Below are 141,015 nucleotides of genomic sequence, written 5' to 3'. Positions count from 1 at the left end.
TGTGTGACAGTACTCCCCCCTCCCGGTAGGTGCGTCCTCGCACCGTAGAAACAACAAAGGGAGGCCAGCAGACAGGGACCACAGAGGAAGGAGCCAGGGAGGAGATGACGGAGGGAGGAGCCAGGGAGGAGACAGGAAGGATCTGAAGCAGGAGGTACCCAGCAGGACCCAGGCCACAGCCATAACGGCCCAAGGTGGGGCCGACGGTGGAAGGAGCCATGGAGGAGGAATAGTCACCGACTCCAGGGACTCGACCCACGGCAACGGAGCAAGTGGAGGAGGAGCCCGAGGCGGAGACGGAGAGCCGAAGAGCCAGGGTGACGGGGAGGAGCCGGAGGTCCTAGGCGGAACTGATGCCTCTGGTGACTGACGCGGCGATGTGGATCCGGAAGGCCGCGGTGAGGCCAGAGTGACCGAGGACTGAGGTGTAGCCGAGGGGATGAAGGAGCCTGACGGAGCCGGAGGGACGGAGGGATGAGGCGAAGCCGGAGGAGTGGAGTCCCGAGGCATAGGATGGACGACGCCAGACCAAGGCGGAGCCGGAGGGACGAGGGAGCCAGGCAGAGCCTGCGGACTGCCGGGCCACGGCGGAGAGGAAGGAGCTAGGAGCCATGGAGGAGCCGACGGGTCAACGGGCCGAGGCGGAGTCCAGGCCTCAGAGGCTGGAGGCGGAGGTGAGGGAGACGCCGACCAAGGCGTCGCTGGAGGATGGCGGTCCCGCTGAGCTCGCACCACAATGATGGTAGGCTGAGGGCGAGCAGAGGGGCAGCCAGACGACAGCGGAGGAGGAGGCAGGAGTGGGTGGGAGGGTGGGAATTTTGGAGGAGCAGGCATTGGAGTAAGCTCTGGGGCTGGAGCCCTTCCTGGGCTTAACGGAGGATCAGGAGCCCGTCCTGGGCTTAACGGAGGATCAGGAGCCCGTCCTGGGCTTAACGGAGGATCAGGAGCCCGTCCTGGGCTTAACGGAGGATCAGGAGCCCGTCCTGGGCTTAACGGGGGTTCAGGAGCCCGTCCTGGGCTTAACGGGGGTTCAGGAGCCCGTCCTCGGCTTAACGGGGGATCAGGAGCCCGTCCTGGGCTTAAAGGAGGATCAGGAGCCCGTCCTCGGCTTAACGGGGGATCAGGAGCCCGTCCTGGGCTTAAAGGAGGATCAGGAGCCCGTCCTGGGCTTAACGGAGGATCAGGAGCCCGTCCTGGGCTTAAAGGAGGATCAGGAGCCCGTCCTCGGCTTAACGGAAGATCAGGAGCCCGTCCTCGGCTTAACGGAAGATCAGGAGCCCGTCCTGGGCTTAACGGAAGATCAGGAGCCCGTCCTGGGCTTAACGGAAGATCAGGAGCCCGTCCTGGGCTTAACGGAGGATCAGGAGCCCGTCCTGGGCTTAACGGAGGATCAGGAGCCCGTCCTGGGCTTAACGGAGGATCAGGAGCCCGTCCTGGGCTTAACGGAAGATCAGGAGCCCGTCCTGGGCTTAACGGAAGATCAGGAGCCCTTCCTGGGCTTAACGGAAGATCAGGAGCCCGTCCTGGGCTTACAGGAGGATCAGGAGCCCGTCCTGGGCTTAACGGAAGATCAGGAGCCCGTCCTGGGCTTAACGGAGGATCAGGAGCCCGTCCTGGGCTTAAAGGAGGATCAGGAGCCCGTCCTGGGCTTAACGGGGGAACAGGAGCCCGTCCTGGGCTTAACGGGGAATCAGGAGCCCTTCCTGGGCTTAACAGAGGATCAGGAGCCCGTCCTGGGCTTACAGGAGGATCAGGAGCCCGTCCTGGGCTTAACGGAAGAACAGGAGCCCGTCCTGGGCTTAACAGAGGAACAGGAGCCCGTCCTGGGCTTACAGGAGGATCAGGAGCCCGTCCTGGGCTTAACGGAAGAACAGGAGCCCGTCCTGGGCTTAACAGAGGAACAGGAGCCCGTCCTGGGCTTACAGGAGGATCAGGAGCCCGTCCTGGGCTTAACGGAAGATCAGGAGCCCTTCCTGGGCTTAACAGAGGATCTGGCATAGGTGCATTGGAAACCCCCTCATTTTGACCCATTTGGCGCTCCACATTATGCTCCCTCGTGGTGGGCAGTGTCGCCGGCTCTCGCACCTGGTCTGACGGGTTGCTCTCTGGCTCTCCGTCATCGGTGGGCTCGGGCTTATGCCTCGTACCGTGGGGAGATTGTAGGCTGGGCTCTGGGTCCAGAGTGGACCTGGCGAGATCCTCCATTGGGCCGACCGTGAGAGGTGACCCATTTCTCACCAGATTCCACTCTATAAAGGCGGCGAAATCCTCCCGAGGACCATCTTCGGGCGACAACGCTCTGCACCTGGAGTTCAGGCTGGCGTGATAAATGGTGCAGAGCGCGTGGTCCGGGTAGCTGGTGGCATTAGCTAGGAAGAGAAACCGTCTCGTATGGTCCTCGAGAGAAAGTCCCTCCTGCTCCAGCAGGAGGAGGAGGTATTCGGGGCGATAGAGGGGATCCATTACACACTACGGAAAGAAAAAAGACTGTGAAAAAACGGAAAACAAAACGGAGGGAAAACACGCAGTTTTTAACTTTTTCAGGTCGGGTCTTCTGTCACGGCTTACGCTGCTGGAAGGAACACCGAGCCGAGGGATAAACGAAACAAGGATTTATTAAAGCAAACATAGGCAAGGTAAGTGGCAAATAACAAGTGGCAGGTAACAGGTAACAGGTAACAGGTAACAGGTAACAGGTAACAGGTAACAGCTAACAGGTAACAGGTAACAGGTAACAGGTAACCAGGTAACCAGGTAACCAGGTAACCAGGTAACCAGGTAACCAGGTAACCAGGTAACCAGGTAACCAGGTAACCAGGTAACCAGGTAACCAAGTAGACAAGTAGACCCGACAAAACAGAACTGAAAGGACAAGGCTTTTATACAAACGATAATTAGGAAAACACAGGTGGATGGCATGACTTAATTAACAGGGGAAAACACAGGTGGATGGCATGACTTAATTAACAGGGGAAAACACAGGTGGATGGCATGACTTAATTAACAGGGACAAAAAACACACAAAACGAGTCCAGGTGTGTGACAAAGCTAAACAAAATTTTAAGTTAATTCCTTTTAATAAATATTGATAATATTGAAATGTAACAATAAAAATAAAAAATACCGTAATTATTATTATTATTATTATTGCTATTATTATTTATATTATTACTAAATAAATCAATTCAATATTAATAACAATATTATTGTTATTATTATTATTATTGTTGTTGTTGTTGTTTTTGAGCTATTTGCGGTCGTTGGGAATGTTCAAATGAATTTTATGCTTAAGCTGGGTAGAGTTTTTAAATTCTATTTTAGCATTTGCATATTTGCACAGGTAGTGAGGTAGGACGCAGTAAGAGGCCAGTGCAGAGGGATCCTGGAGCACATGCTGAAACATCAGTGAAAGTGCAGTCGGCAGCGTTACGTAACACACTGAGTTAAAGACTCCTCAGATACATCACAAGAAGCCCTTACACAGTGAAATGTTCAACAAATGTATAATTAAGCTAAATATGAATAAATAAAGGACAGGGTGCTGCAGTGTTGTCTAGTCTAGCCTTTAAAAATACCACAAACACTACGGTAAATTTCAAGTAATGAGGTGCACTGATGTAAGAAAAGGTTATAAAATGCTCATTAAATTCATAACTTATCATTTATTAAACATTATTTCAGCCTCTTGTATAAATCATCTCGGTCAAAGGCTCGTAATTTTTTAATGCCTGCTTAATTTCAGACTCTAGGTTTGTCCTGGTTGGAAACGTGAGGGCATCTGATCTCAGCTGGTTTTGAGGCTGATAGAAGCTGAAGCTGGAGACTCTGAGAGTCCCTCACGTGACAGAGGAATGGCACAGCTGTGTGAGCCCTGTTTGTATTATTCAATCAGCCCACAAATCCTCAAGCTCCCACTCTTTCCAATTCCTCCCTCTTTGCGAAAAAGGGCTTGAGATTTGGCATGATTCATAAAACGTTTTAAATCACACAGCACCTACAAGCTGAATATTAGATTATTTAAATGTTATATCAGTGCCATACTTTCACAATTAGATTTTCCATAAGGTTAAATTATTTATCACTCACTTGTTAGTTGTCAAGTATCTTGCATTTTAAACAAGTCAGATACTCTCAAACTGTTACACCTTATTTTTAACATCATTGCATTAAAAAAAAGAAAAAGAGAAATGCACAAGGTTTCGGGATGTGTTTTTTTAAAGGCTAAAACTCCTTGAAACTGAACTTTTGATTGATTTAGAGTGCTGCATCATGCACAATAATCTGCAAAATATGTGAAAATACACCTATCTTGCATGTTTACATAGAAAAAAACAAAAAAAAAACAAAGAAATATCAGTGGTGAGGAATGCAAAACACTTTCAGTGTGAACAGTCCTTTTGAAAAAGTTATTGCCACAATCAAAATGATGTTAGTTATAATAAAAAAAATTCAGTCATATAATCCACAGGTAATCTGCACGACTCCAGTCCATCAATGAACATCTTGTAAGGCAAAAAGATGAGTGTTTGTAAGCAATAAATCCATCATTAAGGCATTTTAACTTCAAACTGTCACTTCTAGCCGAAATATGAGTCCTCGCTCCATAGAAATGCTTCATCCAGTGAAAAGTGCACTGATATATTTTTTCAGAAATATTCTAGAGTGCTTTGTCTTGTAAAAGTGGTTTGATCTGTGCATATTTCTCACCTGATTCAGACGATTTGACTTTTAAATTGGAGAAAACAATTTAAGATTGAAGGACTCATATTTTATTAAGTTAAAAGCATATTAATGATGAATTTGTTTCTGCTTTTCAGTTCATAAGACATTATTTGATGGACTGGAGTGGTGTGGATTACTTGTGGATTATTTTTATCAGCTGTTTGGACTCTCATTCTGACGGCACCCATTCACTCTAATGGTGAGCAAGGGATGTAATGCTAAATTTCTCCAAATCTGTTCTGATGAAGAAACAAACTCATCTACATCTTGGATGACCAGAAGGTGCGCACATTTTCAGAAAATGTGAATCTTTTGGGTCAACCGTTTCTTTAAGAGAGTAAAACACTGTATAAACTCAAATAACAAATAACAGATCACTGATTTCAAATAGATAAACTATTCATCGTTACAAATAAGAACTTGAATGACTTTGTGGCTTATCAACAAAATAAAGATTTGAATACATGTTTTACATCATGTATTTATTGAACACAAAATACAATTATTTAAAAATACATCCCTTAAGAATGGCATTTAACAATCAATTCAGCAAGAAATGTTTGAGAATAGAAGGGCAATGATCTCAAGACTCTTTACGATGAAGCAGAATTTAGAAACATGAATCTAAATCTAAATTCCTAGAGGACTTCAACCTCCCTCCATACAACTGCAGAAGCACAGCAGTGGATAATGATTATTTAACTGGCATATCTATACCCAAGCATGCACACAAACACACAGTTCTCAGTTTTAATGTGTGCCCTCGGCCCAACCACTTGTCAAATACTTTCTTTGCCCTTAGGTGGAGATATTATGCAGCTTCGTTCCCAAATAGAAAGAGAGGCTTGGATGAAGATGATCCGAACTGACAACTTTGCTGAGAAGGATCAACTATTTGTTTTTTTTTCTTTTTGCAGGAGAAAGGGAGATGAAGGAGACGACCACACTGACTCAGCCCTCTGAGGTAGAGGAACATTAGCAGGGGGGATGCTCTTTGATTCACAGTGTAAGAAAGAACAAGCAGGATCAAGGCAGAACTTTCAGTTTTAGGGTATTACACTCAGTGCTTTCGTGCGATGTGCAAGCTGTACATTTCGGATCAAACAGTTTTAGCAATCTAAGGCACCCAGCAAACAATATAAACATGACGTGACAAGCACCAAATGATGGGTTACTGATATTGTGATATGTGAAACTAGGACGTTAATACGATAAACATTTATACATGATCTCCTGACATATTGCTTAGATTAGAACTCCTCACGTCTGACATTAAGTTAAATTGAGAAGTGACAGGCCCACTTGATCTATATGCGCATTTTATTCCACCTCAGATTTGCACTTCTTGATTAAGACATGAGTTTAGATTAGAAAACAGTTGTGAGGACAGTTCAAGGAGACTTTTGATTAGTTGCTCTAAAATCGTAAATCTATACAATGTTATTGATGTCTCCACCTAAAGTGAAGTTAAGTTAAATATCCAGTTTCAAAAAAATCTGTGATGTTATATTTAGCATTTTGGATTTTAAAAGTGCAGTTTTACGGGAGGCCATTTGTGCCCTTTAATATATGGCTTTATGTATTTAAATATACAAAACTTGCCTTCAAACCTGATGCAAAACAAACAAAATATCAGTTTTAGTCAACTTTAAAATATCAACAACTTCAGACCAAATGCAGTTATACAAGGTTACAAATTTCGTGTACTGACAAAAAAAAAAAATATATATATATATATATATAATTTTTGATAATTTATTCACCCTCAGGCCACCCAATATGTAGATTATCACAAAATTATCATTACATCACTTGCTCACTAATGGATCCTCTGCAGTGAATGGGTGCCGTCAGAACAAGAGTCGAAAAAGATAATAAAAACATCACAATAATCCACAAGTAATCCACACCACTCCAGTCCATCAATTAATGTCTTGTTAATTGAAAAGTTGTGTCTTTAGGGAAAACAAACGAAAAAAATCTATCACGGTGCCTTAATGATGGATTTGTTTTAGAAACCGTTTTTATTTCTTTCTTTCTTTCTTTTTGTTTTAGATAACATTAATCGATGGACCGAAGTTGTATGGATAACTTTTGGTTTATTGTAATGTTTTTATCAGCTGTTTGGACTCTTATCCTGACGGCACCCATTCACTCTAATGGTGAGCAAGTAATGCAATGCTACATTTCTTTAACTCTGTTCAGAAACAAACTTATCTTGAATGGCCTCAGGGTAAGCACATTTGAACTATTAAGAGATTGCTTTTATTGCTGTAACATTTATTAATCACCATTAAATTGCCTCAATAACTATTTCAAAGATTTTATAAAGACATTACCAACCAAATTGGTCTAAAACAATATTTGAATGTTTGTTGGTTTAAATATAGAAAAATTGGCTTGGCTTGTTTATTATTATTATTTTTATTATAGAAGCTTTTATTTATATACATTTTAATCAAAGATTACAAAAACAAACATTTTCTTCCTTTGGATTAAAATTATGAATTGTGCACTATAAAAGCAGGAGTGTATTTTAAGAAAGTTTCATGTCGATCTTAAGAGTTGTTCTGTGCACTCATGGCTACAGCCCTGAAGCTAATATTTGTAATCTAAAGTGCAACTGCAAGTACAGTATAATCCTATATAATCATATAATTATTCAGACAAAAATGGTGATGGATTAAAATAATAGTGGATATAAATACAGAAAAGGGGAACACGTGGATAGATGAACAATACAACTCATTGTGAATGTGAGTTTGAGTGTTAAAGAAAACAGAAAGTGAATAGACCTTAGTCAGGTGAGACATACTGAATTTTACATGGATGAAAACAAGTTCAAACAGCACAAACTTTATAAAGAACGCCCATCTTTTAACTTTAAGTACTGCAGAAGTTACTGATTCACAACCATGTTGCGTTTATAATCATTCATAACTCTTGCAAACTGTTTCATATGGAGCCCGCACATGACATGCAAGAAAAATAAATAAAACGTGTGTACAATTTAGCCAATCGAGAGAATGAATTAGTAAATCGTGCGCACCATTTATAAATCGAGGGAACAAAATAGTAAATTGTGCACATGGTTTAGCCTACTATTTTTTTCCTGCATGCCATGTGCGGAGCTCCCTTATTTCGATTCAAACTTTCAAGGAATTCTTTTTTTTTTTTTTAATAAAGAAATCTGACACTTATTTTTTTAGCTTATGTTTAGCTTTTTACTTCTGGTGATGGTATTTAGTCCTCAAAATTCATAAAAGTTGGATAATTTGTGAAGATTATCATGACAGACAAAATGTTGAGGGAACCAGCTAAGCTTCGGGTTGGCCTACAAAAATACAGCACGTCATCACTGCAGCACTCTGTTCCATCAGAAATTAAATATGGCTCTTCCCTGACTAAGGTCTTTACTAATCATTAGCAAAGTTCTCATATAAAATAATTGTTTATATATATATATATATATATATATATATATATATATATATATATATATATATATAATTACTATGAGAACTCCTGCAAAGATAATAAAGTATTCACTGAAGAAACGGTTGCATCACAAGAACTATCTATTCAAATCAAAACCAGAACAGCCTGACACTTTAGGACTTGTTGGTTTTGAAAGACCTGCATTTGTTTCTATTAACCGTTGAGTTCAGTGAAGAGCTAGCAGTTTGAGTTTTGTCTTTTCTCGAAATCCTCAAAGTGTACATCAAATAATACAGGCTTTACCCTGTTTTTATTACACACTGCTAGGTCTCCGGTCCTCAAGCAGCACCTGCTGACAGGCTGCCCTGCCCCGTCTATCACTACATTACACATATTAGACTGACAGAGGATCTGAGCAGCTGAGAAGCAGCGGTTTTTTGTTTTTTGTTTTTTCAACCCCAAGTATAACAGTGGTTGGTTTCGTAAGGCGAAAGAGATTCACATGCAATACATCCTCCAGCCCTCTAGATGGAGCTGCGGCGTTTGGAGAGTCTTTGGTAATGTGCTGGGCTGAGCAGGCGCGTGTACACCGAACTGGTGGCCGAGTGCTCCTGCAAGGCACTGCACACACAGCCGTTGGAGTGGAGGGCATCGGAGGTCTCGCTGTGCTCCATGTAGGTGTCTGAAGTGGACAGATCGTGAGAGATAATCATGGGAATCGAGTAGTGCATCTTCTCCTGGCTTTTGTACCAGAGACAAGAGCACATGGACTGGAAATGCAGCACTTCAGCGTAGACGTTACACAACCCTTTCCCAGACCCTCCTCCGTGGCCCGCAGTGGATGAAGACGGCGGGTCAGACATGCAGTGGTTGGTTGCGGCTCCGCCGCTCTGCTTGTTTCGGCACAGCAATGTGCGCTGTTCGGCATCGCGCCGTTCATCCTCGGCGTTCATGGTCATGAAACGCAGAACCACCAGGTTCAGGAAGGCGCCGATGACCGTGAGTCCTGTGAGGATGTACATGAAGCTAAACGCGACGTACTGGGGGTTTGTTTGTAACGCATTATCCTTCTGCAGGGCTACATAGTCCCCAAAACCAATGGTGGTGAGGGTTATGAAGCAGTAATAATACGCATGGAAGAAGCTCCAGTCCTCATAGCGGGAGAAAGCTGCTGCTCCTACGCACAAGGTGCTCATGCAGGATATTAAGCCAATGCACACCATGTTGGCCATCGAGACCTCGGTGTTCCGAAGGCCAAGACACTTTTTGAGACGGTGCAACAGGTACTTGACGAAGGTGTTAATGCGTTCTCCCAGACTCTGGAACATCACCAGGGTGAGGGGGATCCCCAGGAGGGCGTAGAACATGCAGAACACCTTCCCACCATCCGTGCTGGGGGCCGCATGGCCATATCCTGGAAAATATAATGGACGTAACTCGTTATTTTTAGGGTTGTCAATAATCAATCTCATAATTTGTAGAGATGCACTAGTCAACTGGCATGATCGGCAAATGGCTGTGTTTTAGTTTCATTTTGCCTGATAACTGTTCTGGAACTGTACACAAACTACACTCCAGAAATATAATTTGTGTGGTAATATTACAAAGTCTTTATACAGGACGTTAAATTAAAAAAATAATAATTCAACGCTAATTAAAAAAAGAAAACAGTTGCTCATGCTACATGTGCAGCATGTTTGTTTGTATCGTAATTAAAATGCAGTGGTTGTCGCTAAATTTAAATGGCTAGATATTTTTTGTTAGATATGGCTATTTTAGCTACTTAGAGCAAATTAACAATAAATAAATTTGCTTAAAAATAAAAAAAAACAGCAACCGGTATCATAATCGACCAGTTTGCTAGTAAAAAAATACAAATAAAAAGAACAAATAAATATTTGGGAACAGAACATGATGACTGGTGCATCAAAAACCATTTGTTTTGGTGATCTCAAACATCAACAACCTTTCTCAGAAATCACTTTAATGGCTAAGTTTGGTCCCTTCAGACATTCTGATGACTATAAGTAACTTTGCAACTACACAACAACTTACTCTCATTATTAGTGGAGTATTGGTTGATTGCTAGTTTAAAGTTAGGGTTAGGATTAGTAGAATAAGTTGTACTTGCAAAGTTACTTATAGTAGAATGTCCTTTGGTGGAATTTATACAATACAGATTCTTTCAAAGCATAAAACAATTCCACTTCCACTGTGAAGCAGCTCTTCTGTAGAAGAATCAGAGGTTACATTTTTAGTGGATTGTAGCCTTAAATGTAGTGTGTTGCTCATGAACACAATGGTGAACACAAAGGATTAAAACCTTAATACACAAGCTTAACCATCCCATTTTCATAACAATGTGCATATTAAGGCTGCAAGTACAAATATTATACTTTAACTGAAGATGCACACCATGTGACACATAAATCAAACATCAATGGATGTTGATCTAGGAACATGGTCCAAGAGTAAACCATGCTAGGCCTGAAATGTTTCTTTAAGGAATTACCAGAGTGACAAGCTCATTTAACCTGTTAGTACACAATAACTGTGACAAAATATGCTTAATCTCTAATACAAGCAAGAAATGGTACAATAGGAAAGAAAGGGAGGTTGTCCATATATATATATATTCTTAAACAGGTTAAATACTTAAAGGTCCCGTTCTTCGTGATCCCATATTTTAAACTTTAGTTAGTGTGTAATGTTGTTGTTAGAATATAAATAATATCTGTAAAATTATAAAGCTCAAAGTTCAATGCCAAGCGAGATATTTTATTTAACAGAATTTGCCTACAACGAACGACCCGTTTGGACTACATCCCTCTACTTCCTGCAGTAATCATGTCACTAAAACAGTTTTTTGACTAACCTCCGCCCACAGGAATACACAAAAAAGGGGGCGTGGTCTTGTTGCGCTCCGACGGAGAAGAAGGAAGAGCTGCGTTTGTGTTTGTCGCCATGTCGTCGAAACGCTGTTATTTTCATCACCTTTGTTTGGGCTTCCCAGGGACGCTGTACTTGGAGATTAATGGTTAGAATTTATGTTTAACTCGGTTCCTGAAAATTATAATCCAAATGTAAAACTATGTGCAGCACATTTTGCTGAGGACAGGTTCCACAATCTCAATCAGTTTAATGCCGGATTCGCACAAAGATTATTCTTGAAAGATGGAGCAGTTCCCTCTTTGTCTGGAGAAGGAGTTGTTTATGGAAGTGTATTTTAATATTTAAGTTGGTGCGTTTAACAGTTTCTGTAACTTATTACACAAAGGGCAATGCTGGTTAGCTTTGTTAACTAGATGGTAGGGCTGTGCAAAAAAATCAAATGCGATTTTCATGTGCATCTCGTCAGTAAAAAAGCTCCTGTGATTATAAGTACATCTCCAGCACATGCTCCTGCCCACTTGCTTCTCAAAACTAGCCCAATCACGTTTCCTGGAGGGCAGCGCGCACTCAGCTGCTGTCGAATCACAACACAGGAACCGCTGGCACGATCAGAACTCGTTATGTGTTTCTGAAGGAGGGACTTTATAGAACAAGGAAGTCATCAGCCCATTTTTATGACAGTGAAAACAGCAGTATACAGATAGGTGAATTGTGTGAAATACTGTGTGTTTTTACACACGAAACATGAACACATGTTATATTGCACTCTGTAAACACAATCAAAGCTTCAAAAAAGCACGAAAAATGGGACCTTTAATATATTAGTAGTTAAAGATGTTTGTGTTTTTATTTGATGGGCTGGAGTGGTTTGGATTACTTGTGTGATGCCTTTATCAGCTGTTCGGACTCTCATTCTGATGGCACCCATTCACTCTAATGGTGAAATTTTGAAACGTTTCCAAATCTGTTCAGATGAAGACACAAACTCATCTACATGGACGTTTTTTTGTGTGTGTGTGTGATCTATTGCTTTAAAGGATATGCGTGAACTTTTCGATAGGAATCCAGTGTTCACATTCGAAATCTTGTTTGCTAAAATATTAACGTTTAGGATGAAAGGGCTATGTAAATTCAACAATATCCTTACTATCCCTGCACCTGTTCATAATCTTTTCATTGAGATTGATCTTGAAGCTTGTTCATCTGTAATTGTTTTTGCATTGAACTTTGATGGAGTCCAGTTGCTCTTATTATAGAAAAAGCATGAATGATTTTTTTTAAAGCGGCTCAGTCGAGCCATCTGTACGTACAGGCTGCTGTTTAGAGCTCATTCTCATGTCTCTGCTTCTCTCCATCCATTCAGCTTACATCTCCTAAAATAACTCTGTTTTTCTGAATTATTATTATCAAATGTGCTGCAGTCTCTGCAAATCCATTCAGCAGGTGAACGCATATTATAAAGGGGCTGGGGATTAAATATTTAGAGAAGGTGTGAGAGTGCTGGGGGAAGGGATGGTGTAAAAAATTAAGGATTAAAGATGTTTACCATTGGTTAAATTACAATATAAACCATATTAAGGGACAAGTATAAGGAGTGATGAATATAAGGGACAAAATGTAATATATATGTACCTAAGTATGTGTGGTGTTTGCATGTGTTTGTTAAATGCAGATCAAAGGCTGATCTGGGATGCATCCACCTTTATTAGAATTACATCACTGCCAGCTCACCAGTCCTATGTCGAGGATTAATGATTAATAATCAGATTATCCTATGGCCTTACATCCTATTATATTTGTGTGTGTACACGTGCTGGGCCGTTGTGTTTAGTAGGCTATGTGTAACTGTAGCAGTGTTTTGGGTCAGATGTCCTGCTGCTGTCACTTTTAATCTTTAACATCTTCTTGAAAATCGAGAAGGCTAACCAGTGCTGCAGTCATGTGATTATATAATGCTATTTGGTTTTCTCTTTTATGCAAGACAGCATTTGGTTACTTGATAATAAATGTCAGATTCCCCTCTTTGATATAGTATATTACTACATTTTTTAAATAATACATATTATTTTTAGATACATTTACATAAATACGAGGCTCTTATGTTAACCAAGGCTGCATTTTTTTATTACAAAAACACAGCAAATACGGTTATATTGTGAAATATTATTATAAATTAAAATACGTTTTCTACTTTAATATATTTTGTATATATTATGTAAAAATGTATTTTGCTTCATACTTTGTCTTCCAACTTGTCTAATTCATGTTCTTTTCCTACACTGAATTTATTTTATTAAAAAATAAAGAAACCCAAGCCATGATCTTAAAGAAATCTTTCTCAGATATCAAGTAGACCATTCAAACTAGCAACAAGTGCCTTTTAAATTGCAATGGATATCAATTAGCATTATTATTATTTTAAATAATTTATATATAGTAGTATGTAGTATAATTAATATAGTTATATATATAGCATTAATATTTATGCATAACATTTTTATTGATTTTGTGTGTAGGCCAACAGTATTCAAATATTGTGCCTTCTGTGAGCTCTGTGGGACAACGGCATAATACAAACAATTTTGGATGAATATATTGATGGATTTGACTGTAGGTAAAACTAAATTAGTTGTAAAAAAAATATCTTGCCGTTTAAACACCGGATTTTGTGCATAATATCAGGAAATAATGATTTTTTTGTTAGTTTTAGGACAGGATATGCAGTGCATTGCATGCTGTAATGCTGTAATAAACTTCCTTTATTAGTGTATCTTTGCACCATGGGTGTCATAAAATGATCTATCCAGCTGGCTGGTGGACTGTAAATATGCTTTGGGTAAAGTGGCACATAAAAAAATGAGAATAATAATGCTGCAAATACAAGGCCTTAATAGCACCTTCATTGTCCTTTTGAAACATCAACTGGGACACTAGAGCTGTCAAGCTGATCAACAGATTCTCTGTGTGAAAAGTCGTCCGAAATGTGTACAGTGCAAAAAGCCACAGATTCCGACTGATGTATGACCTGCTGCTCTGCTGGCCAGGAGGCTATTTGTTTTTTCAGTTCACATTCTTTCCATTCAAAACACTCCTTCCCCGCGGAGGAGGGCAGAAGAGGTGCTCGTGTCCCGCTGTCCTGTCGCCGGACCCTGGAACTGTATTGATCCCACATCTTTCACATCAACATTCAAAAAGGTCTAGGGAGCACATTATTCTAGTGTTAGAATATACTAGTTAAGTGTAAAACAGTATTATCATTCAGCTGCATATTTCAGAATTGACTAATTGGTGGGCTGCCTTATGAAAGCTCTGTATAATTAGGTTGATTTCGGGTTCACCAAAAAATGCACTCTTGTGTTCAAAAACAGTGGTGCATAACTTGACAGAATGCAGATGGATCTACTTATTGAATTGAAGCGATTCAATTGACTGAAAGAAGTTTGAAGGCAAACCGAGTCCTACAAAATGGGCTTATGATATGTCGCCTAAACTATGTTATGCCAAAAAAATAATTTGTGTTACATATAATAATACAATACAATTTAATAAGAGGATCATTGGGGAAAAAATGCCTCTACCTAACATTTTCACGCAAAAAAAAAAACGCATAGGCTACGTAATTCACTACAGTTACCAGATGAAATCAACACTACTGGCAGTTTTCCTTTTATACAAATTATGATTACAGGGTCAGATTATTAATTAATAAACACTTATTTTCACATGGTACTTCGCACAATACCATGTTATGGCCTCATAACACTTTTACCATAGTGTATGATTTGTAAACTGATACTGTTTTTGATGTTTGGATGACATAACCAGCTCCATATGTATGGCTTAGTAAACTTGCTCATTGGCTCACCTGGTAAAGCAATGCACTTCTGAGAGCTTGAGTCCAGCAAAACATGAATTACGATAAAAGAGATCAAAGGTGGCATTTTTGCTTGAGCAAATGCGTTTTTATTTCAGTATCACTATTATTTTGGTTTAGGGTAGGCCAGTTGCGCCAGGGACTGGACATTTCATTCATTTACAATAACCAACGTAAAAACAAATTGCCAAATTCATCTCTTTTGGAGGAAATTTAACACACCACTCATTGGACAATTCACTTTGAAATTGACACGAAACATGCAAGTAAGCAACATAATATAATTTTGCATAAATGTCGCCACAGGCATGTTTTTTTCAGTTCGGCTGCATTGTAGAATTTGTATAACACATTGGCTAATAGCACATAACCAAAGTTATAAACTGAGGCTAACTGCTAATAGCTTAGCATACTGCTACTACAATGTAGTAGCCTATGCCTGTTTAGCTAGCACATTTCGAAACGCAATGCTGCATGAAATTGAGTGTGTGTAGCTACAGACATCTGAGTTCACATACTTATTTTGATATTAATAATATTAGATTAAGTATTTTCTGGCTTAACAACCAAACCAGTATTCTATTATCATGCTAATGACAGAAAAGTACAGAGGCATGCAAAAATTTGGAAACCCCTTGCAGAATCTGTGATAAAGAATTAAATAGATGATCATCTTGAACCAACCTTAACTGGAAAGTTCAGTATGAACAGACACAGCGGCAGAATTATTTCTCTACCGGTGCTAATGGAATGCAAATCCATTCTTTGCCACTAGGTGCTGCTTTTGGAGCGGGAAAAATAGCTGTTTATCTGGGAAAACTGTACACAGAGCAGCACTGCACTCACAAACACTGCTTTTTCAGGTATTACAGGCTCGTGATGAAATGAAAATGAGACAAATCGGACCGAACACCGCAGATTAGTGTCACACAAAGGAGGGGTTTGGAAGAAACAATGAGCAAATAAGATAAAATACATGCATATTAGAACCTTTCATTACCCATAATAGGGGCACTTTAAGTTAGTTCCTAAACGTAACAAATTTCTAAGAGTCAGTGACTAAAGAGGGCTAATGGTCTTTGAGCTTTTTTTTCATAATATTCAAATAAATATACATTTTAAAGAAAGCTTTCAAATCATCCTTTTAGCTATATAGAATATGTGGATGAGTCACTTGCCATAAAATCTTCCCATCTTTAAATCAATTGATCTGGTCACCATGCTAACTAACCTTGCCTGGCGACGAGAAGGAAGTAACCAAATTTCCGAGATAGTATTGATTGAACCCTTATCTGGATATTCAGGGAAACACATCTTCCTCGATATCTATGCCGGTTACAGTCCTGCTTGGTAATACAGAACAGTGGGTTGATAATTACAGAAGGAACTTCCACTGGACTAGTGGATCAGGTTAGCTGATTGTACTAAGATGATACTTCAGACTGCATATAGTAAACAATTCTTCGTTTACAGAGTGTCCTGCATTGACAATAAGGTGCTGGCAGGCCGGTTGCTTAACTGATGATTAGATTAGATTATTTGATTATTAGATTATTATTAGATTAATAGATTACTCAGTGTACACAGTAAGATGATCTATAGCAGACACATGAAACAGACCTGACCATGGATGTGTCTGATAACAGGGAGAACAGCATACTGTACATGACAATGGAAAAATTAATTAAGTTGAGTTTTTGCGAATCCTAAAATGAGGTTGAGATTTTAATGTGATTCACAATCCATTACATAATGATCCAAATTGAATCTAAGGAACCCTTGTGAAAAAGTATAGAAAAAAGAGTACTTGTTATGAAAATAATATACTGGACTTAATAGAATGGACTTATGTGTTCGTAATGTAATGTGTTCAGGTAACATAACTGCATGATAATTGCAATTTAATGCAAATGCATTCTAGTTTAAATTGATATTAATGCAGTTAATTTCACTTAAGAGTTCTTTTAACCCACTTAAATAGGATTTAAGTACATCTATGCAATTTTCATAATTACTTCTGTTGTTTCTGTTATGGTTAAAGTTTATAGCTGAATGTGCTAAGAAACAGTTTAAACTGTTAAAAACTGCAACCATGTACCTTAACATGTGCTTAAGTATGTTTGTCAACACATCAACATAAGTATAGTCCTTAAGCAAAACAAAACATTACATAACTTTATAACAGATAAAACTGTTAATTTGACATCTTTACAAATTGCACGTTGTAAAAGTGTACATAAGTGTTTTAGGAAACATGAAAGTTTCTGTTAAAGCACTTAAGTGGCCTTTCATTTTGTTAATACTATATAAGCAAGTTTTTTATGTACTTTTAAGATTTGAAGTATTCTACAAGTACTCATTCAATACAGTAAGTTGTGAGGGGTAATGTTAATATTTAAAGTCAAAGACAATATTACATTTAACGAAAACATTTTTATTATACTTTTATAGTTGAGAATGATTTTAAGAATTACAAATTATATATAATACAAAATATGTATCATAAACACATAAAGGGAAGTATATACATTGTAAGAGCTGTAACTGGTCCCTGTTCATTTACTCATAATGACCTTTCACCTTTTGTTCAACAGGCTATAAAACGCATATAGTATAAAAAGTACAAATTGAATGCAGTCTCTCAATTAATATAAGGCGATAAATAAGCAACGCTAATGTTATACAAGAATAATAAATACATTTTTAATTTAATTTTAGATTAAGTAGGCTACTGCAGGCCACACTGCAGGACAGTGCTCATGTCATGTCAACTTCATATTTTCTATTGACAGACAGATGAAAGCTGGTCACTGAACATGGTCTGATGGTCTTAGGATGAATTAAAAGACCTCATACAACCTTGTTCTGTCGGCTAAGAGTCTGATTCTTCGAGAGCCATCCAGTGTCACGGATGTAGTACACTGCCAAGCTAAACCAAATAAGGTCACAGATGTCTCAACATCTCGAGGAAGTCTGACTTTTCCTGAAGGTTGTGTAAGTTCACAAGCTATCAGTGTCACTGCTGGACAATCCAGTTTGAGCCGGCCACAGTGTTTTGGACAAAGTATGATACAAGGACGTGTTCTGGCTGGTCTTTAAGACGCTCCTTTGTTTGACCAGCAACCTAAAAATCACTGCAGCCCATTAAGTTAGTATGAGCAGATTGTAGATGATTTATTGCTGGTCCACAATGGTCGACCAACTAATGTCTTGACTGGGCCAGTTAACTGCCACTCTAGACCATCTAATGACCAATTTAGAGCAACTAACAGGCAGTCTGACCCAGCTAATGACCAGCTAGAAATAAGTTAGTATGTTACAAACACGTCTACCATCTTAAACTGGGTTTTCTAACAGGGTCGGTTATTTAAATGCTCCCAAAACGACTTACAAGGCTCGTCGAAAGAATAAATTTATTTACATTTTATTTTATTTACATACAATTTAATCCAGCGTTCCAAATAACAAAAGATGCCTACATGCGATGTGCTTTATTATTACATGCCTACCTTAAAAGTCTCAAATACGCTGATGAAATTGACATAAATACGCACACGCAGATTAGTGTAGCCTACAGCATGGGCGACCAAGAACTCATTTATGATTTATTATAATCATATTCGGACAGTCTTGTATAAGGAGCTCCATGGCAATCAAAAAGTTTCGTGAAAAACAAGTTGCCGGACTCGAGATCTGGATGTCTGACATACCTATGGTGGTGATGACCGTGATGGCGAAGTAAAAGGAGCCGGCGAACCTCCACTGGACCCCAGCCTTGTGCGGCTTCAGCTGCAGCACGACCCGCTCCAGCTCGTCGAAATTCCCTTTGCTCAGGTTGTACTTGTCCATCAGCTCTCGCTTCCGATCGTCCAGGACCTTCTTTTGGGTGATCTCCATCTTGGACTCTAAAGCGTCAAAAACAGCCGCTCCGACGAGCAGATAAGTGAAAGTGCAGGTGATTAACACGAGGGTCCTGATGTTCTGTCTCTTCATGGTCAGAGCGAATGAAGCGAGCCGCAAACTTTGAGGACTGAGGACTGTTTCATTGCGACGGGGCTCACTGAGCTGTTCCTTCAGCACCACGGGTGCACATGTGCCTGTCGAGTCAACACATCTCAGCCGTGTTTCATCCTCATAACCTCCCATTGGTACAGAACTGACCGCTCATTTACAGACGGAGCGACAATAACACGAATGTTTTAAATAGGCTGGGTTCAGCAACATCGGGAAAAGTGGGACAAATCAGATTAATCATGGCTCATAAATACATTTGCATGACATCATCATACTGGAGATGATCAAGCTTCAACAGCTAACTGACGAGTGCGTTAAAAATCCACCACCGCGTGGAAACTTTATTCTAAAACGTTTAGAGAATTGAATTCTTCGGTGACTGAATGATCAAATGCAAAAATAAATATTATTTCATCACAAGACATTTCTTAGTAATAACATGTCAGATGAAGTGAAAGTTGGTTTAGTGAAGGCAAACAGTGTTTTTGACTTGAATAAACGCAGTTAGATTAATTTTTTTTATTAAGTTAAGTTACCATTTTAAGATATTTTTTTTCAGTGAAGCTTTTAGGACTGCGAAACGATCAATCGCGATTAATTGATTCAAAATAGAAGTTTATGTTTACATTATTATTATTAGTGCTATCAAACGATTAATCGCATCCAAAATAAACGTTTTTGCATACCCTATTTGCTGTGTATGTTTATTATGTAGGATATAGCCTAAATGCACACATATACTGTACTATACAGTATATATTTTGGAAATATATGTATATGTTTATATTCATGTAATTTATATTATATAAATATAGCCTATGTAATATATAGCCTAAACATAACATATTTCTGTTAAATATAAATGTGCATATAGCCTATGTGTGTGTGTGTGTGTGTGTGTGTGTGTGTATACACACATTATAAATAAATTATTCAAGTATCTACATATACTATGCTCAAATGTCCACATCACATTATTAAATGAAATTTTGTCAAATCTACCAAAACTGTCCTACTTTTGCACAACTCACCCTTATCAAAAATAAATAAATAAATAAAATAAAAAATACAATGCTTTACAAAAAAATTCCATTGATGTTGATTAATAATTGAGCTTAATGTAATGACCCCTCTGTGTATTGTTCATTCTGATTAGATTCCCTCCGCTTCCTGAAGGATGCGGTAAGAGAGACTAAACGAAGTAGGAATGTGATACTGTCAGCTCAGATAATCAGCCTATCAGCCAGTGACAAAAGATATCACTGATATTTCACCATAATCAACTGTAAAATACAGCCATAACTGCTAAAAGGTAAAAACATGTTTTATTCATAATGTTATGGTTTATATTAACATGGCAATTCAAAAACCATTTCTTATAGTGATGCCATATATAATAATAACAGAAAGTTAAATGCAGGTAGTGATGTAGATCTGATGGCTGAATGGATCAGCCGACTTCCCTTCTTTTCCTCTTTTACCTGCAGATCGTGCTGTTGAATATCAGATCAATGATGCAGTGTACATGCGTTGACTGACCACGAGAGGGCGCAATATATCCATAACTTGCAATAAAGCAGATACATATTGAGGCCATCGTAACGAAATGCACTAGTTCATGTGGAATCTGACAGAATGCATTCAATATTATTTAAAGGCTTGAGCCTTGATGTTGCGGCATATTACACAGGCGCGTGCAAATTCCTGTAGCTGTTTTGCCTTGCAAATTACAACCAACACAATTCCAAACCAGTAAGCTATTAGCATTCACATTAGAGAGAATACCACACTTTAACGTGCAGCCTACTTCAACATGCAAACTGACATATCCAAACAAATGTTTTCCTCCCCAGATCAGTAAAAAACACTGAGACAAAGTGGTGTACATCTAAAGGATTTTTTTTGTTTGTTTGTTTTTTTGTGTGCTTTTTTTCTGAAAAGGTCCATAATGTGAGAAGAGCTTTTATAAATCAGTCAAAGATGTTATTCCAAACACGGACACGTATGATATAGCCTACATCAGATTACAAAGGTAATTTCAATGCAACCATTCTTCGCCTCAGTAGACTGGCCTTTCTCGAGGTGAAATATAATTACACCGAGGCAGGGCATGAGCTGCTGCTCATGTTACCTTTGGATGACTAGACTGCAGCTGGGCGGTCCTTTACCGCGCGAGCTACAAAGTCACTAGAGAACTAAGTTTGAAATGAGTCCCTGCTAAACAAACCTGTGCAACGCACACTGAGCGCGCGCGTGATCAATAATGGACTCAGCCAAGCGTGATGAACACATGAGCGAGCACGCCGCCAACCTTCTGGGGACACCACAGCGGTCCAAACGGACACAAAGCGCCACCAAAACAAAGTCAAGATACTTGAAAATCCTCTGTGCGGTAAGCGAAGACTCCTGGGACACTATGGGGGAAATAACATCAGGTTTCTGAAACTTGGTTAATCAAGCAACCCATGAGAGTGCTACTCATTAAACCTTTAATCTTAATTGTTTGTGTAATTATGTTACTTGTATTAATTTCAAGTAAGTTGACATACAGTATATTTCCATATAGGCCAGTGTATGATACAACTTAGTACAGTATAGCCTGCACATGGATATAATAAAGTGAGATATTTAGGCTCAAGTGACAAGAATCAAAACAAGAAGAAAAAAAAGGCAATTTTTGTATTTGTATACTTTCAGGAGAATTATATATATATATATATATAAATATATAAATATATATATATATATATATATATATATATATATATATATATATATATATATATATATATATTTATTTATTTATTTTTTATTTTTATTTTTTTTTAAATAATTTTTTCATCATCTAAGCACTGAAAATAATTGAGCTTTCTATTGATGTGTGGTTTGTTACGTTTGTACAATATTTGGTCGAGATGCAACTATTTGAAAATCTGGAATCTGTTGGTGCAAATATTGAGAAAATCACTTTTAAAATTGTCCAAATTAAGTCCATAGCAATGCATATTACATTTGATATATTTACATATCCAGATTCTTGACATAAAAGTCAAATGTATCATTTTGACCCATATAATGTATTGTTGGGTATTGCTACAAATATACTCGTGCAACAATTTTTTTCCCTGTTTTTTTTTCACCTTTCTTTGTTTTTGTAGATTCTATTTGACCATTTAGAGGCTGTTTTAGAGATTTTGCTCATATTGGCATAAAGTTTCATCAGGATTCCCACAATCAATGAAAAGCTGGAAACAAATGTGATATGCAGGCCAAGAAAAGTCATGGAAATGTGAAAAGCTTGAGAATGCCAAAAAGCAAAGCTGGGAAAAGAAGTAACTGGCTGCAATGGCGCTTCAGTGGAAATGCTGGTCATTACTTCCAGAAGCCAGCATACAGTGTCTCTGATTGTGTAATGTAGTTACAATGTCTCTTTGAGATTGAGCTAGTCGAGAACACTAATCCATTGTTTTGATGTTTCATAAACAAGTGCAAATGTGTGGCTTAATGTTGATACCTTTAGGTTAATTTCTTTCTAAACAATGTTAGTGCTCAAATACCTCCTTCACCCATTTAAAGGAATAGTTCTCCAAACAATGAAAATTCGGTCATTGTTTACTCAGCCTCAAGTTCTTGTGAACCTGTGTGAGTTTCTCTCTTCTGCTGAGCACAATAGGAACCAGATACTATTTGGTTACCCACATTCTTCAAAATATATTTTAATTTGTGGTCAACAGCTTGAGGGTGAGTAATGATGACAGAACTTTTTATTTTTGGGTGAACTGTCACTTTAAGCAAATAGACTCAGTCACCAGCAGGCACAAATATTAATCATTATTTAGAAAAATCATCTAAGAGGAAAACTGTTTTCAAAATGCTAAAAAGAAAACATCCGATTTTGATTTAGTATGACGTTCTAAATTCAACAAAGCTACATGCTAGCGTCTGATCTCATATTTCAGCAGCCCTTTCTTTAAACTCAACAATTCACTTTAAAGCTTAGAGGGAATGAAAAGTGTATGTACCATTCCCGCTGGTTCAATAGTCAGTGTTTTTAAAGATACAGCACCACTAAAAAGTTATTTATGTATTTATTTATAAAACCTTTATTCAGCCTGGACACATTAAATCAACCAAAAGTGACAATAAAGTCTCAAAATGTCTCAAAAGATTTCTATTTCATAGAAGTGCTGTTTCGATTTTGAAGTTTCTGTTCTTCAAATGTCATGGTTTCCACCAAAATATTAAGAAGTTTCCAACATTAAAATAAGAAATATTTCTTGAGCAGTAAAGCTGCATATTAGAATGATTCCTGAAGGATCATCTGACACTGTAGACTGGAGGAATGATGCTGAAAATTCAGCTTTGCCATCACAGGAATTTTAATATATATATTATGTTATTGGAGTTGCTTCAACCTTCGGAAGTGAAAAACAAACCGCGGCAACAGTGTTAAAGTAGCCCAGTTCTGCGGGAAAACCACGAACTTGACAACACTGCTGTAGTGTACAGTGTTTGTCCACAGGAAGTGAACTTTTGACCTTGATGTTTATAGTGAAATGCCAGTATTGAACTACAAGGCTAGTTTCTGCTTAGAATTATTCTAAGCAGGATGAATTTAGCAACATCTATGTCAAAGAAATGCTTATTATTACAGTATTTAATAAAGTCCAAGCTAATTATATTAATGCAAATGATATATGCTTTAATAAATCTTGTAACCACAGTTTTTGCCCTCTTGTTTATTTAATTTTCTCTCTCTCTCTCTCTCTCTCTCTCTCTCTCTCTATAGGTCCTTCTGCTTGGCTTGTTGGCTTTAATTCTCACAGTAGTATTTATACTCAAACTCCGCTGCAGTGATAAAGGTATCCACCTTTTTTATACTTTTTTTTTTCTGGTCATGGTTTTAACATATGATTACATGCTTATTATTTTGTGTTTTCCAGTTACTAACAGCTGTAGAAACCGCTGCTTGTCCAAAAGTCGTGATTCTAACGCTGAGTGCCACTGTGACGCTGCGTGTGTGAATGAAGGCACCTGCTGTGTGGACTATGAGGAAGTGTGTGTGGAACCAGGTAAGTGACATTTCATGCATCCTGTTTGACCAATTCTGTTCAGATTAAATGTGGAGTCTCTGGCTTCATAACTGCACACAGTACATCGCTTTTGACGTCAGTGTGCTTCTTAATGCTGATAAAGCTGAAATAAAATAAGAAACAGTCATGTACTTTCTCATGTCTTTCTCATGTCCCAGTAAGGTAGTAAGGACATCACTAAAATAGTCCATGTGCCATCAGTGGTTCAACAGTAAATTTATGAAGCTACGAGGATACTTTGTGTGTGCAAAGAAAACAAAAATAACAGTTTCTTCTCTTCTGTGCCAGTTTTCACCACATATTCATGAGAGTATCACGATGCATATGTGTGGTACTATTTTAATAATGTCCTTACTTCCTTTTTGGTCCTTGAACATGTCAGTTGTGTTGTTGTCTATGCAGGATCAGAAAACTCTCGGATCATCAAAAATCACCAATTTTTCTTCCCCCAAAGATCAACAAAGGTCTTACAGGTTTGGAACAACATGAGTGATTGATGACATAATTTAGATTTCTGGATGAACTATCCTCTTTAATATTAGGCGTGAACTCTCCTTTGGGTCATGGTAAAATCATGCTGTTTTGTGTTTCGGTAGCCTGGCAAACCAGCTGTGTTTGGCAATGTGTCTGAGATAGAAAAAGCAAAGGAAAATGAAGTTATATTTATAGGATGTGTGCAGACACTGACCATTTATTCAGGGGTGTAACAGCCCAGAAAAGGCCTGCAAACATTGGAAACAAGAATGTCTGTTTAAAGCATCAACACCCACCTGTTGAAATCCCCTCAGTGAAGTGTTAGAGCTCTATTGTTAGGGTTGAAAGTCCCTCCCTGTAGTTTTTTTCCCCTGGTGTTTTGAATCGGCCAACACAGTAGCCGAATGTTCCTCCCTGTGGCGCCTGCCCTGTGCGCTGCATGTGTGGGATGGCTGGATATTGCTTTGGTGAACTGCATGTAAAGGATCAGTGACTTTGGGTCTGCTGAGACCGACTCTTTTCTTGTCTCACCGTCTCCACCTGTCTCATTTTTTCACATGTATAATATTTTAGAACCTAACTGCTGGTAATAATGCTGTAGCTGTTTGAATCATAAACACAAAACCCACAAACCCACATTCAGAATGTGTTTTTTTGTTGCTTTATCTAACATCTTTGTCCTAGAATGTCTAGATGGGCACTTCAGCTGACTGGAAACACACATCTACATCACCTTTATCTTTTTGAAAGATATGATTATATGACTAACCAACAAGCTTAATGCTCTGGTGTCATCTCTGTCCTCGCTGTGTTCCAGGTCAGCGCTGGACGTGTTCTAAATTCCGCTGCGGTGAGGAGCGTCTGCTGAACCGCCTCTGCTCCTGTTCTGAAGACTGTGTGAAAGTGGGTGACTGCTGCTTAAACTACAAGAACATATGTAAAGGTACAACACATGCTTTGCTCTGCATTCCATTCCCATCGAGTAGCTACACAACGTGCTACCTGTCATTTACGTTGTATAAATGTAAATGAAGACATTTTGGGTTGATACAATCTCATAAGGGCCATAAAGCCGGTTAGGTTTTTGTTTTAGCTTTGAACAGACATGAATCTGTTTCACTGAAAGGCTCATAAGCGTCTGTGAAGTTGTGATGGATCTGAAGGATTTGTCTTTGAAGTTTTTTAGGCCTGGACTTCATCTCTCCTCAGCAGGAGCATATCTACATGGTGTTTTCATTGCTGGTTGTTTTTCCTTTATTATTTTCACAAATGTTCTTCTGATTATGTCAGGTCACGTTTCGGGTGTGTTTGGACAGAATAAAGTCCAAGTAGTTATATAGTATACATGTTTACTCCAATAAATAGGTTTATTTTTGGGTGAACTATGGCTTTAAGTTCTACTCAAGTAGGTCAAAAACAACAAAACACTATAAATTGCATTTAAGTATTTTACATTAATTATGTTACATTACATTATATAAACCAACTTAAAAATGCTACTATAGAAAATAAGCATTGGTAAAATTTTACTCTTGACTTAAAACCTTCGGTTAATGAAATACAGCTCTTGTGACAACTTTATGTATGACAACTAGCTCTGATGTCCACATTTTCTAAGCAGGATATTTGTGTGAGAGCAAAAGAAAGAAAAGGTGTCGCTGTAGTTGAAAGCACTGCATCTGCTCTTCGAATCCTCTGAAAACACAAGTTGTTCACATATGATGCGAGTTACACACAGAAGGGGTTTAAGATTCCACATGTTGGCTGTTAACTCATAATTCTAAAAGCTGTCTGTCTTCAGTGACTATTATGTACACAATCATAGCAATGTTTGTACTTGTAATCGCATTAGTGGCTGACAGCTAATTATTATCACTTGAAAAAAAAGCAGCCTGGACTGTGTCAGTTGTTTTTTTATCATTAGAAGACCATGATGTAGTTCCTGTATTTTTTTCCAGTATTTTGCCTTTATCTCAGATTGATTAAGTTTGAATGCATGTCTGGTTTTAAGGCCACAATATACTTCAAACGAAACTCGTTTTCGTTCTTCGTTTGGGGGCAAAAAGAAGTTCGAAATGGCTGAGGGATGGTATACTGTTTCTGAGCTCTCCAACACCCCCGCACTGCTGGAGGCAGGGTGTAGATTAATGCAAACATGTGTCACGATGCTCGCGCTTCTCCCCTAAACAGAACAACGATGAAATGAAGAAGTGTAGACGAAAGAATAATGATTAGCAGCAGTTCAGAGTCAAGTATCATGTTTGCAATACAAAAGAACCATAACATTTCCGTAATCCGAGCTTTATGGAAAGTGATTCACACTTCCTCATAGGCTGGAAACTTTAGCATGATGTGGAAAAAAAAATATTGGAGACAGTTTGTTACTTTTATTTTATTAGTGTTCATTTATTTCATTAAACTGGATAAACTGTTTTTATATTTCATGTGGTGTCATGATTTACTTTTGATTAAAACAAAGGTTTATTATTGTATCCTTGTTTGACATTTCATTTATTGTATACCCTTTAAATTATTTAAATTAATATTGAAAGAAAAACAATAGCAGCAGTGTGGTGTAACATGTATTTGAAACGCATGTATTTTTATATATTTACTCTTTCCTTGCATTCTTTTCATGGCTTTGAGAAACCTGTCTCGAATATTTCTCTACATCACTTTTTGCATAACTCCAGGTCGTCGACACAAAGCTTCGTTGCAATTTCTTTCTAGGAATTAAATGCTTTCTCTGGATCTTCCTCTGGAAGTCTTTCTGCGAGCGATCGTACAGGTGCGGATATATTTGTGGCAGCTCAGCTATGATGTTGTTCTATGCTTGCACCTCTGTAGAATGAGAAACAAACCTGGGGAAAAGATTGCACATCAAAGAAGGTGGCATTTCAGAGCACACCCATCAACAGCGTAACCTTCACAGACCAATGGCTCAAGCTCAAAGGTGTTTAGGAGCCAAAACGAATTCCCCCAGGAAGTTTGCTTTGGTCAGCTGTTTCGAACTGCCGAAACGTACTCCAAACTAATTTAATTTTGGCCTGATTTTGTTCGAAATGATGTAATTTCAGCTCATTCTTCGATTTAGTTTGAAGTATACCAGGGCCTTTATTGTCTTACCAAGGCCAACATGTTCACCCTCTACTGCGTTTGAAAACTGAACTGTTCCTCATCACGCTTTCATTTCTCTTTCTCACTTCTAACTCAATGGAGACTTTAGAAAATTAATCACTGAAAGAACAAATACACCAGGCCAGAGTTTCAAGTTACTATTAATACTATTACCTTTCTCTTCCTTCTTTTCTTCACAGGTGAAAAACCTTGGCTGAAAGAGGACTGTGAAGACATCAGGACTCCTCAGTGTCCTGTTGGGTAACAGACTTATGTTTATAAATGAGATGGCTCTGTATCAAGATCTCAATCAGGTTAATATCATTAACGCAAAGGTTAGAAGTTAGCACCTCCATATACAGAGTTCTGGCATGAAACTCTGGATGGTGCAGTCCGATAGGTCTAACTCAATCTGACCTAGTGACATCATTATCACATGGTGCAGCGGACTGGTTCTCTCTTGTATCGGTAGCCAATAAGCTCGCTGTTCAGCATTCAAACATATGAGTAGTACTTGCCGTAGCAGTTACAGCTCGCTTCAGAAACCCTCCACCTTCCCCAGCTCCACCTGTATAGTTCTGCTACGAGGTGATTTATGTATTCTATATGGGGTTATTTCATGTATGTTATATTTGCAGCAGCAATATTTCTTACATGCTCACAACAGCATTTTGTGGATGGATTGGCAGTAGAGAGTCTCAGTACTTGCTCTGCCACAGCAACAGCAGAAGCGTATCAGAACTATTCTGCCAAGACCAGATACATTAACAATGTAATGTACATTACCATGCCAATCCCTCCGAGAGTTGACATGGCAGAACTACAGTTAATGAGGCTTTATAGGCACATTGTGTGTGTGTTGCCAGTACCAACTCTTGGAATAAGTGGCCTAAAAATAGTGTTCATTTTATATCATAACACTTCTTTGTTGTAAATTGTCAGCATCCTTACACTTTCTGGGTCTTTTTCGGGTTAAAAAGAGCTTTTAAATCACATGTGGACTTAGACTTTTAAGTGGCACTGTATATAAATGCACCTACAGTATTTAGATGCACAGAGAGAAGTTTAGGCGTGTTTGTGTTTATGTCTGACTCTGGGTAAATGGACTGTGTGGTCAGTGTTGTTTTTCCATTAGCTATAATAAACATACTCTGAAGTACATTTTGCTTTAACCCTAATGGTACTCGCTGGCATGAACACAAATAGACAACTTAATGAGCCATGTGCTTTAACTTTAAAACCATTTTTGCTACCATTACATCTCATCAGAAAAAGCTAAAACATTATGGGAAGCCATTCACCTATACTGAAAATAATTTGAAAAAATATAAAAGTAATATTCAGGAAAATTGTACATTCAATACACTTTTTTATTTTATAACTTGTGTGTGTATATACTATATATATATATATATATATATATATATATATATATATATATATATATATGAAATTGAATTATCTTACAGTGGGGTAATGTCTCTTTAAAGACATTTTTTTTTCATTTTGAAGGAAATGGTGAAGGATGTTTGATGGGTCTTTTAGAAGATGTGTGAATGCTAATGTAACTTTACAGTGTTGCCATCATACAGTCAGATATCAACATTAAGACAAATTATATTGAAGGGATAATGCGCCTTTTGTAATATTTTGGCACTTAAAGTCTGTTAACCAGTTAAAAGCTGTATGACCAAAATGCAAAATACGAATATATTTTCATAACATCAAAAGTTTGCTTATTAGGAGTCTCAAGTCTCTGAAGTAATGCATGTTTGTCCCTGTTATTCTGGTTGTTGTAGACATGCATCAACATCTGTGTTCTCTGGGTGAAACCCTGCTCAAGTTTCCTATTGCTATTTTTACCCATGGGTACTTCAACTGAAAAAGGAGGGCTACTTTATTCCATGGCATGTAAAGCATGTCTAAAAACGTCGTCTTTTCTGTAGGTTTGCTAAACCGCCGCTGCTTCTGGTGTCTCTGGATGGATTCAGGGCCGGATACATGGAGGCCTACAGCAGCCTGCTTCCTGTCATCAACAAACTCAGTATGTCAGAGTCTGATCCTGACTCTAGAATTATGTCTGTCATATCTGTTAGGGCCATCTGATGAACATTTTTAATTGACTTAAAATGACTTAACATTTGTCAGTCTGATAAATTAGTAAGTCGAATTCATCTTGTAAGAGGACTGTTGTATTAAAACCAACTGAAGCATCTATCAATTATAATACTCACTGGTCTAAACCAGTGGTTCTGAACTCTTTGTCACTCCAAGGCCGCCCATCGTCCACAATATTCCAGTATTCCCCACATGTAGACTAATAGGTTTCTTCTTCATCCATATTAAAACAAGTAATAATAATTCATAAATAAGTATAATTAAGATTAAAATAATTATGTTTAAAACAAATTTATAGTAATTTTCTAGTCGTTCATGATTTACTGGATAAAGATTAAGGATAAGTACTTTAAAAAATATTGTTTATGTATAAATTTTGCCTGATAAAATATTGTAGAGTTTGACATAACTAGAAAATGTAACTATTAAAACTATTAAGTTATGCATCACTGTTGAAATCCCCATTGCATTTAAGAGCTTATTAATTTGCATTACTTTTCCAGGTCTAGAAGTCATATTTGTAAAATTAGGCTACTTCATATATCCAGTTTTTCCAAGACTTTCCTATTTATTTATTTTTAGTTGTTTTGTCTTATTTAAAAAACAAACAAATAATAATTCATCCTGAATCCCCTTTGGAAGGTTTCTTAGATTGGCCTTGGCCCCTGGTTGTGAACTACTGGTATAAATGAATGTAAAATAATTAATTTATGGTTAATCTCATCTTGTTTCTTCAGGGAAATGTGGGACCTCTACCCCGTATATGAGACCTGCTTATCCCACCAAGACTTTCCCAAATCATTACACCATAGTAACGGTAAGTGACAGGCAGAAATTAAGCAACAATTGCTCTTAAAGAACTACATACAGTATACATTTCATAATGTAATGGTGGTTATCATTTTTGCTTGCTTTAGTAACAAGACAGTTTTTATGTGTTTGATTTGAATCACTAACTGTTTACACCAGTGAAGAAAAGACTGGCAGTTTCATCAGATGTTAATTTTGGACCTTCCAGTTTATTTTTTTGAACCTCAGTAGTTGTTAGATGTGCCACCCCTGTTTTGCACGTCCTATATTAAAAGAAAAGTTACTAAGTCAATTACTCTTAGTTCCAATGGTTGCTTTACAGACTGTACAGGTTCATTTGCTTTGTTCCTGTTTTATAATGAGTGAAATAATGCTTTCATAAAATGTTTTTCGTTTGCAGGGTTTGTATCCAGAATCACATGGAATTGTGGACAATAAGATGTATGATGTCACTCGCAATGCCTCTTTCAGTTTGAAATCTGATGAGAAATTCAACCCTGCATGGTACCAGGGCGAACCAGTGAGTATTCAACACATATGCAATCTTCTAGATTTGTGATGATCTGTTTAATAAAGATTAGAGAATTTTCTTGTGAAACCTTTAAACTCAGTTTACATCCCCTCAGTTTGAATGTATTTATTTATTTAGAAAGGTCTGGATAAGGAACTTAACTGATAACCAATTTGTTAGGATTTAGTGGGTGAATGTTAAAATAATTAACAATGATTAATTACTATCATACTCTAATGGAAATAGAGTCATTACCGTTAACAGTTACCTACTGCACATGACATTAAAATAATTCACAACAAGATAAAAGCACTCCTTGTCGGAGTTCCCAACATTTTATCATTTTGGTTTGTTTTTCTCATGGGTTGCTTCTTAAGAGCAAATAGTACAGCCAAATTAAGTCTTCAGTTCATTATGTTCATGCAAATAGATATTGGTCCAGAGCATGGGATGCTGGTGTTTCCAGAAGGCTTCTTACTAACAAGGTTTCCTTGATCAATCGGATAAACCATGCTGGTTGACTGTCATTTCTAGCAGTCAGACCAGCATTAGCCAACTTAAACCAACTTGGAAATTCATGAACGCTGGAAGTCTTTGTTAACCCAATAAAAAATATACAGAAATGTCACAGTCGGTCTTGGACTGTGACATTATAGTTTTTTAAGACCAGCATTAGCCAACCTAAACCAACCTGGAAATTCATGAATGCATCCAGAAATGCAAAATATGTTTTTTTCCCTTCATAGTTCTTCAGTAAAACCCTTTCAGATTCCCAGTTGATGAGTCTCACATAGGCACTGTTTGAAGAGTCCTTATGTTCCTTTGGGTCACGCTCTTCTGGTCAAGGGTCAGAAATATCTGGTACCCAATGGAGCATCTCCTGCTTTTGGTGATGTTTCATCATGTACTCATCTGAACTGCCAGAATTCAGAGTGTTGGAGTGGAACATTCTTCAAGTTCATGTGATAGACTCCTTCCAGATTTCTTGCTGTATCAGGGTGGAACGAAAGGAACGTCACACCCATCTACTGGCAGCACCCTTAGCGTGTTTCTCTTTAGAGTTCGCCAAGATAGCTGTTTGGGGTTAACGCAGATGTTTAACTCAATTGATGCAATCCATTTAAAGCATACGTGGTTTAAAACTTACAAGTGATTACTAAGCCCCTTAGTTGGCAAAACTTACCATATGGTGGTGACCTTACCATCTGTTTCAGACTTGGAAACTTCTGTGCATGTAAACAGATGTTGTCCCCACCCCAATATGAGATGCTGGTATCTCTAGCAGGCTTGTTAACTATCTTGAACTAACAAGGTTTCCTTGATCAACCAGCTTCATCAGAAAGACCATGCTGATTGACCAATGATCATCATTTCTACCAGTCATTTACATTTATATTTATTCATTTAGCAGACACTTTTATCCAAAGCAATTTCAAATCCCTTCAGATTCCTGTTTAATGACGCATCCTTGAGCCTCATGTAGGCACTGCTTGAAGAGGACTGATGAGGTGTTTCTGTGGTGGGCAGTTGAAATTGTGACAATCCAAGGGTTTCTGAAGTTCCTCAATCTCCTCACTGGGAACACGGGTTCCTTCTGAGCCATGCGGTTTTGCTTTGCCCCGTCCATGGTGCTGAAATGATGCAGCGGAAAACTTTTAGTGGGAGATACTGGGATTTGCTTTTGAAAAGAGGAAGCTGTTGGCATTTGAGAGTCAAACTAATGGTGATTTAAACATGTTAGACATTCACATTCAGTGGTAGCTGTGTTACATTGAAGACTAGGTTAGGATCCATCCTATTGGCTTGTACAGTAATTACAGAGACGGGCTTTGTGGTTTCTGACTTTAGGCGTGCATGCTTGAATTTTTAGAGCTTCTTCATGACCATATGTACTTTGCTATAGTAGTGACCATTTTAGTTTCTAATTTTGTCCTTACAAATGAACTGTGATTGAATGAAACAGGATTGCCAGTATAATGAACAAAAACTCAAAACATTATATCTTCATTGCTTGAAATAAAATACATATACATATATATCACTGTCTTTGTATTGAGGCTCTCTCTCTTATCTTGCATTTTTGCAGATGCTTGTTTGCTTTTATAATTTTTAATGGTGTCTTTTGCCAGCACTTTCATTCAGTTGTTCCTGTGATTGTCTTTAGGTTTGGCTCACAGCCATGAAAAACAAACTAAAAACAGCTACTTTCTTCTGGCCTGGATCCGATGTGAAAGTCAATGGACATTTCCCAGATTACTGGGTGAAGTATGACAGGTGGATATTTACAATACCTGCTTTTTTTTAGTTTAAACCGTTATTAACTGGATTTTAGGGTTGATTTAAGGTTTGTGGGGACTGACTAAAATTCACATCTAAAGTTAGCTATTAAGAGCAACACTTCAAATTACACTAAATACAAAAGTTTGCCTCAGAGTTTGAAGCAGGTTACAATAGTAATGTCTCTGAATATGGGCTTTTACTGAATTCAGTAGAAGATATAAGGGATTTTAGAAACAGATATCAACAATTCTGAGTTGAATTTTGAGCCAACAAACTAGTTAAAATAGATGATATAATTTTTCTTTCTTTAGGAACATCCCCTTTGAAAAGAGGGTGGCACAAATCTTTGAATGGTTGCATTTACCTGAAGGAAAAAGGTAATGCTTTTTTAAAATATATATATATTTTTTTATTTTTTTTTTAAGTACTGTTTTGGTTTGATTTTGCCTACACTGTAAAAATCGTAACTTGTGATTGTTAAGGTAAAGAGCTATTTCTACCGTATTTAGCTCATAAAAATGTGTAAATTAATGTATTCAGGTTGATTAACGTATGTCAAATACTGTTTTGACTTGAATACCGTAAATTAGATTATATGTTTTTTTGTATTTAAAGTATATTCTCTCTGTTTTAGGCCAGACTTTTACACCTTATACTTCGAAGAGCCTGATTCTGCAGGTCATCGACATGGACCAATGAGTAGCCAGGTAAACTGAAGACAAACCACATGTGGAAATAACTGACAAACTTCAATCTCAGTTTAGTTTGGGGGCAAATATCTGATTTAAAATATTTTTTAGTTGAAGTTTTTTTTTTTGGGGGGGGGGGGTGTTAGCTCTTAAACTGTTCATAATCAGTAGGAATTCCCCTGCTTTGGATTGTACTGATGAAATGTTTGTATTCCAAATCATGACAGATTTTTCATTGCAGGTCATTGAGGCTTTACTGAATGTCGACAGGTTTCTTGGGATGTTGATGGAGGCTCTCAAGGAAAGACAGTTGCATAGATGTGTCAACCTGGTTCTGGTCTCTGACCACGGTGAGTACTGTGTGTCTTTCCTTTACACTTTAATTTGAACATGAGGACAAATCTGAGCTTAAACGTATTGGCAACAGCTACTGTATTGTTGTATTTGCATCTCCACATAAGGGCTTCACTTCATCAAACATAAACACTTTTCATGCACAAATTTGTGTGTATGCATGCTTAGTGAATGAGACCCATTGTTTTTAAGGCAGCTTTACAGAAATTAATGATTGTTTATGTGTATAATATCTTCATGCTTTTTATAACATAGTTTACATTTTGCAACGATGCAAGCATTTCAAACAGTTGATATGTGCTGTATAGTTCATATTGCCCTACAGTATACTATACACTATCAGTATACTGTATGTATGTGGATAAAATTATACAGTATACCCAATTTAAAGATTTTGAAACAAAATGTAAAATCAGGCAGTTGAGATTTGCTTTATGAAGTGTATTGCATTGCATACTTGATAGTGAACTGTATATCCAGATAAAGTTGGATATAATATATATTCAACTTCACATATAATCAAAAAATGTAAATCATTTAGAAAATCACAAAATATTCAATGAATAAAGTGATTACTGACATTTCATATTTTATTATTATTATTATTATTATTGTTGTTATCTGATATTAACTTTTAACAAATGTCATATTCAGTCAGACATTAGTAAATATTTATAGGACTTGTATTCCCCGTGTAAGGTCCACCCACTCCAAAGAAGTTATCCAATGCTGGCTGAAGGTTTCTTGCATGACTCCATTTTATTATCTAATCTGACACCATTTTAGCATGACCTCAAATTTAGGTTGAATTAGAGTCTGTCTCTAATTCTTGACTTTTAGAAAAATACATAGTATGAGGTGTGTGGCCACACTTCATGCTATCGGCTCATTCTCGCTACAGAAGGCCCCGATCCTCTTGCAAAATTTCCTTAATTACCTCAAACCAAGACAAACATCCACAGAGATAAAGGACAGGAATTAACAATTGGAATTTGCATTAAGCCAAGTCCCAGACTTGGGTGGTTTACACCTCAATGGGAACAGAAGGTAATTTACATGAAAGATCCTGGGAAAGGGCACTCCTATTACAGTAAGCAAAATATCTCATAACTCTTAGGATCTATATTATCTTTTAGTCTACTTTTGTAAGATTGAGGCCATTGAATCAGTTGCACTGAGACATTTCAAATGATACCAGATATGACTGTTAGGCCACTTGCATTGGCATTTTCATGTAGAAGATTATATTCTACTATTGACCATTCTGAGTGAACCAAGTGGAGGGAGGATGGGGAAGTGGAAGGGGAAGGGGATGAAAAGAAACCGATATATGGGTGAGAGAGGTGTTGTGTTTTTCCCGCATTGTCTGTATGTTAATGCACTGTGTGTTTATTGTCTGTCTCAGAAGATAAAAGTGTCTGAAGTTCTGCAGTTCTTACACCAGTTTTTATGAAACAATTGCAAACTGCAGTCCAATAACAGAAGTATTAAATCTGGCCATTTTTGTGCCACTGTAATATTAGAAAAGAAACTTTTTGTTGGCAAATTTGGATTAGACAGTGTTCAATAAAGCATTTATCTATTTATGTGCTAAATAGATAAATAGATAGTAATTAATGATAGCAGATAGTATTTATCTGCAAAAAAAAGCATACATTTAAATCTATTATCATTTTAAAGATAAAAGTACTTTTTTGCGACCTGAAATAGCATAATAAAACACTTTAAACTAATTTTATTGCAGCCAGTTGCCTTATTTAATTTAATTTAATTTGAATTGCTGTAATAAAATAACTAAAACTGAAAAAAACAATAGACATTTAAATAATTTATAAAAATGAAATACAATAAAAATACCAAAATTTAAAAGTACAATAGAAATGAAAAATATAAAATTAATAACTAATTAAAAATGATAATAGTATCTCAATGATAGGAAAATAACACTGATTCTGGGTAGGGCACTGAAGTTCTTGAACAGTGACATCTGCTTGACGTGTGTCTTCATTTGTGATTGGGGCAAATTAAAGGGGTGTGGGATTGCACATGTGTCTCCTGACCTTGGAGTGCGCCACGAGGCCTGCTAGCATGCTAATTTTGACTCTTAAGTTTTTAATTGTCTGTGCTGCTCTGCCTTTGTGGTTGGCGTGATTGTGAATACATATTGAGCTTGTATTTTTTATGTGCTGAACTTCTGTTGCAACACTGATGTTTAATTAGTACTCGCTCAGAAATATAATGAGAGACTTGGAGGTTTGGCTGTAAGCCTTGCTGTCAGTGAATTATATGCTTTTTTGACACTTCAGTGCAGTTCAGCACATAAACTGCACTGTTGAAGGTTAGCAATGACCTTTTGCAAGTTCTCAATACTGGTTCATATGCGGTGCTTGTTTTGTTGGATTTAAGTGTGGCATTCAATACACTTGATCATAGTTTTCTGTTACATTGGTTGGAAAAGTTGGTGGGTATTCAGGGTGTTGCTCTGCAGTGGTTGGCCTCTTATCTCAAAGACAGAACCTTCTCAGTGAGTACTGGGAAGTGTTCTTCTTCGTCGGCTCCTTTGTCATGCAGTGTGTGCCCCAAGGGTCCATTTCAGGCCTTCTTCTTTTTTCACTTTACATGCCTCCATTGGATGCCATTTTTAAGAAAAATAAGATAAGACAATCACTGTTCTATCTTCCTGCAAAAACTGACAGCAGTGATTCTTTGGATGTGCTCTACGACTGTTTTGAGTGGATAAAATGTTGGATGGCTAATAATTTTTTGCAATTAAACGAAAGCAAAAGTGAAGTTATAATTTAAGGCCACTCTAGGACTTCATCTGTTTTTAATTTAGGGTCTATCTCAGCCAGTATTCAACCTTATGTAAGAAATCTTGGGGTTAAATTAGATTTGTTACTCAACTTTGAGAAACAAATTAGCACAGTGGTAAAGGGCAGTTTCTTCCTTATGAGATGAATTGATAAACTAAAACATTTTTTCCCCACAAAGATTTGCAGACTGTAATCCATGTTTTTATGACATCATGCATGGATAACTGTAATTCCCTTTATTGTGGCCTGCCTCAAATGGCGATTTCTCGACTGCAAATTGTCCAAAATGCTTCTTACTGGAACAAAAAGAGGGATCGCATTACTCCAATTTAAGCATCTTTACATTGGCTTCCTGTAAAGTTTTAATTGATTTTAAAACAGATGTCTTTGTGTACAAGGCTTTATCGGTCTTGCACCAAAATACATCTGATTCCTTACTCTCCTCAAAGAGCTCTCAGGTCTAGTAATTAGCTTCTCTTAACTGTCCCACATTGTTGCTGTAAAACCAAGGGTGGTCTGCTTTCTCAGCTGCAGCTCCTAAACTTATATAGTTTGCCTGTAAATGTGAGACTTGCTCCTTCACTTGCCAATTTAAAGTCTGTTCTCAAGTCTGATTAGTTTTTTTCTGGCTTTTGATTAATGTCAGTTTAAGGTTTTGATGTCAGTTTTCTCTGATTATATTTTTTCTTTTGATTATATGTTTGTTTTTCATATGATGCATGTCTCCTATTATGCTTTTTATAATTTTTTTTTTTTTTTTTTTTTTTGTACAGCACTTTGGCGCAACTCTGTTGCTTTTAAATGTGCTATAGAAATACATTTGGACTTGACTTCCATGAGAGGAAAAGAAATTCCCATGTTATAACACATTGTGAATTAGTATAGTGAGAATCTTACTTGCAATTTAATGCTTTTGATTCATTACCCAAAGATGTACTCACTTATTTTACTTAGAAAGAATTCATTCTGCTTTGTGTCAGTAAATCATGATAGAGTTGTTTAGGTGAACTATTCCTTTAAGCACATCTAAATGAGCAATCCTTGAAATATAGTTCATTTCGAATGCTTGATTTGCAGGGATGGAAGAAGCGTCGTGCAAGAAAGCTGCATATGTCTCGGACTATCTGGAAAACATAGATGACATCACTATCATCCAGGGTCCTGCAGCGAGAGTTCGTCCCAAACGTTTGCCTGATGAATTCTTCTCCTGTAAGTGAACAGATTTGACCCACCACACATTTCTTTGTATTTGAGGGTTTCTTCAACTATAGACATTTTTGTGTCACAGCAGTTGATTTTTATTTAATTAAAACTAGCAGGTTTATGGTATAAAGTTTGCATTAGGTTTGCATGGTTAATTTTTACTGGTTTTCATATATCAGTGATATCATATAACCATATAGTTGCTGGTTTTCAATGTCTCTTGAATCATTTCAATGTCTGTGTAATGTGACATGAATTTATATAAAATTGCAGCTAATTTCCACTATGACCAACATTTTTGTTCCTAGTGAAGTTTTATCAAAAGTTAGTGTACTTGTACAATTAAAAACTTGGAGTGAAATGTGATGAAAATTTTGGGGTTGGTAAAATATATATATTTTAAATGGTCTAAAATAAATGAAAACTTTTTTGTTCAGCAAGGATCTTTTAAAATGATCAATAGTGACAGTAAAAATGTACATTTTTGTAGATAAATTCTGCTGCAAATGCTGTTAATTTAAAGCTGCACAGTTGTTTTCAGCATTGATTAACAAAAAAATTTTGAGCAGCAAATCAGTATATTAGAATGATTTTGAAGGATCATGTATCACTCAAAACTAGAGAAATGAAGCTGAAAATGCAGCTTTGCCTCACAGGAATAACATTTAAAAAATATAGAACAACAATGATAATGATATTTTACAACTGGTCTAAAGTGACCATAGTTGAAGAAACCCATTTATAAAAAGTGTTTTGTTCATTTAAATGTAAGTCAAACGATCCATCTCTTCTCTTCCCCTGTATTCATCTGGCAGTTGATTATGAAGGTCTGGTGAAGAATCTTTCGGTATGACCCTGTCACAACATTCCCTTACCTCAATTACAGACAATATCATTCACTTAATCATGTTGAAATCTTTATTCTGTCCTTTTTTCTTCCTGTGTGAGAAGTGCAGAGAAACTGATCAGCCGATGAGGCCGTATCTGAAGGAGAATCTGCCCAAACGGCTTCACTTTGCCAGTAACATCCGTATAGAGAGAGCACATCTCTACATGCAGCCCGGCTGGCAAGCAGCACTGTGAGTATGAGCTTTGGGACGCCACATCTGATGCTTGTCTTGTCCAAACAAGAAAATAGTTCTAAATGTATGGTTATGTATTTGAATTGCATATAAAATGTCCATTCATTTGGATTATGCAGTTTTAAGATAAACTAATAAATGTAATGTGATTCATATTTGTCAGTCATACATATAAAGGCCGGATGTGTTTTAAATACACAATAACCAAGTTTATATATTTATCCTCAAAAAATCCAAGTTTTTTCAATCTCATATATTTTAACGGGGGTCATATGATGTTGCTAAAAAGAACATTATTTTGTGTATTTGTGGTAATGAAGTGTTTATGTGTTTAAAAAACACATTATTTTCCACATACTATATATTATTGTTTTTCCTCTATGCCCCACCTTTCTGAAACGTGTCGATATTTACTAAGCTCATCGGTCTGAAAAGCAAGGTGTGCTCTGATTGGTCAGCTATCCAGTGCGTTGTGATTGGCTGAATGATTCAAGCATGTGATGGAAATGTTATACCCCTTAACATACTGTGATGACGTGTCCCGTTTGGAAGAGACAAAACCAATAAAACCTATTACAAACGAGGCATTTGTTGCATCCAGTGGGGACATAATTACTGAATATAATGACGTATACTGTCTTTTTATGCGTTGTGTATCACGCTGTGTAAACATAAATTTGAATCTGAATAAATCTAAATTTGTGATCGGAGAAACGACAAACAATAAGCACTACTCTTCAGTGCTCAGAACTCGCGTTTGAATCATCAGTGGCAAGTCCTTTACATATGAAAACATACTTAAAGACTATGGGGCAGAACAGATGGGATTGTAAGCTATTCTCCCAGGTTATGGAAACAGTCCTCCGTAAAATGCGTTGCACAGACGAATATTTGGTTTGAACTGTTCTGAAACAGTGTTGTAAATACACCTTAACCACTGATTTCTAGTCGTGTCCTCTTTTGGAAGGCCAAACAAAGCGAGAATCAAAGTTACTGCCCTCTTTTTTTTTAAATCTTCCCACACAGTGACGTAGACATGTGGGGGCGTGTTTAAACGAGGTGTTTTAGGAGGGTGTGGACGGGTCTTAACTTTTAAATAGAATATCTGTTTGGGTTGAGACTAGTTTTTGCAACACTCCAAAGAGAAAGGAAAACTTGAAATTGCATCACATGACCCCTTTAACTTGTTCCATAGCTAGCCATATTTTATCCATGTGCATAGTTTTTTTTACTAAAGAAATGTAAAAATATACACACAAACACAAATCTAAATAGATAAATAAAATAGATAAATTGTTTATGGAATTCAAATGCATAAATTGTAAATATATATTAAAAAATAAATGTATAATGAATGAAGCTAATAACACTTTATGTATTAAGGTTTATAAAACTGGATGAGTATAACCTCTTTTGATGTTTTTATCATTCTGCAAACCTGTTTTTAAATGGTAACTAAAATTTGAAGGCATTTAAAGATGTTTTTTTTTTTTTTTTATCAGCACTCAAGCTGGCATTTTACCCTGTCTCCCACTTTGATTCACAGCAAACCAAATGAAGTAAAATACTGCAGTGGTGGCTTCCATGGTTCAGATAATGTCTTCAAGAACATGCAGGTTGGTGTTTAAAACACTTTCATATTCAAGGCACGTCTTGCATAATAAAAGTAAAACACATTGCACACTTTTCTTGATAATGATGTTTTAGCAGATGTTTTCTTACGTAAGTCTGATCTTACCAATAGATAGTCTTCACCCATGAAGTTCAAATGCCTTACTAAATCAATGATTTAAAACACTTTCAAGTGAGACATTTGATCTGACATTTTTACAAAGTGCACTTTTAAGTGTTAAGGAACATAATCATGAAAGTGTACTCTGAGTACACTTATTTATTTCTTGTTTGGTCTCAGTGCCTTTGAAAGAGAATACAGTTAGCAGAGTTCTTCTTTTTCAGCTTTGCTTCCACACCATCAACATGACATCAAAATTTAGCATTATCCCTTTAATTTGTCATAGACCCCAGTAAACATTTCTATCTTCAGTTTCTACTTGAGGCTCTGTTCAAAGGCTTCTGTGCAGCAGTGTAATGAGGTTTAGGAGACCAAGCATTTTGATGGAGATTATACTAAATTCATATTAAAAGATCTGAGTAAATTCTCATGAAAGGATTATAATCCCTAGGGTCTTTCCACAAAAACTAAGAACAATCCAGACATGCCCTTTAAATGAACTCTCGTCCACTGAATATAGCTTCTCCGTGCCAGATTCACACTTATTAGTTCCTTCAAACTGGAAGGTGTTCAGATTGCAGTTTTAAACAAACACTCAACCCACACGTTGGACCTTTGACAGAGTCTTGTTTATGTCTGTGACGTGTGTGAGTTTCCAGCCATCTGCGCCCCCTGGTCTATGTGGTTGTCTAGGAATGTCCAATGCATCTGGCAGGCTTTCCAAAAACCTCTTACAGGAACTCTTACGAGGCAGCAGTCTAACTAGTTGAAGTAAATTGCCAAGCTAGTCACAACCACAGGGATGGTTATTATGGCAAGTGCTTTACTTTAGGCCATCTTAATAAAGTGAAATCTACTTTAAGGAGGATCTTTTTCATCTTTGTGACTCTGTGTCAAGGAAATGAGATCAGTCTAGTTTCTAGTACTAAAATGTTTCAGCCAGAGTCGAGTGGAATGTGTGTCTCTCTATCACTGCAAATCAAAATAAGTGCTTTCAGTTATTTTTAACTGTGGTCTGTGTTTTTGGAGCTGTCGTGGGTGTTTTGTTGTCATATCTAGGGGCCCCAAATAGTACTTGGATACTAAAGCCACACATTTGAAAAGGTCTAAATTTCATCACATTAGATAACAAAATTTTAAGTGGCATCTGCATCTTTTTTTATGAAATATTAGGTCAAATATTCGACAAACACAGCTTTCAACAATTGAAACAACTTTTTCAAACTTGAAGACAACCAGATGTGTGATTTAATGAATGAAATGTAACTGTTTGCAGGCCATTTTTATTGGACATGGACCAGGTATCCATTCTAAGACAAATGTGCCTCCCTTTGAGAATATTGAAATCTACAACCTCCTATGTGGTAGGTTTATTTTTTATTTTATATTTATATACATTTTATTTTAATTTTTTTTGCTGATAGCAGCCATATTCCTTCTCTTCGTCTTTGATTTGGAACAGTGTATTAAGTGTATAATGTGTTGTTTAAATTATGATGATTATGTTCACACATTCGTTAACACTCATAAAAAGTTTCTAAATCTAGCAACATACTAACGGCAAATGGTCAGCCCTCACATAGGATTTGTGAGGTCCTGAGCTCATATTGGTTTAAATCCAAGAGAAGTCTTGTGGGAAATTGTGCAGAACTATGAGAGTCTTTTTTTCCCCCATCACCATCTCCGTCATTCCCAATCACTGTGAAGGACTTAATGACCCACTTCGAAGCAAAGTGGCCATCATTGGCAGCTTATCGTCTGACACCACTGTTGGGAAGTTACATAGTTAGTGATGCCACTAACTTATCTACATTTTTCCAGTGGGTGGCAAAACTAAATCAAACACATCCGTATAATAATACATTGTTGTTATAGAAGCAAGTCATTTTCATTTCAGTGAGTCACTTGTTAAATAAACCCATTCAGAATTGATTCCCCCAAGATTTAAACTCATTGTTTTGGTAACAATCCAACTACAGCATGATTGCAATATCAAAAACTTTTATTTTATTCACAATAGAATATAGATAACATATCAAATGTTGAAAGTGAGACATTGTGAAATGTCATGCCAAATATTGGCTCATTTTGGATTTCATGAGAGCTACACATTCCAAAAACGTTGGGACAGGTAGCAATAAAAGGCCAGAAAAGTTAAATGTACATATAAGGAACAGCTGGAGGACCAATTTGCAACTTATTAGGTCAATTGGCAACATGATTGGGAATAAAAAGAGCCTCTCAGAGTGACAGTGTCTCTCAGAAGTCAAGATGGGCAGAGGATCACCAATTCCCCCAATGCTGCGGCGAAAAATAGTGGAGCAATATCAGAAAGGAGTTTCTCAGAGAAAAGTTTGAAGTTATAATCATCTACAGTGCATAATATCATCCTTAGATTCAGAAAATCTGGAACAATTTCTTTGTGTAAGGGTCAAGGCCGGAAAACCATACTGGATCCCCGTAATCTTGGGACCCTTAGACAGCACTGCATCACATACAGGAATGCTACTGTACTGGAAATCATGGGCTCAGGAATACTTCCAGAAAACATTGTCGGTGAACACAATCCACAGTGCCATTCACCGTTGCCGGCTAAAACTCTATAGGTCAAAAAAGAAGCCATATCTAAACATGATCCAGAAGCTCAGGAGTTTTCTCTGGGCCAAGGCTCATTTAAAATGGACTGTGGCAAAGTGGAAAACTGTTCTGTCGTCCGACGAATCAAAATTTGAAGTTCTTTTTGGAAAACTGGGATGCCATGTCATCCGGACCAAAGAGGACAAGGACAACCCAAGTTGTTATCAGCGATCAGTTCAGAAGCCTGCATCTCTGATGGTATGGGGTTGCATGAGTGTGTGTGGCATGGGCAGCTTACACATCTGGAAAGGCACCATCAATGCTGAAAGGTATATCCAAGATCTATATGTTCCCATCCAGGCGTCATCCCTTTCAGGGAAGACCTTGCATTTTCCAACATGACAATGCCAGACCACATACTGCATCAATAACAACATCATGGCTGCGTAGAAGAAGGATCCGGGTACTGAAATGGCCAGCCTGCAGTCCAGATCTTTCACCCATAGAAAATATTTGGCGGATCATAAAAAGGAAGATGTGACAAAGAAGACCTAAGACAGTTGAGCAACTGTATTAGACAAGAATGGGACAACATTCCTATTCCTAAACTTGAGCAACTTGTCTCCTAAGTCCCCAGATGTTTGACTGTTATAAAAAGAAGAGGGGATGTCACACAGTGGTAAACATGGCCTTGTCCCAACTTTTTTAAGATGTGTTGATGCCATGAAATTTAAAATAAACTTATTTTTCTCATAAAATTATACATTTTCTCAGTTTAAACATTTGATATGTCATCTATGTTGTATTCTGAATAAAATATTGAAATTTGAAACTTCCACATCATTGCATTCTGTTTTTATTCACAATTTGTACAGTGTACTGAAACTGTAAATTTGACCTACAACCGTTTGGTAGCCATTGAAGTCCACTATAAGGAGAATAATCCTGGAATATTTTCATCCAAAACCTTGATTTTTTTTTTTCGAGACTGAAGAAAGAAAGACGTAAACATCTTGGATGACATGGGGGGAGTAAATTATCAGGAAATTTTTATTTGAAAGTGAACTAATCCTTTAACTTGATTGTGTCCAAGCAACTTGCAGCATTAATCTTTCAATGCTGAATGAATTGCTGATTTTGAATGAATTGGTTAAGTGAATGATTCAATGACTCACTAGTCATCACAACTTGCATAATAACATAACTTGCAGTAAGGAAACTGGAACTGTTTTATAATGTACTATTTATTTCAATAACATTACAATTAATATAATGTTGAGGTTAACGCTGCTGTCCAACCATGTAAAAAATGTTGGGTTAAAAATAGTGTTTAGTGGAAACTGATCTGTTGAAAAGCTATTAATGTAACTGAACTAGCAACAGATTGTTTCTTTTGTATTGTGACAAGACAAAGAAATGTAGGATGGGGACAGTTCAAATGATTGAGTTATGACATTCTGATTAAAAATTGCAAGGTCAAGTAAAAACAAATGTAGCTAACTAATTTTTAAAGTGTATATTGACTAGATTTACTTGATGAACTTTAAATTATGACCAGCTTGTAACTTCACAGTTAACTTCCCAACATTGTTACATAATGTCTGGTTTTCTCACCCACTCTTCTTTTCTCTTTACTCTAGTTATATGTAATAATCCTGACTGGGTATTTGGGACTACAAATAGTACCGGTCACGGGGGTGTTTAACAGGATTTCCTACTCTTTTAGGCCAATGTCATCACAATCTCACTATAGCCAGGCAACCCTGATTTTAAGTTGATTCTCCACCCAAAAATGAAAAGTCAGTCATTTACTCACCCTCATGCCATTTATTCCTGACTTTCTGTCTTCTGTTAAAAAACAAAAAACATTGACTTCAGTTGTAGAATTTTTGTCCATACAGTGAAAGTCAATGGGAACTGTAACTGTTTGATTAGTAAATGCTTTCACAGTTCTCATTTTTGGGTGGACCATCCCTTTAAAGCTTTACATCTTAACATAAAGACTGCTCTTACTGGTATTTGACAATATCATGATTTTTGCATTGTATTGTAAGTAGTTTTGGTGAAAAGCATCTTCTAACAGTTTATTCTTCTGTGTATGTCTCTTTAGATTTGCTGGGTATTGCTCCTGCCCCTAATAACGGCACCCATGGCAGTTTAAACCATCTGCTGAAGATCCCACCCCACCAGCCGGTGTACCCCGCAGAGCGCTCGGCACCATCCACATGCAAACCTGTTAGCAGCTCCTTACAGGACCCTCTGGGTTGCACCTGTGACTCCCTCACTGAGGCTGAGGTCAGCACTTACAAAAATCAAGTCAAGTCACCTTTATTTCTATAGCGCTTTTAACAATACAGATTGTGTCAAAGCAGCTTTACAATATTAAATTCGAAAAAATAGTGTGTCAATAATGCAAAATGACAACAGCAAACACTCAATTTTCAGTGTAAGGCAGTGCATAATTGAATTCAATGATGTCATCATCCAGCTCAATTCAGTTTAAATCGTATCTGTGCAATCAAGTTGACAATATCGCTGGAAAATAAGTGTCCCCAACTAAGCAAGCCAGAGGCGACAGCGGCAATGAACCAAAACTCCATCGGTGACAGAATGGGAAAAAAAAACCTTGGGAGACACCAAGCTCAGCCAGGGGCCAGTTCTCCTAGACTAATATATTAGCGTAGGTGCCATTCTTCTAACAATGTAGCAAATACATTGGATGTTATGGGAACTGGTTGAGCTATTTAAAAACCTAAACTTAACAACTATCTTACTGTAACAATACAAACTTCATATTCATTGGGAAGAAGGAGGCGGGAACCGGCGGACAATCAAATGAAACTTTAATAATCAAAATAAACACAAAACAGCGCAACAGCCCCTCCCGGACGCATTAATAAAACGCGCATAAATAAAACGCAAACACAAAATAAAGTCCAGGCCTGGTCCTCTCTCGTCCTTCACTGTCGTCGCTCCAGTTTTATATCCTTCCATCTTCTTCGTGGGACTCGAGACCGGTGGGTCAAACAGGTGTCGCTCATCTCCAATCACTCCACCGGCCTCGCTCCTGTTCTCCCGAGACTGCCCCTCCACATCACGGGCGGCCGGCAGCGAGCTCGCCCGTCCCCGGCAACTCACTCCAGCCCACCGCCTCGAGCGTCCATGGCGCCACACTTCCTCGCCTGCTCGATGGCTCGCCTGCAGATTCACCACAGCGGTGAGGGATCTTCAGCAGCACGTCCCTCCTTCTCCCGGGCTTCGGCACCACTGTAACAATACAAACTTCATATTCATCGGGAAGAAGGAGGCGGGAACCGGCGGACATTCAAATGAAACTTTAATAATCAAAATAAACACAAAACAGCGCATCAGCCCCTCGCGGACGACTGTTGCGCACAAATAAAACGCTCTCCAAATAAATACAAATAAAACTCTCGTCCTTCACTGTCGTCGCTCCAGTTTTATATCCTTCCATCTCCTTCGTGGGACTCGAGACCGGTGGGTCAAACAGGTGTCGCTCATCTCCAATCACTCCACTGGCCTCGCTCCTGTTCCCACGTCTCTCAGCCCCGCCCCACTCGTCACACTTACTAACTATTAAGAAGCAGCAAATTAAGAATTTCTTGATGCAAATATGATAGTTAATCGTTTGTTAATAGCAAGCATTGGACCTTAAAATAAAGTGTGACCATTCTTTATATATATATATATATATATATATATATATATATATATATATATATATATATATATATATATATATATATATATATATATATATATATATATATATTAGGGCTGTCAAATGATTAAAATTTTTAATCAAATTAATCAGAATTTTCAGTGGATTAATCAGGATTAATCACTATTTGCACCTTTACACCTGAATTTGCAATTACACCTGAATCCTAACCATTTTTTTTTCTGAAATGCATACCAAAAGATAAATAACAAGACACAGATACATAATTTTCATATTATGTCCGTTTATTAACACAGCCAAATAATAGTGGTTTAAATCAAGCTGAAACATACTACATACCATAATATTAGTCTTTGTAATGTCCCATCGCTTCCTCTTTGGCATTCCTCTTAACCAGGATGTACAATTTACAGTATTCAATTGAACAGAAAGCAATAAATGTAGTCAAATCATAACAGTGGCCTACCACATTTTTGCACAATTTGAGTCATCTGTTGCGTTTTTATGTGGAAAAAAAACATGTTCAATAAAACTTTTAAATCAAACCAAAGAACAATCTTTTACATTTTCCTTCATTCTTTAATCCAGTTGCTCAAAAATCCTGTTGCTATCTACTATAACATAATTTCTGTTGTCCGATGACGGAATTAATATTATAATGACTGAAACGCGGTCCATTAAGACTACATAACCAGCTCTCAAAGATGTTAATCTCTGCACTAAAATCCTATTCACGACATTGTCTAATGAAATCACATACACATAAGATTAAGACAATGGTTGTACTGTGATTTCGGCTATACTTGTATGTAAAATAGAGTTAGGGCTGTTTAAATTGGAAACCATACCCCAACATACAGTATGTAATCATGACAGTATTAAAAGCTGAAAAAGGTGGTTAAAGTGGTGCTCAGTGCTTTAAAAGGTGACCCATGAGTCCATATGTAATGAATTGTTGTTTGATACAAATCCGCCTGTTGCTTAAGATTGAGTCAAGTTCGCACAGATGCCAACAGGGACAGATTACATGACATTCCCTTGTTCTCAAATACCATGAACAAAAAATACACAAGCTAATAACATTTTTGTTGGTTTCATGATCTCATGCTGTTTAGTGTAGTCTGGATTATGCCATTTTATCTTCCCTTTTCACAGTGTACAGTTTCAAAAGCTATTAATATGTACTTTTGAAGTACTAAATGTACATTTAACATACTAATTGCACCATTCAAGGGTAAATGAGGTACAAATGTACAATAAGGTTCTGCCCCAGATCTTTTCTTATGAGGGTGTATGCTATGTGTATAAATTTGCATGTTGATGGATTAATGCAGATCATGATACTACAAATAGACTGCTATGCTTGATTTTAAGGACATTTTTAGCATGCTTTATTTGACTTGTTATGGGCCAAGACTAGTTCCCTTCAGAGGCTAAGCTTAAGTTTGAAATCAGATGTCTGCCGTGTTTTATGTTGTAATCCTGTGTGTCTTTGAACCGGCTGTTATTAGATGACTCACTCTTGAGAACAGGATGACTTTTCTCGTGGTTCCACCCAAAGGTTTCCTCCTTACTCTCGAGGAGTTTTTACTTGGTATTGTTGCTTTGTGTTTTTAATGGGATTTAAATTAAAATGCGGCAAAGCCTGTCACTATGCAAATTAAATTCAGTTGTAGTGTAACCAGAACTGCATGTTTGAAAGTCTTGCAAAGCCAATTATATTACCTTTTGCATACTGTATTAAAATTCTGAAAATAAGTGGATAGAGTTTTAGAATTTCATTCAAACGTGGTTCAAAGGAAAGAAGTGTAGCTCATGTTTCCAGGCTTTTTTGCCCTTTAGAGTTGGTCTTGCAGTTAATGTTGTGGAGTGGATTACAGTCTGTAGCTCCAAGGAATTTCTTTGAGTTATGTTTGTTGTTTTTGTGTGTCTATGATGATCCACATCCCATATTCATTTTTGGCTTAGTGGTGTTGTCAGGATTTCTTTATTTTTATTTCCTGTGGTTTGTCTCAATCACATAGTCTATGAGTTTTTGAAAGGAAACTGAGTCAAGCCACTTGTGCTTAACAGTTACAAATGATTTAGTGTCTCTAGTATAAATATGCACACAGTATACATACTGTACTGTATTTTAGCATTTGCTTTCCTATGAACTTTTTATTCATAAAAGAATCCTGGAAAGTGTTTTACTGAAGTAATGACGTACATTTCCCCAAATTTTTTCAGGTGAACCGTCTGAACCAGCGGCTCATCAACTCAAACTCAAGTGAGTAATCATTTTGTGAAATAGATCACATTGACATTCACTGTGTTTGAAACTCTATTCATCTTTTTATAGACACTAACATGAAGCCAGTTCATCTGCCTTACGGAATCCCGCGTGTTCTTCAGGAGCAGTCAGATCACTGTATACTTCAGCACACTGCGTACATCAGCGCATACAGCAGGAACATCCTGATGCCCCTTTGGGTCTCTTACTCTTTGAATGCAACGGTAAGACTAGTCTTAAGACCCCATGAAATTACTTGATAAGCACCTCTATTTATTCTTTGTGAGCATATTCCTTCTCGTATTGCTAGTTAAAGGTGAAATCTATAATTAGGGAGTAAAATTATTTTTCTAGAGAGCATTTTATTATTCGAGTCAAGATGAGACGTGTTGAGAATCCTCCAAAAAGAGACTGTAATTCTGAAATGTGAACCGATACATCAGCTAAAATTATTATTATTATTTTAATTAGAAGTACAATAGCATATTTATGATCTATATACTATCAGTTATGTCTGACTGTGATATCATGGGGTCTTTAAAGTGGAGTTTATTGTGGACGAGACCTATGAAACAATAGCTCATTTTGAGCTGTTACAATGTGGCACTGCAGGGGTTTGCATTTGATATTTTCCTGTGATTATTTTCTGGAGATGTCCTGTAGGATTTAAATGAGCTACACCCCTTTTTTATTATTACAGAACTTGAAAAAAATCACTTGTAAAAAAGATTCTTCAGCATACTTCTAAAAAGTAATACTACTGTATATTATAGAAATATTATGCCTAAGTGCAAATGAATGTAATGTTTTTACATAATTGCTTTTAATTGATACATTAAAATATAGTTAAAATTTACATGAAATCAATCAACTGAAGCTTCTGAGTAGCCTATATCTTTTTTCATAATTTGAATACTATTTCATAGTTAACATGTTGCCAAATGTACTGACAAGCATTTATGGTAAACTAATATATACTGTAAATTCTGTTAAAATTTGTATGCAATACATTTAAATACTTTATTTGTATACATCTGTAATGATGAATTTGCAGTTTAGTACATTTCAGATATATTACCTTTGATTGAATAACACACTACAGATGCACCTTACATGCACTTTAGTATATTATTCAGTACAATTTTTAAAACATGATTTTAAATGTACTTTGGTAAAACCTTTATCTTTTAAAAAGTTTGTTAAGAAGCATAGTCATAAAAGTGTTCTTTCTACACAGTTAGTATACTAAGTATACAAAGCGATAGTTCACCCACAAATGAGCGTTCTGTCATTAATTACTCACCCATGTCGTTCCAAACCTGTATGACCTTCGTTCATCTACGGAACACAAATTAAGATATTTTTGATGAAATCCAAGAGCTTTCTAACCCTCCCATACACGATCAAGGCTCAGAAACATAGCAAGGAGATCGTTAAAGTAATCCATGTGACATCCATGTGGTTCAATCTGAATTTTATGAAGTTACAAGAATACTTTTTTTTATGCGCAAAGAAAACAGTAATAACATAATTTATTCAACAATTCGTCTCCTTTCTTGCTGTCTATGGAGGGTCAGAGAGCTCTCGGAATGCATCACAAATATCTTAATTTGTGTTCGGAAGATGAACAAAGGTCTTGACATGAGGGTGAGTGATTAATGACAGAATTTTAATTTTTGGGTGAACTATTCCTTTATGTGGCCTTTACATTTTCAAAAGTACAATTAAAAAAATAAGAGCATAATCAATATAAGTAAGTGCACTTATTTTTCACAAGGGTGAATAACCACTGGTGAAATGAGATGACATTAAGTGCATTTAAACCCACTTCTTTTTCACAAACTAAATTTGTAACGACAGTTCAAACAGGAAGGTGTACATACACAGTGGGTTTAATGGTGATGCTCAGTGAGGTCAGGAAATATGACAGAGGTCCTCACTCTCCACCCTTCAGCATGTGCTGCTCATTTTGTGGGCCGACCGCAGAGTTAATCATAGTCTCTAGCATCATCATCACACTCGCTAACACGCTACACAACGAGACACTGACAAACTGCACTCGCTCATCAAGCGTTTTCCCGGCTTCATGCAGTGTGTGTTTTGATTGTTATTGTACTTTTTTGTCACTGAACTCAAAGTGATAGTTCATCCAAAAAAGACAATCCTAATTATTTACTCTGCATTATGTATTTACTTATTGTTTTCTCCCATGCAATACAACAACTATTTTGAAGTATTGAAGAGTTTTTGAAGTATATACTAGTCACTCCATAAGATAACTGAAAGAATAATGAAAGCATACTTCAGTTTTGACCCAAATTCTTAAAGGGTTAGTTCGCCGAAAAAAAGAAAATTATGTCATTAATAACTCACCCTCATGTCGTTCCAAACCAGTGAAACCTCGTTCATCTTCAGAACACAGTTTAAGATATTTTAGATTTAGTCCGAGAGCTCTCAGTCCCTCCATTGAAGCTGTGTGTACGGTATACTGTCCATGTCCAGAAAGGTAAGAGAAACATCATCAAAGTAGTCCATGTGACATCAGACTGCAGTGGTTTGAACTCTCTCTTACAACAGACCCGGAAGAGAAGACAATTCTGAATAAAGTTGTAATTTTTGTTATTTTTGGACCAAAATGTATTTTCGATGCTTCAAAATATTCTAACTGACCCTCTGATGTCACATGGACTACTTTGATGATGTTTTTCTTACCTTTCTGGACATGGACCGTATACTGTACACACAGTTTCAATGGAGGGACTGAGAGCTCTCGGACTAAATCTAAAATATCTTAAACTGTGTTCATGAAGATAAACAGAGGTCTTACGGGTTTGGAACGACATGAGGGTAAGTTATTAATTACATCTTTTTCATTTTTGGGTGAACTATCCCTTGAAGCCCAAAGTATACTGTATGCTTAATTTTTTTTTCACAATCAAATACATAATCTTTGTATACTTCATTTAATATAGTTTGCAAACACAGGTCGTCAACACATGTGCACTAGAACTAGTACTTGACTTTCCTGCAAAGCTGCAATCCTCAATGTTTGTTCTTTTAATTCAGATAAGAGGTCATGCCAGTCTGTTGGTCACATGTCTTCACAGGATATACATTCGCAGGGCAGAGTTCACCAAACTTAAACTCTGGAATGCAGTGAAATTCTCATTAACTTGCTTTTTTATTACTTGTCCAGAATGTCTTGCACACTATATTCCAGGTTTTCTGACACCATGTGATAGCCTTTTGTGGGAAACAGCCTGAAATTTAATTTGTTAAAGGAATACTATCAGGGAAAATGTTTACAATTGCAGCCTATTTATTAAATAGTTCCATTAAATGGTTTCAATAGATTTTTATGTTGATTTTGATTTCGTCATTATTGAACTTGATCATGCCAGCACATATATAGTATTCTTTCCCTATGGAAAAACATGTTTTTTAGGGTCAATAGATAATGATAGCATATTTTTTTTTTGTGAACTGAATGAAATCATCTGTATTATCTAATTTTCTTTAGACATAAAACAACGACAAGCCACAACCTGAGGCTGTGAAATGACGAATGTGACCACAGCTGGAGTTTTTCAGGCTTCAGGCCTCATCATGTTTTGCGTGGGAGTAACTTCAAGAGCCTAAACACTATCATGACTATCAAATCATCCCATACAGAGTGTTTCAAAGTCAGATTGTGAAGCATGTATTTTAACTACTATCAAGTCAAGATTAGAGATGCGGTTCATAAAAACTGGCTTTTCTCTCAAAGCTGGTTAATTTGCTGTAGGAAATCTCTGTTAAGTGGCAAACACTGAAAATATTTTCCTTGTAATGTCTCTCTAACGGGAATTCTGTCATGCGCTTGATGAGTGTTTTAAACACTAAGCACTGTTTCCTCTGGTCACTGATTTTCTTTCTTCTCTCTTTCGAAGGTGAGCGTCCAGCCCTCAGCAGACACATGTGTACGTGCAGATGTGCGTGTACAGGCCAGTGCGAGACCGTCCTGCTCATTCTATAAGAACAATTCCACTCTGACCTTTGGCCTCCTGCATCCACCCAGTGAGTCCAACAGGAAAATCTGCATTTACGATAAGACCTTTAAACAAAACTCACTATTCATGCCACTTTCTGACCTCTTTTAGTAATGGGAAAAGGAACCTCGAGTTCGATTAAAGCTATGAGTCATATTAGCTAATAAAGGTTTTTTTTTTTTTTTTTTTTTTTTTTTTTTTTTTTTTTTTTAAATCTTGAACCACTCAATTCTGCAATTTGTCCATTCATTGTGTCCAGAGATCTGTGTAATAAGAGAGTTGTGTTTACTTTGTTTTATCCGTTTTGTTTTGCATGACAAAATGCTTTCTTTCTCCCTCAGACTTCAGTCCTACAGGAACTGAGCCAGACTCCTTGATTACGAGCAACATGGTGCCCATGTTTCCTGCTTTCAAAGGTAAGCCGTGTTTTACATTCAGCTTATAACATTACACAGACTGCAGGGAGACAAAGCCTGACAACTGGGATCTCTTTCTTATTTTTGTGATTTATTGTGTTATGTCATGTACGCTTGCGATTTGCATGTTAGTCCTGGCAAGAACTGCATGATGTCTTTCTTCTGACTGCCAATACGGATATTTCCAAAAGATTTGCTGATTACTTGTATACTTGGAAAGTAAATGGAAAGTTAACGGCATGCTGGAATAAATCTCCAAATCAAGAATCTTCGCATAATTAGCTCTGAGGTTGGTTAAAATGGAGACTTAATTAAAGATTCAAGCATGAAGTTCTAGGAAACATAATGGTCATTATGATTTATTTGTTATGTGTGCAAAAAAAAAAAACTGTAAAAAAAACTGCATTTGTCAACAATCATAAAAAAAAAAAAAAATACTGAACGTTGTATTCAGAATGGCTTCCACATGCCAGTAAACATGGTGCCTGTTTTTATTCAAAGGCTGTAATTCTGAATTCCAGCTCATAAAGCCAGAATTTATAACTTTCTGTTTGGAAAAGTGTAATACATTGACACTAGAAGTCAGAAAAAAGAAATGCAGAAAATCTTAATATAACAAAAGACTTTGCCCAACATAATGGCACCCGTAAATATTTTTAGTAATGATGAACATTCAATTAAAAGGGGTGTCCAAACCTGTGGAGGGCCACTGTCAAACACACCTGAAGCATCTAATCAAGATCTTACTAGACATACTAGAAACTTCCAGGCAGCTGTGTTGAGGCAAGTTGGAGCTAAATTCTGCAGGATACCGGCCGGCTCCTCGGGACCGAGTCTGGACATGCCTGACTTTAATCCAGTAGAATGTTTTTATCACATTGTATGTGAATTCAATCTGTTTTGCAAATGTTTGCTTAGACATGGGTGTGCACATTGAGCTACAGTGCTGTGTCACTCTACAGATCTACAGAGTTAGTGTTGTCCTACTAAACTATTTAAAACACATTCAGAATAAATGAGACTATATATGAGAAAGCAATGCTCTGATTTAATAAAGATATGCAACACTCCCTGAAAAGGTACAGTAAATGTTCTCAAGTTAAACTGCCCTATAATAAGAATCAGTTGATTACAGCTGAATTGAGGCCAGCAAGCATTTATACCAAAATCAGTCCTGCAGGAACAATTGACCTGCCAAAAAACACCTAGGAATGCTCAACAGAGCACCCAAAGATCTGCAGGTTTCTCAGCGTAGCTTCATCAGAGTGAGACAAAAATGGGCTTGATGAGAGAACAGAGACAGAGATGACAGACATGCTGTTTTGGGTTTATAATGGGCTGGAGACCAACATTAAATTGGCATCTCAGTGATATTTTAAACAGTATATTATATTTTATGTCTTTTAAAGGGATAATTCGCCCAAAAATGAAAATTGTCATCAGTTAGTCTCCCTCGAGTGCTTCCAAACCTGTATGAGTTTCTTTCTTCTGTTGAAGACAAAAAAAGAAGATATTTTGAAGAACGCTGGTAACCGAACAGTTTCTGGTAGCCATTGACATTTATAGTATTTTTTTCTCCCATACTGTGGAAGTCAATGGGGACCAACAACTGTTTGGTTTTTCTAAATATACCTTTTTTTTTGTATGACAAAAGAAAGAAACTCATCTTGAGGGTGTAAACGATAATGAGAAATCACAGAACAAACTGTATAAATAATACAAAGATGTTATTGGCGTAATAGAGCAGCATTCTTCTTTTTAATAATTTTGGATGCACATTATGGCATTATTGCAGACCCTCTGTGGAAATGATCCTGTTAAATTGTTATACTCTGAAAACCCATCTCAATAATTCCAGAAATCAATTAAAAAGCTTTACACCAGGTGACCCTCACAAGTAATTATGAAGGTAGAGCTGCTGTATTAAAAAGCAGTATTGAGTCGTTTATGCCTATGAACCAAATGAACTGAACCTCAGAGACTCATCAATGGTAATTGCAACACTTTCTTCCCTCGGATCCAAGTGAAAATGACTCATTTCCCAAACTAACTCCACCAACATGACGTGCATGTAGAACATTAACTATCTGCATTGCATTAGAAGTCAGTGTAATGTGTTTTAGTGCATCTACAGAGTGCTTTGTACTTTGGATGCACCAGCATTTCATAACACATTTATCTGTTATCGGTTGATTACACAAGTGTATTGTTTATGCATTTATCATAGACCTAATATTGATAAGAATCCAAAACAGCATCGTTCACTAAGATCCTTTTGTGGTTCTTTTGCAAAAACTTCTTTGGTTTCAGTCATTTAATAGTCTTGATGTTTTTAACTTCAGCAAGGTGCAAATCAAGCATTTTAAATACAGTTATTACGCGTAAACAGAATTATGGAGCGCACTCTGCACTAACATTGTGATTATGTCTTGAACGTTGTTATCACTGTTTTACATATCGTTTGGTGTTATCATGTGAGTCTGTTGTTTTATTACCACTAGTATACTACTAAAGATTTTGTTATATTTTCTGTTTTCTTTTTTTGTTTTGGTTAGACTTGTAGTAATTTGTGTTAATGTCTTTTTTTTTATTAAGGTTTAGTTTCAGTTATTTTAATATGTTAACTTAAAAAAAAGTGTTGACTTGGCACATGAAATGTTAACATAAATGCCAACATTAAACTTTTAAGCAAGTAAGTGTTTATATTAGTAATATATGAATAATAACCCTGTGTCTGTTCTGTGGCTTTCAGCTCTTGCATGCTTGATTATAGTGTCACTGTTGTTCATGTCTGATGTATTTGTGACAGATATCTGGAATCAGTTTCACGATGTTCTGCTGCTGAAGTATTCACGACAGCTGAATGGAGTCAATGTTGTGAGCGGACCAATATTTGACAATGACTTTAATGGGAACTATGACTTTATGAACAAGGGAACCCCGTAAGTTTGCAAAATTAACCAGTGTGTGAAAGATCCCCTTTTTTATATCACAGAGCAGTTTCATTTTGAAAATATTCCAGTCTAAAACCATTGTCATATGCTGATTTGCTGCTCAAGAAGTATTTATTACAATTACCATAGTAGAAAACACTTTATATTATGCTTTAATGTTCCTTAAATTCAACTTTAAAATCAAAATAAACTATGGTTGGTCACTTTAAATGTCGTGTTTTCCTGTCTAAGATGACAAGAACAAGATGCAAAGTGGACCAGACTTCATGCATAAGTCTAACATCTGACTATTTGAGAGGGAAAAAAAAATGTATTAGGCCAAATGCATCATTGGGTTAGACCTATTGGTAGTCCACATACTGCCTACTAGTGGCCAAATAATGCCTAAAATGTGTTTAACAATGCATCCGACTGAATTCTTCTGAATGATTCTCTTCCGCTTTCAGGAACGGGGCTCCCATCCCGACACATTTCTTTGTGATTCTTACAAGTTGTAAGAACTCGTCTCTTCCCATCGGACAGTGTGACGGTCCTCTAGATGCTGTGTCTTTCGTTCTTCCTCATCGAGCTGATCGTCTGGAAACATGTCATGTATGTGATCAGCTATTCATGATCTAAACCACAGCAGCCATAAGATTGTACAAAGGAAGTAGCTGAGTAACTTGATTGTTAGGTAATTTTTTAACCACATAAGTAAAAAAAGAAAGAAAGAAAAAGAAAGAAAGAAAACTGAAATTAGTACATTTCAACCATATTTCAAAGACGATAGAACTATATATGAAATTGGATATTCAGTTCACACTTGAAGTATATAATTTCCTTAAGTACTTTTTCACAAGATTAATCAAATATGTTTATTAAAAAAAGGAATGTTGTGTTTCTCTCTCATATCTCGTTATGCATCTGTTTTTTACACACCCTGTTTTGTTCTACCATTTATTTCTCCAGAATGGCTCAGACTACTCATGGCTCCAGGATTGGGTTCAGTTTCACGTGACGCGAATCAGAGACGTTGAGCTTCTGACGGGCTTGAGTTTTTACCATGACAGGATATCTGTTGCTGAAACATTACAACTCAAAACCACACTCAAAACTTTCTAGAAACGCTTCTGAACTTAGACCTCGTTTCTCTGCGTCTTGCAGGCCACGGACGGCACATTCAGAATGGAATGGATCTGTTCACCAATGAAACCCAGCTGAGCTTTAAGTTCATCCAGAGAGTCTTTGATCTCCTAAAATGGGGAAATAAAACGTTTTATGATCTGTGCTTTAATGCAATCTTTATTCTCAGAGGCTATCTATTTATATCTGGGGAAGTACCAACTGTACCAGAAACTGGCCCAGCAATCCTAGAGAAACTAAACTTCAGTTTTTTTCCAAAAACTAATAAAAGCTGTTTCGCAGCACACATGTTAGTGATTTAATTGTGGTTGGACTGTGGGTCCAGCATTCTGCCTGTTCCAAAAAGAAAGAGTATCCTCAAATGAAATTGTATCAAGAGTGTTTGGCAAACAACAGGAATGCTACATTTTCCACAGGAATAACTTTCAAAAAGTCACTTGCTATATACAGTTTTATTATACTGTCTTACAATTAAAGAAACAAATGCCGTTTCCAGCAGTCTGTAGCATGCACAGCCAATTCCTGATTTATTTGCCTCGTGTATAATAGTGGTTTGTACTGCCCCTTCAGGTCAAAATGCAGAATTACATCATCCAACAAAACCAAAACTGTCACTGTGCATCTTTTTAAGGAGAATAAATGGATTCACTCTCTCAGGTCAATTTTGATATCAATAAATATACATCAACATTCTTTATTACATTTGTATGTTAATTGTGTTATTCAGTTCATAGCTTGTAAGCAGAGATAAGGTTGTACTGTAGATTGTGTCATAAGTATTGTATTGTCTCGCTGTATTTGGTGAATATTGGTTAAATATTTAATATTTAAGTTGTATGTATTTTGTTCGTGCAGTTTGTTGAGGTTTAATACAATTAAGTGTCACTGTCAAAATTGTCCTCTTTAGTAAAAGTATTGTAGTTTATACATATATAACAGCTTACATACATACATACATAGTTTGGAACAATGTGTTTTGTTTTTTGTTTTGTTTTTTGGTCTGGACCTACAGTATATATTTATCTTTAAAAAAATTGAAAATATACACTACTATTCAAAAGTAGGAAGTCATTAATTTAATTTAAATGGACAAAAGTGACAAATAAATGCTGTTCAATTTAAAATTTTCTATTAATTAAAGAATCCGGAAGAAAAAAAAAGCAACATAACTGTTTTCAGCCTTAATAATAATAATAATAATAATAATAATAATAAGGAAGTTTGAGCTCCAAGTCAGCTCATCTCTGTCTATCTGTGAAAAATGCAGCCTTGGCGAGCACAAGACTTTAAACAGTCCAACATTTAAACAGTATTATATATTATTAAAATTTATAATAAGAAAATCTAAATATATTTATATTCATGTATTTTTAACAACCTTAAAATCATGAAGAAAATCTATAAAAGGCTGAAAGTATTTTATATAATGTTTTGTGCTGTGTTTTAAGCAAGGTGAGCAGTGAAGTATAATATATTAATATTTAAACGCTACTTGTGGACTGAACTAGCAGGAAACAATTTTGCTGTCACATGACAAGCACCTTTAAAAAAAAATATATATATATATATATATATATATATATATATATATATATATATACAGTACAGACCAAAAGTTTGGACACACCTTCTCATTCAAAGAGTTTTTTTATTTTCATGACTATGAAAATTGTAGAGTCACACTGAAGGCATCAAAACTATGAATGAACACATGTGGAATTATATATGGAATTATATACATAACAAAAAAGTGTGGAACAACTGAAAATGAAAATATGTCATATTCTGTCTGCGGTCCAGCTCACCCCTAAACCATCTCGATTTGGTTCAGGTCCGGTGACTGTGGAGGCCAGGTCATCTGGCGCAGCACCCCGTCAAATAGCCTTGATGCCTTCAGTGTGACTCTACAATTTTCATAGTCATGAAAACAAAGAAAACTCTTTGAATGAGAAGGTGTGTCCAAACTTTTGGTCTGTACTGTATATATATATATATATATATATATATATATATATATATATATATATATATAATTTTACCTCCTTAATTCTCACGCTACATTGACATAAACCCACAAAGATGAAGATAAATGCAAAGACTATTTTTAATAAATTCACACAAGGGTAAATCCTGGACAGACAGGATGCCGTGCGTTTTTGCACGAAGGCACCTTCTGAAACTGATTTCGGACAGGCTTCTGAGGCAGCATAACGGTTTCAATGATCTACAACAAAATAGAATGAGTTTTGATGATAACTAAACAAAGCAGAGGGGATACCAGGAGACAGCGGTGGAAATGGTGAAGACTGGTGCAAAGGTGGTGGGAGATGGAGGCTGGGCAGGAGTTAAGGATGCTCAGGGGGCTCAGGAACGGTGTGTGCTGTCCACACACACCACAAGGCCACTTCCAACACAGAGAGCTCCAATGACGGTGGACCTCTATGGTTTTTGTCCCACAGGGAAAAAGTTCAGGGCAGGCAGAGATTTCAGCTGAAGGTGGGAGAAGAGGGGGCATGTCTGCATATAAATCCCAATCATAGTCCACTGTGCTCAGCTCATTCAAGCCTTCACCATCCACTATAGCGATCTCCCCAGTGGTGAGCACTGTAGCAGGATCTCACACCTGGTCTGACGTCACAGGCTCTGGCTCCTGGGCAATCCTCAGCACTGTCACTTCATATGGTGATGGCTTATTGGTTGCTGTGGGCTCATGCTTTTGCTCTGTGCAACAGGGTAATGGTGGGCTGGGCTCTGGGTCCTGTCATGTTCTGGATCAGGGTAGGATGCTCTTCAGACACTGAAACATGGCCTCCCTCCAGTTCAGTCCGGTGGTGTCCTGGAGGTCCACTGGGTGATGGTAATTTGCCCCAATCTGGAACAGGGATTTTTCAACATCTCATCATCAAATGGGGACATGATTGTGACACTGTCACACAGGACACATGTTTTAACCTGGTCATTATATTTTTATCATTTTGTGTATATTTGAGTTTTAATAGGTTTTCATGTTGTCTTAGCCATTTTATTCCTCTTAACCATTTTGATAGGTGTATGTCTTTAAATGAGTCTGGGTCTGCCTGTCATGTGATTGATCACATGACAGGAAATAGGAACTGAGCAGTATAAAGGAGGCAGCATGACAAACAGACAGGGTCTTTACCAAAGGCTGGATTGAGGAGTTACCTTTGTGGATTTACCATTCCAGAGTCTCACTTTATTGGATTATCAATCTCTTTAGATTGTACATACGCCGATGGACACTTCTCACATTCACATTGGGACTTTTGGAACGCTGGAGTTCTTAAGGACTGTTTTAAGGGTATGGAAAGGAAAGACTGTGCTTTTAACAGCCTAGGATTTCTAATTTTATTGTGTTGTTTTAAGTCTCTTGTGAACATTGTAATGACATCCAGTATTTGATTTTCACTTTTAACATTGTTGTCTGACCCAACATTTTAAACACTCAAAGCCCTCACAGTATAATCTAACCCCATTTTAAAATTATGTAATTCTGCCTATTGGGCCGATCATTACATGATGGCAAGACAAGTAAATCCCAGAGTGAATGTTACTAGGTAGTGGCTCTCCTGTAGGAAAACATTCACAATCGCATCAATGCCGGATGAGGTAAAACAGGAAAGACCACACTTTAAATACTGAGGCAAATGAAGATAATTAATTTCACACACCTGAACTAAATGACACAATCAAACATGAGGGAACACTAGGGCCCTGTCCACACAAAATCACAGCTTTTTCTAAGCAGTTTGGCCATTCGTCCACACGCAAATGGATCACCAGGGGCCTGTTTTAGAAAGGAGGTTAAGTGAAAACTCTGAGTTGGTTAACCCTGAAATGAGGCAAACTCTTGAGTTTTCCGTTTCAGAATGGGAGGTATGTCAAACCTGAGAAAGCAGGGTAAGTCAAGCCCGTTTTTGAAAGAGAGGTAACTTATACTCCGAGTCAGTTACTATGATAACTTACTCTGTGAACCTAACCTGGTCGGGAGCAGGTTTACTTCGTTAAACCCAGAGTTTCTAAAGGTGTCCTCCCCTTTTTAAAAAAGGAAGCGGTGTTTAAACACCTCATTCATTCTTTCGGTACATTTATTCATTGCGCACATTTCAGTTATGCAGAGGCATCGAAGGGAATGAAATGGCATGTCCTTTTATGGACGATCCGGTTGACGAAGAGGCTATATTAATTCGTAGGGAGTTACATTTACGTCGGGAGAGGATTTTGAGGCCCAGAGTGGATTGTTTGTCATATCCCCATGCTTTTTTATTTGAGCGGTACCGTTTTTCTTTAGTCAATAAAATACATCCATAATCTCATCCATCCATACATCAGAAACATCACACATCGCGGCCGTGCTCTTACATCAGAACTTTGCGTTTCTTTGCAAATGGTAGTTTTCTGTATAACATCGGAGATGCAGAACATATTAGTAAAGCTACTGTTTGCAGCGCGGTCAGGAAAGTGTCCCTCGCTCTTAAGCGATTTCTGCGAATTTTTGTGGTGTTTCCTGGGCACAAACCAGTCAGAGTCATCAAAGAGGAGTTTTACAGGATTGCAGGTCAGTGGTGTATAAATCGGTTTAAATGAGACTGATAAAAGACATTCAATTAGAATATATTGCTGTGACAACTGGAAGTAACCTAATAATCAGAATTCCCTTTAGGATTTCCAAATGTGGTTGGATGCATTGATGGCACACACATTCCGATCATTGCACCTTCTGAAAATGAAGCAGATTATGTTAATAGGAGGTCCATCCACAGTATTAATGTGCAGGTATATACTGACAGCCTACTGTTTCAAATGGTAAAAGACTACATCACAATACTGTAAATGTGTCATTCTTTGCACTTTCAAGATCATATGTGATGCTGCACATATAATCACAAATGTGGAGGCAAAGTGGCCCGGGTCTGTTCATGACTCAAAAATATATCGAGAGTCAACCCTGAGCAACAGACTGGAAGGGGGTAAGTAAATGTATGTCCTATACACCTATTTCAATGTATGCACTACACACTTACAGGAGAATTTCTATGCAGCACTAAAACAATATGAATTTTCTTATAGGAGAGCTTGATGGCCTTCTGCTGGGAGATAGGGGTTACCCACGCCGACCAAATCTTATTACCCCTTACCCAGAACCTGAACCAGGACCCCAGCAGCGCTTCAATGTGTCACACTGCAGGATGAGAGCCCGGGTGGAGATGACCATAGGCCTGTTGAAAGCACGTTTCCATTGCCTACGTCACCTCAGGGTAACCCCTGAAAGGGCCTGTAACATTATTGTGGCATGTGTTGTTCTCCATAATATTGCCATGATTAGAGGGGAGCAACACCCTGCCCTACAAGTACAAGATCCTGAGGAAGACCCCATCAACCCTGCAGATTTCCAGGATGGAAGGTTAGTCCGGGATATGATCTGCCGCAATGTCTTCTCAGATTAGTCAAGATATCCACCACTACCACCAAAAAAAAAAAAAAAAACACAGCAGTTTATATGGTCTTTTTTTATTTCCCACAAAAAAAGAATAAACACAAAATCACAGAAATTTATATCATCTTCTTCATTTCCTACAAAAAAATAAAAAAATAAATAAAGGTTTTCATATAGTTTCAATACTTTCTAGAATAGAACTGTGACTACACTCACCTTTAGCTTTTGTTTCAGAATTTCAATTTCCAGATCTGACTTTTGGATTTGGCGGTCCAAGTATATAAGTTCTTTGTTTTTTTTTTCTATCTTTTTAATGAGAAGAAGTCTATATAACTCCTTAACTGGCAACTGAAAATACATTATTAGAGTTACATAGTGTAGCCCATTTGTAAAATTCTACAGAATTAAACTGTGGCATTTACTGTGTAACTGAACTGTGTTCATCTGTGCACCAGAAGTTGATCGACCTTCATCCTGTTGTTCTTCCACACTCTGGGAGGGTAGAGATAACAATGACCATTTATAGATATAAAGTACTCAAAATAAAAAATGTGAATGTGTAGATTGTTTGTGTAAAGACCCATATTAACATGACCTCTGTAGGCCTCTCTGTGGCAGCAGAAACCGTTTCTTCATCCCCATCATCCTGTGAAGATGAGCATTTCATAGAGTTCACTTTGTAATAATTTATGGTGCATTGACTGTAGGCTACTTACAACTTCCTGTAGTTCTGTTGGGACAGAAGGCTCCAAAAGACAGATATTACCGTCAGAATCCGTTTGGACCAACAAAAAAACTATCACAAAATAGGATAGGAATATGAAATATCACAAAAAGTCAATATCATTTTTTTTTTTACACATACTGTAGGTACACCTCTTACATTTTATGAAGGCACTTGAATCTTCTGGAGTGACTGGCTCAGATGAAGTCCCTCCAGGAATTCCCTCAGCTATTGGTCGTCCAGCATTCTGGCTCAGGGCCATCTCCTCTGCATTAGTCAGAGGTGGTGGTGCAGGTCCTCCCCCCGTTTTGCGAGCATCTGCCTTATTTCGGTTGGCTGAGTATTCAAAAGAGAATGAACATTTAGACCAATGTCAAAAATGTTGCTGCACTGCTAGACACTGAATGCTATTTAGTTATTTAATATGTCAAATAGGTACACTATAGCAAATATCAAGGCTTACCTGATTGAATTATGTTTTTATATTTCATTTTAAGCTGCTGCCATGTTCTTTTGATGCCTGCATGATTGCTCCTATACATGAAAATTAAATTAATAGGTTTAATAAAATACTGTTCTTCCAGTTTCACCTCTGATATTAAAACTGTTGGGAATTTACTATAAAATAGCTCTTAATTAATAACTACAAATTACATCTTCAACCAGTGTAATTAGATTAATGTAATAATTACTATTTCTACTTACTAATGCAGTGTACTTATTAATTTCTACATCCCAAATCAACCTCAACCACTTGAACAATAAGGACAGACAAGAAACTTTACATCTAATGCTTTCAAATAAACAATATAGGCTACAATTACATGAATTATCCTTGAATTGACCTAAAGTGTGTGTAGAGGGAGGTTACATTAAAAATATACCTTTTAAAATTAGATTTTAAATCAACTTTTTTTTATATATACAATTGTTTTACAGTCTTTCATGAAATTACAGTAGCCTATTCTGATTACTTAATTAATTAGCCTACACCCAAATTGTGTATATATATATATATATAAAAAAAAGTCAATTTACGCATTGACTCGAGCAGCTATTTTTTCCCAAGCTAACTCTCTCTCCTTTGCTAAAGATGTGTTCAAGTTCTCCATATGCTTGCATAAGCACATCCAGTTCTGCTGGTGAGAAATATGCAGACCTCCTTTTCTCTGACGCTGTTGCCATGGTGAATCATAATATCTGCGCTCCATTGATAATGGCTTTTTATAGTCACGGTGCACGCGCTTAACTCAGAGTCAGTCAATTTAGAGTTGATTGAACTAACTCATTTCAGCTGTTCTGTAACCAAAAACTTTCCCATCTCAGGGTAAGTCAACTCAGAGTTCAAGTTTAAACTCTGAGTTGGTTGGACCTCCTTATTGAAACAGGCCCCAGGTCACTGAACCCAAACATCTTTGAAAACTCCTGGGGCCCGTTTCACTAAGGAGGTTCAACCAACTCAGAGTTTAAACTTGAACTCTGAGTTGACTTACCCTGAGATGGGAAAGTTTTTGATTAAACCAACTAATTTCAGCTGTTCTGTAACCAACTCTAAATTGACTGACTCTGAGTTAAGCGCGTGCACCGTGACTATAAAAAGCCATTATCAATGGAGCTTCGATATTATGATTCACCATGGCAACAGCTCCCGCCAGCTCAAAAGCCGTCTGCATACTTCCGACTCAATACAGATGTAATTCTTTTCAGTGTTATAATATCACAGGTGAAAACTGGCAGAACGTTAGATTAATGAACTAATAGCTAATCATTTTATGGTATCTCATGGGCAAAAAATATATATAAAATAATAATATTAATAATAATATTTTAAGTGCATTTTTCTTATTTTACAAATTATCTGCCAATACAGTAAGGAAAATATGGCAGTGGCTATTTACACTAAGTGGAATTAACAATCTTTCTTAGCGATAGATCCTATTTACAGTAGGCTAAGTGCAAGTAGCTCTAAATGCTATTTACACACAAAAATGTACAGTGAAAATCGAGATATATTCTATTTACCATGTAAAAGTAGCAGTTCTTTGCAACAGGCTAAGTGTAAATAATAATTAGATGCTAGTTATGCTTTATACTGGCAGATACATTTGCACCTCAGTATTGTTATACATTAACAGGATGCAATAATAACATTGTAAATGATTATATTTATTACAATTATAAATAGTTGTATCATCATTAAACACTCGTATGGCACTTTGTTCATTTTTATTGAAAATAAATTCTAACGTGACATTGTGATGGGAAAAGTGAGGAGAACGGGCTCGGGAAAAGCCGGACTCTAACCCAATCAATCGCGTTACAAGCTAGTTTTCCGTGCCCAAAACATTACTGCCTACACCACTGAAGCCATTATTCACATGTTGTATTTAACCTTATGTGTCGATGGAGGGCGGAGCTACAGTAGATTTGCTCTTAGTAATGGACACTCCGAATAGTCTTGTTTTCTATTTGCATTAAGATTATTTTTATTACCACACTGGCATATAATTTTACTTAAGTAAAATGCACTTAATTTAGATCCCCCCCCCCCCCCCCAGGAAACAAGACTTAAATAAATATTGATTTTCTATATAAGAAAATGATATAAGATACTTATTTATATATATATATTTGTACTTGTACTTAGTAAGAAGAGCATTTTTCCAGCGTGCATCAATGAAGTGTTCAAAAAGGGGGAGGAGACCGAAATAAACTCTGGGTTTATCGAAGAAAACCTGCTCCTGACCAGGTTAGGTTCATAGAGTGAGTTACTACGGTAACTGACTCTGAGTAGGCTATAAGTTAGCTCTCTTTCAGAAACGGGCTTGACTTACCCTGCTTTCTCGGGTTTGACAAACCTCCCATTCTGAAACGGAAAACCTAGAGTTTCCCTCATTTCAGGGTTAACATACTCAGAGTTTTCACTTAACCTCCTTTGTGAAACAAGCCCCTGGCAGGGTGAAGACTTTCTGAAATTCCGGTTGCAGTGTTATCTTATAGACAGCAAAACCTGAGATTTTGGCTTGTAACATTGGAGCATGCGCTGTTATCTCTGCCTACTGGAAACTCTTTCAGTAAGGATGGGCGAATCGTTCCTGAAGTATCGATATATCGATACTGATGCGAGTATCGAAAGTATCAATGCTCAAATAAAAAAATATCGATACTAATGTGTTTTTATTTACTAGTGATTTTGTTTATAAAAAAGAAAATAATAATAATGCCTTAAATTGGACGAATAACCTATGTTAGCAAATAATTGTGTTGAAGGGATTTTCCTGCTCATCTGAACCCTAGACTGTATGATCTGAAGACCGGTAAATGTTGCAAGGCAGAATCAATCAATTACAGAGAGTGTTCCCTCACTTCTGACGGTGCATTTAAATAGAGCTGCATTTCCCAAGAGTAGCCTATAATAAGAAAGCATTTATGTTTTTGGAAAAGGCAGCCCAGAACAATGCAGAAAAAAACATAGGCTATATGTTTGAGTTATTTCACAAGAAACCTATTGAAATTGTACCCTAGTCTTTGCAGTACATTTATTTAAATGAGAATGTTAAAAGTTCATATTGCTCATGTTCTGTATTGTTAATATAAATCATGCACTCTCCGAATAAAAAGGTTGCATTTTATGCATGCAGCAGCCTATTACTGGCAGTCCCTTATGACAATGAACCATGGTAAAGTGAACATAGTTTAACTATAGTATTTGTAGATTTCCTTGGTTACCACTACAGTAAACATAATTTAACAATGTGTAAAAAAATATAACCTAATAAGTTGCAATTTAAGGTGTATTGAATGTTAAAATGCATTTCAAATATGAAGTTAAAGTAGGTATTACCCACTTCACTCAGAATTTATAGATTATGAAATTAATTATGTTTAGAAGTATAGCATCGGTATCGATATCGATGATACTGGCCATTAAAAGTATCAGTATCGTATCAAAAACAAAATATGTGGTATCGACCATCCCTGTTTTTCAGGCTTCAGATTGGCCAACATGGCTTTACGGTTGAGATTATATCGCCACCTGTTGGCTTGGCATTCTCTTTTTTTTTTAAACAAAAGAAGGGAAAACTCTGTTTATAAAAATACCCATGTGTGGACATGGCCTAGGTCACACAGAGCACATGGGGGAAATAAACACAACTAAAGTCCAATGTGGTGTGACACTTATGGTACCACAAGTTTAGTTCAGGTTGTTACGTTCATCTAAAAATCAAAATCAAAAACTTTTTGCATCGTAAAATGTTTAAAACCTTTTGTAAAATACTGATTAACATGTATACACTCACATGACATGCATTTTTGCACCGCACTCTTCAACACAACTCTTCAGTTATTTGTTGTTTACTTCAGTTTCACAGACGTGTGTCTATCATGTGAACAGGAAGGATGTGGAAAATGACGAACAACTCTGTGCATTTATATAGAGTTCAGATTGCAGGTCTGAGCTGTCAGCTCACATCACATCAAACTTGCTGGAAGGTAAGTCTGCAAGCAATATTTTATCACACAAGTGTGGTGGGGATTATTATAATATACAGTCATCAAAGCTGCCAAATTTGAATGGGGTGAAGCTTATTAACAGCAAAGTGTAACATGTTTCAAAGAAGTTTTATATTTGCAAGACCTGTTGTAAATAAAGTTGCTGTTTTAGCTCTTGTGTTACTTTAACATTTAAAAGTCCTATTAACACTTTCAATGCGGTTTACCAGTACTGGCTTAAAATGTTTTTTAGGGCTGTCGATGTGTGCAAAGACAGTTGTGAAATCTGAAATGTCTTCAAAACCAAAATTTGATAAAATGTCATTCTGTTTTCAAAAGATTATTCAGTTAAATCTACTATTGTAGAACAAAAAAAAGTGTCTTTTTTTTCTTCAGCATAACAATGCTTAATTTCTTAATTTAACATAAATTTCTTCTACAGTGTATTGAAGCACAAAGTTTAGTTGGAGAGGTTTTAAGTGCATGATGCATGTAGTTAAAAGAACTGAATCAGTCACTGCAGATCCGTTTAGTTTAGTGTCTAGTGCTTTGCAATTCAAATATATACGTCACAAAGAAAAAAAAACTAAATGTCAAGCAGGCCATCTGACTGAAAACATCTCATCTATGGTAAGCTGATTGTCATCTTACAGCTACGTATATAATAGGTACATGTGGCATTTGTTAGATAAACCTTTCCTGGAAGTGGCTCTTGCAGCAAAGCCTCTCACAGAGAGCTGTCAGGGCCAGACGTTGTGGGCTCCCACATAACCCAATTTTTGCACGACAAGTGCAGTTTGCCAGACACTTCACATAAATGAGCTCATGAAGAACGTGGGAAACGACAGCAGACATTTCCCACACTCTAATGCATTTTATGTAGGTCTGTTGACTCTAGGCTATAGGCCCCTCACACATTGTCAGAATGAGATTATACAACCCGAATTCCGGAAAAGTTGGGACGTTTTTTAAATTTTAATAAAATGAAAACTAAAAGACTTTCATATCACATGAGCCAATATTTTATTCACAATAGAACATAGATAACATAGCAAATGTTTAAACCGAGAAAGTTTACAATTTTATGCACAAAATGAGCTCATTTCAATTTTGATTTCTGCTACAGGTCTCAAAATAGTTGGGACGGGGCATGTTTACCATGGTGTAGCATCTCCTTTTCTTTTCAAAACAGTTTGAAGACGTCTGGGCATTGAGGCTATGAGTTGCTGGAGTTTTGCTGTTGGAATTTGGTCCAATTCTTGCCTTATATAGATTTCCAGCTGCTGAAGAGTTCGTGGTCGTCTTTGACGTATTTTTTGTTTAATGATGCGCCAAATGTTCTCTATAGGTGAAAGATCTGGACTGCAGGCAGGCCAGGTTAGCACCCGGACTCTTCTACGACGAAGCCATGCTGTTGTTATAGCTGCAGTATGTGGTTTTGCATTGTCCTGCTGAAATAAACAAGGCCTTCCCTGAAATAGACGTTGTTTGGAGGGAAGCATATGTTGCTCTAAAACCTTTATATACCTTTCAGCATTCACAGAGCCTTCCAAAACATGCAAGCTGCCCATACCGTATGCACTTATGCATATCAGAGATGCTGGCTTTTGAACTGAACGCTGATAACATGCTGGAAGGTCTCCCTCCTCTTTAGCCCGGAGGACACGGCGCCCGTGATTTCCAACAAGAATGTCAAATTTGGACTCGTCTGACCATAAAACACTATTCCACTTTAAAATAGTCCATTTTAAATGAGCCTTGGCCCACAGGACACGACGGCGCTTCTGGACCATGTTCACATATGGCTTCCTTTTTGCATGATAGAGCTTTAGTTGGCATCTGCTGATGGCACGGCGGATTGTGTTTACCGACAGTGGTTTCTGAAAGTATTCCTGGGCCCATTTAGTAATGTCATTGACACAATCATGCCGATGAGTGATGCAGTGTCGTCTGAGAGCCCGAAGACCACGGGCATCCAATAAAGGTCTCCGGCCTTGTCCCTTACGCACAGAGATTTCTCCAGTTTCTCTGAATCTTTTGATGATGTTATGCACTGTAGATGATGAGATTTGCAAAGCCTTTGCAATTTGACGTTGAGGAACATTGTTTTTAAAGTTTTCCACAATTTTTTTACGCAGTCTTTCACAGATTGGAGAGCCTCTGCCCATCTTTACTTCTGAGAGACTTTGCTTCTCTAAGACAAAGCTTTTATAGCTAATCATGTTACAGACCTGATATCAATTAACTTAATTAATCACTAGATGTTCTCCCAGCTGAATCTTTTCAAAACTGCTTGCTTTTTTAGCCATTTGTTGCCCCCGTGCCAACTTTTTTGAGACCTGTAGCAGGCATTAAATTTTAAATGAGCTAATTAAGTGGATAAAAGTGTAAAATTTCTCAGTTTAAACATTTGCTACGTTATCTATGTTCTATTGTGAATAAAATATTGGCTCATGTGATTTGAAATTCCTTTAGTTTTCATTTTATTAAAATTTAAAAAACGTCCCAACTTTTCCGGAATTCGGGTTGTGTATATATAAAAAAATCTGCTTTATGATTTGGTTTTGTTACCATCATGAAGCATGGTAATATTTTCTGATGCATTAGATTATTGAATAGTGCTACAAAACATTGTCTAGGCCAAAACAACATTATTATAACGTTATAAAATAATGTCAACTAAATGCAACACTTTTGTTTTCTGAAATGATCAAATTTGTTGACCTTCAGTATGTCCATCTGAGGTAAACATTCATTCTACCTGCGCTATTTTTGTGGACTGTGTGTGCAAACCAAAGTTTATTTTCAAGGAATGTATTTTTAAATCGTGAATCATATGAAAACACTGTTAAAAAAGACGTCATGCGTTCGGTTTCACTCTCTCTAGCTATTTTTGAACTGACTCTGCTTGCTCATGGTGTGGTTTGGTTAGGTGGGTCATGTGGTCAGACGCTATTAGAAGAGGTGAGGGCAACACTGGCATAAAATGCATGAATGCATGTCAACTTAGCAACTTAGCAGCCGAGCATTCATCAGTACAACACGCCACACTTTCAGGTCACAAACATGAACACAAACAATATACCCAAAGAACTATGCATTAAAAATGATGAAAAGCTGTACATATGGGTGTGGGGGGGGCAGGTCTCCTCATCCACCACCAATCATTATATGTTGACATTAAATAGACATCTAAGAGACGTCTATTTGACCTCTGATAGGAAACGTCCTATAGATGTATCGCAGATGAGCAAACACGCTAAAAATATGTCTTCTAGATGTCTCTGTGATGTACGTGTGTTGTCAGGGATATCTGGCATGTTTCCAATTGACCCTGCCAATGTCACAACAAAAACATGCCTTTTATAAGCATTTGATTTATATAAAATTGTTTTGACAAGTTGTACACTTTCATATTTATTGAAACCATTCGTTAATGAAAAGCCAAACACACTGACCGTTCATTCATTTTTCAGAATCGGAGCAAAGTGAACCGAGTTGTGGAAGAAATGAAACTCGAACAGAAAAACTGGGAAATCAGTGATCTGGGGTTATTCCAGGCTTTGGAGCGAGAAAGAGTCCTGGAGGTTCTTCAGAGAGACAAAGCACTTCGAACCATTGAAGCGGACAGAATCAGGTTCTTTAGACCTTCTGGCTTCTTTAGATCATGTCAGTGTGCGGTAAAAATAGAAATGCCTTGTACTGTGAAATCTAAAATAACATTTCGAACTCATTTGATTTAGGAAGCTGAAGGTAGAACTTCAGGGTATCTGTCGACAGAGTGCCAAGACCATCACACATCCCTATGGTCAGAGATCATGTGCGCGCTGTCAGAGGCTTCTGGGAAAGTTCTGGGACTGTGGTTCGGTGTGCTGCGGGTGCAGTCATCGCATCTGTAAGCGCTGTCGGGTCGTCCGCTCTGCGCAGGAATGGAAGTGCACCATGTGTCATGCATACAGGTAAAGACAAAGCCCCACAGATTTATACTGGAATATCCAAATCTGTGAGAAAAACATTATTAAGCAATCGTTCATGCTTTGAATGATTGACATAAATTAGACACACTTTCATAACTTCTTTTTTCCAGGGAATTTAAGATCAAATCTGGTGAATGGTTTGTAGAGCAGCAAGCAAAGAAATTTCCGGATGTCAGAGGTTTGTCTCTATCCATCAGCTGATTGTTTCCAAACTAATTAAATCATTTCCATAATTTATGTTATTACACAGCTCACTGTATAATTACACTTGCATTCCTCATCAAATAAGTTATGGTTTTATTGCATAATTGACCATTGTCTACACGGTCTACTACCCATTGATACTAAATATGTAATGTATGTACATCAAACTTTCATATATTAAATATATAGTCATATAAAGTAGAAGCATATATGAAACCTATTAGAAATGAGAACAGTTTCATATATTAACATCTATTCCTAGCCAAAACAAATAATTAATAATTTAACTATTTTCAAAAAAGTAAGCTATGAGTTTATAACATGCACGCGCACACACACACACACACTTAACCTGGAATTATCTTTGAATGTCGTCTTTCTGTATTGATTTTAGAAAACAGTCATGAAACCATCGGAGACAAACTGTTACAGTCTTATCAACGTCTCAGGTTGGAAACTCTCAAATATAGACCTTGTTATTTACTTGCTCTTTTTAATCAATGATTTAAAAGTGTTTTTTTTCTGTCATTATTTTCTGTTTTAGCTTCATCGCAGTCGTGCCTCCAACTCCTCCTCCTGTGTATGAAGCCCCATCATATAACAGACTGATTCATTTAACAGAACAGGTGAAGACAGTAATACGTGTTTTTTTTTTTTTTTTGCATTTCTTCATCACCTAATAATGTGTTTGTGTGTCTTTTGTATTAAACCAGGACCTCAAAAAATCAAAGCCATTTACTAAATCTGTGGAGAACCTGATGGTGTCTGTCAGTGCTCACATAAAAAGTAACACGCCTCGTCTACATTGATTGTAATAACATTGTAATAACTCATACATCCACAAGCGTCTCTACAACAGCCTGATATCTGGGATGTTTTGTTTTTAGAGTTCTCCAAATCTCAGAATGATCTGAGTGTGGAAGCGGGTCAGCTGACCGTGGACCACGGACCCCTGCAGAACTCAAGACACAAGAGCCGATCTGAGAGTGCCATCAACAAAGCCAGTGTAGGTCTATGCAGTCTTGTGTACAAGCATTTGTATTGCAGTTCAGTTCCTGAAATTCCCATTCAGTGTCATGTGGGACATGACCAAATCACTTCAAATGAAGAGGAAAGGGTGTCGTCCTTCATTGCTGTTGTTTTCTAAATTTGAGACAGAGCGGTTCATCTGTCAAAACTAGTGCTGCCAAATGATTAATCGAATCCAAAATACATAATATATGTGTGTGTACTGTGCATATTTATTATGTGAATATATAAATACACACCCATGCATGCATATATTTAAATTACATTTACATATGAAATATATTCTCATATATATATATATATATATATATATATATATATGCAAATTATATGAATTTAAATATATGCATGTAAATATTTTCAAAATATGTGTGTCTTTATATATTATTTATATATACATAATAAATGAAGTGTTTTTATTGTTTAAACTCTCCAGTAGTTCTGATTTTTAAAGCAAATTCAGACTTCATTTTCATTCACAATTTATGCTCAGTAAAATATATATATATATATTTATGTAGGTTTGTGAACCTTAAGTTAACATTAAGTTTACATTTGTTACCATTAGTATACAAACTATATTTATATATAGTTTTTATGTGACTTTTCTAGGTTTTCAAAATGAGTCTTCCTCAAATATTTCTTCGAAGACAAAGAATGAATTAAAATAAGAAATATTTTAAGTTTCAGTTGTTTTGTCTTCATTGAAGTCATTTCAAGTCCTCTTGAGGCCCTCTGGGAGTTTGTTGTGAACCTGTTATGATTGAACCTTTTGTGAGAATCACTGTTTGAAAGTTAATTTGAACTAAGAGTGTGACGTCCTGATTGATTTTTCTCCTCACAGCTGTGCAAAGCACCAAGTCTTCCCAATCTATCCCAGAACAGCAGAGGCACAGAGCAGTATGCTTCAACAAGTACATTTTACCAGACAGATGACGAAGCCTCCTATACATCTGCCTACAGCGATGAGCAGAGGGTATGTATTCACACCAGATTTAATTCAGTTTGATCAGATAACTGATGAGTGCAGATCTCACAGGAAGCAAACTGCCTAAGGTCTGCACAATTCTGCAAGATAACTTTCGGCAAAATGTTTATTAGATAACGCTTACAGGCTCATGGGGATGAGTGGTATATTGTGCATTAATTCTCTCTCCTTACTTTAAACATCAACCTCAAAGGTGTAATGTTAATAAATATGAATTGTACAGGACAGCACCAGTAGCGCAGGAATGGATTGTGGGGTCTCTGAAAACACTTGTGTGACTGGAGAAGTAGAGGTTGCTTTCGGTTACAACAACAGGACGTCCTGTTTGGAGATAACTATCAAAGCCTGCAAAAATCTGATGTTTGGAGATATGAAGAAGAAATGTCATCCGTAAGTTGTTTTGATGGAGCGCAGGTTTGCTGTGTATTACAGATTGAACAATGTTAGCAGAACATTGTTGCTTTAATATATTTGGCTCATATACAGTTGGCCTAATAAGAAACAGTTTCTTTCTGAACAAACAGGTATGTAAAGGTCTGTTTGCTTCCAAAGAAATACCACGATTATAAGATGAAGACAGCAGTCAAGAGGGGAAATAACCCGGTTTACAATGAAACATTTACTGTGAGTATTTACAACCAGAATCTACTGGTAAATACGGTTTAAAAAATAAAATAAGTGTTATTTTAGTATAAATGATAAAAAAATGAAAAATAGTTATTATTTTGAATTATTTATTTTGAATTTGTTCCTATTTAATTTTAGTTCAGTCATTTTGTTGTGAACCGCTTACATTTTTAAAACTTTGCCTTTAAAAAAAAAAAAACTTTACACACAAATCCATGAATTGCACACACAAAATGCAAAATACCTCTCATCTCTTGCAAAATGAAGCACTGCATTCAAACATCACAAACACATCTCAAACACCTGCCAACACCTTTTGATTTTACTTTATATTACTTCCTGTTAGGTTTGTGTGTTGTGTTTTGCAATAAGTGTTTTATGAAAAGTCAAAGGCTGAGGATTAGCGTATGGTTTTTCAGATTTGGTGTCTGGTCTGGTGTTTGAGTGTCAGGTTTTAGAAATTGTGTGACGAGTAAAGATTGTGTGTGCCAGCAAAAAACTGTAATATAGTATAGTTGTTCTTATATATTTTGTTTTTAGTTTTTGTTATTTTAGTTTTAGTCAAGTTAAACTAAATGAAACTGAGACATGATGCCTTTTGCAGCAAGATGAAATAAAGTAAGTTTAAAGTTTGTTATTGCATTTCAGTTAATATTTTATTTTATTTCAAGTTACTTTTTTTTTTTTTATTCTAGTTTTAGGTATCTTTAATAACCCTGCAATGAAAGTGGTGAGATAAGCAAACATTATTAGTGAGTCAATAAATAAGCAAATTTAGTCAATTTTGAAATAAGAAAATAAAATTAAAAAACAGATGCTGAGTACAAGATAGGGAGTGAGCAAAATATTATTAATTATTGCTCTCACAACATATAAAAATGTGTTTGTTTTTTTTAGTTTTTTTTTTTACTTTGCTTTGTTGAAGTGTCCCTTTGCACTCAATGGTCTTGTTGTGGCATTATGACTCAAATTTATAAGAAAAGCACTAGCTTTATTATTATTATTTTAATTTTTTTGTATTAAGTCATTTTAAATTGAATTCAGCTGTATTTATATAAAATTACTATTTATTTATTCACGCATTTATTTTTTGAATTTTCACAGATAGAAATGCATTGAAAGCTTGCATTTTGAGGTTTTGTGTGTGCTGAACTGTTTGGTGTGTGTTTGCAGTGTGTGGTTGGTGCTGATCAGCTGGGCATCAGTGTAGTTCAGGTGTCAGTGTGGCACTGCAGAGGACTCAAGCGGAAGCTCTTCCTGGGCGAGACACTCGTCCATCTGACTGAGCTGGGTCTGGAGAGCACAGACACTGTCTGCTACGCTCTCGGTCCGAAGGTAAGATCACTCAGACTGCACTGACCTCATTAGAACAGACTCCTAAATCAAGTCTTCAAGTGCTTTTTAGTACTGGACAAGTTTTAATTTATCAAATTGCATACATGTGCTGATATTCTGAGGATATCTGCTGAGCATGTTCTTTCATAGCAGGCTCATCCTCTAGGTGGCGATGTCGAGCTGCTGCTTAAAGCTCAATTCCAGTTTCTGCCACAGACTTCCCCTCATCCAGCCGGTATGACACTAGCAGTCCCTTACACACTGTCAGCCTGCCCAGAACAGGACTGTGAATGACTGTGTGTGAAAGACTCATGGGCTTTCTTCTGTTCTTGAAGTGCTCTTTATAAATTCAAGTTCAAATGTATTTAAACATAAATTAGGCATTTTTCAGAATAAAAAACATACGGGTAATTACTCTGTCTCTACAGACCTTTTGAATGGAGCAGCTGGACAGCTCAAAGTCGTCATCACTGACGTGTCGAAGCTGCGCTTCCGGTCAAAAACAGCTTGCATTGAAGGGTGAGTGGACATTAACTGTGTGTATGACACCTATGTCTGAAGTTCCAACAGGTTTATATAAAATACAACGTTATAGTCGCAAAACTAGGCATAAGATATTAGATTTTACTACAAATTATAACTCTTGTATGCACACTACACTACTAATATAGTGAAATATTATCCGTTTTTCTATGATCAGATTTTTTTTTAAAGGTGTATTTTTTAAATGTATTTTTTTTAACAGTATTTAAAAAATGATTGTGAATCTGTAGTCTCCTTTCCACAAAAATGTAAATGTTGTGCTGTAATCTGAATGCATATACAGTGCATGACTTGATGTTATGTGCATTAATGACTTCCCAGAATCCTTTGCCTTCCTGGTGACCGAGAGCAGGTGCAGAGAAGTCCGAAGACTGGTGGTTCTGTCCGAATGACCTTCAGCAGACTGACGCTTCAGGAGATCCAGCAGGCCACGCTGCAGCTCAACCTGTGGGAGAAAAACCCCTTCGGCCTCGCTGACCGTTTAATGAGATCAGCACGGCTGGCTGGAGGTGAGCTCCTCACAAAAAAACAGACATTAAAAGCAGCTAAAACTTTTACTGTAAAAAACCTAACACCTAAAGGTGCGTGAAATGTATTCAGAATGATGTACACGCGCACATGAGATCAAGATTCCAGTCATAAATGATTGACGTCAGTAGTAGACTTCTCTAAAAATAATGTGTCTGCACACTCACAAACACAAAAGAATATGGGCTTGTATGTCATCCTGTCTGCTTGTTTCAGCAGAATCCTCATGGCAACGTCTGCAGCAGATGCCAGGAGAGTGGCATGACTTCGTTCTTCCATTTCATGTAAATGTCAGCACAGGCATGAGGTCATAACTGAAGAACATGGATCCTTTCCATCAACCCACAGATCCTGACAAACCCATGCCCAGATTGTCTTCAAAGTGCCTCATTATTCCCATTTCTTCAGACATGAACTGTTTTCGGAGTTGTTGTTGTTTTATACACAGTATATTTTTGTATTTATATTCATCTTTTCATAACTTATTTAATAAACTAAATCGTTCCACAAAGACGGCATGCGGTGCAGTATTCTGTTCTTAAATAAACACACCCAGATCTGTTCATCATAAGTCTTTATTTCTAATATAATAAACACCGTTTAGGGGAAAATAAATAAATCCAGTTGATGATTGAGTTTATGATAACAGCTCATTTCTATTATGCACACACTTTAAAATGTTAACCCAGGGTCAGCTAGTTCTTAACCTGGGTTAGTTACTAGCTTCATAACCCAGGGTTAAAACAATGTTAAGCCCTGTTAAAACACTCCTCATCTGCCACTGGTTGGTAGTACGAGTGATTAAAAGAGCTGATTTTGATGGGGGAAAATCAAAAATGAATTAACGGTCAGGATCATTTGGAGAAAACAAATACATTTAAGACCTTCAGCCTATTTACAAAAAAACAAAAACAAACAAAAGGCATAAAATACTATTCTATTTTTATGAAAGTGGCACCAAATGGTTACAGGCATCACTGAAACAATTTAGTAAATTGTCATATTCACCCATTTGTATCACTCATAAAACATTCTGTTGGATATATGTATTTTACATTTGGTCCCACCAGAAGAGTAAAGGTGTCTTAACACTACCTGATTTGTGCTATTTTTTATAGTTTTAATTAAAATATGAAGTGAGAAAAGTGAGAAACTCTGCTCACAGATCCACCAACACAAAATCCATTTAGATACCTACCGAGATTACAAAAGTCTAGTAAACAAAACTTCCTTCATGCCGTCATGGCAACAAACATTCAGTAACTAGTTCAAAGTCATAAAAAAATCAGTTTGTAGCTAATGTAGGAAATCTAAGGATTTAGCATGCATTTGAACATAATCCAATATATATATATATTATATATGTATAACTTACATATTAATCTCTTCAAATAAAGGAATCATGATGGGTCAGTACAGAATTCAATAAACAAATGAATCTGCACTGCCATTGACAAAGAAGTCCATATTCCCATAAACCTCTAATAACCCAAAGACTGAATAAATAAACACTATAACAAATATTCTGGCAAAAGTCATATTCAACATGAATTAAAGAGGTTTATTATCAGACAATACATAAAATTAATCATACTGCAAGCAAGCCAGCCCTGTGCTGAGTGGTTCATTAATAAGAAAAAGGGGGAGAAAAAGTACCACTTATTAACCCAAAACTAATCAAAACGATATTTTGGCCAGATTATTATATTACTAACATGTATTTAACAAATGGAGAATGCTTTGTTGGCACGTGTTGAAATATAATTTAGCTTCATATTTTTATGGCAAAAGCAGATTTGTTTCAGTATATCTATGAAATTGGTAATGTTTTCAATAAGGCTGTGTGCGTTAACATTATTTAATACAATTAAATGAGCAATTTGTTAATGTTTATGGCTACATATACTGTATAAATAAACATGAAAAGTTATCACTAATTAGCATTGCAAACAAAGAATGAACAAGTGAACAAATATTAATAAATGACACTGTTAATTGAAATTGAAAATGAAATTGTTCATTGTTTGTTGATGATTCCTCATACATTAAGTAATGCTACAGTACAGAACCTTACTGTAAAGTATTACCGTGAAATTCAATGTACACCACTAAAGGGTTAACATATGTGTCAAAGTGTGCATTTTTTAATCATTTAGTTTTAAGTGCATGTTGAACCAGTGTTCATATCATATGAATTAAAATCTGTTGCATTACTGTGTGCTGTACTTGTGTTGTACGCCGGATGTGCCTCTTACATTGAGCACTCAGATATAGGGACAGAAAGAAAATAGACAAGGGCTTTGAGATGCCTTTCCTCCCTCCCTCCCAAAGTTTCCTGGTCCGGATATTTTATAAGGCCTCAAACTCATCAATCCTCTGTTTAGTGTTGCCCTGGCGAATCTGCCGGAGAGTTTTGTATTTGTCTCGGCCGGCACGCACGTTCTCTGTGTGCAACAGATCGTTCTGAGTCTTCTTGGTGTCGTCACGAGCCTGGGACAACTCTGAGGTCAGAGCCTGTAAAGAAGATAATGGCAGGGATTTAGTGATGCTTCTTTGATCCGTGACTGAATAAAGCGATAAGAGCTGAATCCATGTCATAACCACAAGTTCATGAGTCGCAACCCTACATCCTCATGCAGGAAAAATTTGCATTTACAACACTGCTGATCAGGCCTTACCCAATGTAAGCCCAATGTAGTTGACAACATTCTTTTCTATAGTTCCATCTGATATAAGTTAGGAATGTTACGGTTGGGTTTTGGCAGAGGGATAGTATTTGAACTTTTTTGGGATTACAGTGTTTGGACTGCTTGATAGTAATGTTGTTTTAAGACAGATAAAGTACAGTATGTTATTTCAGGAACATGACCTGCTTGGAAAAATCACATCAACCATTGCTAACCCTAACTGTTATCTAGCCCCGCAGAAGGATATTATGGGTTTGTAAATCAAGCTCCAGCCCAAGTCTAAATCCTAAGAGCCTAATCCTATTTCCAAAATCTGTTTGGTCAATAAGAGTGTTGCCCAGGACCAACAAAGATCTGTTAGCGGTACTACGTTAATCATATGAGACAACCTGATGAACCAAAGTAGGACGTGTTTCATGTTTACAGAAATCCCTGGGACTAGACACCTTACTATTCCTGTCAACCAAGAATAGCTCTAGGTCTAACCAACCCTAAAAAGAAACCCAACACTCTCCTAAAAAGAAAGGCAAATTGCTAGTAGATGTTGATTTTTTTTTATGGGTTAATCTTTCTACTTGCAGAGAGCTATATTTGTTTATAGCCATGGTGATTTCAGGAAGGAATACGCTGGAGTAAGATCTTAACTTAAGGCCATGTCCACACGTACACGGTGTATACTTATAAATAGAGTTTTTCCTTCTCCAGTTTTTAAAGAAATCTCCATCCACATGAAAACGCAAAAGCATGCTATGAAGCACTGTCAAGAGCATGCCAAGCCAACAGGTGCCAATATAATCTCAACCGTAAAGCCATGTTGGCCAATCAGAAGCCTGAAATAGTTTCCAGTAGGCGGAGATAACAGCGCAGCCTACTGGAAACTCTTTCAGGCTTCTGACTACACGATTACACTGCAACCGGAGTTTCTGAAATTCTTCACCCTGCCAGCCGTTTTAAAAAATGTTCGGTTTCAGTGACCTGCTTGCATGCGGACGAATGGCCAAACCACGGAGAAAAAGCTGCGGTTTTAAAAAAATAACTGCGTTCGTGTGGGCAGGTCCTGAGAGTTAAGAAAGTATGAAATCCAACCCTGCTCTCAGAGGATTACCATCCAGCACAGTTAGCTCTAACTCTTAATCAAACACACCTGAACTGGCTAATCAAGGTGTTCAGGATTACTTGAAAATAACAGGCAGGTGTGTTGGAACTAAAGGTAGCTCACCAGGAATAGGGTTGGCTACCACTGTCTAAAGCAGTGGTCTCAAACTCAATTCCTTGAGGGCCACAGCTCTGCAGAGTTTAGCTCCAAATCACACCTGCTTGGAAGTTTCTAGTAATCCTGAAGAGTTTGATTAGCTGGATCAGGTGTGTTTTATTAGGGTTGGAGCAAAACTGTGCAGAGCTGTGGCCCTCCAGGAATTGAGTTTGGGACCAATGGTCTAAAGCCTTAAACACACTGCACAATTTTCGGCTGTCCCAGACAAATAGATTTGCATCGTGAAACAGTCGTGGTGATTTCTTTGATCACAGCTCCTAATCAGTGGTCCTGTGTTGTACAGTGAGAAAGGATTAAAGATGGCCATTATTACGACCACAGATAGCCTATGATGCAGCATGATAATCGCACAGTGTGTTTGCTGCTACAATCCACGTTTACTGACCAACCAATAAAAATGCGACATGAAATCAACGTGACATAAAACTGCTTACCTCAAGCTCTTATCCCTTCCTCTTTCGCCGCTTCCATATAACACAAATATAAAAAAATACAACTGCTAAAGTGTGATTTATCATGCTTTTTTTATACCACTAGCGCATGCTGATTACGTTTTATTTTTCTATAGTAACGTGAGTCATATTGTACGAGTCAATAGGTGTCCTCATCGTACAGTCTACAGTTAGCCAAGTTTATTAGGTCCATGTCGCACAGTGTTACATGCAGTGATCTTATAGGATTGCTAAAATTGTGCAGTGAGTTTCGGGCTTTAGGCTCTAATCCTGGAGCCTAGGAAAGTTCATCCAGTGGCTCCTGCAATGTTACACTTACCAACAGCTGTTTCTGAACTCGCTCATTCTTCTCGGCCTCAGTGATTCGCTTTTCTTCGTTGCGGTGGTCATTGATACCGCCTGTCTGCAGGTCTGCACTGTAGCTACTGTTGCTCTCGCCATCTTCATACTCATTCTCATCAGGTTCATATACAGGTGGTGGTGGAGGGATGGGTGGTGCCGTCATCACATTGCGAAGCTCCTCACGGGTCTTCACCAGGTCACTTTGGGCCTCTTGTGCCTGGAAGAACACAATCCAACACCACAAATATAAGACTACCAATCCAATTCTTGAAGAACTTAAGAGCATACTACGGCTATGGATATACAGACAGCTTTTGGACAAATTTGCAGGACTGCAAACTCATCATGGGTGAAAAAGATGGCAAAGACCATAAGGTGAAAGGGTTTATGTCTTAACGGTCTTACTCTGTGCTGCCATGTCATGGCTTCATCCTCCTTGCGTCTTTTGGCTTCCTCCAGGAGTGCAATACGAGCAGTATGTTCTGCCAGCTCAGCAGCCTGAGAGAAACGAATTTGGAGGATTGTTAATGGAGCACAAAATGATGAAGGCAAAGGAGTTTTTTAGAGAACGAGTGTTGGGTTCTCACCAGCTGTTCTTGACTCTTCAGCTGATTCTGTGCTTGACGCGCCAGTTCCTCCTTTGCGAGCAGTGCTGCCTGTCTTTCTGCCTCCAATCTGGCTGCCTCCTCCTCTGCCAGCCTCCGTTCACTCTCCAGCTGCATGGCCCTCTGCATTTGCTCCTGCAGGTCTGAAAACATGCATCCAGATTTAATTTAAAGTGCTAGCATCATTACATTTTAAGTTTGGGTCTGGGCCTCACTGTGGATGGTGATGCTCTAACAGTAACAGATCTGAACTAAGAGACCAAAATTCCCTTGATCTTTTGACACATAAGAGGACACTGTACTATAAAAAGTCTCTGTACTGTAAGTTTCAGAATTCAAAACGTTCTCGTTTGTTTAAAAACAGCTTATATTGAAGCCAGTCTGTCAAAAGGACAGGTTCTGGAATCTGCCACTCTGTGATGTAATAGTGTGGCTAAACTCCACCTCCGTAGATGATCAATGTCCGCTCCTACATCGCTGCCTGTTTAGCCCCGCCCACCGATTCCCACATGTAGTGTACATAATGAGATTTTAAAAACAGGACAGAGAATAGTTTATTACCTCTAGAATTATGTTTTTTGAATTATGTTATGAATCTTGATAACATTATAAGGGGACCTCAGAAAACAGAACAACATAACAAAAGAGGCAGTTCATGACCCCTTTAATCAAAAGTGTGCTGGTCTGATACAAGACAGTTGTGACAGTTATGTTTTAGCACTTTTGCTTTAGTAAAGAAGTTTTAGTCTATGTAGGCTAATTATTCTACTTTGAAGGGATGGTTAACCCATTACTCGTGTCATTCCACACACTGTATGAACACTGTATGAAGAATCTCCAGAAAGACCCACTGAAGCATGATTAAAGTACTTCTGATTCATGCACTATATTCCAAATGTATATGTGAGGCTGTACAATAGCTTTCTGTGTCGAACAGTTGATATTCACTGAACTCTTGTTTGACAGCGGTGGACACCATTCACTTTCATTTTATATGAAAAGAGAAGGTTGGACTTGCTGCAACATATATTCCCATAAAAGTCATACAGGTCCCACAAGACATACAAGTGAGCACACAATGACAGAAAGTTGATGAAAAAAGTAACAGGTGCAGTATGACACCATCTTGTGTTTGTATTGTCAGACAATGGTATTGTCAGCTGGAGCACAGTCAAGATCAAAGTATAGTGTCTCCGCTTTATAGAATAACAAGCTAAAGGGTTACATGAACTCAAAAGACCAAAGTGACTGTATTTGGCTTGACGTCTCCTATTACGAGTCACATTTTCCAAACAGACTCACAGGACAACAACAAGCAAAGCAACAGTCTCAATATTGTCCATATTGTGTTGTTTAATAAATCTAAATAGTGACTGTTAAAATTGCATGTCTTTTCTAAAATAAAATCAGATAAAGCTTTACATTTTCCTCAGTCAAAACAATTCAAATGTTGTTTGATTGTTTTGTTTGCTTCTGCGAATGCAGTCAATAAATACAATCATCTTGCATTAGAAATGAACAGTTTTTAAATCCAAAAAGTTTTTTCCAAATAAATCGATCCAGGCTTCTTACCTCTTTCCGCTTTTTTGGTCTTCTCCTCAAACTGGTAGAGTCGCATCATCAGCTCCTGTTTCTCCCTCTCCATCTGTTCTTTCTCTCTTTCTATGGCCTCTCGTCTCTTTTTCTCACCCTCCAGCTGAGCTCTGCAGATAAGACCCAACCAAAGAGAAGAACAGTGACGTTTGCTCAGGACACTGCTCTATACCCACACACAAAACTCATCTCTCAGTCTGTCCTTCCCAAGCTGCAAAAACAGCTTGTTCAGAAATCTTTATGGTTTCCTGATGTCACAACCATGAGCAGATTGACATAGGACCACTCATGTTTACATATCAGTGTCTATTCATTATTCAGCATCTCGGCCCACCCTGATCAGCAGCAACGTGCACTTTTCATACCAGGCTTTGCCAAGCCATAGATTCTAGTTTACTAAACTAAACTTAATACCAGGGACCGGTTTCATTAAACAAGTTATTTCAGTAAGTCTGACTTACTGTCAGTTGATTTGGATCAAAACAAGCCTAACTGAAATAATCCAGGCTAATTAGCTAAACTTGTTTTATGAAACAGGCCCAGGCTTTGCCAAGCCAAAGTTTCTAGTTATGAAATAAAAGGCTAGACAAGTGTAGAATATGGTCTCTTTTATATACTGCAGCATCTGCTGATGAGACAGCATCAGGTGATTCATCCTCACCTCTCCATCTGTTTGTGTTGTTTCTCCTCTCGAGCCTGGGCTTTCATCTGCTGCACCTCGATGGTGTCCGGCTTCCTGCGGCGCATGTAAAGCTCATGGTTCCCCATGCACAGCTGTAGGATACGCTTATTAATGCGCAACCGCGGGGCGTAGAACACAAAATCCTGCAGGGTTGAGAAGAAAGAGACAAGATGTAAATGCTGGGGTTATAAATCAGTCCGTTTATGGATCTTTGATCAGATTACTAACTGTGTATTTATTTAATAAAGTCCTGTGATAATGTAAATGTAAAACCTATAGAAGGCTGTTGTTCTGAGCAGCCGGCTCTGAGGCTCAGAGATAACGCTCTGTGAAAGCCAGCCTGGCGTTTATCAGCCAAAACAGCCCAGTTAAAACCAATGACTCTTAAAACTGCAGACGTTACAGTGATTTAGTGTTTGTGTGTCAAAACTAATCTGAAGTCTTTTGAAGTGACACTCATTCCAGTATTATTTATTCACTCTAGTAGTATTTATAATAGTGTTATGCTGAAAATCCTTAATCTTATTTCTTATTTCTTGTTTCTTTAATGATCTTGGATTCAACATTTCAGTTTTCTTCCAGTTAGCACAGGTTTTGTCATAGCCTACGACCAATCAGGTCCAAAAAGAAATACAAAACAATCTAATTGAAAGAAAAGTTAATAAAATGAGACTAAATCCAATATTTCGTAGTAATATTGCATAGTACGAAATTTACAAGCAATTTTTGTGTAGGCCGGACATTTTTGACTGGGAACACAACATGAAGGTTAATATTTTGAATAAGCTTTTATTTATACATTTCCTTAATTTTAATGTTAGTTAAAGCACATTTTTATTAGTTCTTAATATTTTAACATTTCATTTCCATTTTAATCATTTAATTCATTAATTCACTTTTCTAATTTTCCCATTTTAGAGTTAAATAAAGAGTTTAGAGTTAAAAATACTTGGTATGAGCCCCTTTTGTGTAAAACCTGATAATTATGTAACCAACCATAATGTTTTACGTTTGTAAAGAGCATCTCGTTCCCGTTTATGTGCTCAATGTCCAATTTACCTACAAATGATGCAGCCAATGAAATGTTTTTTACAAATTTTTCATCATAACACTTTTAATTCAAAAACTCTGTTTAAACTAGATGTAAAACAAGTTTTATTCTCGTCGAGGCAGTTTTTCAGTTTTAGCTGGGACTGTGAGGTACAGTATGAAGGCAATCACAGTTTCACTTACTGGAGCTTTTTTATCTATAGGTTTGATGACAAACTTCTTATCGTTGAAGGAAATGTTTCTTATTTCACTCCAGGGGAATCCGATTTTCGGAGTGAGTCTGAAAAGACAATGATGAAATCATGAGAGGCATTCTATATTCATTCCAAACATACAGTCACACAAGACAAACACTGTAGGCTGGATGAAACATGAAATCCTGATTTTCATGCAAATCCTGCAAAAAACAAATATCAGCACTGAGATGCTGAGATACTCGAGGAATGTGAAGACAAGGACGGGCCTGTGATTAACGTGAGCGCATGACATCAGGGCAGTGAGGAGTGTGCTGTGCGATCTCTTTGTGGAGCTCATGGGAGTGGAGTTACAACTACGCCTTCTAACGTATGACACACACAAAGCTACCGCGACCCACCTCGCATGACACACCACAAACCTTCCCGAAAACCAATGACATAAATGGTTCAAATAATTCATGATGGTAATAAAAAAGGTATGTAACTCAATCAATTACTCTTTTTTATTTTTCATTAAATAATATATCGGACCATATTTTAACAATAACACTTTACAATAAGGTCACATTAGTTATTGCATTAACAATGAGCAAGACATTTATTTGTTAACATTCATTCATTGTTAACTAAACTCCATTAAATAATGTCCACAGACACAAACTTTTGATTTGAATAATGTATTAGTAACACTAGTTCTCTTTAAGACAAGTCATGTCACTCGGCGGCCATCTTTGAAACGCCTCTCGGGCATCACAGTGCAGCTCCTATCTCTTTGAATGGGGAAACATCAAATTCTCCAAAACTGTTCTCCAAGTTTAGGATTAAATTTCATATTTGACATCACCAAAGAAATCTTACAACACCTGTGTCATAAATGTTGTTACTTTTGCTCAAATAGCGTTATTAAAAGCTTATTTCTCAGGCTAGAACAGGCAGTGCGCATGCGCAGTCATAAGCGCACGTCTCAGAGCGCTGACTGTTTCTATAGCAACTGGGACACTTCTAATGGCACCTGAGGTGACGCAATGACTTTACCGATTAGCCATTGGCTCTTTCATTCAGAAGGCGGGGCTTCCTGCGATTGAGCGGCCATATTGAGCATTGCATTTTTCCCCATTCAAAACTCTACGAGTGACACATCTTGGATTTTCTATAGTCTTTGGTAATAATGCTTTTTTAAAGATTAGAATTCTAATAGAATCTTGTTTGTTCTTCCTTCAAGCATTTACTGTCCAAACATTGGTTTGATGGGGATAATGGAAAAAGAAAGTAAACAAAACCACTTTGTACTGCATTTTGGCATTGACTATTACATTTTCCATCACTTCTCAGCATTCAGTGTTAAACTAGGACTACATGCTTTGGGGGACTGTTAAGACGGTTCATCCGAAGAAAAATGAGAAGGATATGGGCCACTCAGATGATACCTTGAAGCTAGACGAGCACAGCAAACGCAACAACACAAACAGAGATCCAACGAATGTTAACTATTTCACATGTTGTTGTACAACATGGTTTTCTTATGGTTACATGTGAGTACTTGCAAAGCCTTCTCTCAGTCACATACACAATCCTTGCCAAAGACTGTATAACTTGAAAAACCAGTCTTTGTTGCTATGGGTAGAATAGAGGGCATTGTGAGGAAAAAGCCATTAGTCGCCACTGGACTCTCTCACACACACACACACACACACACAGAGAGAGAGAAATCTCTGTTTGTGGAAAGACGAGCTCCGTTCTTTTGAACAATGTCCTCAATTCAAACTAAATCACAACACATGTGATTTTAATATCTTGAATTTCAAAAATTAAGAAAGTTAATTAAGAGATGATGATGGATGTGTAGGCCAAAGGTATTACCAATTAGCTTGGCATACTAGAAAAAATGATCTTATACCATTATTTTAACATAGTTCTGCCACAATGTAAAGGGTGAGAATTTAAATTGCATTTAAAAGAAGAGAAAAACATATCTGAGTTGAAATAGCACTTGAGATGTGAATAATGCCAAATGAATGTAGAGAAAGGCTGAACTCACTTGTCTTCTTTCTCATAGATGTTTAGGCCCAGGGCATCCACACCCAGCCTCAGCTCTGTTCCCTTCTTGTTCTTGATGTCAAAGTAGTTCACCCCATACATTTCCAGATCCTGAGCAATCTTCAGGTACTCAAGCATTGCGTCCTCTCTAAAAACAGAGAATAAAACAGAATGATCACTTTCAGTTTCTAGTAGACTGGTGAATGATATGACTAAAATATTTTAGCAAAGTATATGGTTTTTTATGGTAATAATAGTATATCATAATGTACTCATAACTAGGGTTTTACACATCATATAATATATTATATATTACATAATCATACGGTATAGCTTAGAATGACATAATCCAGTAAATTAAATACTAGAGGAACCTAATTTCACATAATTTGCTGTAAAGTAGTGTCGTCAAAACATTAATCGCGATTAATCGCATCCAAAATAAAAGTTTTTGCTTATATAATATGTGTGTTTACTGTGTATATTTATTCTGTATATATATTAATACAAACACATGCATGCATATATTAAAGAAAAATATGTTATGTTTATATATTAAATATATTTATATATAATATAAGAATATGAATATATAATTGTAATAAACGTAAAACATTTTTAAATATATACTGTGTGTAAATACATTTAACTTTCATTATATTACATACATAATGAATATACACAGTACACATACATATAGAATTTAAATAAACACTTATTTTGGATGCAATTAATCGCAAATAATTGTTTGACAGCACTAGTGTAAACTAAAACTAAAGTGATTCTTTTTTTTTTTTTGAAAATTCAAATGAAAATTTAATAAAATATAAATATTAGATTGAACAACTTAATAAAAAATATTGTCCATAAAATAATTATATAAAAAGCAATTAAATTACTAAAAGTATAATAAAAGTTAAGTAAATAAATAATTACAAACATTAATAAATAATTAAATTAACCAATAATAAAAACTAAAATTGAATAAAATTTAAAATTAAATGCATGCAAAATATTAATGAATACTGAAAAAGTATATAAATAATACTACAATAACCCCAAAATAATTATTTATTTTTTAATATGAAATTTGACTATAAATCAAAAAAATAAAATTAGACAAAACAGCTGATATAGGCACACCTGTGACTGCACTTCAGGTTAATTCTATGTTAATATGGAAAGTTGAAAGTTGAGACTTTAGCAGCCATACACAACCTACAGTTTACATTGGACTTGCCAAGTAACATTTATAATTGCATGGTATACTGTATGTCAAACCACCAAGGCCTATAGACTGATATATCAAGCAAGTCTATTATTAGGCTCCAACTGACAGAAGTGTTAGTTTCTAATTTCTACAATCAACTGACATTTTAAAATCTACATTTAGCATTTAGGCCCATTCACACGAAGAACGATAATTATAAAGATACTACAACAATAACAACAACTTTTGAGAGAACGTCGTCAACTTACTTGAGCATTCCACGATGCTCCTCATGCCACACCTGAATCCTCTCCTCCCACTGGTCCCGGGACAACTTGTGCTGGTCAAGAACCCTGCAATCAAACAACAGAATGGACAAAGACTCTAAACCTTTAACTGTAATGCAAAACCAATTTCTGATGAGCAATGATTGCAGAATTCAACTCCTTTACTTCCAGGAGCACATGCCCCATTTAAGCCAGTTCTATGTGTCTCACCGTTGGGGCAGAAGGCGATCTGAGGTCAGGTATCCAGGCCTGTGCACTTCCTTGCTGAAATCTCCAAATTTGGCCTGCACCGAATAGGAGGCCAGAAGCACCGCAGTCTCTGGAGGACAGTAGATATCGTCACTCAGAATGCCATCTTTCACTTGCATGAAGAACAGCTTTTGAGTGATATCCTGGATCAACTCATCCGACACATCTTCTGGGAAGAACTTGGCACGGAATTTAAACTGGAGAGGGTTCTCCTTCTTCACATCCTGAGAGGAGACCTGCACAAAAATAAAGGGTGTTAGGATTTTAGACTGAGATTTTTTTTGACTACTCATGAATGTTTGACTACTCCAAATAGGTTTCAGCACATTTAGGCCACAGCCAAGGAGATATTTGCAGGAGATATATATATATATAACATTAAATTAATATTATGAATATACCATGAATATACTAAATCTCCCTTTTTTTTTTCACTGCTCCTGATTTATGGTGGGTTAAAATCTCAGCTATGAGCTGCATTAAATATTTCACACCTTTTTAAAATAAGAGTCCTTCTAAAAAACCCTGACTAAAGAAAATCAGAATATCATTGTTGTGCTAAATGTACAATTACCTTTTTATCAAGTTTCAGCCATGTATGGTACCCTTTGCTGTCCATATACTGTAGTCCAAAGTACCATATTTCACGTACCCCCATGGTCTTCACCACCTGTCAGGTAAAAAAATAGAGACCTTTTAGCACACGATAAATAGATGAATTATTAAGCTTTTGATGACTGCTTTGCGACTATTGTATAGTATTGTAGTGCTTTGAAATCCAACAGAGCACAGGGTTACCTTTCCTTGAAAACAGAATAAAGGCCATATTTATATTTATATTATATTTATATTATATATTTATATTATATTTATGCATTTAGCAGACGCTTTTATCCAAAGCGACTTACAGTGCATTCAGGCTAACAATTTTTACCTATCATGTGTTCCCGGGGAATCGAACCCACAACCTTGCGCTTGCTTGCTTGCTAACGCAATGCTGGGCTTCTTTCCATTACAAAGCAGTCATTAGCTCATTCACACTCATTAGTTTTTGAACACCAGCGGCCCTGAAGGGGATACATGCACATACACAATTTCCCAAATGTTGTGTGCAAGATGGTATTTATTATGTTGCAGCTCTCATGCAATGGCAGTTACCTACTGGTCCTTAGAGTATACAAAATTCATGAATTTTCAACATTTGCACCACTGTTCAAAAGGTTTGGGTTAGAATATATATATATACAGTACATGTATATATAATTCTTTTTTTGGTACATACTGAGCTATGGTGGTACAGTCCTCTATACATGATGACTATGAAAAAAATACATGTTTAAAATAAAATGTACTGATCTAGTATTGATCTAGTAAGTCTCACATTTAGTATGCATAACCACTTTAATAGAAATAAAAACACAGAACATTGGCAGCAAAGAATTTCTACCCAAAGCATGTGCACGTATGACATGACAGACAGACCTTTAAATTATTGTTGTCCTGAAAAATTTGTGTGAATGCGGCTGAAGAACACTTCAGTTAGGGGAAAAATTATGGAAGAAAATCTAAACAGAAACCATCTTATGACAATTTTTTTTACAGAACTGCATTTGTTAAAAACAACATTTCAACAATATTTTTCTTCAGTCAAATCTTCTATTGCCTTTAATAACCATTCACAATCATACCATATCCGTGGAAAAAGAAAGAAAACAAATCCAAACAAGTTGGTGACAAGGACGTAACAAATGCTGTTAACCAGCTCAACAGGTTCTAAGCATCTTTAAGCTCACGGACAAAGCTATTCAAGAAAGTGGGTTTAACCTAAGTAGAGTAATACCTAGAATGTATTTAAACATTTTTTTCCATTAAAAAAATTGCAATAAAAATTGCTTTAAAAATAGGTTCATTTCAACCCAATGAGAAGAAAGATAAGAGTCAACCAGACCCGGGTCACGGCACCAAGACTTAATTAATATAAGCTTTTTTAAATTAATCACCCTGCTAAGACTTGTTTAATAAGTACTTTACATCATTATTTATAATGCTCTGGACTTTAAGAACTCTTTGTGTGTGTGTATGCAACTCAGTCTGCCAACGTGGACAGTTGGATTGCCAGAGGCTTCAGTGCAAACCTCTCATCTGTGCCGTGTGCCATCCACAGTTCATGACTGGCTCATAGCACTTACTCTGAAATAAAGACTGCTTCAGCTGTGGGTTCTGTTATGAATGGGAAAACTAGAGTGTGATCATAGAGGAACAGCCATTATTCACTGTTTCCACAGTCGTGGCATTCAATGAGCACCATCAGTGTACTGGTCAGTGAGTCATACGTCAAGGGATATGCTCTTTTAAAGAAGAAATACCCTTCCTGTGAGGTTTCGTGGTGTTCTGGGCCTTCTATTTGCAGAGGATTATCCCATGTCACCAAGCCGGTAATTAAATTAGGTCATAGGCACCGGTGCTACTGACGGATGGCCAGTGGCATCCTTAACCGTTTGTTACCATTATTTAAAATAAATATTATTTATATACATTCATAATGTATAATATTCTCATTTAAAATACAATTTTTATTTAATAAAAAGATAAATAAAATAAAAAAAATTGATACATTTTATATTCAAATAAACCAATATAAGTTTAGATTTATACACTTTTTCCTCCTGCTCTTTTTTTTGTGCTTAACATACGCTTTGCTCTCCTGCTTTTGCTTGAGCAACAAGTATTTGACTAAGAAAACTAATGTAAATTTCTCTTTTGTATTCTTGATTTACCTTTTAACATTTCTCTGAATAACTGTTTACAATCCTTGTTTCCTCTCTGCTTCAGCTGAGGGACATGGATTTGTTTAAGGAATTGTCAGAAGAGAATGAGAAACGTTAGTGAGGGATTCAAATAACAGAAGTCAGGTATACACGGCCTGTTACACTGCTAAGAAATCAGTCAAATCAATTGTCTCTTTTTCATGGAACCCACTGCCTTGAACCCATTTAGGTAAAGTGAATAATAAACTGTGAATAGAATTTACAAACAAGTTTGCATTTTTGTGCATGCATCTAATTACACACAGTGGCTGCGCATATCTCATCCACTGTTCCTATTTAAAATTTTGGCAATAAAATTTTTTTAAAATACTGAATATGTTCAGTGACTGATATTTCAGGTAAAAAAAAAAATATTGCATGTAATAAATATAATTTAATGGCAGAAAGCCTTAAGAGTTTAAGCTACTGTAACTCTCTGAAAACTGTTTGTAAAACATGCTTCAGTATTCATGCACATGAATCCTAACCAATGCTTGTTAAATCATCTATTTCTTGTCTAGATGTTTAGTTGCAGACCTGGTCAAATAGCTGTTTGCCAGTTGTGCTGGGCTGGACGGCAAACTCCAGCTCCGCGTCCATCGTAGTGACGCGAACATTTACCTAAGAGAGAGAGAAAAAAATGACATTAGCAACCACTGTTGACATGTGCCGTTAAATAAAAATAAAAAAAGCAATTGAGAGGAAAATGGTCATCTATTACAAGATGGTTACAACTTTAGATTTTACAGTTTTTATTTTATAGAAGCAAATTCAGAAGCAAAGGGAAGAAATAAATTCTGCAATGATGAGACAACCACAAGCACGCTAGCCAAAAAACAAAACAAAAAAACACTGAATACAGTAATGATCTATGTTGATAACTTTAGTCTGATTGTGTAGCAAGCTGATGACCCAGACTATCATTCTTGAAGCAGACATGGCTTGAAAGAAACTGGGAAAACAGAAGGAGTGGCTTCACAGAACAATGTGCCTCAGCCACTTTTTGTAAAGGGGAAATACCAATCTATTCTACTGTTAATGTTTGACAGGACTGAGTCAACAAGAAAAAGGCTGAAACCGCTCTACAAATTTGTACCATTTTATGGGACAACAAAGAGTCATTTTAAAGCACTTTCCCAACAAATACGAAACAGAGGCGTTTCCTCACAATGAACAGACAACAAACTCACAGAAGCAAGGAACAAGGAATCATTTGTGAGAGCCAACTGAAGAAAAAAAATTCACATCTAGGTGAAAGTATTAATTTGAGTTCTCATCCAGGAAAAGTAGACGGCAGTTTCCAATTGACAGGAATTACCTTTGTTTAGATAGCAAAGCACAATCATAAAGTGCACATCTGATTCAGTGATCCATATTCATGTGATTACCATGTGAACTGTTAGCAATGAAACTACAGGTGTAGAATCACAGACACACCATACTGTATTTGTATTACAATTTGTAATTATGTAACTGCTTTGAAAACAATTACTCAACTATGAAATTTCATAACTATGTAAACAGAAACTCACACAAGACCAGAGCAGTGCAGACAACACAGATTCCACCCTTTCAGCAATACAAAAACAAAGGAATAGTTCACATGAAAATGACAATTCTGTCATTATTTCATTTAGTCGTGTTGTTTCACACTGTATGACGTTCTGTTTTCCATGGAGATGTACTATGATGTGTGTGTATATATCTATAGTACATCAGTGATATGATCTTCATCAGTGAACAAATATACTATTACAAATAATCAACACTAATAACTTGATATAGACCCTCCACTGACAATAAAACAGAAACATAGTCCTGCTGTGTCCATCTGAAATCTAGTGGAGGAGAGTTCAGCTTAAAGACTGGCATCCAACTCGCCAAAGAAGGGGAGACGGAGGGGTATCCATTTACCCAGCAAAACAAAGGGTCTCTTTCAGGAACACCCTCTCAGTGGTCCACCTCGTGCACCAGCCTGCATTTTAATAGACTCTCAGCATTTCTCTACATTGCTCTCAAAATGTTTTTAAGCTGACCGACAAACTTTTTTGGCTGCAGTATATTGGCGAATTCGAGCAGTCACCAAGCTCATCGGGCAACAGACGTCATCAAACCAAATAATGTATGTCACAAGGCGGTTAAAATTCTGACTACTAAAAACCGTTTGTCATCACAGACACGCATTCACTGTCGATCTACAGACAACATTCCCAGTCAGCTACTGACCAAATCTAAATTGGAGATTTTTACAGTTTCTTGCAAAATCTACTAACCAGTCCTTTTTTAAAATGTCTCCTGAATTATATAGTAGCTGGGCCAAAACAACAGCCGAGAAACTAAGAAATTATTCAAAACCTACATTTATCATCTTCAAATGTTGCAACCCCATCAAATTTGGAAAAAAACAACAACTAAAAAACATGGCTCTGGCGATATTTCTGTAAAATTATATTTCGCTGTATCTTGCACATTTCACAACACTTCCCAAGTGAAATGTCCAGCGCGTGGGAATAAAAGCATGTCTTGTCTGAAAACTGAAAAGTGTATCTTTTGTTGTATGCATCTCGGTAGTTTGGAAATTGAATGTCTAGTGAGTGGCGCTAAACAGTTAATGCTCTATTGCGCAAATAATGTACGACTTATACTGAATTTTAAAATGCATACCTAGCAAAAATGAAGAGAATAGGGAGAGAAAAGAGAATGTGGAAAAAAATGCATTTGCTAAGCAACCATGCCACAAGTTTTTGAGCTTTTTTTTATCAAGACTCGCACCCGAGCACACAGCAAGTGCAACGCTGTACCGGGTGAGGTAACAAGCAAGTTTACTACATAACAAAAGCAATACGTATGGAGCTGGTTGTTTGGTGCAAATGCCAAAATGTTTTCGTTTACAAATCATGCACAATTGCGAAAGTGTTCTGAGGTCATATTATACGCAAGGAACTGTGAGAAAATTCGTTTTTATTATTCAATAAACTACCCCTGTAATCATAATTTGTGTGAAAATGATTAAAAGGTGTTGGTGTTTTATGCCACTGGTGTTCATTTCAGCTGCAGTGAATTGTATGTAAATCGTATGCATTCTTGCAAAACATGTACAGTAGGCACAGGCACAAGGATCCCAAGTTGAAATGGTGTTATGATGACATGTACTATAAAAGTAGGGGCAAAACTTAATGACACTTCTGTTGCATGGGCAAGGGTTGCATGTCTTGAGTTGCATGAACTTCTCTTTGCTCAGAATGATGGTACGGTTAGTCTTTCATTGATCTGGTTTGAGCTAAAGCCCGTGAGCACATGAGGACTGATTACAGCACAATGAGCTTTTGTGCTACATCACCAAAGGGCGGTACAGGCATTGTCTAGTTATCAATTATTCAGCAGAACAAACGTTAAGAAAGATTTGAGCGGAAACACCCTCAGCTGCTGGAAGTGCTGATTAAAGACACACCTGAAACATGCTATGGAACAGGAGGGGAAATATTAAGACATAAACAGAAACCCTTAAAATGTCTGCATAGGGGTTCAGTGTAGAAACTGAAAAAAAAACAATTAAAAAAATTATATCATTTAATTAGATTTTTTTTTTTTACTTTATTGTTTGATTTAAAAGCATCTAAATGACTGAAAAATCTTGAAAAAATGCTCTTGTGAACTCAAATCCACCACTTCCATCTAAACTGACCAAGAACAAGCCTCTGTATTCAGCATTTCAGCAGGCAGTGCTGGGGCCAAGGATGAACGAGAAGCTCTGAGGAGAGCATCATGATGTCATTTCCTCTGTACTCTTCCTGACAACCGTTACCATCTTAAACAAATTGACAATATGATGCACTTGCTATTTTAAGAGTGTTTATAAGCAATTAGCTATAGATAGCATTCAATGCGGTTTAAAATCCATAAACGTCACACATGCTACAATTTTGTTGAGGGTAAAGAAGAAAAAAAAACAACTATAAACGAGACCCAGACCTTATAAAAACCTGCCTTTAAGAAGAAACTTAATGACAACTGACATAATTTCGCTAACAAAATGTTATTTTCAACATTTAGAAACTACGGTTTGAAGATAGAGCAAATAAGAATCAGAATTTAGATCCGTTTCAAAATAAAATATCAGGTCACAATACAAAAACGGTTTATCAGACCAGAAATCCTCCATAATATTTCGAAACAGAAGTTTGAAACATGCTAAACAGTCATGCTGAGCCTATAAACACTTTTAACAATAATAAAATCTTAAATACTTACAGGTTTAGGCATTTTGAATCCTGTTGTAGATCTCTTCCGTCAAAGAATGTTGTGTATTTCCACGGAGCGTCCTCTCTATAGCAGAAAGAGGAGAAACAGTTTGAGCAGCGCTAGCAGAATGACTCGAGAGCTGTCTGCCTGTCATTTAATAAAGAGAATAAAACCTGACGCACTCCATCTGAATCACGATTAAAAACTGGAACTCAGGATTGTCACAGCCTCACCCAAAAGAGGTAACACCGCCTTTCAATTTGAAGTCCCCACCCCATTCTACAAATATTTGCTCCAGTGTTTCCCAAAGACCGAGCCTTGATAGGGAATGAAGTCAAAGATTCGGTTAAACATAGCGGTTACTGATCCATGCGAGAAATGGAAGATATTCCCATAAAATATCAAACTAGATAATAAAACTCATTGTGGGTATGTAGCCTATATGAGACGACGACGAAGAGCAAACAGTTTTGGACGTGTTTATGGTAGGCTAGTTTAAATATGTTTACATTAAAGTTTATTAGAGCAGATTGGTGTCAGACTAGGTCATCTTTAGGTAAGGGAGAACTTTAACACCCCCACTAACAATTAAAAATAAAGGAAGAAAAAAAAAGAGAAATAAATTCTACATTTCTAAATTTCTATATCATTTTTTGTCGCATCTATGAAGATGTTTTATTTAAATATTACATTAAATTGCATTACATTTTAAATGTTATGCTTACACAATGACTTTTCATTATACAAATACTGATAAAAATAAAATAAAAAAAAAACAGAAAAATGCGGTAAAATAGCTAGGATATTGTATTTAATCGTGTAGGCTGTTAATAGGTCCTAACTAACGTTATTACAACCGCACTCGATTGTAATAGCCTCTATAAGCTATTCTACAATATAACACTAACAGTTTTGGTGTATTTTGAGTCGGACATGACAAAAGTAGCTAGTAATAGCAAATAATTTATTAGGCCTAATTGAGTCAGATTACGATGTGATGTGTTTTGAAGAACTAAAAATATCCGGTCATGAGAGTCATTAAATCGGGAATCATTTCACGGCTCGTGCTGTAGGCTAGCCTATTATTGATTCACAGAAAGAAGAGAAAAGAAAAAAAAAACGACTGGGTGTTTTTGATTCTTTAAAAAAGAACCGGCTCATATGAATCACTCACTTGGGAGGTGGATTATATTTGTCAGGCTGAAGGTGTGTTCTGGATTCATAAGAGTCAGAGGATTCGAACTACAAGATCGACATTATGAAACAGTGTCAGAGTATTTAACTATATTGATTTATTCGGTAAAAGAAGGCAAGGCTGAAAAGCGTTAACGGAACGGAACGTTATGCTACTAAAAATGAGCCGATTTCGATATTTTCCCATCCGTAGCTAGTCACTCACTATCTAAACATAAATTTGCATAGAGCATTTTTGTCCACCTGGTAACGTTAGTCATGGGAAGATTGTAATTTGTTCCCTTTCATGTTTGTAAAAAGTCTCATCTGTGTAGGTAAGATCCAGGCTGTCCCACCGAGAGAATCAGAGCAACACCTGTTGGTAGAGATTTCTCTTTGAACTGGGCGGCGTCAGTACAAACAGAACCGCATGAATGATAGACGCACACGCACTGACTGGATTGTGGTCTATGACCCAGGCGATAATCGATCGGAGCAGATCTTACCAGAGCAGGTGAGTCAATTCAGTCTAGCTTCGGCCGAAAATTCCCCTCCCTCTGAGAAAAAGAGCACAGAGTCCGGCGGAGGGAATATGGCTGACGGTGCGCTCACCTTTGTGCGCTCAGCTCAATGACAGCAGCTCCAGACCAGTTCCTGTTCCAGACACGCCGCGCGCGACGCGACGCCCACAGTAACGCGCCCTGCTCGAGTGGCTTCAAAGCCTTTCACTTCATGCAAGCTGAATGACATTAGTTTACATGAAAAATCAATGCAAAGACAGAAAAATGCACAGCATGTTCAACGGACGTGCAAAACTCAGAAATATTATAAAGCGTTTAATAAAACAGTGTGGCACTGTTCAAGTAGGCCTACAATAGTGCAATAGTAGCTGGTTATAGGTCTCTCATCTCAAACTGTCAATAAATGATTTCCCTGCATAGCCTACTCTTTTTTTTGTGCCACTTTTGATCGGTTGTAATAATTCTTCATTGCATTAAAGGCAGTTATTTCCATGCAAACTTTAATGCCATCTCCAAAATGAATGAATTGATAAATAAATCAAAGGATGGATTTATCTCTCAGTGAAGCAAAAGTGTGACAGAGGAACTGAGCAATACAGCTGAAGATATTATTGACAGCACATCCTCTAAAATAGCAATTTTTCAGGATATGAAATACATTGTGGAGATACCACAAGTTTAATGACAAAGCATTGACTTATACTGATATGCCTGCTTTAAAGAAACTCCTGATTTGAAGCACATTTGGCATTAATCCATTTGACCAGTGAACCAACACATCACACAGCATATACAGGCCTACATGTTTTCTCTTCTGCCAGGAACTTTATTATAGTGCTGTTTGAGAGCAATTTGAAAATGTAAACATCAGCGTAAAAATAAATAATGATGTTATTTCATCAGATTAAGTTATTCTGTTCTAACATTAATAGATAAAATTAAATAAAAACTACACACACACATTTATATCACAATTTTGCTGGGAATACAAGTCAGTTACATGGAAGTGCTCTGGTTTTTCCCTTACCTAACCTGAGCATGTTGAGCACAAGTTTAAAAATATGGGCTGAACTTTAATTTCATGTGTTATATAGGACAGCTGGGTAAAAAGAAAAATAAGAAGAAAAATTAGGCTACATGATTCTGCTCCTCCTCTCTGCTGAGAATATGATCCTCGTGCCACCTCCACACCTTTTGGGGATTGTCTTATTTGATCAATGAAATTATTCTTATTATTATTATACAAAATATGAATGGTCTGACAGAGAGATGTGAGTGTGGCATTACTTACTTACATGGGCTTTTTTCTTTTCTTTGAAGACTAACTTAAAGTTACCAAATTTGGACAAAAAGTGAAACGTCTATATTGCAACAGAGCGCTACTCTGCGATCACACTAAATTCTGCCTACGCCACTGGAAATAACTGAACCCACGGAAATAACTGAACAACAGCAACACAAGTTCAATGGCCCATAAATGAAGGAAGAACAGAGACGTGACCTTCAAGTTCAACACTTTTATTTCTAAGCAGTAGGCATTATTTAGATGGATGATCAACTTTAATATAGTACCAAGAAAGAGGGAATCATATTTGAAAAGATCTTGGCTTTAGGCCAATTATTAAAATCATAATCCACCATTCTTAAAATATAGGGTTACCAAGCCTGCTGGAGTAAGGGGGCGAATCATGGGGCCACAGACCCCCAGGCTTAAGAGCACACACCACATGTGCACTGATATACAAATCATTAACCAACAGCTTTAAAAAGGGTGTGGTGAATAATGCAAATAGCATTACACTCTGAACCCGATACTCATGCAGTGCAGTAAATCTCACACCTCATGCAGTGAAAACAGGGAAACCCGGGCGACCCCAGAGGAAAGCACTCCATGCAGGCTGGTTCCTACAACACAGAGAATTGAATTGACAAACCTAAACAGTTAGCAAAAACTAGACTAAGCTAGCAAAAACAATTAAACATAACCAGCAAAATTTACAGTAATACAAAAATCATCAGCACCATAAATATAAACAGAGTTTAAATAAAAAATGACAAAAATGAATCATAAACAAAACAGCAGGTACTAGACATCAGAGCTCCACATGCAAAGAGCTCCACACATAAAGATCTGTCAAGTAAAGAAAACGAAACATAAACACAAAATACAAATACCTTTAACTTGATAAATATAAAATGCAAATAAAATACAAAACATCATCAAATAACACACTTGCCACAAAGCAAATGCAATAACATTATAAACACTGAAAATACACAATCCACATCAATGTGACAAACATAATCCACCGCACACATACTTCAGCCATAATCATAATATAGTGGAGCGTGACTATACGATAGATTGGGACAGAACCGCTGCATAACACACCTCACTGCTATGAAAATGACCGTTTAGATAACCCTGATTAAACACATCTGATCCAGCTAATCTAATCATTTAGGCTTATTTGAAAACTACATGATATGTGTGTTGGAGCAGGGTTGGAACTAAACTCTGCAGAACCGCGGCCCTCCAGGAACTGAGTCTGATACCCCTGGGGTAGGCCTAAATCTCAAACTAGTTGTTTTTAAATAACTTCAATTAAATCAGTTATTTAGAATAATAAGACATTTGGGCTGTTACCAGGCAAATTAAATCAGTATCAATCAAATTGATCTTTGCAATGCAGTGGAAACACGGAAGCTTCAACTGAAGTGGCATTTAGATGTATTTACACACTGTTTAATGCAGGGCATGAATGTAGTTACAAATGCAGAAATAATGTTTGGACATATAAGACATAAAGTGTTATTATTGAAATTGTAAAAAAAAACATTTGTGATAAATATCTAAGCATCTGTGTGAAGAGTGGAAGCTATAGCTCACTTTGAAGGACATTTTTCCTCATAAAGATAAGAGTATACATCATTCAGAATTGCAAAGTGTCTACCTTTATTTGTGTGCACTTACAAATCATGGTGCTTTTGTAAAATAAAGAAACAACCATGGTAGTTTTCTGCAGTCTGGTTTTTGAACAGGAACGCTTCACAAAAACTAAACTTAATGTTTATATCAAGTTAATGTGAAAATTACACCTACACTCCGCCAAAAAAGTCTGCATTCATCCGTCAAATTTAACACGAAAAACAGCAATAAAACGAAGGCTTATTGATGAATTCTCAAACTCTAATTGATCGATTTCATGAGACATTCATTTGTATTAAATTGTTCAGTTTTTTTCAATATGCATTCAAATATTTATTCATGTTTATTTCATGCTGCAAATATGCTATTTAACTAAAGTATTGATTTTGAGGATCCAATGGCATTACGAAGTTTTACTGACAAGCTCTTTTTAATGCTTATTATTGGTTAAATATTTGTAGAAGCCTCTGATTTAAAATAATAATAACGAATTGTAACAGAAATATGAAGTTTAGATCATTTTTCACGACACACCTGACAGGGCTAGGGTATGGCAACTGCCATAATCTGCCATACGGAAACACCGCCCCTGGCTCTACTGCCCACTATTTACTGCAGTAGTCCCCAGGGTAAAATTGCAGATTAAAAAGATAAAAATACTTTAATAAGTAGAAATACACAAAAATGCTACTCAATTACAGTAACACGAATAAATGTAATTCGTTACTTTCCACCTCTGATTATTAGTCATTACCTACTCACTTAATCTGAGAGAGAATTTGAATTTTGTATTTATTTTGAAAAAAAATATATAATAATAAAAAAGAATATATATATATATATATATATATATATATATATATATATATATATATATATATATATATCCAATTTAAGTAACAATACAAACAATAGTTGATATATATATATATATATATATATATATATATATATATATATATATATATATATATATAAAACATTATAAGAACACCAGATTTCCTTCAAAAACGGTATCCTACATAATGCTCCTTGATTGCACCAAATAATTTCATCATTTCAAAAATTGTCAGATTTTCCAGTTTTATCAAACTTGAACTCAATCAACACTCGATTTTACTAAAGTAAAAAAAAAACTGTCAACAACACTTTGACAGGACTTTTTCTCGATTCTGTTTTTCCTACTGATAAACATTGCAAATTTAGCTTCACCCAAAATGAAATTCAGTAATTGAGAAGTGAACCTCATGTCACGCCTGTACTTAAAACCCAAATTAAATGTCTGTGCAGAAAATAACTCATCAAAACAATTGAAAAGCCCATTTAAGAGAGAGAGAGAATAGAGTTCTATTGTCTTTATAGTTCCATTCAAAAGAAATTGAAAATTGAATCTTTTATTGTTTAGTCAGAGCTTTTGCCCATACAAGGTCTCTAAGCACATCCATCTTTTATGTCGTGTTTATTTTGTAATGAAACCTCATATGTTTGAACGATCTGGGTTATTCAAACACTTACGTCGGTCGAGGTCTGAGTACACTGTGATGTGACTCAGAGGTCTTTCCTTAATGATGTATTTACATCAACACGTCTCTTTCTATTTGTGTTGCCAGAGCTGCACCGACGGAAGTGAAACTCCGCGGCACCTAGTGGGCGTGGTCAAAGGTGGGAGTTGACCAATCGAGAAGCAGCACTAAAATAGAGCCGTATATATAGGCGAAGTGAATGAAAAAGACGTCAAACAGATTACCTCGCTGTTTAGTCAACGATCCAGATGAGACAGTCATTCCACTGACAATGGTGTTTATAAAGTTATTAAGTCGTAAAAAATTAACAGCATCTCTTTAAAGTTAAGCAGTGCAGCATTACGGTCAAAGTTTGGAAGACAGCTCCTCTGTGCTACAGCATATGAGGACATGTAATCAGATTTAGATATACTCATAACACTCCTCAAAATTCTGTAATGCCACGTCTACAAAATTTAAATAGACTCTAAATGTTTCAAGTTTTCCATACAGTACAGCTGCATTACAGCAATGATGTGGCCAAGATTAAATGGGAGTTTGAGTGAAGGTCAGTGTTTTCAGACTCCGCAGCGCCTCCTACAGTGATGTTCTTGAAGTGCAGTTCAAAACACAACGGGCAGATTCTTCCAAATTTTATTCAAATAATATATGAATAAAACAATAAGAAGAAATTCATTCAGAATTTTTATTAAGAATTCATGAATATTTTTCCAGATTTGACTTGTTTCCCGGTATGACCTGAAAAGAAAACAGGTTAACTCTTCACCTCAACTATTAATTAAACTGATATAACTTAGACAGATTGAACAGTAACATTTATATTGGTTTTCTGACATTTAAATGGAAATCTTTCAATATAATAATGAGTTCTATTATATTTTATTTTACAAATTAAAGTGTTAAAAGTTATTAAGTGTTTGATCCTGTTTACCTCTAATGGGAAACTGCATGAAGGAGTTCATTCTTTCATCTGAAAGGCCTCAAGTCTTTTGTTAGTGACGTCTTGAATGAACACTAGACAACAACAGAATTGACTGATTAATCCCATGTTATGTATTAAACAACAGAAAAATATCTATCTATATCTATATCTATAGATAGATAGATAGATAGATAGATATCTGAGAAAACAACTGGAATGAACTCACTGTCAAGCACTGTTCTTGCTACATATCTCTGTTCTAAAGTACTGGTGACTTCTTCCATCAGCCAAGGGAGGAATCCGGTCTCTATATCTGGAGCAGAGATGATAAACATTCATTCACTAGACAGTAGACTGATAATTAATGCATTCTTTCATTAAAGACCTTTTCAAATGTATTAAAACAGAGATTAATTGACATGCTGGGACACTTGCCTCTCTGCACAGGGTCATAGAAGTAGCCACAATCCTTTAGATTGGAATAGACTGAGGGCAACAAGTCAGACAAATACTGCTGAGCAAATGCTCTCGCAGCGATTTTATCTGCTGTCTCCTTTTCTTTTTCCAGCACGGCCTTCTGCTGCTTTATCCGGTTCCCCTGCATTAAGGAAGCAATATTAAAAATATATTGAAGCACAAGAAGCATTAAAACTCAGAAAATATACTTTAAATCTCTTAGATCTCTGCTCAGACATAAGATCATGAAAAAAGGTAATTAAAGTATTTCGGGCAGAAAATCTGAACGTTCGGCTATCAATCATCGACCTCAAATATGGCTTATCAACTTTTTGAATATGAACTGAGACAATGGATTTTTTTTACTTTTAAAAATATATTTGTCTCACCAATGGACCGGTTAAAAAAAAAGTTAAAAGTTTATTAAGATGGTGAAGATTTCAAATGAGTGTTTATGAGGTACAGAATCTGAAAAATAAAAAATAAATAATCTAAAAATAAAACCATATAATTTACATAAAGAAGACATTCCCAGAAGTCTTTGCATTACACATGAAATAAATAAATATATATATATATATATATATATATATATTATAAAAATTACTATTTTTAATGTTTTTGAAAGAAGTTTCTTCTGCTCATCAAGCCTGCATTTATTTGATCAAAAATACAGAAACAACAGTAATATTGTGAAATATTATTACAACTTAAAATAATAGTTTTCTATTTGAATATACTTTAAAAAAATAATTTATTCCTGTGATGCAAAGCTGAATTTTCAGCATCATTACTCCAGCCTTCAGTGCCACATGTAACATCCAGTCTATCACATGATCATTTAGAAATCATTCTAATATTCTGATTTATTATGAGTGTTGGAAACAGTTCTGCTGTCTAATATATTTGATGAATAAAAGGTTAAAAAGAACTGCATTCATTCAAAATAAAAAAAAATTCTAATAATATATATTCTAATAATATATTTTCTTTACTATCACTTTTTATCAATTTAACACATCCTTGCTGAATAAAAGTATTGATTTTATTTTTTTAAAAAAGAAAAAAAAAAATTACTGACCCCAAATTACTGACCAGTAGTGTATATTGTTATTACTAAATATTTATATTTTAAAAACATAGTTTTTTTTTTTTTTTACTTTTTATTCATCAGAGTATCCTAAAAAAGTATCACATGTTCTGAAAAAATATTAAGCAGCAGAACTGTTTCCAACTTTGATAATGAATCATCATATTAGAATAATTTCTAAAGGATCATGTGATAATGATCCTAAAAATTCAGCTTTGCATCACAGAAATAAATGATAATTTAAAGTATAATAAATTTAAAAACAATTATTTTAAATTGTAATAATATATCACAATATTAATTTTTTTTCTGTATTTTTGATCAAATAAGTGCAGGCTTGATGAGCAGAAGAAACTTCTTTCAAAAACATTAAAAATAGTAATGTTTCCAAACTTTTGGTCTGTACTGTATATATATAAATATTTGTGGTTTCTTCTAGTTGTTTTTGGTAACATTAGGGTGTGTTGTGTAATGTTAATGTTTATTTCATCATTTTGAATGCGTGTTTTGACCCTGTGCACTGTCTATATGTGAGTATTAGCCATGACTTTTTGATTTATTGTTTATATTGCCATGGTGGTTATCAGTATATATTATGGTAAATAATTATAAATAAATATGTAAATAAACACATTTTGGTAGTTTTAGATTAATTTAAAGGAGCATTGCGTAGGTTCTGAAATGTCTAACCGTTACTGACACCAGTGGCCGTTAGAGGAACTGCAGCCAGCCTCCTGCTCGTTCTCAGTGCGCACGCTCTTTTTTTTTTTTTTAACTTACGAGGAGTGTCCGTGGGTGTCTGAATTGTGCTGGAGGCTGGTCGCTTCTTTCCATCCGCAGAGTCCATTTGAAAACACTATTGCCGCTGCTTACTATAATGGCTGGTGTGCCGTACGGTTGTAAGCCCAAGTAGACGAGAACGCGCATGACGTCACATTTTGTCAATTTTCGCGCCAATTCGGGCCCGACTCCTCCAAACACAATTGAGCCTACAGGCTGATAGAGGCAACCGTGGTGGACAGTCGAGGTGTCAATCTTTTTTTTACATCATGGTTGGCTCATATATGTACAAATGAAAACTCTATCTTAAAGATTTTTTTAAGTAAAAACCTCCACATAGCTCCTTTAAGTCCAAATCAGTTGCACAGATATTTAGTTACAAGTTAATTTTATAACACAAGAGTAAACTTAAAACCCTATTAAATAAATTTTAGACCACAATACACCTACTGTATCAATAAACTTTGTACCAGTTCGACCTCCAACCCCTAAATTTTGCTTTTATTTTTATTTTATCTTTGACTTAATTAAAGCCGCAGCGTCACCTAAAAAACCTTGCAGATTTTTTTTTTTGCTGAGCATCATTTCATGTTTAGTGATTCTCACCTTCTCCACACGGAGGCGCCGTTCCCTCTCCTCCAGCCTCTGCACCTCCACCAGCTCAGCGTCACGGATCTCCCTGAACACCTGCTGCTGGGCCCTCAGGTTGGCCAGCTCCTCCTCCTCCAGCACTTCCAGCAATGCCTGCTCGATTGTCTTTCCCACCAACACCTGCAGCACGGGCTGGACCTCCACGTCGAAATCAAACAGCTACAGACAAGACAAATGCAAGTCTTACCACTGGGAAATGATCGGCAGATTTAGAGATGTTAAATGCAAAAACAAAATCTTCAACAACAAGCGCAGCCAATTGAGAGCATCCATACTGCACCTCTCCTTCTTCTATCTGTGTGGCTGCATCTCGTCCAGTTTTGGCCGGGATGAAGAGGGGAGTGGCTGGTTTGTCCAGGAACATGTCTGTTTGGCATTCCACACTGACGTCCTCTATGTGATCGCTCAGCTCTTCCAGATACATCTCTAAAATACACATCAGTGTGTGATTTCAGCACTTGATTTTTGAATTTATCACAAATGGAAACATGCATTTTATTAACACACATATGTTTAACATTTGGCTCTGACATGTGCTGCAGTTATGACTTAAAATCACAAAGGAGTATAACTGATGTAGTTTATGTCGTTAAATGACAATATCTCAAGCTTGTATCAACCACAGATGTTATTAACCATTTGGCATTTAACCAAAAATCCATTTAGTTCAGGACTATGGAAACGGAAGTGCTAAAATAATAACTTGAAATGAAATGCAATGATTTCTGGGATTTGGCCCACAAAAATCTGTAATCTGTGCAGAACTCTACTTTATTGTGCTAAATCATTATACCTGTCTGCACATCTATGTTCATTCTGCCTTCTAGGGGTTCTGGTGTTTTCGGGCCAAACTGCTCCTTCAGTCGTTTTCTGGACAAAGCTCTTTTTCTGGCCTCCTGCTGTCTCAGGAACTCAACTGGATCGGGCTGAGATGTCTGTTAAACATATTTATATTCATTTATATTCTATTCATGCATCAGCTGCGCTCTCATCACAGTACAGTGTTATGTATGGTTCGTAATATTAATGAGCTTTTGGCTGTCAGACTACACAAGAACAACTCGATCTGCTTATAAAGAGTTTTCTATCTGTACTGATACTCACAATGGGTAGGATGGGTTGAGCGTATGTATTTCCTCTGACAACACGTCGGTCATACATGATGTTTCCATAACTGCTCTGCTCTTCATTGCTGCATACATTGAAGTGGAATTGTATAATAAACAGATTCAAATGATCAGCATGATGCATATTTTATATTTATTAAAAAAGAAAAGTTTTTTTATTTATTCATTCATAAAACGATGTGCAAACCATCATGCACTTTGATAATATTAACATGAATTCCCCCAACCCTGATACATTTGGTATCACATTATAAGAACAAGATAATAAAACAGCTCACCAATGTAATCTTAGTTTTCTAGTAATTATAACAATTATTGCTACTGCGGTAAAACAGCGTTTCAGATTACGTTGTGTAAAAAGCTGAGAAAATACATAAATAAAAATAAACCAGAGATCTTATGTTTACCTGATGTGCACGGGACCGCTACAATGAACAAAAAAAAATAAAAACATTTTTTTTCTAAGGACGTCATAGCCATAAATCTTAAATATAACGTTATATCAGTGTATGATGATATTTGACGTGTTGTGAGGTGTGTGTGTGTGACTCACAGCAGCGGAGCGCTTTGTCTGTATTTGGGGCGGTTGGGAACCGCACGCGGACGACTGGAGAACGTATAAACTCCGCTTTGCGTCTCGTGTTGCGTCTGTAAACTAGATGCCATCTTTCCTTTTAACTATGATATCAAAAGCGTTACTGAAGGCTAAAATCATGGACTTCTGGCTGTTGAGAGCTGGACTCGTTTCCCCATCTGTAACTGTCGCAGTTGTTGTTACTGTTACCGTGGCGACTGTATCTAATAACTGTGGTCAGCTTTGTTTACTTCCGGTTTGGTTATGCAGATTTTAGGGCATCGTATAAGTGGGCGAATTGGGACGCAGCATTAGTCTTCTGCGTGTGTGTCATACACGTTAAATAGGTCATGTTTTCAGTTGTAATACCACATTTTGGTTACTCTCTATTTGAAGGTGTCCTTATTAGGCCTGTGTAATTATAAGCTATCTAATCAAATCTAACAGTGGTTTACTGAAAAAATGACTATTTACTGAACAAATCTAGCCCTTTTACATTACTATAAGGTTACAATTAGCCCGAACCTAAATTTAATTACTACCAATGATTTGAACTATTATAATAATCAACACTCTAATTAAAACTTGTAAGCAAACATGTAGGCCTACATTTTAACAGACTACTTTAACACCACTAACAGACAAATATAATAAAATATAATAAATTTAATGAAGCATAGTCTGATATTATAATATTTAGGAAAATGCTCTTCACTAGACTTCATTTGTCTATCAAATACGAGCTGTAGACACTGATGACCTGAGGTAAATGAAATGCTATGTGACATTTTGTTTACAAGCTGTTTTAAGACGTCTTTCCGCGGTTGAAACACTAATTGAGTGATTACGTGAGGGGTGAGATGTTCATTCATGTTTATTTCACGTTAAAACTAGTACTAAAGAAGAAGGGATAATCGTGGTCACACACACACACACAACCACACACACACACACACACACACACAACAATAAACCCCAAGAAAGCTTCACTCGGATTAATGCTTTCAGCGCTCATAAACCCACCGAGAGCCTCACCCTGGCCAGATCTTCTGAAATTTGACATCTCTATAGTGATTAAACATGACATATATTTTGTTTCTGGTGAATCTAATGGGGTAGTTTTTGTCTCATTGATCTATTATTTGTTAAAGAACAAATAATTTTGGCAAAATTGCATCATGTATATGTAACAATGCTGTATAACAGAGCGCTGCCTTTGTACTTTTGACTGAATTGACTAGCAACATTTACGATGGCTGTTGTTGTTTATTAAATATTATTATTCAATAAATAATATTTCATATAAATAGTAGTATTTAGTATTTGGAAACAGTGTGCATGTTTGTTCGTGATGGTGATTTTAGTTAAAACTGTTCCGCCTTTAGATGGCAACAAGAGCTGCTTTTAGAAGTCAGCAGTAAAGACTTTTAAATTGAAAAATACTGAAGCCAATTTTTTTTCTTTCAAAAACGTGCAGGCAGCCAACAGATGCACCAAGCAGCAATGTCTTTAGGAACCACGTTCACCAAAGGGGTCATCAGATGCAAAAAAAAATAATAATAATCACTTTAACATGTTGTTTGAAGAACTGAAATGTGTGTTGGCAGTGTCTGTACACAACCACCCTATAATGATAAAAATAAATTTGTGAAAATCTTGATGAATCCAAAACCCTTTCTCATTTCAAGCCGATCTCAGATTCTTGGCAGAATGATGTAGTTATGCACAGGCCCCTCCCACAATTTTTGATTGACAGCAACTCCGCCCTGAGTGAGCTGTCATCAGTCCGCCTTTGTTTCGATGCTGGAACATGAGTAGACAAGAATGTCTCCTAAGAAATTGAGGTGTTTTGTTTTTTGGATGTAATAATGAATATAGCAGTCGTGATATACTCCTGACATCTGAGCCAAAGACGAAAATGATTACATTTGTTTTTGAAGGGAATGTGCCTCTCGATCGACCTAAATGAGTATATGTTCGCACAAATAATTTGTGATCCAACTTCACCTACAGAACTGAGTATAAGTGGTTGCTGTTGTTTTTTTTGTTTTTTTTAATCGCCTTTCCTAATAATGTGCTAGTTCCCGGACAGCAACAAGTGTTGGCCCAGATCCGGCCCACATCTGGCCCTGCATGAAGGGACCATAAGACGGATTCTCCCGAATCAGTTGAGATTTAGATGACCCTACCAACTCCCCCCTTCAGATTAATGATTGTTAATCACTGTTTGCACAGTGATTCAGTGATTTAAAATTCATTAAAAAAATTGTCATAACATAAAAAACAATGATTTTTGAATGAAACAATGATATAAATGTGCATATGATTAAATAAATCACACCTAAACTGAATCTTGTTTTAAACTCCTCAGTGAAGAATCACAAAGCAGTTGTGTGCAAGTTTGGTGCCATTATTGTGTGTGTGTGTGTGTGTGTGTGTGTGTGTGTGTGTGTGTGTGAGAGAGAGAGAGAGAGAGAGAGAGAGAGAGAGAGTACCTGGTATTCTCTATATTATCAAATGAAGATTTAAGGGTTGGAGTAAGGGTGATAGAAGGGATAGAAAATACAGTACAGTATAAAAATCAAGTCTGTGGAATGTTCCACATAAATATGCATTTAAATAAAAACTAATTATAAATGCTTGCTAATGTCTTTAGTGTAATAAATCTTTAGTGTAAAACATCTTAACAACCAGTAGGGGGAGACAGGTAAACTGATGCATGTTTCTGCCTGTTGTGATCAAAACTAAATAGAGGAGCTGCACACAATCTGAAATGACACACGTCACACATACCGTTTTTATAATATAGCAAACATCATCAGAAATGTAGCCTACCAATGCACTACTTAGAAAAGGTGCACTAAATAGACAAAAACTATTGTCTTTAATGTTGCAGCAAATTGTTGGGCTCAAAAGCCTTCAGTTTGTTCCCTAGATGAAGAGCTTGCACTGTAATATCTGGGGCACTTTCACTCGTGTGCCTTGGGTGTCTTTAATACATTCAGAGCATTTATTTTTAAAACCTTAAAATATATTGTCATGGGTATTTTAACTCACACGGTATAGCAGTATTCTTACACTCCCTAAATCAAATAAGAACGTTTATTTTTGAATTAAGAAGTTGAAATTTGTGACGCAAGGAAGTGGTTTTGGGTTTTCAGCCTGAAATAAAAAAAAAAAAACAGGAGACCGATGTCAACAGAAATCATTTAGACACTGCAAATATACTCTAGTGATGAGCTCTTATAATAAACAAAACTGTGGTCATGATTCAACATGCCAAACATTTGTCACTGAACAGGCATCGCACAGCAGACGCACAGAGATGCCCAGAACAACTCAATGGAAAAATGATTTCTAAGGGTACATTTAATTACACGACACAGTTTTCAAATAAAAATGGAAAGCTTTGTAAGCATTTTGCCTATTCATTTAGAGGACGAAGGCATTGAGGGACCTGAAAATAGTTAATAAAACACCCCTGCAAATTAATGAAAACAGTGAAATCATACGTGTGTGAAGACACAAAGTGTTTCTTTACAAAGTGACGTCGCCAACTACTGGCCTGGCATGCATAATACAACATTTTATTTTTGTCAATTTCATGGATCTGAGAAAAAGGGAATCAAAAAATAAACAACTTTCCGATTTTTGATCAATATGTACATTTCCAAATAGTCAGAATTAGTACTATCAGGAGATTGAAAAACACTTTTATATTATACAGTGTGCAATATATTTTGTGTCTTGTAAAATGTAATTTATGTCAATTACGTTATTTGTATTTACATATTTTCTGTCACACTATTTTCTGTCATCTACATGATTTGTTCACCCAAAATTGTATGAAATTAGTTCATAGTGTGCAAAATTATCAATTATAGAATATGGTGCTGTAGCAACAGGTCCATAAATAACGATAAAAATGTCAATGTTTAGTGAACGATTTCTTTAAGGAACTCTCTTTGCTATATTGAGAGGAACTGAGCCATCAAGGCTAACCTCAACTTGATAACTTCAGCAGATCTCACAGTATTGGGGGTTCCTGTTGGTTGCACGCTAAAACATTACATATATTTCTATATTTTTGATGTCACTCTCATAACAATGACTGGTGCTCCCTCCATTACAAACATTTCTTGCTTAATATTGAATATGCATACTTGTCCTGTTTTATCACATTACATAATTCCTTGCATGTGCGATCTGTTGCATTTGAACTTGTGTGCAACCCTGTCATTCATTTTATTTTTAGAGCATCCTTTTTCAGTCATCGTAATTACTTTTAACGTTTGCCTTTTCAGACTATGTCATTGGTTTTGTGTGCTTTGTTTAAGAAATTCCGTATCATTGTTCCCTATTTAGACTTCTTAGTAATCCAATACTCGTGTCACTGAATAGTCACTAATTGGTTGTTAATTTAACTTTAAGCATTAAAACATTCATTGCATAAAGCGCCTATTTATCAATGTATAATGGACACCGCAATGGCAACAGAGGGAGACTGTGTTATGTAACTAAGAGACTGTGCATGAACACGTTAGCATTCACAGATTCATTATGTAACATTTATCAGTGGTTTTGTCTCTGTTAATGAATGTTTACTGGATTGCACTGCCATGTTATGGACAATTATGGAGAAATCCTTAACCTGCTTGGCATTTTCACTTTACAAATATGTCACAAAATGTTTACTTCACTTGCTGATTCTGATTCATGAATAAAAAAATAAAAAAAAGACTGTATATTATATAATAATGCAAACCATGTAGTAGATAATGGTCTTGTTATTAAATGGCAACTGAGTCATAATGATTTTTATAAAATAAATCTATTTTTGTGTTCACAGGAATAATACGTAACTGCATACAATTTTGGAACAGCATGCGGGTGAGTAAATAAAGTTTTATTTTAAGGTGAAGTTCTCCTTTAATGGCTGCATATATGTGCACGTTTCAGACATCTAAGAGGCTGATCAGAGCATTAGTACATTCGGTGCTTTGATAAGGATCTTGAGAAAATGTACCCACATTATCCATTTACAGACTAATGTTAATGTGTGCGCAATGCGCTAAAGAAACCATGCTCACTAACATTTGACACACTGCAGTCTATTTCTTAGTAAGGCTGATAGAGGAGGAAATAGGGCATATATCTATAGACAAGTGAGACGACAGACCAAATTCAGAGAAAAACCAAATCAGTCCACATGATCGCTGACTTCCTCTTTAATGCAGAACATGTTGTTCTCAATGACATTTTGTTCTGCATGTTATGCAACCCGTTGCCAAGCATGGGGGACAGTACTGTTCAAAATGCCATATGTATGAAAGTACTCATAACCTCTTTTAACTTGGTGTCCCATAGGAACAAGGAATATTTCAAATAAAAAAATAAATTGTCATCTTTTAACTCAATCTCATGTGATTCTAACCACAAAAAGTACACCTTTCTTCTTGTAGAAAGTTTTAGAATTTTATCCACGCCACATACACAAATTATCACAAGAATTAACAATAGTATCATTAATAAAAGTATCATAAACTTGAGCAATTTCCAATTTTATGAGAATATCATTCTGTTCATCACACAAAGAAGACTTGAATATATTAAGCAAAGGTAAGATGAACTACTTTTTTGATGATATTATATTTATAACACTTTAAAAAAAAATGAAATATAGTTACCAATCATTATGATTGTGAGGAAATTGTGAGGCCACCAGCTCATTATTCACTTGGAACAACATGAAAGTAATCTAAACTTTATAAGACGCAACAACTTTTTGAGACTGTCAGGGATGACAACATGACCTCTAAGATTCTTTATTGTAGTGAAATAAAGAGTAGAAATAATACAGAAATCAAGTAATTCACAGCTGTACATTCTTACTACAAAATTCTTCAGTTACCACCAACTATTTTACTATATAATACAAATTAATTATTTTAACTGTCTATTTACATAGCTTTATACTGGCAAAAGTTTAAAAATGATTCAATATTAGCATATGAAATGGCTGTAACACACTGAATTCTATGTGTCACTAAATTAAACAGCTTAATAGTTGCATGTTATTTTAAAGCTGAAGTGTGCAATTTTCTATGTTAAAATGCATTCTCCTATCATTGCTTAATGTAACTATGCAAGCCATTTTATGGGTTGATTGATCTGAAAAGTGTAAACATTGTGGCACTATAAAAACATTACTCTGCTTGGTTAATCATTCTGTCCAGCCCAACAAAGCAAAAATGGTTTAATCAATTAAGTAAGTGGGTGGAGTGTTCGGGAAACCTGTTTGAAAACAATCATTGTTTTTGCAGTTTCACTTGGTGATGCTAATCAAAAAAAAATTACACACTTCGTCTTTAAATCTTAGCAAGAGTTCAGTATTGCAATTGAGAAAGAAACACTCACACATAAGATTCCTTTGCATAGGAGAACTCCTCAAACACAGGCTGACTACACCTGCGGGACACTTGTTCATGTCTCAACTGGGACACTGACTCAGACATGGCCCTCTGCCGGAACGGCACTGGCTGTGGTTCTTCTAATTGAATGCTTTCTGTGAATGTTTCTTTGTATTCTGTGGGTTCGTTAACTTTGTAATGGTCCAGCAGGCAGTCGTTCATGGATATGGGTCGAGATTTCCTCCCAAGCTCTCGGGCGTGTTGGACCGTCATGGCCCTGTACTGCGGAGGGGCTGGTTGTGCTCCAGTCTGCAGCGCCTGCTCATAGGATGGGGGGCTGCATGGCATACGACTATCCACATGTTGGAAGACCTCGATGGCTGAGAGAGGCCTTCGACGCCGAGCAAGCTCATCGATGTTCTCCGTCTCATTTTGTGAGTCCTCTTGGAGAGTTTCACATGGGAAGACCACTTCCTTCTGGGAATCTCCTTTCTTCAGACTGCCTCTGTTAAACGTAAAGTTTCCAAGGCTTTTGGCCCTCATTGAAAGGGATCGTCGGGTCACTTCCAGGTCTCCTTGGGCATTGCTAAGTCTAGGTTTAATCATAAAGGATGAATGCCTAGTAGACTTGCGGGGGCTTGAAGGGGATGGCTGGGGTGATGTGGTTATTGATTGCTCTGAGAGATTTGAGGAAGTGCTATCTGAGGAACAGAATGATGGACAGGAACCAGCCTTGGATGCTGGAGAAGACACACTAATTGGCAAGTCTATGTTCAAAGTCTTGGCCATCTGGGATCTTCTGTTCTCACAGCGGTTGGGATGCAAGAAAGAGTCATCCGAGTTCTGCTTCTTGAGTGGTTGGTCGTCAAAGTCTTCCTTCTCTGTCGAAAAGTTGTCATGGCTACGGGCAAGCTCTCTTAAACCCGTCATGGGGGCAGAAGGAAAAATGGAGGGCTCAGAGCATCGCCGATTGAAGGGATTTGTGAAAGTATCAAATATAGCTTCAGAGGAACAAGAGTGAATGTCAGAGCGTTCTAGTTTGCATAGACCTGGGCTCCCATGTGGCATCATGTTGTCCTCCTGAGACCGGCTCTCAGCTTCTACACAATCACAATCGACATCTTGATCTGTGCTGTCATACGCCGAGTCATGCTGGTGGACATCAAAAGAGATATCAGGGGACATCAGGGAGGCTGAATCTGTAGAAAATAAATCAAAGTTAAAGGTCTAGGTGGCTTTGCCATGCAATAAATACAATACCCCGGCCAGCCCAACACAGCAACCTTTGCTCAACCAATGGCATGAAGTTGGTACTAGACTATTGGTGTTGCTATTGGTAAATTCAAGACTTTACCCTGTTAGATGGTCTAACATGTTAATTAAATGGCCTTTAGCTGATCCAAGCTGATCATTAGCTTGTTTAAACTGGTAAACTTCATGGATCAGCAACAAACCAGCTAATGGTTTGTCATACCAGCTAGGGTTAGGCCGATAGACATGCCATCGTCCATCGTCCATGGCTGATAGGCATCATGATGTTGCGCCAGCATCGTGATCCACTCCCCACTCCCTTTTTGAATGCACAATCACTTTTTAGTTTCACTATCACTTTCGAGATTGGCGATCACACATACTCTGTTTATACTATGGAGAGGCAGTAACGTTCCTTACCACATATTTTACAAGATTATATGTTTGTTAGTGGTACTGAGGATCTGCAAATCATTTGCCATCTTCCTCAGTCATCTTTCCTTCACACTGTCTACAATGGACAAGACGTTTGGTGCCATGCTTCATCAGATGTCAGCACGTCATAAACATAAACGCAGCAGCAGTTTACTGTCAGGGATTTGTGGTATCATGCCACGCCACATCCAGTGTAGACATCATCACTGATTATACAGAGTTCTATATATAATGAATCTCTATTATAGATCAGTGGTTCTATAGTATTTTGTCGCGTTGCATCTTGTGTAGACGTGGTGTTAGGAATGTTATTTGTTTTCCCTTATAAGGATTCACGCTTCAAGCAAACCCCAACCGATGTCATCGTCCATCACAATGTTTCACTGTAGACCTCGTCCGATGCCAAATTTGTAGACATCGCCCAACCCTAATACCAGCTCTAGGTGGTCAAGCTTTTCAGAACAAAGTAGCTGATAAACTAACTTCTGCTAAGCTTGCAATAGCTAATGGCCAGACCAATTAGACCAACTGTCATGTTCCAAAACAGAGATAACAGCTTAAACTGGACTTTCTAACAGTGACTGGGATAATGCAATTCAATTTGGCCACACTAGGGGTGCAGAAACATCTGCTTTAAGGCCATTTTTGTCCATGCAAAAGTATTATCGTCAGACATCCTGTTAAGACTTGAGATTGCGGTCAACCTCAAAATCATAAATGGAGCTCTTGATTGGGAAGATGTTAAGGAAACATATTGGGAAGTAAAATGGTCTCAGAAATGGTTCGTAAATGGTACATAGAGGTTTTTTTATAGTTATAAATGATAGTTATTTACCTGATTTTTCAATGGACTCCTGATCCTCTAAATCCCCAAAAAGCTTCAGGATAGCATTTCCAAATACCTCACAGCAGTTTTCAATTAGGAACTGGATAAGATTTGTGGCCTTAATAAAAACACAATAGAAAAACATTAATGTCTATTTCATATACTTTAATGTATTGAGTTTTGTATGCAACCCAGTGTCACAGTACTTTTGGTGTTGTGGTTTCTATGCATCTAAAACCACATTGTGCATATGACAGTGTGTCTTAAATCGACTGATTAGTCAAAACAAGACTGCAGAGGTGTCTCAAAAAAAAAAAAAACACACATTACTGAGACTTCTGACATACAGTCTTGCTCAGACATTGATCCACACTAAGTTTAATGCTGTAGGCTTTAAAAAATAAAAGAAAAAAATAATTTCATGACATAACAGATTATCATTTCAAAGTTTCTTATAAAAAGGTCTAAGTGGCTGACCTTCGCTACATCATCCCTGTCTAGTGGCTGGCTGTCACGATGCAGCAATGTTGGAGCAATGCACACTGCCAGGTTCTTGGCATCCATTTTGTTGGTTTCTGAATGTTGACTGATGTGGTAAAACAGGCAGAGCAGGTGCTGCAGGAGGAGACTGTTTGCTTTGGGCAACTTCTCTGCCATTCTGAGAGTGGAGAACAAAGGGAAAACAGTTAGGTTTTTTTCTATTAACTGCTCCTTCCATTTATTTATTTATTTTTTGACGAGGGAGGAAGAACAAAAACAGAACTGTCCTTCTGACATTTAGTGGTCAGACTTCAGCTTCTAATTTCCCTATTTTCAAATTTCTGAAGAGTACATAGAAAGTCCACAGAAAAGCCCCATATTTACCACCTTGCATTGCAAGGGACTTTTTAATAGCTCCCACATATGCTGCAAGTTTCTCTCTCCTATTCACTCTTAATCTACAGTGAGTTTATTGATAGGTCACAAGATTGTACTACTCACCTTCTCAGCTCTCTTTGAGCATCCTCTGTCCTTTCCCTCTCTAGAGCACTGATCCAGCTTTCATAGTGCTCAAATACCAGCAGGCCTCCAGGGAGTTCCTTCAGAAAAATCTATCAGAACACAAAAATAAAGAAATGATTCATTGTTTCACAGACACGTCAGAATGGAAAAAGGGGTGTTGACATGAGACATACATTATACAGGAACAAGCTAAGCCTACTGTAAACAGAGTATTATTCACCTTCAACAATCCAACCAGGAGCGTCACAGGCAGGGCTTCCATGTCCACCTGGGCTCCAGAGTTCAGCTGATCTTTGAGAGCATTCAGGTTTTTGCTGTTGCACGAGACTCTGAAGACACCCTCAGTAAATGGACCCTTCCTGAACAGCAACAGGAGTATTTCCTGTTGGAGGACCAAAAACATGAGAAGTTTGAGGAATAGGAATCTTCCACCGACTTAAAGATGAAAGTCGGAATCCCTGTTTATTTCTTAAATACACATTCCTGGTCCTGTGCATGATTCATCAGTGTATGTTACAACCAAAGAAAAAGAAAAAATGCATGTCCTCATAATCTATCATCAAAATGACTCACTACATGTCTGAAATTATTTTCCTTTTCGAATGGCATCAAGGCAGCTTCACTTTTTTGCATACCATTAGTTTCCAAGCTCTGTTTGGAAAGGATTTTGAGTGATTCTGCAAAAACTACTTAACCTGCTGTAGTTTTGGCCATGTTTTTGTCTTTAATCAAAATTATCTTAAACACTTCTGATTGAGGTCTGGATAAGGTTAGCTAGAAACTTCAAGATGCCTATAAATAGAATCATTACATGTGCTACTGTACTGATTGGATCGGTCATGCAGATTTTTTTGTAGACAGATTCTTGTTCTTGGACTAATATATATATATCGGTTTGTGTGTGTGTGTGTGTGTGTCGTCTTCATCAAATCATGAAGTAAACAATAATACATATATACAATACACTGACGTACAGTAATTGGTTTTGGAAGTGTGGTGTCATCTTGGAGATGTCTTCCAAACAGCAAGCTCTTTGCACTGGACTCAGGATGAGCAGGTACACTTGGGCTGGTGGAGCTTCTCTTCAGCTTGAAGAAAAAGTGCCTTTTGCCTCCATTTTCTCCTGAGGCCAAAAAAAGTAAATTATTAGTAATGCTTCAAATGATTTTTACTTTTGTTGAGTTGACCAAAAAGACAATTCAATTTAAGATTTATTACTAGAGTGAAGCAGTGATGGTCAACTTAGTCTTCAGAACTTAGTTTTTCACACCTTTGTTTTCTTGCACTATGTGTTTTTTTTTTCACTCCCACTTAGTTTCACTGTTTAGTTTTTTTTGTTTTTTTTTCTGGCGGGCATGCAACCCAACGTGATTTCGGACAGCCATTTTGACTAGTTTAAACTCACCAATAGGCTGCTGTGCATGTGCCTCTTGGTTATGAAACTGCTTCGAGAGGGTGGAGATTTTGGCGTTGCCCTGGGAACAGGCACATGTTTGTCATGAGGACATGAAGTAGTAGTAGGGTGTGACTTCAAATTACACACATGGCACACTGTCAAAACTATGGAAGACTTTCTCATTCATTTTAGCATCCTTAGTTTTGTTGCTGCAGCCATTTTCACGTCATTGGAAGTAATTTGTTGTTTGTAAAGAGTGTAAATCTAATATGAATTGATGAAAATGAGAACTATTGAGTGCTCACATCAAAAGGCAACTCTGCAGAGTCCATCCCAACTCCACTTAGAGTTTTATTCTGCAAGACAGAGAAAGACAGAAAACTAATGTCAGTTCAGTATCTGTACTGTGAGACCCAAACGATATTTCCATACACAGACCAGGGCAGAGCACTTACGTAATCTGAGATAAAAGCCACAGAGGAAAAATATCCCATTCCAAGCATTTATGCGTTCTGACTTTTGGAAAGCTGATCACTAAAGTTAACGAATCAGAATCGCGTACCGTGGTATTGCCATTCAGCACCTTCATGAGGATGCTGGGCGGTGGAGAAGTGCTGCCTGCTCTCGATCTTGCCTCTGCAGTCTTTCTGTCATGACATTTGAAATTGCAGCCTTTTTTGTTATGCGACACATATATAGTGACTTACATCAGAACATTTCATGAAAACTCAGCCAGTAAGCATATGTACTTAACTCAAAAGTCTAAATCCTCTTGTATTAGTCGTATTTTAAGCTTAGCAGGTATAAGAATAGAATAATTATTATGCTCCACTTATGCATTTATAAATGACACCTCACCTGTGTAGAGTATCCAGCCAGTGGTCCTTTAGCTCAGGCAAACTGCAAGTGAGAGAACAGCATGGCGTGAAAAGTTATCCACAGAGAGTGCAGTCCGCGTGAATATGTTGTGAATATGAAGAGGCCACACTCTCTCGACCTCTTTACAACAAAAAGGGCAGGAAAGTCTCGGTGAGTCATGAGGGCAGGAAGCAGCATCACAGCTACAGATACCACTTCCTCATTTCAGAGTGTGGCTTGGCAACAAGCGGAAAGTTTGGTGCAAGGTAGGTTAGGCCTCATAAGACACATAGGATGGGGCGACTGTGAAATGTGTGTAAACATTTGAATTTTTGGAATAGTATGAAACCTGGATCGTTTATGCAGAAAATATTTTTTATATTTTTTATGGCTTTCTCACCACTTGTTTCATACTTTCACATTCAGAGTTATCTACTGAATATTTGTGTTGTGAAATAACAAAACTTATTGCTGTTAAAGAGCCTAGCAGTTTCCATAGACACCAGTGTGATTTCTCAGAACAATTATTTTAGTGATATCTGACAGGTGCGCAAACGGAACGTAATGTTTTCGAACACTTAATTGCATGTCCTTTGCAGAAAAATAATGTATTATAGTTCATTAAATGCAATAAGCTGAACTTAACCTTTTTGCTTCCTTGAACTTCTGAGTTTACTCAATAACATATTTATATTTAATTTAATAATTACTTCTACAATGAAATATTAAATTTTTAATTACATTTAAAATTACTTTAAATGTAATATAGTTCAAATTATAATCATGAACACATCATATTAAGGGTCCTTTTTAAAATCACAACAAATTACTATAAAACATAATTCAAAATATACTTCAAAGTAAACAAAAGTAATTTGACATTAAAACGTGCACTTTTTAAAAGCGTGATAAGAAATAGTCATGAAAGTGTACAGAATTTTGGTAGACTTAAAGGGATAAAAGAAAATTTAAATGCTTTAATAACCATTACTGTACGCAAACACCAAAGTAGCGATGAGACCATACCAAAGATGAGGAAAACAGAGGGCTCTATATAAACAGTGTAATAACAAAAATTCTAACTCCAGCAATGATGGTGACCATGGAGACCCAGTTAAAGCTGACAAGACGCAGAGCCTGGGTCCATGCAGAGGATTTGGAGGGTCAATGTGGAGCAGCAGGCTCTGGTGACCAAGGTAAAGATGTGACTCAAGAAGAACATGGTTGAGCCAGAGCAACTTAGGATGAAGGTGGACCCAGACAGAAGGAGGAGCCTGACAGAGCCAGAGAGATGGAGGGATGAGGTAAAGCCGGAAGAGTGTAATCCTAAGGTGGTGGATGGTCGACAACTGATCGGGGTGAAACGAGAGGTACGAGGAAGCTCGGTGGAGCCTGGGGCGTGGCAGACCACAGTATAGACCAGGGAGCTAGGAACCAAGGCAGAGCTGAGGGTCGAAGAGCTGAGGTGGAGTCAGGGATCCAGTAGCTAGAGGAAGAAACCGGGTCCTCATGTCTACGCGGAGCTGGTGACTGGAAGACCTGATGCATACCCACATAATTTGGCTGGCTGAGGGTGAGCTGAGAGGATGACAGGTGGCAGCAGAGACAGAACTGAGTACTTGGCTGGCATAGAAGGTGGAGGTAGTTGGATGCTTGCCCAAAGTGGTCCCTGAGGGACGATGAAGAGCAGGTAGGGTAGCAGGCTATGGTAGACATGATGGGATGAGAGAAAGAGTCAACAGGAGAAGTGACAGACAATAGAAGTCCTAGACCAGAAGGACTAGACAGCGAAGGTGGGATAGGGAGGATTGGCGGGAGTTTGAGGGATATAGGAGGGTCAGGGCTGGAGGGACAAATAGAAAACACAGAAAATTTTCCGCCATATGGTACCAGCAGAGAAACCAAAGATTTAGGGCTGGACAGAACCAGCAGGAAGACAGGAGATTTGAGGTAGGAAGGAAAAAGCGAAGACTGAAGGCAAGAGCTGGATGGCGCAAGCAAAGAAGATAGCCAGACAGAACAAGAAGGAAGAGAGGATTTAATCATTCCAACAGATCTCCAGAAGCCAGCGACAACTCATCCTCAGTGGTATGAATGTGGGCGGGGCTTTCCTCCATGCCTTCATACTCCACTAATTTTCCCACAGGCATGATCAATGTAGCGGGCTCCCACACCTGGTCAGACCTAACGTTGGGCTTGGGCTCTGTGGTGTTGTATAGATCAGTCTCCTTATCTGGCTTATTAAATGTGACCAGCTCTGGCTTCGTGTCTGCGGTGGGCTCAGGCTTTCCGATCTGTGTTGCGTGGGAATGATAGCAGGCTGGGCTCTGAGCAACGCCGTGAAAAGTCTGCGTGGTGAGGCTGGATGCTGATGAAATCCTTGACATCCACGTCGCGGACCATGAATTCATATCCTTTCATCAACAGGGCAAAGTTGATGTAGCTCTTTAAAGTCCAGCACAGATCTCCCCGGGGCATGACGAAGAAAATGTCGTCTTCTAGCCTTTAACAAAATCCCTCCATCAAACAGACCTCATTGCAGCGGCCAAGGTGGCAGGTGTCCAGAAACTCCTCAATGTTGTCCTCCAATCATCAGCCATTCTGAAAAAAGAATACCACCACCGCATCTCCCTGAAGTCCCAAACTGGGTGGTGGCGTGTTGATGGCAGCGATGGAGCATCTATTTTTAATATTAGGTATGGTTCGGTCTTCTGACACGCGGTGAAGTGTAGCCACACAGACAACACGAAGAATAAATTACTGTACACAAAAACCAAAGCAGCGACGAGACAGAACCAAGGATGAGGTAAACGGAGGGCTATATACACAGGGGGTAATCTACAAAAAGTTAACTCAAAGACAGGAGCTCAAGAAGAACTAGGTCACAAGATTAAAACAGAACTGAACGGTGACACATATGAAGTACACAACGAGTGTGTATTCAATGTAACTAGTGCCAAGCACCTTTAAGTAGATTAAAAGGTTCTTCTTTCTCTTCTGTCTCATTGCCTTGATTCCTATTAAGTATTGCGGCATTATTGGAAAGTCTCTGTTGGTTTTTAAATCATGTGACTGAATACACAGCTGAACTTCACGATTCCTGTTAAAATATCTGCCATTTAAATGCTGGTGGACGATCATCACGAACTTCCCTTTAATGGCTTCTCCCTAAAACCACATATTGATGCTGTGCCAAACCAGTGTGAATGATATGCTATTTCTGATTTCATAGTTTATTACATTAATGGGTTCCACTAGTTCAAGTCAGCCAAACTTTGTGTAACAATTTGCTCTTCAGTGTTGCAACCAGCTACCATCACCTGTGAAAACACCTACATGCAACACTTTCAAAAGAGGCTACGAAGAACACCTACTCACTATCTCGCAATGACTACACAAAGACCTTATACACCTGCTCTAATTGCCCTGTGCTTTGCCGTCATACGCTAACAGTAGCATCCTGGCTACATATGTCTTTGGCAAGCAACCTAGTTTCAGTGACAGCAGCATGCCCACAGACTACCCACATGCTCTTCTGTTTGTTACATGATCGTGTGAACACACTCATGAGTGTTCAGTAATACTTCTGGAGATCTATTGACTTGCAAAGCTTAGTTCCAAACCTGCACTGTTTTTCAAAAAATAAAAAATGAAAACAAATTGATCCTCACCAGAACGAGGCCAAGCTAAGATAAACAGACCAAGCCAATACGATAGATGTTCTTAGATCAACATCTGTATCTTCGTCCTCTGCCTCGTCGTCACCATTTTCAAAGCCGCACACCCACAGGTCCTTCAGATCAATCCTGTGTTTCAGTCTGTAACTTGCATTTGACCTGTAAACACAGAAATGTTTTGCAATATGGTGATGATCTCCAGGCACATGTATATTAAATTTGGCATAGTTCATAGTCGTCTGATAGTTCACTTAAAAATTAACATTCTGTCATCCGTTATTAGCCCTCATTTTGTTCCAAATCCCCTTTTATTCATATTTTGAACACAAATTAATAAAACCTGACAGATTTCCATTTCTCTATTGAAAGTCGATGCATCCAGTAAAATTAGTTTGATGCTTTCATCAAAGACATTATAAAATGACATCCATATGAACTGACCGATTTATTCCAAGTATTCTGAAGAGGCACAATCACTATTATTTACAGGTTTAATTTTCGGGCTTATTTCACATAAATATTTATCAGTCAAATATGGGAAACTTGCTTATGGTGTGAGAACAAACCTCATTGGTTCTTGAGCTTTGGTTGAATGTATTTGAATTGAAGCAGTCACTATGTGACAACTTTGCACATCTCAAAACAAATCTATTCTCTAAAAATGATGACATGTTATTGCTTACTTATAGTTATTCTGAAATCTGCCTTTGTGACCTTGACCCAAACAACGTAGTAACCTAAAAAACTTGATTTAAATCACATTCAAAACAAAACTGAAACCTTTGAAACCATCACATCTTTTGAGACCGAGGTGAAAAAAAGTGTGCTTGGCATCATTTTCCATTTGATTAAATCAGAATATCGAAAAATGTGTAAACTCCGTGAGTACACTTCATAACTGTAAAGTTGTGTAGTTGTTTTTGTTGTCATTCATTTACTGCTGTGGGAGAAGATACAATCAAAATGGCCTTTTTCCTCACTGGGGACCTTTAGCCCTGATGTAACTTAAACATCATCATCATCACCACCAGAAGATTAGACTTAGTTTGATGGTATAAAACTACATACAGTGTTTATTTTATACTTATTTCTATGTATAACCGCTGCTTAAAAGTAAATAATGAATGAAACTAATGCAACTCCAGCATTACTTTAAATGCCACATTTAGAAAAAGAAGGAAGTGCTAGATTTCCCCATTTCAATGACACATTCATTTCATTAGGTTGGCTAAGAGACACTTTTCCAAAAACTGAAAAACTGAAAATTAATATTATCACACAAATTCACAAGAAACCAAAGTCGCTCAGCCCTTTGTGCATTCTTTGTGTTATGATGTAAGACCTTTTATTTGATGTTTTTGTGCCTTCAGCATGGGTTTACACGGGTGGTGACTCACAGGCGAACCATCCAAGCATCATTTCTGTACTTTATCACATTTAGGTCAAACAGCTAGTCAATATGGAAGGAAACAGCCGATACAGAAGACAGTTATCTTTAAAAGTCTTAACCCTACATTTTTATCCAACACTTCTGCCTTTTACTCTACACCTGGGCCCCCAGTGACGTGGTAAATGTATTTACCAAATGAAAATACTCTTGATGTAGAAAAATATTTTTACAGGGATAGTTCACTTAAAAATTAGCATTCTGTAGCACCAGAAGAACTATGTGTGCATGACAGATATAATCAAACCTGCTGTGTAGGAATGAATCATAAATAAAGGTCACCGAGTTTACATATGACAATAAAACAAGAGCGTGCCAGCGCCATGTGTCTGAGAACATTCACATTGCAGCTTTCTGTTCCTTTTTAAAAATACATTTAGGAATCAAATTTGACCTCAAAATACCCAGCATTTAAGATATAATTCCGTAAATATATTCTTCTCTAAAACTAGAATAAAAACACATATGACCCTGGAGCACAAAAGCAGTCATTAGATTTATACGCTTATAAAAAGATGAATAAATAAGCTTTCCATTGACGCATGGTTGGTTAGGATAGGACAACATTTGGCTGAGATACAACTATTTGAATATCTGATATCAGAGGTTGCATATTGAGGTTGCATATTTAGGAAATATCGCTTTTAATGTTGTGCAAATGAAGTTCTTAGCAATGCATATTACTAATCAAAAATTACGTTTTGATTTACGGTAGGAAATTTACAAAATATCTTCATGGAATCTGATCTTAACTTAATATCCTAATATTATTTATTTTTGGCATATAAAAAAAATTGATAATTTTGACCCATACAATATATTATTGGCTATTGGTACAAATATATCTGTGCTACTTATGACTGTTTTTGTGCTCCAGGGTCAAATATCATTTCAGGTAAGTACTTATACCTTTTTTATTATTTTTTGTAAGACCTGTACTAAATAGGTTTACTGTTCATGTGAATCAATGCAGGTAAAGTTTGACCCAGTATTAAAGGCATGGTAAAAATAATGATATAACAATAAAAGAATCCTGCTTTATTTGTGAATTTGTTTATTAAGGAGTCATACTGTATAATAAAAACTTGTCTATTTAATGTTATGGTTACATTTAAGAGTGGGTTGGGGGTAATTATCTGTAAATAATTGCAGAAATTAATAGGAAGAAATTGTATTTACATAGCACATTTAAACACCAAACTGCTGACCAGTGAAAACACAAGTCCCATAGCATAAAGATGAAATAAATATTAAATAATGAAAGCAATAAGACCTAAAGCTTTCAGCCAATTTAAAAAAATAAATAAATAAACATAAAAGAAGGTACATGATTTGCATGTTGTTTCATTTGCATTGCATTTATTATTTTAAAGGTTGAATATAGAATTCAAAAGATATATAATGTAAATAAAGGTCCCCAAAATAATGAATTTAGCCTCAACTAGACTATGGGGGAATCCCATCAAAAATCTTTGCTAGGTGATTCCCAAATCATATCAAAAAATGAAAGCAGCTTTAAATATAACAGAATGGTTTATGGACACTTTCAGTTTGTAAAAGTATTTTTATGCATGCATATTAGCAGAGTTCACGATTCTCACTTGAGCTTGGCGATGACTAGGGCGTCACTGAGGAGGAAGAGGTGTCTGTCTCTGGTCTTTAGTCCTTCGGTCAGCTGAGCACATTCATCCAGAATCAGCTCGGAGTGCTCACTGGTCAATCCCAGCACGAAGGGACACTGATCCACCGCCACCAGACACTGAGCTTCTTCCCTGAAGACCAGAAAAGTTCTCACTATAAACCACCAACTCAAAAACTACAGAGCGACCACAGATCAATGAAAAATATTTCAATTGGGAAAATCCAATAATGCGTGGTTGCTTTGGCTTAAAAGCACTTTGTAAAAAAAAAAAATCAATGAACAATAGCACTTGGAAAATCTGAAAGAGGAGCATGAGTTATTGTTTGTACGTGTCACACAAGTTAAAAGTTTTTGAGTTGTTCTCATGGTCTGTCTGTACTGAAAGATTATTAGATTTCACAAAAGAACAACACTAGATATTATTTGATAAAACATACCTTATTGGACTCCAAGTCATTCCTAAAGCTTTGCCCAGCAGCAGGTTTGGTGCAGAACGTCTCCTCTGAGCCAGACCCCGCAGGTGCTGTATAGAAATAAAAAATCTTTCTTAGTGAATATCTGAAAAAAAAAATTAAGAAAAATGCTTTTACGCATTAACACAAGCTTTTCATTTCCCTGGATCATCTTCCCAGTGGTACTGAATTTTACACTGAAACCTACTGGTGTAAAGAATGAAGTTTGTTTATTAACTTCTGCCATGCACGGCTGTTTGTTTTGTTAATTTTTTTATTGTGTAGTTTTTTCTTTCTCTGCCATGTCTGTGTTTTGGTGGAAGCAGTTCACGGTGTGGCCATTGTGTTTTTACGCTCTGCGATTTGTGCCATTGGAGATGTGGGTCACTGTGGTTTTTTATTTCAGCATTACAGCTGCCACTGCATGTTTGGATATTATGTGTATGCTTTGGCAAAATAGTACAAATAAGTCCTACACACTATAAGGATGAACGAAGAGAACAAACTCCAAATGCAAGATAAATGCACATGATAGGGAAAAATTGATAGCCTGAATGTACTGTAAGTCGCTTTGGATAAATGCATACATGACAGGAAATGGCCAGCTCCAGTTCCCATTTCCATAGTAACTAAGGCCAGCAGAGACAAACATACTGACCTTTAAGAGATGTGTATGCTAATGTCTTTAAAGGCAGACTGCTGCATCAGAGTAGAATATAAAAGACAGTCTTAAATAGACTTCAGAATGCACAGCAGTAATACAAGAACAATTCAGCACTTTTGTGGTTTAGTGTCTTTAACTCAGCAGGGATTCAGAGCATAAGAATGTTTAGGGGTCATCCATATACAGTATATATAGTGTTTTTCATTAGCAGTTTCTGAATATTCTGCAATCATCTTCTTAGTCTTTACACAACTGCTTGTTTTGTGCACCTCCTGTTGGTTAAGGAATAAATGAGCTCTAGTGTAGGAAGCAGGCCTAAATTCTGATCTTTTAAGTGTGGGTCTCATTGTTTCTTTTCAAATAAATTAGTTTTTGTAAACCTCTGAACATCTAAAATGAGACAGAACATTCTGTTCCCTTATTAGGACCAGAGTTGGCGCAGACTGAACACGGTTTTACACTCTTTGTTTGTAAAAGTTCATTAATCTGAGCAAGGGTCATTTACACTTTGTGCAAAATTAAACCTCCTCTTTCACCTTCTTTTCTTTTTCCATCACAAAACTCGTGACTGATGTTCACCGATTTGGCTCCTTAATTGACAGTCAGGCTAAATTCGAACACACAGTGACCTCGAAAAAGCATCTGGTCCCCTAGGTCACATAAAAAAAATGCCTGAATGGCATTGGATGACATACAAAATGCCAACAAATGAGTCTGCAGGTGTTCTTAGAAAGTTGTTTTGGAGCCTTATTGCACACAGAAAAATGCTAATAAATGTCATCTTTTGAGTGAGTCAGTGTTATATTTTTAATAAACTAGTCTGAAGCAGAGTAACTTGTGTCCGAGCAGAAACAAACATAGGTTGAGTTTACCACTAGTAATGTTTAATAATACTTTTGATATTACTTTATTTATTTTTTAATAAATATTTGCTTCAAATGTGCTATATTTCTTACAAATAAATTTGACTTAATTTGACATTGGACCACCTTTGTGGCACTGTATTAAAGTGGATAAGCTATTTTAACATTGAGTTAGATCAAATATTTATTTATGCATTTACTTACGAAGCCAGCTAATTTGTTTGACAATTTTCCTACTCGATTCATTATGAAATACAAAGAGCACGTTCAAGAGGTTTCTAAAGCAAGCATGTTGGAGAATGAAGATGCATTTCTAAAGTGATTGTGCAGACTGTCATTGCATAGATAATTAATTATGCTTTCATATATGTGAACAATGAAGCATTCCCTTTAGTTTAATATTCACGTATCATCAGGGTTTTAGAAACTTGACATGAGTCCCACTATAGAGGCCAAAACTATTTAAGCACAGCATGCATCAATTATTTAGGATATATTAATGCAACATGGCATAATTACAGAGCCTTCCTGGAACCTTTTTACGCACTATTGCATTCTGGGGCAATTATGGGACCCCAAACAATGATCACTTGTTCACGCAGCCAGTGAAAAACAAGACCGTGTCATTTGTATAGCATGGAGCCAATTTATCAGTCTGTCTGAGATTGGCAATGAACTCTGGCTGCAAAAAGGAGAAATAGGCACTTTATTCATAGCCAAGTCAATTCTGTGCCATCAGATTTCTCTGTTAATATCCCACTTTATTACTGTAGGTGACATAGAAGTCACCTTTTTATTCATTTATTTAGTTGTTTAAAAACTAAACTTTCATATTAAACAATCATCCAATATCCAATCACATATATTTATATTATTTCACTTTCTAATGCAGCCATATGGTGACTGAACTTTCTGACCGGCCAATAAGTACAAAATATCTAAATTACTAAATGAATAAATAAATAAATAAATATTTAAACGGTTAAATCTTCTTTGTATGTTACCACTTCCTGTTACAATCATGCAAAGGTAACAACATTTATTAGCATGCTATTAAGTGCTTCTTTTAAAATTTTTATTTAAAAGGTTGCCAGATATTAATACAAATTAAAACATTGCCTACAACTAGCATAAACTTCATGCATAAAGCATGACACAAACATCTAATTATGCTATAATAGTTCATATTAAAATTAATATAACTTGCATAATAAAATCTGGTTAAGCTTTATTTTAAGGTGTTCTTACAGTGTACATTTAAGTACCAAGTAATATTAATTAACTGTAATGTACTTACTTTAGGGTTAGGGTTTGGCTTAGGGTTACTTGCATGTAATTGTGCATCATTTATTGTTATTATAATATTAAGTACATGTAGCATATTCCATGTAGCATGTAACAAGGACACCTTAAATGAAGTGTTACCAAAAGATTCTGTAATTTGTATTTTTTGGAATATTCTATCTACATAATTCTGGATGTGAAACTTGAGACAGAGAAGCTGTAGTCTCTGATTAGTTTCTTTCTGATATAGTCATACAATATATATAATATAAACTTTGTAGCTTTAAAAGCAATGCAAGAGATTGGGTATCTACTCACTGGCTGTAAGGGGGCAGTGGTGCCATCATAACTTCCTCTCCTCCTCATCCTGAGCACTCTTTCAACAGCACAGCCCACGTCCAGAGTCTCAGGTCCTGTTTGGGAACAGTTTCCGCACGCTGCTTGCGATCTAGTTTAAAATGAACACTGGGTGCTCTTGACTGGCATCTTCAGCAGGAACTAATGAGCCTGAGAACAATGGAGGACCAGGGAGGACGAATGGGAGGAGAGAGCGGTTCCGCTTGACCTGGGCCAAACCTGCCCGCTGTCCTGACACAGTTGAACCTGCTGCCTCTCTGTTTACAAACTAATGATGATCAGCTCTCACAAGAACAACACTTGTGGTTTAAAATCACAACAAGGGAATAATAGTGATTTAAACCCACCCAACAAGGAAACCCCACCTGAATTGACGTTACAGCCAAAGGAGACAGAGTGTGCATATACAAAACAATCGTTATTTTTTCCAATTATGTTTGGTGACGAAAATTTACACTTTAAAGAAACAGAATTAAAGCAGGTGTACCAAATTGTGTGTGTTGAGACATTTGAAGTTATAGTTGCTTTTGAATTATTTAAAAGTACCATTTACCATTTGAATTGCTTCCATTGTCCTTATTTGTAAGTCACTTTGAATAAAAGTGTGCTAAATGACTAAATGTAAATATTAAGGTTACACTTTATTTTGATGGTCCACTTTAGACCTATTCACACTGCACCTGTAGTCAGTAGAATGTTTATTGAGGAGACATCACAATTAAGTGTGAGCAGATATTAAGCAGACAGTCTACTAAAAGTCATGAGAGTTGACAAGTTTATGTCAGCATAATGTCTAATGCCTTCTACAGACTGTGCGATTTCAGCAATCTTATACGATCATTACAAATCACACTGCAACATTTTAACACCAAAAGGCCACCATTTTTGCATACGTGTGGTTTAATTGGTTTTTTATTTATTTAGAAATTTATTTTTTATAAAAGTTATTGTTAAATAATGATTTCTTCAAGAGAATATTCATATAATGATATTACAAATTTGTGTGCATGCACATTTAGGGAATACAACCCAATGTTCTTATTATAATCCAGTCATTCTTTATGAATTTTCTTTTCTGAAGTGGAATTTACACATGCACATCCATTCATAGACCACTAAAACTGAAAAATATGAAATTCCATGAGTCTGGTATCTTAGACCTCTTGGCCAGTCTGACATATAGATATAAGAATGTGAAAGACCATTTTCTGTAAAAGAGCTTTTGTCAGAAATAATATTGAAAACACAGCTTACAGGGAACTCTAAAGCAGCCATTTGCAGAAGTGGTGTTTAAACCAACACCACCATTCAGAGACCACAATCCTCAACAACTGTGACGATTAAAATACCTTAAGCCTGGCAACTTATGATGCTTTTCCACTGCGTGGTACGACTCGGTTCATCACGGCTTGGTTTGCATTTCCACTGCAGTTTAGTGCCGATTTAGAGTGGGCGGGATTATTCACATGTCTTTATAGTTGCGCCGTCTCTACTGCCGCGACTCCTGAAAAAATGTAATTCCTAAAAATACAAAAAAAAGGACCAGGTACCAGGTTCTGCACCCAGTGGAAAACCCCCCCAAAAGAGAACTGTACCGCCCCATACCAGGCAGTGGAAAAGTGCCATTAGACCACTCAGCCACCCTGTCACTTACACACAAGAGTGTATTGTTCTGCACTATCACTGTAGTCTCCATCATAGCAAAATATACTGAGAAAATGGTACCATTTAAAATGGGTGGGGAAAGTTGATCCTGGAGGGCCGGTGTCCCTGCAGAGTTTAGCTCCAACCCTAATCTAACACACCTGAACAAGCTAATCAGAGTCTTCAGGATACAGGTTCTAATCACTGCGAGACAGTGGCCCTGCAGGATCAACGTTCCCCAACCCGATTTAAAACCTCAACTTTACTTCAAACACTTGGCCTGCCTGACTCCTGCCTGCGGGTGTCGCTGTTGGACAGTGTTTTCTCTACTTCCTGTTGGCCTTCTGTAGCAAATTGTAGCTCCGTGTAGCTGTTTTTATTTTATTTTTTCTCTAGAATCTTTATCTTACTATCACTCTCTGTTTTTTAAAGTTGTAAAATATAACTTAATTCACACTATATTTCTGATATTATCGATCAATCTTATCAGATTAACTTTGATCGTTCACTTTTATTTTATATCCGTGAGTGCAGTACACCTGCAAAGCGTTAGCACTCGTTAGCTTGTCATTAGCGTTTTCATTCGAACCTATCGCTGTTTTCTTTTCTCCTCTCCCTCGCTCCAGTTTTTCACAAGTTCATCAAACAACCGCAGTAAGAATATTTCATCAAGCACGGTGAGTAATGGCTTCTCCCGTCATTGTTACTTGCACCTCTTGCCACATGTACAGTTTATCTATCTCTGTCGCTGATGAGGGATTCACATGTGATAAATGCAGAGAAATAGTTAGGCTGACAGAGAAGATTTCAGAATTAGAGACACGCATCCAAACTTTAATTGAGGACAGTAAGAATGTTAGGGCTCTAGATACGGCTTTGGATGCGTCTAGCTCAGGGATTACTGTACATTGTTCGGTTCCGGCAACAGAGCCCCTGCAGCAGGGCAACTGGGTGACGGTGAGGCAGTGTAGTCGTGGGTCAAAACACCGCTCTTCTGTTCCGATCAAAACATTAAACAGGTTCTCCCCACTCAGTGATGCACCCACTGAGAAACCTGATGAAAGTGCTCTAGTTATTGGTGATTCTATTGTACGGAACGTGAATATAGAGACACCAGCCACCATAGTCAAATGTTTACCGGGAGCCAGAGCGCCTGACATCTTGGCAAATTTAAAAGTGCTGGCTAATGCTAAACGTAAATACAGTAAGATTGTTATTCATGCTAGCGCTAATGATGTTCGACTTCGCCAGTCGGAGATCACTAAAAATAACATTAAAGAGGTGTGTGAACTTGCAAGCACGATACCAGACACTGTAATATGCTCTGGTCCCCTCCCTGCTTACCGTGGTGATGAGATGCATAACAGATTGTCATCACTCAATGGCTGGATGTCTAAGTGGTGCTCACAGAATAACATAGGTAACATAGGTTTCATAGACAATTGGGCGAGCTTTTGGGGCAGACCTGACCTGTTTAAAAGAGATGGTCTTCATCCCTCCTGGGGTGGCGCCACTCTTCTCTCTAGAAAAATGGCAAATAGTCTTAGTGTTTATACTTGACTAACTGGGGCCCAGGTCAGGAAGCAGACAGACTGGCTAAACCGACCGTCTGCTAGCTGCCTCCCGTCACAGAGGTCAATTAATTCTCAGTACATAGAGACTCTTTCACCTAGATATCACACTATAGAGACTGTGTCTGTTCCCCGAACTAGAAAAAACAAAAAACGTCCAAACCAAGTTAAGATTAACAATTTAATTGAGGTTCAACAAATAAAAAACAGAAGCAATATGGATAAACAAATGATAAAGCTTGGCTTATTGAATATCAGATCCCTTTCTACGAAAACACTTTTTGTAAATAATATGATCACTGATCATAATATAGATGTACTCTGTTTGACAGAAACCTGGCTAAAACCTGATGATTACATTATTTTAAATGAGTCCCCCCCCCCCCCAAGATTACTGTTATAAACATGAGCCGCGTCTAAAAGGCAAAGGTGGAGGTGTTGCTTCAATTTATAACAACGTTTTCAGGATTTCTCAGAGGGCAGGGTACAAGTATAACTCGTTTGAAGTAATGGTGCTTCATATAACATTATCCAGAGAAACAAATGTTAATGATAAATCCCCTGTTATGTTTGTACTGGCTACTGTATACAGGCCACCAGGGAACCATACAGACTTTATTAAAGAGTTTGGTGATTTTACATCCGAGTTAGTTCTGGCTGCAGATAAAGTTTTAATAGTTGGTGATTTTAATATCCATGTTGATAATGAAAACGATGCATTGGGATCAGCATTTATAGACATTCTGAACTCTATTGGGGTTAGACAACACATTTCAGGACCTACTCATTGTCGAAATCATACTCTAGATTTAATACTGTCACATGGAATTGATGATGGTGTTGAAATTATTCAGCCAAGTGATGATATCTCAGATCATTATTTAGTTCTTTGCAAAATTCATATAGCCAAAATTGTAAATTCTACTTCTTGTTACAAGTATGGAAGAACCATCACTTCTAACACAAAAGACATATGTATCCAAATGTATCCTTCCTGATGTATCCAAATTCCTTAGCATATCCAAAACCTCAGAACAACTTGATGTAACAGAAACTATGGACTCTCTCTTTTCTAGCACTTTAAATAAAGTTGCTCCTTTACGCTTAAGGAAGGTTAAGGAAAACAGTTTGACACCATGGTATAATGAGCATACTCGCACCCTAAAGAGAGCAGCCCGAAAAATGGAGCGCAGCTGGAGGAAAACTAAACTAGAGGTATTTCGTATTGCTTGGCGGGAAAGTAACATATCCTACAGAAAAGCATTAAAAACTGCTAGATCCGATTACTTTTCTTCTCTTTTAGAAGAAAACAAACATAACCCCAGGTATTTATTCAATACAGTGGCTAAATTAACGAAAAATAAAGCCTCAACAAGTGTTGACATTTCCCAACACCACGGCAGTAATGACTTTATGAACTACTTTACTTCTAAAATCGATACTATTAGAGATAAAATTGCAACCATTCAGCCGTCAGCTACAGTATCACATCAGACAGTGCACTATAGACCCCCTGAGGAACAGTTCCACTCATTCTCTACCATAGGAGAGGAAGAATTGTATAAACTTGTTAAATCATCTAAACCAACAACATGTATGTTAGACCCTATACCATCTAAGCTCCTAAAAGAGGTGCTTCCAGAAGTCATAGATCCTCTTCTGACTAACATTAATTCCTCATTGTCATTAGGATATGTCCCCAAAACCTTCAAACTGGCTGTTATTAAGCCTCTCATCAAAAAACCACAACTTGACCCCAAAGAACTAGTTAATTATAGACTGATCTCGAATCTCCCTTTTCTGTCCAAGATACTAGAAAAGGTGGTATCCACACAATTATATTCCTTCTTAGAGAAAACTGGTATATGTGAGGATTTCCAGTCAGGATTTAGACCGTATCATAGTACTGAGACTGCTCTCCTTAGAGTTACAAATGATCTGCTCTTATCATCTGATCGTGGGTGTATCTCTCTATTAGTTTTATTGGATCTTAGTGCTGCGTTTGACACAATTGACCACAACATTCTTTTGCATAGACTTGAACACTTTGTTGGCATCAGTGGAAGTGCATTAGCATGGTTTAAATCGTACTTAAATGACCGCCATCAGTTCGTAGCAGTGAATGAAGATGTATCCTATCGATCACAAGTGCAGTATGGAGTACCTCAAGGCTCAGTACTAGGGCCGCTACTCTTCACGCTTTATAGGTTACCCTTGGGAGATATCATCAGGAAACATGGTATTAGCTTTCACTGTTATGCTGATGATACTCAGCTCTATATTTCTTCGCAGCCCGGTGAAACACACCAATTTGAAAAACTAATGGATCGCATAGTCGATATAAAAAACTGGATGATGAGTAATTTCTTACTGCTAAATTCTGAAAAAACAGAGGTGTTAATTATAGGACCTAAAAACTCTGCTTGTAATAACCTAGAACACTGTCTAAGACTTGATGGTTGCTCTGTCAATTCTTCGTCATCAGTTAGGAACCTAGGTGTGCTATTTGATCGCAATCTTTCCTTAGAAAGACACGTTTCTAGCATTTGTAAAACTGCATTTTTCCGTCTCAAAAATATATCTTAATTACGGCCTATGCTCTCAATGTCAAATGCAGAAATGTTAATCCATGCATTTATGACCTCAAGGTTAGATTATTGTAATGCTTTATTGGGTGGTTGTTCTGCACGCTTAGTAAACAAACTACAGCTAGTCCAAAATGCAGCAGCAAGAGTTCTTACTAGAACCGGGAAGTATGACCATATTAGCCCGGTCCTGTCAACACTGCACTGGCTCCCTATCAAGCATCGCATAGATTTTAAAATATTGCTTATTACTTATAAAGCCCTGAATGGTTTAGCACCTCAGTATTTGAATGAGCTCCTTTTACATTATAATCCTCTACGTCCGCTACATTCTCAAAAGTCAGGCAATTTGATAATACCTAGAATATCAAAATCAACTGCAGGTGGCAGATCCTTTTCCTATTTGGCGCCTAAACTCTGGAATAACCTACCTAACATTGTTCGGGAGGCAGACACACTCTTGCAGTTTAAATCTAGATTAAAGACCCATCTCTTTAACCTGGCATACACATAACATACTAATATGCTTTTATTATCCAAATCCGTTAAAGGATTTTTAGGCTGCATTTATTAGGTAAACCGGAACCGGAAACACTTCCCATAACACCCTATGTACTTGCTACATCATTAGAAGAATGGCATCTACGCTAATATTTGTCTGTTTCTCTCTTGTTCCGAGGTCACCGTGGCTACCAGATCCAGTCTGTATCCAGATCAGAGGGTCACTGCAGTCACCCGGATCCAGTACGTATCCAGACCAGATGCTGGAGCAGCATCTAGAAAGGACCTCTACATCCCTGAAAGACAGTGGAGACTAGGACAACTAGAGCCCCAGATACAGATCCCCAGTAAAGACCTTGTCTCAGAGGAGCACCAGGACAAGACCACAGGAAACAGATGATTCTTCTGCACAATCTGACTTTGCTGCAGCCTGGAATTGAACTACTGGTTTCGTCTGGTCAGAGGAGAACTGGCCCCCCAACTGAGCCTGGTTTCTCCCAAGGTTTTTTTCTCCATTCTGTCACCGATGGAGTTTCGGTTCCTTGCCGCTGTCGCCTCTGGCTTGCTTAGCTGGGGACACTTCATCTACAGCGATATCGTTGACTTGATTGCAAATAAATGCACAGACACTATTTAACTGAACAGAGATGACATAACTGAATCCAATGATGAACATCATTTTTGCATTATTGACACTGTTTTCCTAATGAATGTTGTTCAGTTGCTTTGACGCAATGTATTTTGTTTAAAGCGCTATATAAATAAAGGTGACTTATTCTAGTTTGGTCACGCTAAAGCAACTTTGTCAAAAGTGGGATTTGAACGAGCACCTCAATTCGGAAACCAGAAACAGTTGAGGCCTTGAGTCTGGCACCTTAGACCAATCAGCCAATATGACACTTATGCGTAAGCTTATGAAGGATCACTTGTTAATGGGTGGCTTGCCTCAAGCTATTTTTTTTTTGTCATTGTGTCATTACGATTGTTTAACTGCTCCTGATTGAAACAGAGTGTCCCCGTACTCAAATCAAAAATATCAAACATGTTTGATATTTCTGACTCTTGATCTGGCTGCCTCTGATGGTATACCCACAATAGCCAATGAGAGCGAGCAAGTGTCACTTACCAGATGTTGCGTGCTTCTATAGAAAAATCGATGGGAAACTGCCTTCATATCTGTGGTCTTCCATGGTTTTAAAATAGGTTAAGATTGGAAAATAGTCTAGTGTGCAGCCAGCTCTAGACCACTCAGCCATTCAGACACTTACAGTACATGTGAAGAACATTGCTACAGTATCACTGTAGCCTCTATAATGGCGAAACACAAAAGAGCAAATTACAACATTACTTCAAAATTGTAAAGGCCACTGCCAAAAGTGGTCAATAGACTCTGTACTGATCCCCAGCACACATTTGGATATACAAATGACCAATGATTCAGTAAAAGAGCTAAAAGATGATGTTGAAAAGCTGGTTAACGCAGCAAAGCAGACATGAGACTGGGTCGATTCTGTTCAAGCAGCTGTGCGTGAGGATAGGTGAACATTCACAAACTTAAAGTAATCAGCTAGAACAACTCAACCAAAAAATCCTGAAGGGTGTTTGGCAGAAAACGTACTCTACAGCGCTACAAAGCAGCGGGAAGGCAATGGCAACTGTCTCCATCCTTTCAGCTCAATGAGATGAGGTCTATGTTGATCCTAACTGCCCTGAAGAGGACAATAACAAGGTGGCCATGGACACTTGTTAATTTCTTTTTGGAGTCTTCCCCCTGTCCTGTACGTTCATCCGCTGACTGGTAAATAATAAGGATTTATTTTATTTATTTTTATTTATTATTACTAATTTTCGGGCTAATGGAGAGAAGATTCAGTCTCTAAGCTTTTGGCTCAGTGGACCTTTTGGGGGGACATGTCCTGGGTTGAAGTGGACTGGTCACGTATCAACATTTGTTTATTTGGAATATGCAGACATACGCTCTCTGTAATATGCGGTCTGCTTTGGATTCGGTAAATAGTAGTTCGTTGTTCCTTTTTCTTTTTTTTCTTTTTTTCCTATGCCCTTCAACAAACACCAACACTTTTATTTATTTTGCTTTTCTTTTAAAAGTATTATGCATCTAGGTGAATTGGTATCTAGGATACATACGTATGTTTACAGGTCACTGGCAGTATGGCATTGCTTCTGTTTTTCTTCACATAGATATAATTTGAACATTCAGAGCACACAATGCAGGTAATGAATATCTTATCATTGAATGTGAATTGCCTAAATTCTCCTATTAAGCGTACCCGGATATTAGAACATTTGCATCGTAAATCAATTCCTCATGTGCCCCGATACAAGAGTCCCCTTTAAAACAATGTGATTTCGCACTTTTTTAAAACAACTATTTAAAACTGCCAGTCTTCTCTTGTGTTTGCAATAAAATGAAGGGGGTGCTTATCTTAATCAAAAGGAGGTTACCTTTAACTATTGAACATACCGGGAATTAATTAG

General features: G+C 37.1%; 6 protein-coding genes across 10 annotated transcripts; 2 read left to right on the top strand and 4 right to left on the bottom strand.

Moving 5' to 3' along the window:
- Positions 1-7,914: 7,914 nt before the first annotated feature.
- kcnk3a (potassium channel, subfamily K, member 3a) lies at positions 7,915-19,156 on the bottom strand. The gene is made up of 2 exons (XM_059513191.1): positions 18,637-19,156; positions 7,915-9,574 (listed from the first exon to the last, which is right to left on the bottom strand). Exons 1-2 carry the CDS (start codon positions 19,070-19,072, stop codon positions 8,685-8,687), a joined length of 1,326 nt encoding a protein of 441 aa, XP_059369174.1. The 5' UTR covers positions 19,073-19,156; the 3' UTR covers positions 7,915-8,684.
- A 1,843-nt stretch (positions 19,157-20,999) lies between these two features.
- LOC132107047 (ectonucleotide pyrophosphatase/phosphodiesterase family member 1-like) lies at positions 21,000-58,549 on the top strand. Its single transcript, XM_059513189.1, has 24 exons — positions 21,000-21,332; positions 23,730-23,802; positions 23,884-24,012; positions 25,325-25,450; positions 27,825-27,885; positions 29,571-29,668; positions 30,480-30,559; positions 30,953-31,072; positions 33,228-33,337; positions 33,655-33,720; positions 33,978-34,050; positions 34,274-34,382; positions 38,277-38,408; positions 39,218-39,249; positions 39,354-39,481; positions 41,031-41,100; positions 42,493-42,580; positions 45,904-46,088; positions 49,726-49,765; positions 49,838-49,992; positions 53,698-53,824; positions 54,138-54,212; positions 57,022-57,154; positions 57,613-58,549. The coding sequence occupies exons 1-24, from the start codon at positions 21,204-21,206 to the stop codon at positions 57,782-57,784; spliced, it is 2,511 nt and encodes an 836-aa protein (XP_059369172.1). The 5' UTR covers positions 21,000-21,203; the 3' UTR covers positions 57,785-58,549.
- A 10,148-nt stretch (positions 58,550-68,697) lies between these two features.
- Positions 68,698-78,703, top strand: LOC132107045 (synaptotagmin-like protein 3). Of its 3 annotated transcripts, none has more exons than XM_059513188.1 (16): positions 68,698-68,961; positions 72,438-72,598; positions 72,705-72,920; positions 73,049-73,116; positions 73,537-73,591; positions 73,687-73,768; positions 73,856-73,928; positions 74,030-74,148; positions 75,016-75,147; positions 75,383-75,549; positions 75,684-75,783; positions 76,960-77,121; positions 77,275-77,356; positions 77,550-77,640; positions 77,986-78,173; positions 78,409-78,703. In XM_059513188.1, the coding sequence occupies exons 1-16, from the start codon at positions 68,869-68,871 to the stop codon at positions 78,504-78,506; spliced, it is 1,887 nt and encodes a 628-aa protein (XP_059369171.1). In that variant the 5' UTR covers positions 68,698-68,868; the 3' UTR covers positions 78,507-78,703. The 3 variants fall into 3 exon arrangements, with proteins under 3 accessions (XP_059369171.1, XP_059369169.1, XP_059369170.1); XM_059513186.1 differs by having other exon boundaries at positions 77,272-77,356; XM_059513187.1 differs by having other exon boundaries at positions 68,700-68,961; positions 77,272-77,356; positions 78,412-78,703.
- Positions 78,704-79,584: 881 nt separating this feature from the next.
- Positions 79,585-98,387, bottom strand: ezrb (ezrin b). Its single transcript, XM_059513185.1, has 13 exons — positions 97,915-98,387; positions 94,201-94,284; positions 91,431-91,526; positions 90,818-91,092; positions 90,590-90,673; positions 89,112-89,258; positions 87,060-87,156; positions 85,806-85,969; positions 85,124-85,254; positions 83,534-83,694; positions 83,352-83,444; positions 82,924-83,163; positions 79,585-80,706 (listed from the first exon to the last, which is right to left on the bottom strand). The coding sequence occupies exons 1-13, from the start codon at positions 97,924-97,926 to the stop codon at positions 80,542-80,544; spliced, it is 1,749 nt and encodes a 582-aa protein (XP_059369168.1). The 5' UTR covers positions 97,927-98,387; the 3' UTR covers positions 79,585-80,541.
- Positions 98,388-104,670: 6,283 nt separating this feature from the next.
- On the bottom strand, positions 104,671-109,882 carry rsph3 (radial spoke head 3). Of its 2 annotated transcripts, XM_059513562.1 has the most exons (10): positions 109,631-109,882; positions 109,485-109,502; positions 109,055-109,142; positions 108,744-108,885; positions 108,231-108,376; positions 107,906-108,109; positions 105,409-105,571; positions 105,200-105,286; positions 104,983-105,065; positions 104,671-104,789 (listed from the first exon to the last, which is right to left on the bottom strand). In XM_059513562.1, the coding sequence occupies exons 1-9, from the start codon at positions 109,741-109,743 to the stop codon at positions 105,010-105,012; spliced, it is 1,017 nt and encodes a 338-aa protein (XP_059369545.1). In that variant the 5' UTR covers positions 109,744-109,882; the 3' UTR covers positions 104,671-104,789; positions 104,983-105,009. The 2 variants fall into 2 exon arrangements, with proteins under 2 accessions (XP_059369545.1, XP_059369546.1); XM_059513563.1 differs by lacking the exon at positions 109,485-109,502.
- Positions 109,883-115,460: 5,578 nt separating this feature from the next.
- Positions 115,461-132,279, bottom strand: LOC132107043 (T-cell activation Rho GTPase-activating protein-like). Of its 2 annotated transcripts, XM_059513183.1 has the most exons (14): positions 132,177-132,279; positions 129,033-129,118; positions 128,555-128,725; positions 125,501-125,665; positions 121,830-121,871; positions 121,534-121,618; positions 121,277-121,327; positions 120,981-121,050; positions 120,550-120,698; positions 119,796-119,957; positions 119,555-119,664; positions 119,051-119,231; positions 118,583-118,691; positions 115,461-117,260 (listed from the first exon to the last, which is right to left on the bottom strand). In XM_059513183.1, exons 1-14 carry the CDS (start codon positions 132,222-132,224, stop codon positions 116,065-116,067), a joined length of 2,625 nt encoding a protein of 874 aa, XP_059369166.1. In that variant the 5' UTR covers positions 132,225-132,279; the 3' UTR covers positions 115,461-116,064. The 2 variants fall into 2 exon arrangements, with proteins under 2 accessions (XP_059369166.1, XP_059369167.1); XM_059513184.1 differs by lacking the exons at positions 125,501-125,665; positions 128,555-128,725; positions 129,033-129,118; positions 132,177-132,279 and having other exon boundaries at positions 121,534-121,614; positions 121,830-122,091.
- Between the last annotated feature and the right edge of the window lie 8,736 nt (positions 132,280-141,015).

The sequence above is a fragment of the Carassius carassius genome, chromosome 27 (assembly GCF_963082965.1).
Source record: "Carassius carassius chromosome 27, fCarCar2.1, whole genome shotgun sequence".
NCBI classification, from domain to species: Eukaryota; Metazoa; Chordata; class Actinopteri; order Cypriniformes; family Cyprinidae; genus Carassius; species Carassius carassius.
Note: the sequence above shows the minus strand (reverse complement) of the source record. Positions and strands in the feature narration are given on the sequence as shown.

What these genes read in the sequence shown, in the direction of transcription:
- ezrb (XM_059513185.1), bottom strand. An exon ending in CAACACAAACAGATGGAGAG is followed by an intron (nt 85,255 to 85,805) that starts GTGAGGATGAAT and finishes TCTTATCTGCAG; the next exon opens with AGCTCAGCTGGAGGGTGAGA. An exon ending in CCATGACATGGCAGCACAGA is followed by an intron (nt 83,164 to 83,351) that starts GTAAGACCGTTA and finishes GTGTTCTTCCAG; the next exon opens with GCACAAGAGGCCCAAAGTGA.
- LOC132107045 (XM_059513186.1), top strand. Translation starts at nt 68,869, where the DNA reads ATGTGGAAAATGACGAACAACTCTGTGCATTTATATAGAGTTCAGATT. An exon ending in GTGCCATCAACAAAGCCAGT is followed by an intron (nt 74,149 to 75,015) that starts GTAGGTCTATGC and finishes TTCTCCTCACAG; the next exon opens with CTGTGCAAAGCACCAAGTCT. An exon ending in GACTTCCCCTCATCCAGCCG is followed by an intron (nt 77,357 to 77,549) that starts GTATGACACTAG and finishes CTGTCTCTACAG; the next exon opens with ACCTTTTGAATGGAGCAGCT.
- kcnk3a (XM_059513191.1), bottom strand. Translation starts at nt 19,072, where the DNA reads ATGGGAGGTTATGAGGATGAAACACGGCTGAGATGTGTTGACTCGACA. An exon ending in CACGGTCATCACCACCATAG is followed by an intron (nt 9,575 to 18,636) that starts GTATGTCAGACA and finishes TATATTTTCCAG; the next exon opens with GATATGGCCATGCGGCCCCC.
- rsph3 (XM_059513562.1), bottom strand. Translation starts at nt 109,743, where the DNA reads ATGGCATCTAGTTTACAGACGCAACACGAGACGCAAAGCGGAGTTTAT. An exon ending in GAACATAGATGTGCAGACAG is followed by an intron (nt 108,377 to 108,743) that starts GTATAATGATTT and finishes TGTGTATTTTAG; the next exon opens with AGATGTATCTGGAAGAGCTG. An exon ending in GGCGCCTCCGTGTGGAGAAG is followed by an intron (nt 105,572 to 107,905) that starts GTGAGAATCACT and finishes TCCTTAATGCAG; the next exon opens with GGGAACCGGATAAAGCAGCA.
- LOC132107043 (XM_059513183.1), bottom strand. Translation starts at nt 132,224, where the DNA reads ATGAGGAGGAGAGGAAGTTATGATGGCACCACTGCCCCCTTACAGCCA. An exon ending in ACATGCACAGCAGCCTATTG is followed by an intron (nt 120,699 to 120,980) that starts GTGAGTTTAAAC and finishes TTTTGGCCTCAG; the next exon opens with GAGAAAATGGAGGCAAAAGG. An exon ending in TCCTGGTTGGATTGTTGAAG is followed by an intron (nt 119,665 to 119,795) that starts GTGAATAATACT and finishes GTGTTCTGATAG; the next exon opens with ATTTTTCTGAAGGAACTCCC.
- LOC132107047 (XM_059513189.1), top strand. Translation starts at nt 21,204, where the DNA reads ATGGACTCAGCCAAGCGTGATGAACACATGAGCGAGCACGCCGCCAAC. An exon ending in CATTTACCTGAAGGAAAAAG is followed by an intron (nt 33,721 to 33,977) that starts GTAATGCTTTTT and finishes TCTCTGTTTTAG; the next exon opens with GCCAGACTTTTACACCTTAT. An exon ending in GTCTGGTGAAGAATCTTTCG is followed by an intron (nt 39,250 to 39,353) that starts GTATGACCCTGT and finishes CTGTGTGAGAAG; the next exon opens with TGCAGAGAAACTGATCAGCC.